This window comes from Engystomops pustulosus, chromosome 4 (assembly GCF_040894005.1).
Source record: "Engystomops pustulosus chromosome 4, aEngPut4.maternal, whole genome shotgun sequence".
Taxonomy (NCBI): domain Eukaryota; kingdom Metazoa; phylum Chordata; class Amphibia; order Anura; family Leptodactylidae; genus Engystomops; species Engystomops pustulosus.
In genome coordinates this window covers 159,418,321-159,542,530 of record NC_092414.1, presented here as the reverse complement: position 1 = coordinate 159,542,530, position 124,210 = coordinate 159,418,321, and the positions used below count along the sequence as shown (strand labels likewise).

At 43.4% G+C, this 124,210-nt stretch overlaps 1 protein-coding gene and 1 long non-coding RNA gene across 5 annotated transcripts; one reads left to right on the top strand and one right to left on the bottom strand.

Annotated features, from left to right (window-relative positions):
- The first annotated feature begins 34,875 nt into the window (after window positions 1-34,875).
- Window positions 34,876-46,923, top strand: LOC140127510 (uncharacterized). The gene is made up of 4 exons (XR_011855003.1): window positions 34,876-34,967; window positions 44,333-44,468; window positions 44,751-44,850; window positions 46,653-46,923. It is a non-coding gene; the product is annotated as an uncharacterized lncRNA (long non-coding RNA).
- TRPM7 (transient receptor potential cation channel subfamily M member 7) lies at window positions 45,365-109,252 on the bottom strand. Of its 4 annotated transcripts, XM_072148303.1 has the most exons (40): window positions 109,014-109,245; window positions 85,922-86,001; window positions 84,509-84,547; window positions 83,810-84,008; window positions 83,481-83,694; window positions 83,241-83,365; window positions 82,988-83,159; window positions 82,679-82,853; window positions 82,473-82,596; window positions 80,487-80,559; window positions 78,735-78,835; window positions 78,449-78,583; window positions 78,330-78,347; window positions 77,895-77,948; window positions 76,207-76,347; window positions 75,826-75,960; window positions 74,902-75,182; window positions 73,899-74,127; window positions 72,727-72,882; window positions 71,993-72,136; window positions 70,050-70,178; window positions 68,584-68,898; window positions 68,318-68,492; window positions 65,106-65,232; window positions 57,882-58,066; window positions 57,136-57,268; window positions 56,330-57,033; window positions 55,127-55,200; window positions 54,603-54,699; window positions 54,323-54,396; window positions 53,854-53,894; window positions 53,414-53,442; window positions 53,281-53,331; window positions 52,174-52,239; window positions 50,369-50,652; window positions 49,614-49,696; window positions 48,563-48,768; window positions 47,521-47,572; window positions 47,299-47,405; window positions 45,365-46,425 (listed from the first exon to the last, which is right to left on the bottom strand). In XM_072148303.1, exons 1-40 carry the CDS (start codon window positions 109,014-109,016, stop codon window positions 46,301-46,303), a joined length of 5,655 nt encoding a protein of 1,884 aa, XP_072004404.1. In that variant the 5' UTR covers window positions 109,017-109,245; the 3' UTR covers window positions 45,365-46,300. The 4 variants fall into 4 exon arrangements, 3 of the variants coding, with proteins under 3 accessions (XP_072004404.1, XP_072004405.1, XP_072004407.1); XM_072148304.1 differs by lacking the exon at window positions 78,330-78,347; XR_011855002.1 differs by lacking the exons at window positions 45,365-46,425; window positions 47,299-47,405; window positions 47,521-47,572; ... (10 more) ...; window positions 56,330-57,033; window positions 57,136-57,268 and adding an exon at window positions 67,081-67,274 and having other exon boundaries at window positions 57,933-58,066; window positions 109,014-109,249.
- Between the last annotated feature and the right edge of the window lie 14,958 nt (window positions 109,253-124,210).

The window sequence follows — 124,210 nt, the reverse complement described above, 5'->3', positions numbered from 1 at the left end:
ATAATGTTGACAATTTTGTCATTATTTCTAGATATTCACATGTATGCAGCGTCGGACTGGCCACCGGATTTCTGGAGAAACCTCCGGTGGGCCCCCGAGTCCCCACACTTATTATATTTAGAGGAGCATAGGCATAAGGCGGCTGCCTATGCCTACTTTCTCAATGATCTGGCGCTGACGGACACTGTTTCCGCCAGCGCCCGATCTGGGCCGGCACACTTCATTGCAGGGCCGGCACAGTCTCACGCCGCTCACTTCCTCTGAAAGTCTGCGCTCTAATGCCGACCGCGGTGACTAGCACAATCACAGAGGAAGTGCGTGGTGCCTGACTGGGAAGAACGTGGCCATCAGCAGCCACTTGAGGAGGTGAGGGGATGGGTGGCCCTGTAAAGGCAGCTCTGTGGGGAGGAGCCCATGTGATTTCATCTTTGGGCGGGAGGGGTCCCTGTGATTTCAACTTGGGGGGGAGAGGAGCCCCTGTGACATCAGCTAGGGGGGGGGGGAGAGGGGTTTCTGTGATTTCAGCTAGGGGTGGAGAGCTCTGGGGGAGGGAGGCTGTTGTGGGGGGGCCCTGTAGTAGCAACTCTGGGAGGAGAGGGAGGGACCTTTAATGGCAGCTGTGGGAGGAAGGGAGCCCTATGACTTTAACCCCTTAACGACAAGGCCCTTTTCCATTTTTCAGTTTTTCCATTTCCGTTTTTCACTCCCCACCCATCAAAAATCTATAACTTTTTTATTTTTCCGTGTAAAGAGCTGTGTGATGGCTTGTTTTCTGTGTAACAAATTGCACTTCATAGTGATGCTATTTAATATTCCATGCCGTGTACTGGGAAGCGGGAAATTGGTGAAATTGGTGAAAAAACGCATTTGCACCATTTTCTTTTGGGCTTGGATTTTACAGCTTTCACTGTGGGTCGGTGTGATCACGGGGATACAAAATTTGTATTGGTTTTATAATGTTTTCATCCATCTATTTTTATGATTGTACAACTTTTTGATCACTTTTTATTGAAATTTTAATATGCCTCCACAGCAGATGTTAAAGGGTTAATGGCATGTTTTAGTTTAGAGGGGAGGGTGTGTTCGGGGTGATGAGCTGTGTTGATGTTACTTATGCACACGGATGCTTTTTTTGCACAAACAAATATAGCAGGTCTTACAATTTATTTACGCATAGTCTTGCATTCTTTATTTATAAAAAATACTCTAGACACCAGATATTGCAGTCTGACCCTGCATGTATGTAATGTGTTCTTTTACTATGGGATGGACCCTTTGGGGCATATTTACCAAGACCGCTGCCCTCTCCGCCACCTTCATGCCAGTGGGGCGTGATGGGGCGTGATGGGGCGTGAGGAAGGGGGTTGCGGTGGCCGAGCAGAGGGCGCAGCTGGGCCAGGAGTGGGCTGTCGCGGGGACAGTACTGCACTTGTTGCTGCCAGCGACTTTTCATATGTGAAAATTTTTGTGCACTTTTTTCTACGCCAGGCCTTGCCTGCTGTGGAATAGACGCTGCGCAGCCGCCTGCCCCGATACATCAAGAGGCGGATAAATATGCCCCTTTAACAATGCAGTGCAAATTTACTACAATTTCACCATTTGTCGGCTGTCAATTGTTTCTTATCTACTGTATTCTACATTGTTTATATAAACAGATTTATTTTTAACCTTCTCAGATCTCTCATGCATTATATCTGACATGTGTCAGTGATCATCACGGATTATACAAACTGTATGCTATACATATGTATACATAAAATTATTATGCAGCAACCATGCAGCTGGACACTCATGAATTTTGCCTGTGCCTGCTTCAAGCGCTGTTTGTTCCTGTTGCAATGTCCCTAACTAGCTAAGGCTTGTTTCACATTACATCTTTAAAAAACATATACCAAGTATTCACCGCACGAAACCTTGCAGAGATCAGGTTACACAGTGTTCTTCTTTATTGAGTATAAAACGATATGCAGCACACAGACATAAAGATCAAACGCCGTTAACATTGGCAGCAGCCAATCACTGAAAGGTACTCCTGCACAGTGTAACAGCCTTTGAGGCTTTAGAAGAAAGGGTCTCTGGTAAGATTCCCAGAGCCCTTCAGACTTAGTAATATTAAAAGTTGATTTTAGAAGGATGGAGGCCGTTGATAACAAATATAAGAAGATTATCACAGTCACTGTGCCTGGATCTTGGAGTAAGTGTCTATTGTTTATTATGCTAGATTTTGATGGTAGATTGGTTTATAGCATTCATCATCAATGCTGCTGGGTAGCTCCCAGCAGTGAATGCAGCCCTATGATTATTAGGGGATTTGGTTCTGTACTTTTAGCAAAAGTTTACTTTGAGGGGAGTGCTGAGCGAGCAGGGAGGTGCTGGAAAAGTGCTCTAACATGTAAGAGCTAGAGCTAGGGGAGCTCTGGTGACGACACCCAGAGCACCTGCTCCAAATCCCTTAAAGGGCACCTACCACCACAAATCTACCTATAAAGGTAGATTGGGTGGTAGGTGGATCATTGGGACGTGAGGATAGCCCTTTTAAGGGCTAATCCTCACGTCCCTGCACTTTTTTGAGAACTTTAATTTGATATTTATTCAAATTTACTTATGTGGCTACCGGGGCGTGGAGTAGCCGCTTATGAGATTACACGAGGCGGCTACTCCACGCCCCGGTAGCCACTTTACCCCTCCTACTCACCCATCTTCGGCGCGCAGCTCCGCGTAGCTGCGCGCCCTCGTCCGGCGAGCCTGCCGTCTGCGCATGCGCAGAAGAGCAGGCCCGCGCCTGCGCGGTCACAACTCCGAAACAGGCGCGGGCCTGCTCTTCTGCGCATGCGCAGACGGCAGGCTCGCCGGACGAGGGCGCGCAGCTACGCGGAGCTGCGCGCCGAAGATGGGTGAGTAGGAGGGGTAAAGTGGCTACCGGGGCGTGGAGTAGCCGCCTCGTGTAATCTCATAAGCGGCTACTCCACGCCCCGGTAGCCACATAAGTAAATTTGAATAAATATCAAATTAAAGTTCTCAAAAAAGTGCAGGGACGTGAGGATTAGCCCTTAAAAGGGCTATCCTCACGTCCCAATGATCCACCTACCACCCAATCTACCTTTATAGGTAGATTTGTGGTGGTAGGTTCCCTTTAATAGACATAAGGCTTTATTCACCATGATGGGAGATACCCAGCAACATTAATGGTGAATACAGTCCCATCACAGTAGTAGATTTCCTTTAAAGATTTGGTGCTAGAGACATACTACTACACAATCCAATGTGATGTTTTGTAAAGTTGTGCAAAATATGTGAATCACTTACCTATGAGGTTCTCTTAAATTTGGTATGATCGAAACACAATCCCGTTTGCTAAATGTCTGTTCTATCCAAGGTAAATTAATCTGGAAAACAAAGCAAAAATGTAATGGATTAAGTTTCATTTATTCAGGGGAACTTTCTCACCAACCCTGCAATAGAAAATAGACTTAGTCACAATGAAATAAGTGACAACTGCTTAAAGGGACCTGTCAACAAGTACAAAATGAAAAATGACATACCTAATGTTATTGTTTCTGTGCCTCGGAATAATCAGGTACAGGCAGTCCCCGACTTAAGGACACCCTTACAAACGGACCTCTCTGCACACTGTGACCTCTGGGGAAGCTCTCTGGATGCTGATCATTTACTGAGCTTTGGTCCTAGGCTGTAATGATGAACTATAAAATATCTACAGTGAAGCTTTATTGTTCATCTTTGTTCCCTCGTCAACCAAAAATTTCTAAAATTCATTTGTCACAAGGAACTAAAACAAATGTGTCTGGAGTTACACTTCCAAAATATACCTGTTCTGACTTACATACCAATTCAACTTAGGAAGCCAGAGTCACACCAATAATAAGAGTACCATAACGACCAGGTAGAGACTGAGTTGTGAAAAACAAAAACAAAATAAGAAAATGCTAACTAAGCAATGTCAGAGATAAACACATTTGCGGGCGACTAGCAAGCTAGGGCTACAAACCATCCTTTGGGGGAAGTTTTTCTTATTATTGGCCGCACACTCGTTACGCCCCCTGGTCCCATCTCTGAAGAATATTTTTGAACCATCATTTCTAACAGTGATATAGACTGTGGTGTGTTACCAATTTCATGTTTCATTTTATAGAAGTATGTCTAACATGTTGTATGTATTTCTATAGTGCCATTTTGTTTAAGAAAATAAATAATTATATTTTTAAATAAACAGAAGATATTTCCTTTACTTAACTTATGCATTCAAGTCAAAAAATCCTTTCAAGCTCTGCATTTCACATCATGAAGAATGTCATCGGTTGTTATGCAGAATAGAAATGAATTGACTTAATAATCATTTGGGAAACATATAGCATTGAATTTTCCCAACTTTTTTGGCATCAAAAAGTCGCAAAAAGAGTGGCATCTCTATTTTCTTAAATTTTGACAGCAAAGGTCACTGGGGCATTTCAAACCAATCAAACATAAAAGCAGTAACTAACAGATTTATCATTGGGTTGCCTAGAGCAAAGCTGGATCCATCCACTGCAACAAAAAAGATGTTGCAAACCCATAAAAATCCTAAGTTGCGCAAAAAGTCGCAAAGCCACTCCAGTCTCCAGTTTAAGGCTTATCTCTGTTTGTTTTGGCTAGTTTTTGCATCTACAATTGCAATCCGCCGAAAAATGTCTCAAAAAAGAAAGAAAAGGAAGAAAAGTAAAGATAAATGACCCCCTAAGAATCCCAATAACACTGCATAAAAGAACACTGGCGTGGCCAGCCGATGGAGGAGTAGGACGCACATCTCCAGAGCTCCCGGCTGACCGCGTTATACCATCACCGGGCATCCACATCCATCCCCTCCTGGCATGGACAGCAAGAGGAGAGCCAGGAAAGCCCCTGCAGTCCCCGAGCAGCCTCCGGGAGGTAGACAGCGCTTCCTCCGCCCTGCCGAGGGCCCAGACACCCCGGACTGCATGGCGTCCAAGATGGCGCCGGCCACCTCATCCCCCGCAGCGGCTGCCGCAGGCGCAGTGCAGGAACGGGCTCCAGCTGTAAGTCCCCCCAAATCATCAGGGGGCCCCCGCTAACTATTACATCGGAGCCATTCCCCCCCTTACCTTCCAGGGGCTCTGATATAGGCCCTGGCTCTTCCTCCACGTGCTCCCCCACCTCGTGGCCTCCCTCCACACACAGAGCTCCATCTAGCTCCCCACAAGCCTCCAGAGACGCCCCTACTCCCATGGGTGCTGCACCAGACGATGACTGGAACTGGAAAGCTCATATCAAAGCTATTCCCACCAAGCTTGAAATGGATGGGCTTTTATTGAGGCTGGAAGAATCACATAAGAGGGATATTGCTGGCTTAAAGCCAGAAATTCTACATATTGGCCACAGGGTGGCAGAATCTGAAACAGTCCAGGAGAAAATTCTGGAACAGCTAGACTCTCACTCACAAGTTCTACAAGAACACGCTGCTCATATTACTGACATTCTATCTCACTTAGAAGATATTGAGAACCGGCACCGCCGAAACAATCTGAGAATAAGAAGAGTAAGCGAATCGGTCGAACCTTCTCAACTGGAAGAGTGGGCTCAAGCGTTCTTCTCAGAACTAACAGGCAATCCGTCCTCATCTCCACTAGAAATTGACCGCATTCACCGTACCCTTGGGCCCAAACCATCCGACCCGAGTCGTTCCCGTGATATCATCTGCCGAATCCACTTCTACAAGGAGAAAGAAACTATCCTTCGCAGAGCGAGGGACCTAAACAAGATTTCTTTCCGGGGCTCCAAGGTGATTGTACTCCCAGATCTGGCCAGAAGAACTCTCCAACTCCGTAAGGCACTACGTCCTCTCTTGGCTGAACTGAAAGCAAAGGACATTCCTTATCGTTGGGGTTACCCCTTCCAGCTCATAGCTAAGAAAAACGGTAAATCTGCCGTATTCAGAACTCTGGGCGACCTGCCCAAATTCCTGGGTACCTTTGAGCTCCCACTAATTTCACTTCCGGACTGGCCAACAGTCAACTCGGCTCCAGTACCCCCTCCAAGAGAGAAATGGGTGACACCCACCAGGAAAAGTCCTAACAAGCCTGCTGACCGTTCCTCCGAAACTTGACTGACGGACCACTAGATGGACTGCCATGTCTACTATAAGTATCTCGTAATATGTTGCACTGTTCTTTGTTTTACAAATGCTAGCTATCTTCTAGCTAAATCTTTCCATGTTGGATGCCCTACAATTGAGACCTATTATAGGTCACCATGTTGTTAGCAAGGCCAGGGGCTCTGTCCTCCCACCTACCGCGTTCCCCCCAGCTAGGGCGGTGGTGCTAGTCGCCACAGAAGGCTCATATAGCCACAACTTAGTCTGACCGGGTACCATATGGCACCCGGGTTGTATATGTATATATGTATGTTTATGTTTTTGCTTATGTTTTATCTTGCACACCTTCCCCCCCCCTTCTCCTCCCCCCCCCCTTCTTTCCTTTCCTACTCATGCCTCCCCTCCCCTCCTGGCTCTCTCAGGTTTATGGGTCCCTATTCAAACCTTGCTTCACACTTGATTCCTCATGACAGTCCTAACGTTTTGTACATACAACACTAGAGGTCTTAACAAACCCGAGAAGAGACCCACTTTAAAGCTGACAAAATTCTGAGATGTGTTAGCAAATTCTATCCATCTTGGTATCATGGCCCCCACCCTTCACAAAAAATATGCGGAGTTTCTATAGCCTTTCACAAGTCCTTCCAGCCCAAGGTGCTAAGTTCAGAGGTTGACCCAGAGGGCAGATTTATTTTCCTCAAAATTGATTTCCTTGGTAATGTTCTCACCTTTGCTAATGTTTATTTTCCAAACCAGGGCCAGGTCCACTTTGGCTTACAAATCCTGAAGAGGTTAACTGACTTTGCTGAAGGATCAGCAATAATCCTGGGTGGTGACTTCAATATCCCGTTTGAACCCTCGCTCGACTCATCCACAGGTAGGTCCTCGGTATCACACACTGCAATTCGTAGATTAAGACACACCATGCTTCAACTAAAACTGATAGATCTGTGGAGGACATTGCATCCTGGTGTTAGGGACTACAGCCACCACTCCTATGCCCACAATAGCTACGGTCAACTGGACTACTTATTTGTCTCCCACTCTCTGTTAGACAGAGGCCCTAAGAGCTCCATCGACAACATCCTATCGTCCGATCACGCCCCTGTATACGGCCGGTTGGGTAACATAGGCAGACGTTCGAAAGAATTCTCGTGGCGACTTTACGACAATCTCCTAAACGATGCTCTCTGTACAACGGAGGTTAGAGATACGGTAGCTAAGTTCCTGTCTGACCACGCCTCCTCTCCGCTGCCTCCTCCAGTCTTATGGGAGACACTGAAAGGAAACATTAGGAGTACCTTCATGTCTCATGGAGCTCGTCTCAAGAGGGATAATTCTGCCAAACTGCTCTCCCTGTTCTCAGTGTTATGTTCGAAAGAATCCTCGAACAAGACCTCCCCTCTGGATGTCACCCGGGCTGAGATTTCCACTATTCGCCACCAGATTCTCCAGATTCTAGATCAAAAAAGTCTCTGTTTCAGGGACAAAATCAAGAAGGATTATTATGAATATGGTGACAAATGCGGAAAGCTTCTTGCCAAGGCGCTCCACCCACGATCCTCCCAACCCCCAATCATCTTTCTCAATTCCCCTCAGGGTGACGCCATTAACTCCCCAGCCGGGATCCTGCAGGAGTTTAGGAACTACTACGCATCTCTCTACAATTTAAACCCAACCTCAGACCCAGAATCTCAGGCCTCGATAAATAGGGAGATTTCGTCCTACCTTGACAACCACCCACATAAGAAGATCCCCTTGAACTCGGCTTCCTCATTGGACAGCGATTTCACTGAGGAGGAGACTATGTCCGCAATTAAAAACCTTAAAATAGGTAAGAGTCCGGGACCAGACGGGTTCACCCCCAGGTTTTATAAAGTTTTCGGTGAGGTCTTGACTCCGACCCTAACCAAGTTCTTCAACTCTGTCTCGTGCGACTGTCCCTTCTCACCCCAAACCCTAAGAGCTCATATCTCGGTAATTCCGAAACCCGATAAGGATCACAAAATATGTAGCAACTACAGGCCTATTTTGTTAATTAATATCGACATCAAAATGTACGCCAAAATTATAGCAACTCGTCTCTCCCCTCTCATTCCCGACCTCATACACCCAGACCAAGTCGGTTTTATCCCGGGACGTGAGGCGAGAGACAACACGATAAAAACTTTAGCCATTTCCTCCTGGGCGAGGCGTTCGGGGATACCCCTATGTTTATTGACAGTAGATGCCGAAAAGGCCTTTGACAGGGTCCATTGGGGGTTTCTCAAGGCCGCGCTCAGAGGAGTGGGCCTGGGCTGTCGCATGAGAGAGAGGATCATGGCTCTATATAGAGGCCCATCTGCTAGGGTTAGAGTCAATGGCTCCCTGTCAGCTCCTTTCCCCATCTGTAATTGCACCCGCCAGGGCTGTCCTCTCTCTCCCTTTCTATATACCCTAGTTATGGAACCTCTGGCGCACGCTCTGAGGAAAAACCCGGCGATTGGGGGGGTCAGGATAGGAGGTAGAAACCACAAGCTATCACTCTTCGCCGATGACCTACTTATGTATGTCACAGACCCTGTCAACAGTTTCCCCAACATTTTGAAAGAATTCGAGCTATATAGTAAGGTCAGTAACTTTAAGGTTAATATACAAAAATCTGACATCCTTAACATCTCCCTACCTGAATCGATGATCCCTTCACCACGCTCTTCTCTTTCCTTCTCCTGGGCTAATGGTCATATAAAATACTTAGGAGTCCGGATCCCATCGGATATTGGACGACTATTTGACCTCAACTACGCTCCTCTTCTTAGATCTCTAGAGACAGACCTCAAATCCTGGAGCTCCCTCTCGCTCTCTTGGTTTGGCAGAATAAACTCTCTTAAAATGGACTCGTTACCTAAAATCCTCTACTTCTTTCAGACGCTCCCACTAGACCTTCCGAGATCCTTTCTTCAAAGCTTGCGTAAAATTGCCACTAAATTCATCTGGAAGGAATCTTCCCCCAGAATAAAATACAGCCTCCTGACTAGACATAAAGAGGACGGGGGGGCAGGATTACCGGACTTTACCCGCTACTACAGAGCATCCATTTGTAAAGTAGTCCTTGACATTGCTTCACAGAATAAAGACAAACTATGGGTTGGTATTGAGAGTGCGTTCCCCAAACCTAGCAACCTACCTGGCTTATTTTGGCTACCCCCCAAAACCAACTGGGAGATCTTGAGAGTTTCTCCCCTAATGTCAGGGGTATTGAAAGCATGGAGCAAATTCGCACCCACTTCTAAAATAACCAGCATCCCTGGCCCACTCTCTCCTGCCAGGGAATTCCCAGGCCTCCCCCAGGTGCTCTTATCCTCCCCACTCCTGGAGCCTATTGACGGGAAACCTCGAAAAATTGTTGACCTTCTATCCGATACAGGAATACGTCCCCTCACTGACATTTTAGGTGAAAAGGGAAGCTACCCAGGGGCTTGGCTCCATTACCTCCAATTGAGGAGTTTTTTAGCTTCCCTGAACCCCACAGAGTGTTTTGTCAAGGACCTAACCACGTTCGAGAACCTATGCTCTAAACAAATCGTACCTCCCCATGGTGTGTCTTTCCTATATAGGCTTTTATCTGATACTGATACCGAGGACCATCTCCTGTCTTACATGTCGGCCTGGGAAAAGGAGCTGGGGGCGAATTTTGCCAAGGAATCATGGGAGAAATCCCTTATTCTCACCCACAAAAGTCTGTTTCTGGTAAAATACAAGAAACGAACTACAAGATCCTTACCCGTTGGTATAGGACCCCAGTTCGCCTCCACAATATGTTCCCATCAGCCTCGCCAACCTGCTGGCGCTGCCTCTCTGCCCTGGGAACTATGCGCCACGTTTGGTGGGATTGTAAGGTTGTGGCCTCCATCTGGTCTGCCGTTTGGGATCTTTATAAGGATATGTGTGGAGCTTCTGGGGATCTCTCACCCGCAATGGCGCTACTCTCAATGCTACCAGGTCGCCTAAGCGACATTAAGAAAGGTATCTTAAGGCATCTCTTGGTGGCCTTCAGGTTAGTGATCCCCAGACTATAGAAATCTACAACCCCCCCTACCCGCTTGATGTGGGTCGAGGAAGTAGACCGTATCTGTCGCATGGAACAACTCCGCGCGTCGGACGGCAATCGGATGGAGACCTATTTCTCCACCTGGTCGAAATGGACACAGTGGAGGAACTCAGACTTATTTGCCACATGGCTTACGGGTAACCCTTGATAACTGAGGTATTTTCCATACCTTCACTCTCCCGATACACTTATATCTTTTTCAAAGACCCCGCAGAGCCAGGGGGGCCTCCTTACCCCCCCCCCCCCCTCCCCCAACTTCCCTTCCTTCCAGTTGTTCTTATTACTTGTTTTTGTAAAAAGGTGCCTTGAGTGCCTACACCTGCGTTATTTGCCATTATTCACAACTGCACTATGGGGCTGCGTCCCGAATATTTAGACCGCTATGTAGGTCTCTGGGTACCTGTACTTTGTTTTTACTGTTCATACTACTGTCATTTTTTCCACAACTGTGTTTTTACTTAATAAACTCTTATTGAACCATAAAAGAACACTGCAGCCATTTATTAGATGGACAAAGTCACAATGATAAATCTGACAGCCAAGAATGGGCCAGATGTGTCACTTGTTTTTTTGTTTTTTTATGTTTTAGCGACTTTTTATTTTGTTGCAGTCATTTTGCATTAGTTTTGCAACTAAACACAAAACTAGCCTTGCATCAAAACTCACCATTTTTTCCTCATTTATCCTATGAAACCTGATGTTTTGCTGCGCCTACTAATGATTTATCACTTTTAAACTTTTTGATTTGGGTGCAATTTTAGTGCAAAAACACTCCAGTTTAAAGGTTCTGTAGACTGAGAAGCAAGACCATGATCTCTTCTGCAGAGCAGTGTAGCACCTGTATATCACAGCAGCGGAGCTAAGCCAGTGTTTACACTACATGCAGCCACTGTTTATAGTCATGAGCTTCTGTTTACAAATATTCTACAAAAGCAGCAGCTCAAAATAAGATAGAAAGGGAGTGTGTGGGGGAACTTGCAGACTGTACAGAGAAGTACCCCCGTGTAGCAGGATGACCACACTGGTGTCTAAGGATCAGCAGAAGATCAGCACCGGGGGATCCCCTCCAGGAGAAGCCACTGCTGAGAGTGGAGCTTGTAGGAGGCTTGTCACGGGTGCTCCCGCGACCCATATCTCGGGTGCTGGTTCCTTCCAGAATCACTTATATGCCAGCCTCTTCCTACACACCCTGCCGGATCTTTGTGCCTAGTGCCATTGAAAAAGTTTGTTCCCTGATGCCCTGCGTTCTTAGTGTGATTTCCAGTTGTGACCCCGATTCTGTATTTGACTTTGATCCTGTTGCCTCACCTTGGCTGCCACCGGGGACAAAGTCACACCTGAGGAACGACCTGGTCGTACCACATAGCAGCAAGTCCAACCCGCTTTGCGGCGTGCTCTGGTCAAAACAGAGTACCACTTAGACTCCGATTCCAGGTGTTGGCTTACGTCATCGTCCACGGTTGTCCAGTGTGTCCACTACCACTGGAGCCTCACAGGGCTTACATGTAAGTGCCCAAATCAAAGATTGCGCCTATATTGTGCCTAAAATAAAGTGAAGTAGCAAATTCAAGATGAGACTCACCAGTGGTTAATAAAAGGCATAAACTCAGCTCATCACAGATGGTTGTAACTTGTGATAATTCAGGCAGAACAATGCACCTCATTTGCACCTAAAAAACAAAACTAGTGCACCAGAACTGTGATACTTCTGGCCCTATGACTTTAAATACTCACAATATGCCTGCCTGATAATAAATGTCTGCCTCATGAATATCTGATCCTATCTTCTAAATAATATGTAAGCAGGATATTATTCAGCACACTTTCCATGTATTTCATAGATCCACAGTTTATTTAGGAGAACACATCACCGCATGTAATTCTCTATTACATAACAGTATTACCTACAATTCATACACTTATATAACAATGTTTAAAAAGTGAAGTTATGCCAACTATATCTGAGTCAGTGGGACAGCCCAAGATCTTCATTACTACATTATTGGCTACAGCAGTCTTGTTTCGTAGTTGGGGTACTTCCTTGTAATTGCACCAATCTTACCGCATAGATCAGGTCTGTGGCTAGCCCCCAGAACAGCTGAGGCCAGGACCTCGGGAATGTCACTGCAGTTTCATAAACAAAAGCCATTGGCAATTATAGTAATGTTAGAATGGCTTTGAATCAAACAGATAAGGAAGGATTCTTTTAGTTTACAATGGTTCCTGCCTTTGGGGTCTCAGAAAAAGTCTTTGAGGAACCCATCAAAATTTGATTTTTTTTGTGTTCGAGAGAAAAACTGAAAAATCTAAACTTTTCTATCTACGAAAATATATTTGTTGTTTACCATCAAGGTAGACTCACTGATCAGTGGTCAGTTTAGACCCTATTTTTTGTGGTCACTGAAAACATAGAATCAGTGGGAAAAAACTCAAATGTGAAAAAGCCCATTGAAAAAGGTTCAGTAAGGCATCAATGAAAAATCATTGAAGCCAGGAAGAGAAAACCAATCTGTATGTGTCAATGGGCCAAAATTGGTTCAGTGCAAAATCACTGATGTGAAAAAAACCGCCAATGTAAAACCACCCTCAATCTAGATAAGGGCTGTTTCAAAATCTATTAAGAGATAATTCCTGTGCATTAATTAATTTATGGATAATTGATGGAAACAGTATAACAAACTTCCTTGTTTCACCCAGTGTAATTAGCTCTGCCTCATGATACAGAGCGCAATATAATTGTGCAATACAATATATTACAATACACAGGTAAAATTATGCTTCTCAATGTCACAAATATGTATGTAAGGGAGGAGCGTGCTGGTTGGACAAGTGCTTGCCGCACTATAAGTGGGAGTTGATAAAACCCCTTGTGGGTGGGAGCAGAGGGTCAGTCTATGGACCCAGAATTGTTCAGAGGACAGAAATCAACCATCGGGACTCTGTTCCCTCTTTACCAGACAAGCCTGAAGCTATTATCCTGGCTGTGAGCACGGACGGACCTGCACTCCGACCCACGGACCTGCACTCCGACCAGCTTCCAGCTGAAGTCTGCTGTTTAAGGCCGTTGCCTGCTGTTTGGCGTTCCAATAAAGAACTGTAAGTTATTCTGCATCAACAAGCCTCTGAGTGATCCCTGGATTAGGCTGTTCACCATTACGGGCTTCCCATCCTCCAACATCAGGGATCCCTATAAACAAATCGGGGTTGCCGAAGGGAGAAACCTATTCTATTGGCTTCTCCCTCCATTTTCTTGCACACATCAACTGCAGGAGACCTGCCAGGCTCTGGAGAAGGCCTCCATTCCCATATACCAAGCACTGTGACCATTGCATTCCTAAGGCTGAATATTCCAGGCCCAAGCTTCATCCAGGCCACAAGAAAAGCCAGGACCCGGAGGGGGATGTTGCACATATAAGGTTAGAAACAAGAAACTGTCCATGTAAATCTTGTACTAAGAACTATGGGGTAATATATGAAGACTGGTGTTTAGCACACAAATGTCCACTCCGCTGGCACAAAGGCTCTGGCCTCTCAGTAGATCCGGTAGTCTTCTCTGCCAGGTCGAACCTGTTCAGACCAGGTCTAACTTGGTGTAGATTTTAGCTATAGTCTCCACCAGCTTTTTGGCTGCTCCACTCTGTCTGCTCTCAAAAAATTCAAAAACTGACATGGATAGGCAATAACTGGCAGAGAAGGCATAGTAACCCTCCCCCCTATAATTCAAATATTTTAAATCCTTATAGGAAAATAGTGTATGTAAGGTGGAATACTTCAAACAACATCTATATCTAAAACAGACAAAGGAGGCTTAAAATAAAAAAAATATATTTTCACATCCATGAATAGTGAAGGAAAAATGCAAGTATTGCAGTATGTATTTTTTGTGTCGATTTGTGTCGTTTTCTCCTCTGGACAGGATCACTGCTAGATCATGCATAAAGGAAATGCTAGAAGAAAGAGAGAGAGAAAAAACATTTTTCTAAGTTTTACCAATTCTTCAAATAATTATTCTGTATGGTTTGAACCGATATAAAATAAATAAATGAAGCTTTTCACACATAAAGGGAGATTTGTGAAGTTGTAGGCTTTTGTAGGATAAAAGGTTGATAAAGTTTAATGAAGATAAATGTAAAGTTTCCAGAAGAAACAAAATGCACAATTATGTATTAAATGCTAAAATACATAAATTGCACTTGATGAACCTGCATCTTTATTTAACCTAATCTACTATTATACTATACCTGTCTGATACCCCAGGATTTCAACCAGGGGCGTAACTGTCAGGGGTAGCAGCCAAAGCTGGGGCTCCTATGGGGCCCAAAGTGTCAGGGGGCTGTATGCGTGTATATGGGATGTGTATACTCTCTATATGTGTGTGTATATGGGACGTGTATATGCTTTGAATGCCTGTGCATATTAGATGTGTGTATTTGATGTGTAAACATTGTGGGTGCATATAAAAAGTATATTTATACTGTGTGTATGAGTGTATATGTGCATAAATGTGTATGTGATGTGAATATGCTCTATGGGGGAAATTTATCAGAAGTTTCTGAGGGCAAATGTTCTAGTTGCCTATGGCAACCAATTAGAGCTCAGCTTTTATTTACCTACATTATAAAATTAAAGCTAAGCTCTCATTAGTTTCCATGGGCAACTAGAACAGTTTTACCTCAGACACTTCCGATAAATCTGATATACGTGTATTCTGATGTGAATTGTATACCACATACACTCGAGTATAAGCCGACCCAAGTATAAGCCAAGACCCCTAATTTTAACACAAAAAAATGGAAAAACCTATTGACTTGAGTATAAGCCGAGGGTGGGAAATGCATTGGTCACAGCCCACCCAGTATATCGCTAGCAGCCCCCAATAGTATACAGCCAGCCCACTGTAGTATACAGCCAGCCAGCCCCCTCTAGTATACAGTCAGCCAGCCCCCTGTAGTATATAGCCAGCCAGTCCCCCTGTAGTATATAGCCTGCCAGCCCCTCTAGTATATAGCCTGCCAGTCTCCTGTAGTATATATCCAGCCAGCCCCCTGTAGTATATAGCCAGACAGCCCCTGTAGTATATAGCCCGCCTGCCACCCCATATATAGCCTGCCAGCCCCTGTAGTATAGAGCCTGCCAGCCTGAAAAGTCTGAATTAAAACTAGTTGTTCATGGAAACACAGTTACATAGTTTATACGGGTGAAAAAAGACACATCAACATCAAGTTCAACCAAGAAGGAATTTAGGGGAAACAATTCTATATTACAAAACCGTCAATATTATTTATGTGTAAAAATGTATCTAGAACCTTCTTGAAGCTCTCTGCTGTCCCTACTGTGACCAGCACCTGAGGCAGGCTACTCCACAGATTTACAGGTCTCACAGTAAAGAAGCCCTGTCGCCTCTGGTGATTAAACCTTGTTTTCTCCAGACGGAGACAGTGCCCCCTCATCTTTTTATTTGATTTAACCAAGAAAACCATATTTCAGACACAACTTTAATTTTATAAACAGCTGTGGGAAAATGAAGGCTGAGCTCTGAAGAAATTGCCATGAGCAACTAAAACATGTGTATTTGATGTGTAAACACTGTGGGTGTGTTTAAGATTTGTATAGAGGTGTTCCCGGACTTAAAGACATCCCACTTACAGACCGACCTCTCTGTCCACTGTGGTGAAGCTCTTTACTTTTAAAAATCCAAATGTCACAGGGACAATAAATGTGTGTACATGAGTGTATAAATGTTTGTAAGATTGTATAACTGGGTATGAATGAATTTATGTGTGATTGCAACTCACGGGCGAGTGTATAAATATGTGTATTTTTTAAATATACATTCAGGTTAATATAGGGTGCTGCCTCTCCAAGTTATGCCCCTGATTTCAACATAAAGCTCTAGTGTAATCCAGCAATGATGTACCCAACCAGTAATGACGACTTAGTAGTTAAGCACCTCATTAATGCAGCAACAAAACCAAACTGAGGTAGACAGTACCAGAGAGAACAAGACACAGTAACCGATCAGGCAAATAAATAAGACTGCATTTGTCATTTTATAACACTCTGTGCCTGAATTTTACAGGTCACAAAAAAAACATTTATTATTGGATAGAAAAAACTTCATGGGGTTGTCTGGTCTTTTTTTGACCAATGGCAGAAGAGACACTACATCCTCAATGCAAGATATAGAATGTGTTTTAGATCAAACAACAGCTAAACAATGCTCACATTGTATATTGTATACTGCACAATACACGGCTTTGTATGTATAGTCAGAGCTCCTGCATACATCCATTGCTTTGTTCTCCATTAACCCCAGAAGGAAAAGTTCTTAATTGACAATGTCTAGGCTTCTCTACGCGATTTGTAGGCATAATGTGCCTTGTGTTTGTGGTGACCTGATTATTAGTTTATTGAAAAGCAGAGAGAAAACCAGCAGAATGTGCTGATGTAGTTGTTCATCTCCTTTAGAACATCTCACATTAAACCATATAGCAATAAAACTGCTTGGCTAAAGTCACACAGGTATAACATAATATTCTTATCTTCTCACTTCGCACTTAGCAAATGTGTCATTGCCCTTATTACATTTTTTGTCAACTTCTGCTTTGCCCCAAAGTTGCAACTTTTTTGTGATTTTTTTCCAACTCTGCCCACTTTTCACTTACTGTTTATGGTCCCTTTCACACAAGCATGTGGCGGACCGATTTCCTATGGTCTCCAGTCTCGTCACGCCAACGACACGAATGTCACCATACCGTCCACAGGAAACAGATACAGCATGTACGTACACCCGGGCACCATGCCTCGTTATGGAGAGGGGATGGGTGAATAGCACTTCCCCCTCCTCTTTCCAGCGAGGGGCTGTATGCTCGGGCCGGGTGAGCATATATATGTTCGTGTGAAAGAGGCCATAGACAGATTAATTAAATGTGTCTACTTAAAAAGTTCCACAATTAGGCAGAAACTACTACGAACAATTAGGTGAATTTTATTCGACTTTTCAACTAAAAAGTTGTATAACCACTGCAGACATTAACAACTCATGTGCCACAGTTATCACAATTATGATAAATGTAAGTAATAAAAGACTAAAGATCCTGCCTAATTATAAATCTGCTTTTAGAATTTATATTTTTATAGAATATATGAATTTTATAGAATTTATAATTTTATAGAATTCATATATTGTAGCGTGGCTTTATTTCACACACATTTTTTATCGGGCTACCATCAGTGAGCATCATGATAAGTCTGAGAACCTATAAAAGACAAGGCATGTCAATGTGACCATACGCACTTCTGTTTTATATGCTGAACAAATTTAGAGTATTTTCCATTATGTTCTTTTATTCTGTGGATTCTCACACCGAACAACAATTTATTATTTTCTTTTCCATACATCATCTGGATGCAATCTGTTTAGGGCTAAATATGAAATCAATTAAATATATTTCCCTAGTTTGTTGTATTCTAATAATATTATAGACTTCATATATATACATATATATATATTTATATATATATCATGTAGTATTTTAAATCATGGTAAAATATAGCAAATACCGTATATACTTGAGTATAAGCCGGCCCGAGTATTAGCCGAGACACCTAATTTCAACACAAAAAACTGGGAAAACCTATTGACTCGAGTATAAGCCGAGGGTGGGAAATGCATTGGTTACAGCCTCCCAGTATATAGTCTGCCAGCCCCTGTAGCATACAGCCTGCCCAGCCCCTGTAGCATACAGCCTGCCCAGCCCCTGTAGTAGGAAAAAAAATAACACTGTACTCATCTTTCCGACATCCCCCATAGGTCCTCTTCTGTCTCAGACAGAAGAGGACCTACGGGTAACATCAGAAAGGTGAGTTTTGTCTTTATTTTTTTAGTTGACTCGAGTATAAGCCGAGTTAGGGTTTTTGAGCACAAATTTTGTGCTGAAAAACTAGGCTTATACTCGAGTATATAAGGTAGTCAAATACAGCTAAAAAATAAATAAACAAATAAATAAATAAATATATACACGGTATAGACATTCTGCATAATTGCCTTATATATGCAAAGGACAAAATACTAAAGTCAGCGCACCAAGTGTTCTGTGCTCTCATCTTGTAGGGTTTTCTTGTACAATATCGCCCCAGCTACATATAAAAGAGAAGTATTGTTCTACCTACCTGGTCCATGGCTCCAAAATTTCTTATTTGTATTCTCCAGATAAATGTTGACTTTTTTGCAGGTGTTCAGGCTTTCTCCTCTCCTTAAAGAGACTGTGACTAGGTGACTCTGGATGAGACCAGTTGTAAATGGTAGTTTTCTGCTCTGCACTTTACCTTAATTCAGATTGAATTTCAGAAATAGCATTTCAGGAATGTCCCGCTCTGCCATGTGGGAACTGCTCTAGGACTTTCTAAGCTTTTATCATATTGTCCAAAACTAGCCAAACAGGTCTAAGAGCGACAGCACCTGAACCATTTGTAACATTTGTTACTGGCTGATCTTTTTAAGAAGTGTCTCATTTACATTATACTGCAGCTCTTTCCATCCTAAAAATAGTTCTGCACAACAAATACATTTTGGCAGGTTCTACAGGTTTAGCAGTGAGGCATTTGACAAAAGGTGTTATGGTGAGTGAATGGAAATAATGATAATAATTCAATTTACATATTTATTAATTGAATTAGTTTGTTACGCCTTTTGTAATTAGAGAACTCAATGTCACCAATGTTTTATTGTCTGTCTTTATATAATGCTCAATAAATATTAAGGTTAAATACATATGACAATTTACTCTGGAGTACTTTCACACTGCAGAAATACATGTGCCTGTTTAGTGAATATATTAAAACCATAATACCCAAAATTAGCCAAGGCTTCACCAAACTGGACTTGGATCATCACCTTATCATCACATAGTCCATAAACTGATCGGTACAAAGAACATAAAACCTTTTGGCTCACAAAAGAGTTTTATTGCCAATAGTAATATATAGTATAACTGGGCATGCTTTGGAGGGATAACGGGATTTTGTGGTTTCGGAGATATAAACAATTTCTTCTGGACGGAAGGAAGGATTATCGTCCTATTGTACAGGGGACAGTCATTCATATATGTCATTTGCTATTCTATTTAAAATAATGTATACTTTACTCAAGTGTGTATCTTTCAGTAGATACATGTCATGTAAAATGTTTAATAAAAAGTTGTATGAAAACATTTTTTTGACTCTAATGTTATGTAAGAAAGACTTTCCTGCTGTGTGACAAGTCAGAAGATTGTTGGCATAAAAATTGCAACTGCACCAATAATCAAGGCAAAACATCCCGAGGTTACCAAACCACATGCCTCTCTGTAAAAACAGCTGAACGTGTGCTTTTCACAGGAATCAACCAATGGCTTGCGGCATGTGTGCCTTTAGCATGTGAGGTCCACTCACACTACCGATGACAGTAAAAAAGGACTGCCCAAGCCGCAGACACGGCCCAGACCTGATCTGAGTTCTGCACATTAGGCAGTCAGCTTGTACAGAGGGCAGCAGAAACCACGGGGCTGGTCAGATTGACGGGGATGGGATTCCTTGCATCATAGTGATATATAATGCAAGGAATCCCTACTTCCCCGCTAAACAGCAGTGACAATACTATAATCCCTTATGATACATGATACAAGTGTGAAGTTGACAGTTGTGAGCAATGGATGATCTCCTTCAGTGGTTACAACAGATGTTAGACCCTTACTGTACAATAGATTGAATTCTAGTCATAATAAGTCTATTTATTTCTAAAGCAACCTTAGATGTTCTTATGCACTTTTGGTCCCATAACCTTTTTAAGAAATGTTAAGAATATTTTTTTCTTCATGGAGTTATACACAAGAATAGCTGCACTGCTCATCCACTGGAATTTCGACATAACTCTTGGAGTTGACATACCATATTTTTCGGACTATAAGGCGCACAAAAAATCCTTTAATTCTCTCAGAAATCAAAGGTGCGCCTTATAGTCCAGTGTGCCTTATATTTGAACCGCACTTACAGACAACAGCTGCCTTGAACTGTGCACAGGTCTGCCACCTGCTGGTCATTCATCCTTATAATCAGGTTCGCCTTATATATGAACCTAGACGTTTTAGCAGGCATTTATTGAAGGTGCACCTTATAGTCCGATAAATATGGTAATAATTTCAGGTAACAGCATGTCGTTTATCAAAGGATTAGTAATATCAAGACACAACTTTGGACAACCCCCTTTCTTCTAGGAGGCGGGCCTGCAGTAACATCGTAAAGCCACTATCTAGTAGACATGAACATCTGATATTGTCAGCCACCCCACAGATTCCCAGACTGAATGCAACCATTTAAAGTTCCTGAAACCACAGATTGAAAGAAGGCAGAAGGGAAGCATCCTCCCTTCCCCAAGAAACTTAATTCTAGTACCTTAAGTTGGAAGTGAATTGCAGATTTGTACGGGTCCATAATGTTCATAAAGCCCAGGGCAGTCTTATTCCACTCCTGATTACAGTATAAGGCTATATTCACATGAACGTATGGGGGACGTATATACGGCCGACGTAAATACGGTGTATATACGTCCCCCATACACTTCAATGGCCTGGCGGCGCCGTACAGAAACAGTTCGGTGCAGCACACAAGCGGCACCGTACCGTTCCGTAGCCCATAGAAAGATAGGACATGTCCTATCTTTCTACGGTATACCGTGCCGTGCGCTGTATATTCCTATGCAGAGGGGCAGGGGTGAGCAGCACTCATCCCCCGCCGATGTATGTGAATGTAGCCTAACACTGCAGTTTTGCTAGGAGGCAATGACAGAAAGGGAAAATAACAACAACAAAAAATGAAAAAATATATACTGTATATACTCGAGTATAAGCAGACCCGAGTATAAACCGAGACCCCTAATTTTACCACCAAAAACTGGGAAAACCTATTGACTCGAGTATAAGTCGAGGGTGTAGTTTACAGCTAGCCAGCCCCAAGTAGTATACAGCCAGCCCCCATGTAGTATACAGCCAGCCCCCATACAGCATACAGCCCGCCCCCATACAGCATACAGCCCGCCCCCATACAGCATACAGCCAGCCCCCATACAGCATACAGCCAGCCCCCATACAGTATACAGCCAGCCCCCATGTAGTATACAGCCAGCCCCCATACAGTATACAGCCAGCCCCCATGTAGTATACAGCCAGACCCCTGCTAAGCGCATTAAAAATAAAATAAACTTAATACTCACATAAGGTGGGTAAAATATAATTTTTATTCAAAAATTCCTTAAAAATTACTTAGTAAACCAAAATATAAACACAATGCTATCATCATATGAGCAACCACATATGAAGTACAGCCAGTATTATGTGATGCTCAAAAATTCAAATCAAATTCATAGAAAGGACAGCAAAACGTTCCATGATTGATTATCCTGAAACAGTTAGAGAACTATCTATGCGTCATAGGGCACCCAGATACAAATGAGGGATAGGCTTGATATACATAAATTGGTGATCAGATTTATTCACTATATACCATGCTTAATGTTAATGTCTGGTATGGACACAGAGTGGACATAATAACAATGTGGGCACATACAATTAGATAGCAGGTGGCATATACTTACCTTCTGCCAATGAAAAAGATGGGAAAAGCATAAGGTGATCTTACCATTCCTGGAGATCTCAGGTCATCGACTCATGCAGTTCATGCCGAGACTCTGTATAACCCTCAGCTTTAAATTGCCCTTTAAGTGCCCAGACTCCCGTCCTAACAAGGACGGTCCACAGCTATCCCTACTGGATATCTTGCCCTAGCTTAGGTAGTCTCCAGCAAACAACAATCCCAACGCGTTTCCTCTGCTATAGTGTAGATTCATCAGGGGATACAGATCAGGTTAGACTAATCCTTTTTGAAAATAATAAAAGATGTATAGCTAGTTAGAATAAAGCAGTGGCTCCATTCCACATGCAACCCGGCATAGTGAATACCGGATGCTCGGCTGGCGTGTGCAGGGATAGTCTGCGCATGTCCGGCTGTTTATACAGCGTTTGGCGCGCTGAAGCCGCTTACTTCCGCCTTGGTCACGTGATCCGGTCACATGATTCAATGAGGCGGCGCCCTAGGATACTGACGCGATGTCGGGAATCGTAAGTACACGCCCCGCTCCAGCTCGCTGTCAGTGAAACCAGGGCTGCACCAAAACATAAGAGTCGGGTATATAAGTATGTATATTTCAAAAAGCGACACTTAGTTTTGATATTGGAATAAAGGTACATGAAATGATATTTCTGGCAGTAGTCTAGCCCCTGTTTGGATATGTCATTACCGGGGGCAGTACATAGATTATACAAGGGAAAAAGAATACAGCGCCTAGAGAAGAGACTATCAGAAGGGCTCATTCAGAGCTAGGTAATACATTAAATACAGCACCGATAAATAATAAAACAGAATATATACATAATAAATGATGTATTGAGAATTTTGTGCATAGATTGACAGTACATATTAGTCAATTGGTCAGAATGAATGATCTATTGAGAATTTTATGCACAGATTGAAAGTCAATCTTAGTCACCATGTAAACCAAGTGGCGCAAGAGAGGGATATATTATGTATCTATAAATGCGGCAAAGCTCAGGGTTTCGTTAAGCCCCGCTGGGGCTACCGTTCCGAGTCTAAAGATCCACCTTGTTTCCATCTGGAGGATCTTTTTGTCCCAATTCCCTCCTCTTGCACTTCGTGGTATAGGCCAATACCATGAAATCTCAGCATATTCACATCACCATGGTGGTGGTCAAGAACATGTTTGGCAACTGAAGTGTCCCTGGAGTGTCTAATGTCGGCAAGATGTTCACCGACTCTCCTCCTAAACTCACGGTAAGTCTTGCCAATATACTCCATCCCACATCTGCACACCACCCTATATATCACACCTTCCGTTTTGCAATTAATAAAGGCTTTAATCACAATCTGCTCACCTGTCACATTTGCCTTAAATTCCTTGATTACTAGGATAAAGGGACATGCCACACATCCACTACATTTGTATGAGCCTTTAGGTCTTGTCGCATCAAGCCAGGTCACATTATTAGTGTTTGAAAAGTGACTGTGGACTAGTCTATCCTTTAGGGAGCGACCTTTTCTATAGGTGATGGCAGGTGATTCACTAATAGCATCAGCGATGTCAGGATCCATTAGGAGAGTACCCCAATGCTTGGAGACAATCTCCCTTATTTTTTCTGAGCCATTACTAAAGGTGGTGATGAATCTAACAATGCGGTCAGAGTTCTCTTTGTTGGTTGGACCAACAAGTCCTCCCGATCTTTGCATAATGCGTTCTGAAAAGCGTCTCTTAGGATCCTATCTGGGTATCCCTTTTGTAAAAACCTTTGTCTAAGATCATCTGCTTGTTTAAGAAACGTGTTCACGTCTGAACAGTTTCTTCGCAGTCTGAGGTATTGTCCTCGTGGTATACCCCTCTTGAGTGGTACAGAATGACTACTTTCCCACCTCAAGAGAGAGTTTGTTGCTGTCGCCTTTCTGAATACCTCAGTATGTACTGTACCATCCTGGTCTTTAGAAAGTAATACGTCCAGAAATGGTAGTTTGTCGTGACTAAAATCATATGTAAATTTCAACCCAAAATCGTTCTGGTTGAGACTTTCCACAAACTCTACAAAGAGAGACTTAGACCCTTTCCAGATCACCAGTACATCTTCAATATAACGTAACCAGATTTCAATATTCTGAAAGAAAAAGAATTTTCTTGTGCAAAAATGACGGCATCCTCCCACCAGCCCAGGAGCAAATTGGCATAGGTTGGCGCGCAGGGCCAACCCATGGCCGTGCCCCTGAGCTGGTGGTAGAATTTGGCGTCAAACAAAAAATAATTGTGAGTGAGACAGAACATGAGGGATCTAAGTACAAAATCATCATGCTGTCTAAATTGCGTCCCTCTTGATTTTAGGAAATAGGCGACTGCAGCAAGTCCTTTTTCATGGGGAATTGATGAATACAGGGCCTCTACGTCAATTGACGCCAGGAGCCAATCCTTCTCTATCAGTACCCCGTCAAGTCTTCTCAGAAGATCTAATGAGTCTCGAGTGTACGATTGAAGAGATTCCACATATGGTCTCAATATTTTGTCCAAATAGACCCCCACATTCTGGGTAATGTTATTGATCCCGGAGACAATTGGCCTCCCCTTTTGAGGATCAAGCCCTTTATGGACTTTTGGTAAACTATAAAACGTGGCTACCATTGGGGTGACAGGTTCCATAAAGTGGAATTCTCTTTGATCAATAAGGTCTTGACTCAATGCATCATTGAGAATTGTCATCAACTCCTCTTTGTATTTAACAGTCGGGTTTGTTTTCAGGACTTCATATGCCGACTTGTCTGATAGTAAGTTAAGACACATCTTTTTGTAATTTTCAGAATCCATTACAACAACGTTTCCACCCTTATCGGATGGTTTAATCGTTATGCTTTTATCTTTTTCTAGTTGTTCCAGGGATTGAATTTCTCCTCTGGTGCAATTAAAGGGTACAAACGGTACTTCCATCTTTTTTATGTCGTTTGTTACATCCCTTAAAAACACATCGATAGGAGAGATATCAGAAAAGGGTGGAAACCTTGCACTTTTTCTATGTAGATCTGTAAATGGACCTTTACCCTAAATCTGCGGGCTAGAGTCCTCCAGGCCATATAATAATCTAACATCTTGCAAGAGATCGCTGGGAATATCTAGTTCCCTGCACATTTTTTTATCTCTCTTTGCAAACTGTTTCCTCCATTTGAGTTTTCTCGTGAATAAGTGTAGGTCTTTAACAGTTTCAAAGGTATCAGCTTTACTGGAGGGGACAAAATTCAAACCCTTTGCTAAAAGTTGTGTTTCTGTTTCAGAGAGTGTCCTCTTGGATAGGTTTATGATTTGGGAGTCCCTGTCTGAGTTGAAGGTGGTCTGCTCCTTGCTCTGGTCTGATAGGGTTGGTCTAAAAAATCAGTCCTAGCTCCTCTCCCTCTACCTCTCCTCGATCTAGAGTGTTTCCCTGAGGATTCTATGTCAGAATTGTCCGTTTCTGAAGAGGAAATGTCTGTCTCAATGTGTTTACGGTTGTAAATTAGTGAGTATGCCTTATTGTCTCTGAAGTCCTGGAGATCGCGTAAAAATTGGTTATGTTTCCGTTCCTTCAAATGGTATTGATATTTTTCAATCACCAGTTGAAGTTGACTTTCCTTCGCTTTGAACTCAGGTTCTGATTCAAACCTATAGAAAAGGTCGCTCCCTAAAGGATAGACTAGTCCACAGTCACTTTTCAAACACTAATAATGTGACCTGGCTTGATGCGGCAAGACCTAAAGGCTCATACAAATGTAGTGGATGTGTGGCATGTCCCTTTATCCTAGTAATCAAGGAATTTAAGGCAAATGTGACAGGTGAGCAGATTGTGATTAAAGCCTTTATTAATTGCAAAACGGAAGGTGTGATATATAGGGTGGTGTGCAGATGTGGGATGGAGTATATTGGCAAGACTTACCGTGAGTTTAGGAGGAGAGTCGGTGAACATCTTGCCAACATTAGACACTCCAGGGACACTTCAGTTGCCAAACATGTTCTTGACCACCACCATGGTGATGTGAGTATGCTGAGATTTCATGGTATTGCCCATATACCACGAAGTGCAGGAGGAGGGAATTGGGACAAAAAGATCCTCCAGATGGAAACAAGGTGGATCTTTAGACTCGGAACGGTAGCCCCAGCGGGGCTTAACGAAACCCTGAGCTTTGCCGCATTTATAGATACATAATATATCCCTCTCTTGCGCCACTTGGTTTACATGGTGACTAAGATTGACTTTCAATCTGTGCATAAAATTCTCAATAGATCATTCATTCTGACCAATTGACTAATATGTACTGTCAATCTATGCACGAAATACTCAATAGATCATTTATTATGTATATATTCTGTTTTATTATTTATCGGTGCTGTATTTAATGTATTACCTAGCTCTGAATGAGCCCTTCTTTTTTTTTTTTTAAGTCATCTTTATTTGATTTTTTACCATTTTTTAGAAAACCTTAAACGCCCCCTTTAGGGGTATCATTTTCGTTCTTAACATATGAGCATATTTTACAAACCTACTTTTATTAACATTGTTCGTTTATCATTGCATCATTACAGCATTCTTCACCCTCTCCCCCCCCCTCCCTGAGATGCAACTGGCTTCCATATAGTTCATTTACTAATTAATTTTCTGAATGAGCCCTTCTGATAGTCTCTTCTCTAGGCGCTGTATTCTTTTTCCCTTGTATAATCTATGTACTGCCCCCGGTAATGACATATCCAAACAGGGGCTAGACTACTGCCAGAAATATCATTTCATGTACCTTTATTCCAATATCAAAACTAAGTGTCGCTTTTTGAAATATACATACTTATATACCCGACTCTTATGTTTTGGTGCAGCCCTGGTTTCACTGACAGCGAGCTGGAGCGGGGCGTGTACTTACGATTCCCGACATTGCGTCAGTATCCTAGGGCGCCGCCTCATTGAATCATGTGACCGGTCATGTGACCGGATCACGTGACCAAGGCGGAAGTAAGCGGCTTCAGCGCGCCGAACGCTGTATAAACAGCCGGACATGCGCAGACTATCCCTGCACACGCCAGCCGAGCATCCGGTATTCACTATGCCGGGTTGCATGTGGAATGGAGCCACTGCTTTATTCTAACTAGCTATACATCTTTTATTATTTTCAAAAAGGATTAGTCTAACCTGATCTGTATCCCCTGATGAATCTGCACTATAGCAGAGGAAACGCGTTGGGATTGTTGTTTGCTGGAGACTACCTAAGCTAGGGCAAGATATCCAGTAGGGATAGCTGTGGACCGTCCTTGTTAGGACGGGAGTCTGGGCACTTAAAGGGCAATTTAAAGCTGAGGGTTATACAGAGTCTCGGCATGAACTGCATGAGTCGATGACCTGAGATCTCCAGGAATGGTAAGATCACCTTATGCTTTTCCCATCTTTTTCATTGGCAGAAGGTAAGAATATGCCACCTGCTATCTAATTGTATGTGCCCACATTGTTATTATGTCCACTCTGTGTCCATACCAGACATTAACATTAAGCATGGTATACAGTGAATAAATCTGATCACCAATTTATGTATAACAAGCCTATCCCTCATTTGTATCTGGGTGCCCTATGACGCATAGATAGTTCTCTAACTGTTTCAGGATAATCAATCATGGAACGTTTTGCTGTCCTTTCTATGAATTTGATTTGAATTTTTGAGCATCACATAATACTGGCTGTACTTCATATGTGGTTGCTCATATGATGATAGCATTGTGTTTATATTTTGGTTAACTAAGGCATTTTTAAGGAATTTTTGAATAAAAGTTATATTTTACCCACCTTGCTTTAATATACTATTTCCATATTGGTGGTTGGTACAGTTGGGGGCCCATATTGATCTAAACGGCGAGTGTGGCGCCTAACTCACTCTATATTAAACTTAATGCTTACCCCTGATCCTCGGCGCGGCTTCTGTCTTCTTTCTTCTCTAGCCGGCAGAGTCTCGTCCATGCGACCTGCTGGCAGGCGTACACTATGCTGCGACGGTGTCGCTGCTGATGACATCATCAACATCTGAAAAACTCGGCTTATACACAAGCATATACGGTACCCCAAAAATTGCAGTATACAACAGGAGAAATTTTTTAAGGTACAGGAGCAAAAATAGGATGAGTTAACACATAAACAACACTCTATTAAAACAGAAGAAAAAAGATAAAATTCTCAAATCACCATTTTCTGCCATTTCCCTAGCCATCGAGATTTGAATAAAGAGTGATCAAATGTTGTAAAGGTCCCAAAATACTGTCAATGGAAAAATCAGCTGGTCCTACAAGAAATGTCACCTTTCATTAAAAGTTGCATTATGAGCGATAGCCAGTACACATCTCCCTGAGGTCTCTGGACTTTGTGCCAAACTGAGCTAAACACGAACCCCACTGAAGTCAATGGGGACCCAGATTTTAAAACCCAAAAATGGCTGGGTATAGTAGGGGCTAGAGGACTGAAAAATGTGGGAATAACAGGGCAGAAGCCCATAGGCATCTGAGAGCTTCAACGTGTAAGGAGTGCCTTCCCCACACCTCGGGCTCCTAGTCACATGGAGTCATCCTGGGCGCCATCTTGGGCAGACACTGTGGCCACTCCAGGCCCCTGCCTCCTCCAACAACTACCAAGGGGAAAGAGTTTTACACCCTACGGCTACCAGGAAGCATGACACCCCCCCCCCCCCCCCGAGGTAGACTTGAGTGCTACTCTGTCCCTGACTGGGCTGGCTCCCAGAAATTACCACTGGGGCTCTCCTAACAATTCTGCCTTATCTGAAGGACCTCCTGCAAAATTCTCACCTACTTTGCAGTTAAATAAACATGCTTCTGAGTTTCTTTTACATTTGCTCAAGGCAGCCAGATCTCAGCCCAATGGAAATAACCTGCCCCTCCATCCTGGGTTTTGCTCTCTACTAAGATTCAAGAAGTCCATACAATGCATCATCTCACAGTTCTCCTCCAACGTACTGTAGATAGATTCAATCTCATATGGGCCCCCTGGGATGACATCTGGATGGGAAGGAGTGTGTGCTGAGTGGAGGACTACGCTATGGGTCCATCAGACTGCCGAAGGTATTATCTCCCCCAACTCCTCTTCCATCCCCTATGTTCCTTCTTCTAAGTATGACCCCATGTCTCTGTATGTCTGTTTTCTTTACAATTGTTGACTCACAATGAGTGTTCTATTGGCTTTCTTTAACGTTTTATTTTCCGTCTAATGCTTAACAGTATTTTGTACATCCTTTACAGCATAACACTACCCATTACGGCTCCCTTTGCCCTTACTATCCACTGTGCCTTGTTGAAGCGCTACACCCGCATCAAAGGAGTGTTTGGGCTCATTCTAACCCTTATTCTAAACACTTTCAATAAAAATACAGTTAAAAAAAGAAAATTAAATACATAAAGAAAAATTTTAAAAATACCATTAAAAAAAATTCTGTCATAGTGGTTAAAAGCTCTCTGGGTGTTCAGTTAGTCATTCTCATAGCGTTCAAAGAAGCAATAGGAAAACCACACACCATTCCTCTCACTGCGGTTAAAGGCGCGCTGGATGTTCAGGTCCAGTTATTCAAATACGGAATTGAAATATTTTTGAATTTCAAGTTCCATTTATATGCAATTAAAAATTCTTTACATTTAAAGTTCTGTTAATTGAATTTGAAGTCTCATTAAATCAGAATTTAAAAATATAAAGTTCCACTAATGCGGAATTGAAACATTTTTGAATTTGAAATTCCAGGAATGCGGAATTGAAAAAATTGAAGTTGACTTTCTGGGAATGCAGAACTTATTCAGACACTGGCAAAACCAAATCCATTTTTTGGTCATCTTAATAAATGGAGAATAATACTCTACTTCTCCCTGCGCAGCACAACCCTGCAAAGTGTAGAGGGCAAGCTCTAGCCACATGTCCAATTTTCACACCCAGAAATTCAACAGGAATGACCCATTCTTCAGAACCAGGAAACCCATGGACACAAAATCCTCCACCATACGAGTCACATTCTGCTTCCAGGAACTACATGTTCCATCTGATGGTGGTGGGAATTGAGGAGGGGTGCAGAGGTTGCACTAACATTTTTCCAGAAGGGTAATAATACTCCTCTCACCATTTTTGAGGAGTATTTTTAGCCGAGGAAGAGTATGGAATTTTCAGTAATACAAATATATAACTCCAAGTTGTATAAATTGTTAATAGCCAGCCCCAAACCCCCTACCTCCCCACGCTGAGCAGGCTGGGGCTGCCGCCTGTAAATTTATTTCATTTATTATTTGGGGTGTTGAGGGCATAACACTTTTTTTTACACTGTTTATTTTTTACTAAAGTAAATAGTCCTTTCCAAAAACATAAGCCTTCTGACCAATGCACTTGCGTTCAATAATTAGCAGGATGTATTTGGCCGCGATAAAGTTGCTACTTACTGAGCACAAGTGTTTTGGTTCAGGGAGGATTTGGTTCAATAGAATGAGTTTCAATACAATGCGAAAACATTGGGGCTATGGGGTATTTATTTAATTATCCCTTCCTTGAAATGCCTTGATCATTGTACAAGCACTGTCACCCTCTGTGTCTCTTCCTCATAGATTGTAAGCTCTTGTGACCATTGTATAAGGACTGTTACCTCCTGTGTCTCTTCATCCTCATAGATTGTAAGCTCTTGTGACCATTGTATGAGGACTGTCACCTCCTGTGTCCCCTTCTTATAGATTGTAAGCTCTTGTGACCATTGTATGAGGACTGTCACCTCCTGTGTCCCCTTCTTATAGATTGTAAGCTCTTGTGACCATTGTATAAGCATTGTCACCTCCAATTTCCCTTTGCCATCTCCTAGATTGTAAGCTCTTGTGACCATTGTATAAGCATTGTCACCTCCTGTGTCGTCGTCCTCATAGATTGTAAGCTCTGGGGACCATTGTACAAGCACCTTCACCTCCTATGTCCCCTCCTTCTTATAGATTGTAAGCTCCTGTGACCATTGTATAAGGACTGTCACCTCCTGTGTCCCCTCCTTCTTATAGATTGTAAGCTCTTGTGACCATTGTATAAGGACTGTCACCTCCTGTGTCCCCTCCTTCTTATAGATTGTAAGCTCCTGTGACCATTGTATAAGGACTGTCACCTCCTGTGTCGTCGTCCTCATACATTGTAAGCTCTGGGGACCATTGTACAAGCACTGTCACCTCCTGTGTCCCCTCCTTCTCATAGATTGTAAGCTCTTGTGACCATTGTACAAGGACTGTCACCTCCTGTGTCCCCTCCTCATAGATTGTAAGCTCTTGTGACCATTGGACAAGCACTGTCACCTCTTGCCCCCCCCCTCCCCCTCATAGATTGTAAGCTCTTGTGAACATTGTAAGATCACGGTCACCTCCTGTGTCCCATGTAGTCCACCTATGCATGGAATATCAATCATAACTATTTTGTACTTTATTGAATACATCTTATGTCAGGCTCAGGTAACCACTATTCATCAATTGAACTCCCTGGGAATAGGTCAGTCACACAAACCTGTGAGAACACCACAGCAGGCACAGGACCCCCACAGCAGACACAGGATCCCCAACACACCAGGCACAGGACCACCACACCAGATGACAACAAACACCTTTGGAATAAAACGCTCCTTCACTCTCCTTCTTTCTCGCTCTGCCTAGTCTGCTAGTGGGCATGTGCAGCTGTATATATTAGAACTAGAGAGACGGGTCAGGAGGGGAGGAGGAGCAGAGACCCCAGTAATGGTCACATGTCCTGTCCTCCTGCCTGTGCCTTGCCCCGCCCCTCAGTGTAATGTGATTCCCCTGCTGCTCCCTATATGCAATATCACACAGACACAGAGCAGCTGGGAGAAGACAGTGACTGCTCTGTGCTGAGGGGGGCGTGGCCTGAGCTCCTCTTCTTCGGGGGAGGAGCAGATACATCTCTGCAGTATTATTGATGGCTGTGTAATTGATGGCTCAGTGGCAGAAGACTATGCTCTCCTCCTGGAGATTACAGATACCACATGAATTATTCAACACAGTTTTCCTGAAAATGTTGGGGTGTTAACTCTTTGCCTGTTTTCTTTGATTGATTATATTCAGTGTATAATTGATAAGATCTCAATGGATATTCAAGGGCCAAACCTGTTTTCCGAATTAAAGAGAAACATGCAAGCTGCATCATTGATTTACTGAAAACTTTTAGTCCTGAAATCATCGTTCTAGCTCAGAAGCTGTTGCAGGCCTGGAAAAACAAAACACCAATCAGTATAATACACTTCTCCATCTTTGTATTGTGGATACAGCTTGATTGTTTGGCTGTGTTTGCCAAAAGCAATCCATATGATAAACGTACTGCAGAACCTAATAAATTTTGTTGGTCACGGATGAATAAAATTCTGTTACAGAAAATCTCATGTAAACATCTAGGTATTACTCCACGCAACTCACTGATAGGAGCACCTTTACGACCAAAGTATTACTAAACGCTATTCACCGACAATACTACTTTTCTGATGCATGTAATCATGTGCAGTATTCTGTGACACTGCTTTTCTGATGTGTGCGCTATTATGTGACAACACTACTTTTCTGACGCATGTGACATGATTTTTCTCAAACTGAATATTCAAGATATTGCTAGTAAATGCCAATAATCCAGACTGGACTTTCGAAGTATATCAGTAAGAATTTCCCTCTCATATCTAACTAGCTATCTATTTATCATCTATCTATCTATCTATCTATCTATAACTCCAGCACAGCACATGAGGACTCAGCTTGCACTGTGTCTCCTGCCACTTCCTTGTGTGAGGTGATGGGGGAGGGGGGCTGCAGTTTCTGTCTGTGTGGATTATTCTTTTATATACAAGTGCAGGGAAAGCTGAGGGAGAGAAGAGTTTAGGTGTTGTTTCTCCATTAGTTAGGGCTTCTCCCTGCACATGACTGAGTGCTGGAGCAGTGACACATGAGGTAATCACCTGAGAGCAGGGAGGGGAATGGGGCGTGTCTCCTGCTCCATAGTCTCTGCTCCTTTACGAAGACGGAATGTCCATAGTAACAGCCATATGAGAAATTACTAACATCAAGGGGAAAGTCTGCAGAACACAAGAGAAAGGAGCAAGATTCAGGTAACTAATCCAATTGCAAAAGGGCTTAAAATTACCTGCCCTACAACATATCAAAAGTTTTTTGAAATGACGGTTACACTTTAAAGGGGTATACCGGGAATATGAACGTCTGACACAAAAACCCATGATGATATAAATAAATGAATACAACAATACTCAATGTCATTAGGCACAAAATGGAGCTTAAATAATTTGATTTTATGATTTACAAAAATTATGGCCTCTCTAAAGTAGGTGGAGTTATCACTAAGATGGCCGCCACTGGAAACTACAAGTTCCATGATCTTTTAGTTCTCAGTAACTCCTCCTCTGTCTTATGCTCTGCTCACGGTGATGATGTAACAGACTGTGCTGCTCTGTTACCATAGTAATCATGTGTAACTGCCATCACAACACTGACCATACTGGATGCACTGCAACCAAATGACAACAGCCAAACGTAGTGGTGATCACATGACCTGCCCAGACAGGTACAGGACATGTGATGTGGACATGTGACCAGCAGCCATCTTCTGTCGTGCAACGGACCGCGCAGAGGAAATTAACGGACTGATTAAAGGGCTAGTAGCATTTTAATTCTTCATTACAGTCTATGTCATCAGCATTTTCTGCTAAGGGGAGAAAAATTTAAAATAACAACTAATTACACATTAGCTTATATTTTGAGTGCCCACTTGTATATGAATTATGCTCATTCCTGGAATACCCCTTTAAGTATTTATGAAAGCACAATATATTTTGGCCACACTGTTCTAAAGTGCGTGACTGACCCTATAGCGAGCAGCAAGCTCTCCCTAGCTCTATCTCCTATGTATAATGGCATCTGGAAGGGTGACACTGCCCCTATTACTGCAGAGACACATGTCCAGCCCAGCCAATCACAGGCATGTCTGCTTTTTTTGCCCAGTGATGTCTTTCACTTATTGTTACAATGAGCAGAACATGTCTCCCCTGCTCTCTCCCTCCACCATCTGCCCGTGTACCGTAATATAGCAGCAGCACAACGTGTAGAAGGGAGGGAGACCTGCTCTGCTCATTGCAACACGTGAACAGACGTCACTGAGGGGCTCTGGGAACACCCACCAGAGGTCCTCAGGCTCATTAGCATAATTATAAGAGTTTATCTTAGAAGGAAGGAGGGAATAGATAACAAATATAATATTACCACATTCAGTTTGATTACCACATTGGTTTGTCATGCTGGATTTTGACGATAGATTTTCTTAAAAAAATATATTAATATGGCATCAGTGATTTACCATCCCAAAGAACAAGGCTTAATATGCAATTTGAACTTTATAGAAAAAGCGATAAAATTAAAGCCTTCAATTAAATGAAGCGACTGCACTATTTAACTGCATTTGGAATGGTTTCTCCAGCTTCCCCATACATTGAAAAGAATATTAATATTATTGCTTCCCCCAATATGGAATGTACAATGAGTGTCACCTTCTTTGTTAGACTGCCCATATTCTTGGAATACATGTTATATATGTATATTGACCTATTTTTCAATTGTTATAATGGACAGTAGTTCAATGTTATTACACTGCTATATCGTTAAAAAAGTAGGGCATGAGGCAGGTCTGGTCAGGATCCCAGACAGCACACTCTATATACTCCAGACACTGACCTGCATATTATAATTCCAATGCATGTGGCAATAGCTATTAAAGGGGTTGTCCACTTTAAGCAAATTATTGATATTGTTTGTGCAATGTAAATTAATACAACTTCCCATTCTATTAATTCCTCACAGTTTTCTATATCTTTGCTTCCTGTCATTCTATAGGAAGCTTCATTATTTACTTCCTGTAGATATAAACCAATCCATAGTCATGTGATGTCACACAGGTGCCCGGCTCATAGTGTAATCGAGTAATCGGAGCTGTGCCATATAACAAGCCATGCACCTGTGTGACATCACATCAACAAGTTAGATAGGATTTCTGCTGCACGCAAAGAAAAAAAAAAAGGGATGGGTGCTCTGAAGAGGGGCGCAAATCCTTTGTACTGTAGGTAAGTTGTAACTCCAGTTACATTGTTATTGTGAAAAATTTGATTTTTTTTTATTGAACGTTCATAGCAAACATCCAAAGTGTGACGTCATGGTCAGTCTCTGAATATATAGTAAAAATGAAAATCAGAAAACAAAAATTCCATTACATCTACATAAATCCATTACACTTGTGATTCAGACTTTTGTATTTACCTGATCAAATGTCTTTGCGGCCGAGGCTACATATGTGAAACAACACTGCATATTCGCAGCAGTGTTTCAAAACAAATCCACAATACGTCTTTCTAACATACTACTCCCCATCACTGCCCATTTTAAAGACACCAGACATTCCATAAACCAATTAAAAATCCAATTCATGGAACAAGTAGAGGCCAGAGAAGAGGTGGAGATAGTTGCACTGATAAAACAACATGAATAGCACTGGATTCCCATTATTCATATTATAATTTTTTGTCTTCATCTTTATTATTATTTCTCCCACTACAAATTTAGCTGCCCACATTATGGCCCTTGATCACAGCTTGGACACTCATCTATTACATTGTATACATCTCTTTTACGAGTCACTTATACTCCAGGGATTAAAAACCAGCCATACTCCGTGTATGATCAGCGCTCTATCTACATGTGGATCCTTCCACCATTCCATTTTGCCAGCGCTACCCTATATGCAACCATTGTGCAGCTTCTAAAACTTAAACTGGTGAGCAACTTTGCCTTTTTTATTTCAGATATTGTGAATACCTCCTATTGCTCATAGGTATCTATGGCTCCGCCTGATACTGCCATCTCATACTTTTGGGCATACCACAATTATAATTTCATGCTCGCGTTTGTGTTTTCGCGAATTGTTAACCTTTTGTCCTTTCTCTAACATGTACCCGTTTGACTTTTGTGAATTTTTGAAGGTTATTCAAGTATCTTGCACCTTGGTGTTAACTATACACTCACCGGCCACTTTATTAGGCACACCATGCTAGTAACGGGTTGACCCCCTTTTGCCTTCAGAACTGCCTCAATTCTTCGTGGCATAGATTCAACAAGGTGCTGGAAGCATTCCTCAGAGATTTTGGTCCATATTGACATGATGGCATCACACAGTTGCCGCAGATTTGTCGGCTGCACATCCATGATGCGAATCTCCCGTTCCACCACATCCCAAAGATGCTCTATTGGATTGAGATCTGGTGACTGTGGAGGCCATTTGAGTACAGTGAACTCATTGTCATGTTCAAGAAACCAGTCTGAGATGATTCCAGCTTTATGACATGGCGCATTATCCTGCTGAAAGTAGCCATCAGATGTTGGGTACATTGTGGTCATAAAGGGATGGACATGGTCAGCAACAATACTCAGGTAGGCTGTGGCGTTGCAACGATGCTCAATTGGTACCAAGGGGCCCAAAGAGTGCCAAGAAAATATTCCCCACACCATGACACCACCACCACCAGCCTGAACCATTGATACAAGGCAGGATGGATCCATGCTTTCATGTTGTTGACGCCAAATTCTGACCCTACCATCCGAATGTCGGAACAGAAATCGAGACTCATCAGACCGGGCAACGTTTTTCCAATCTTCTACTGTCCAATTTCGATGAGCTTGTGCAAATTGTAGCCTCAGTTTCCTGTTCTTAGCTGAAAGGAGTGGCACCCGGTGTGGTCTTCTGCTGCTGTAGCCCATCTGCCTCAAAGTTCGACGTACTGTGCGTTCAGAGATGCTCTTCTGCCTGCCTTGGTTGTAACGGGTGGCAATTTGAGTCACTGTTGCCTTTCTATCAGCTCGAACCAGTCTGCCCATTCTCCTCTGACCTCTGGCATCAACAAGGCATTTCCGCCCACAGAACTGTCGCTCACTGGATGTTATTTCTTTTTGGACCATTTTCTGTAAACCCTAGAGATTGTTGTGCCTGAAAATCCCAGTAGATCAGCAGTTTCTGAAATACTCAGACCAGCCCTTCTGGCACCAACAACCATGCCACGTTCAAAGGCACTCAAATCACCTTTCCGCTTCGTCCCCCATGACGGCCCAACCTGGAGGATGCCCCTTGACCTCTGCAGGGACAGGAAGAAGAGAGGTTAAATGCTCCCCCCACATCCTCCCGCCAGTGTTCTTCCTGTCCCTGCTGAGGCAGGTCAAGAGAGGTGCCCTCTCTCCTCCAGGGGAGGGGGGGGGCGAAGCTTCCATGGAAACTTACGGGTAGTCCTGGCTGGCTAAATCCCAGCGGGCTGGGGCGTTCGGTCGGCTTCGTGCCTTCCCTTCCCTTTCCATTCCCCCTGGCCGCCGCTCCACGATCCTAGTGTGAGCGCGCGGCGTCCAAAAAAACTACATTTCCCGGCGTCCTCGAGGTCTGATGACGACTTCCGGTCGCGACCGGAAGTAACGGTTCACAGGACCGCAATGCATTCCTGGGAACGGGAGCACGGCGTGGTGGCCTCTACAGGGGGATGGGCTCCCCATTAAGGTATTTAAGACACCTGGAGCGGGTTAGTCACGATGATCTCAGGTCTAAGATCTGTGAGTGACGCTGCGGTGCTGTGCTCCTGTGTTTGTGCATTCTGAAAACTTTCCTGTGTGCTTCCCCGGCTTTATGATGGCTGACGAGGCAGACCCAACCTTCCTGCATCCTCCGGTTTCTGTAAGTGGGGTCATTTGTGTAGGTTTGGGCTTTTTACTGTGTGTAAAGGTAGCGGGTCATTTATTATCCTCCACTTGCCTTTTCAGGAGAAAGACCAGGGTTCTAAAGGGAAAGGCAAGGAGGATAAAGGCGATAAGACAAGCAGGTCTGAAAAACCCGAAAAAAGTCGACTTAGGAAGTGTAACATGTGTTCTCACTCTATGTCCGACTCATACAAAAAGCCGATTTGCAAGTCATGCATCGACAATTTTATGAGAGAGGAAAAAACGTCCTTCTTAGATGAATTAAAGGGGTTTATTGAGGAGAAAATAAGTTCTTCAGTTGCCGCTGCCACATCCAGGCCCCCACCAAGTAAGAAACCTAGAGTGGAGCCGGATTCTTCTATATCTGAGGAGGGGGATGACTCTGAAGCTCCCTCATGTTCATATGTGGAAGATGATGATCCGACGGACTCACAAAAAACAGAAGATACACGTCATCTGTTTCAGTTTGAGGAACTTGATGGTCTCCTAAAAGCAATAAGGCAGACCCTGGAAATTGAGGAGATTCTCCCTCCCAGGTCTAAGGAGGAGGAATTATTCGGCGGATTAAAGGCAAAACGTCAGAGGGTATTCCCTTTGAATGACACCTTAAAGGAGCTGGTTTCAGAGGAATGGCGAGAGCCAGAAAAGAGAGTCATTGGGTCCAAAAGCTTTAAGAGGAGACTTGCATTTGAGCCAGAGGAGTCCAAGGTGTGGGACACTTGCCCAAAAATGGACGTGCAAGTCACAAAGATAGTAAAGAAGACTGATCTTCCATTTGAGGACGCGGCACAATTAAAGGACCCGATGGATAGGAAGTCGGACTCTCTATTAAGGAAGGCCTGGGAGACATCCATGCTCAATCTGAAGACAAATCTAGCTTCTACTTCAGTAGCAAGGAACTTGCTGTACTGGTTAAACGAACTGGAATCCCACATCAAGGAGGGAACTCCAAGGTCAACAATCTTGGAGAACTTTCCTTTGCTGAAATCAGCAACAGCTTTCCTTACAGATTCCGCGGCCGAGGGAATCTGTTTTGCTTCCAAGGAGGGAGCACTCACTAATTCTACACGAAGGGCACTGTGGCTGAAACAGTGGAACGGGGATATCCGCTCTAAAGCAAAGTTGTGCAGCCTCCCCTTCTCAGGGGAATTCGTATTTGGGAAAGAACTGGATGCTATAATCGAGAGAGCATCAGATAAGAAGAAGGGCTTTCCTGAGAGATCGATACCCAAGAAACAGCCCTTTCGGGACTTTAAAAAGGATTCATACAAGGATAAAGGGAAAAGGGGACGCTGGAGCTACCCGAAAGGAGGTAAAGGGAGAGGGTTTCTGTTCTCCACCCCAACAGACCCTAATAGAAACAAAAAACAATGATGCCATGGTAGGGGGAAGATTGCTAAGGTTCAGAGGAGAATGGACAAAGATCACTTTAAATCCCTGGGTCTTAGATATATTACTGCACGGTTACAATATCGAATTCTACAAACTTCCCCCTACAAAATACATGCCACCTTCGTCATCTATGTCACTTACATCCCACAACTTAATATGGCAAGAAGTAGCTTCCCTTTTGTCTTCTGGAGTTGTTATACCTGTCCCACAAGATCAGGAAAAATCTGGGTTTTACTCTTCTCTTTTTTTGGTAAAGAAACCGAATGGCACAAACCGGCTAATTATCAACCTGAGAGGTCTCAACAAATTTATAGTCTACCGAAAATTCAGGATGGAGTCGGTAAGATCAGCCACACACATTATTCACAGAGATGCATTAATGTGCATTATAGACTTAAAAGATGCATACTATCACATCCCTATACACCCTTTCTCACAGAGATTTCTAAGGTTTTCTGTCCTGTCTCCAGAGGGTTCTACACTACACTTTCAATTTTGTGCACTTCCCTTTGGAATATCATCTGCACCAAGAACCTTTACAAAGGTGATGGCAGAGGTGGTGGCGTCTCTCAGACTACAGGATGTACTGATCGTCCCGTACCTAGACGACCTGCTTATTATTGGCCAAGACAGAGAGAGTTTACTCTTTTCAAGAGATCTCACCCTAAAAACCTTAGAGAAACTGGGATGGATAGTAAATTATCAGAAATCAGAACTTTCTCCAGCCACTGTGAGAAAATTCCTGGGAGTAAACTTGAACTCAGTTTACCAAATGTCGTTCCTTCCACAGGACAAGGGAGACCACATCAAGGATCAGATAATGAAGTTCAGGAAAAATCGGTGATCTCCATCAGAGAGGCAATGAAGATTCTGGGTTCTCTAACAGCCTGCATCTCCTCGGTAGCCTGGTGCCAGGCTCATTCCAGAACTCTCCAGGGATGGATCTTAAGATCCTAGAACAGAAGACAGGAGGACCTGGACAGGAAAATCCTGATTCCGCCTGCCGTCAAGAAAGACCTGGTATGGTGGTTGGAAGACGGAAATCTGAGGAAGGGAATATTTTGGTCAAACAGCCCTTACATTCCAATCCAAACAGATGCGAGCCAGAGGGGCTTTTTTTTTGTGGGCAGAACAACACACCCTGTCAATATCTGCCACCCATCTAAAGGGCACGGAGAACTCAAGGGCAGACTTTCTAAGCAGAAGGAAAATCCTCCCAAACGAGTGGAGTCTCAAGGAAGAGATCTTCCAGGAGCTAACATCTTTGTGGGGCTATCCTCTAGTGGACTTGTTCGCAACAAGGGAGAATACCAAATGCCCTCGTTATTTTTCTCTAGAAAAAGGGGAGAACAGGGAACAGCTGGACGCCTTCTCTCACTCCTGGGACATTCCACTAGCCTACGCCTTCCCCCCAATTTCCCTGATCGCCAGGGTCCTGAGAAAGATATTCCAGGAAAGCACCAGAACCATTTTCATCTGCCCAAACTGGCCGAAGAAAAGCTGGTATCCACTCTTGAGAAGAATGTCGCCACAGGATCCAGTCGTTCTTCCACTGTCCGGGGACCTACTACATCAGGGTCCAATCCATCATCCGAATCCGGGAGGATTGCAGTTGTCTGCCTGGATCTTGAATCCAGCTACCTAAGTTCTCAGGGACTCTCGTCTGAAGTCATCAAGACCCTGAAGGCAAGTAGGAAACCAGTCACTTTTGCCATCTACCATAAAATATGGAAGAGGTTCTGTTCCTTCTGTAAGGACAGTCCACCTTCCCAGGCTAATCTTAATATTTTGCAGGTGCCACCAGCACCCTGAAGGTCCAGGTGTCGGCGCTTAGTGCTTTCTTCGACCAGCCCCTCATCGAACACAGGTGGGTCAAGAGGTTTATTAAAGCAACTTCTAGGTTAAAGCCCCAGACTATTAAAAAATCGTCAGCATGGGACTTAACTCTAGTCTTGAATGCCTTAATGAAGGAACCATTCGAACCCATTGACTCCTCCAGTATAAAGAACTTAACACTTAAGTCGGTTTTCCTGATAGCCATCACTTCTGCTAGAAGGTTAGGTGAACTTCAGGCTATATCGATTAGGGAACCCTACATGAAAATTCTAGATGATAGAATTGTACTGATGTTGGATCCAAATTTTGTTCCCAAGGTGGTTTCTGACTTCCACAGGAATCAGGAGATTATCCTGCCCTCCTTCTGCGAGAATCCTTCTTCAGCAAGAGAACAAGTATGGAATTTTTTGGATGTAAGACGTTCTGTCCTAAAATACTTACAGATCACTGAGGCCTGGTGTATTAACTCTAACCTTTTCATCCAATTTCAGGGGAAAAACAAGGGGAGGAAGGCGTCGAAGGCGACTATCGCAAGATGGCTGAAACTGGCGATTGCTTTATGCTACGACCTACAGAAAATACCGATACCATCAGGAATCCGAGCTCACTCGACCAGGGCTATGTCCACATCCTGGGCGGAAAGAAGAGGAGCGTCACTGGATCAGATTTGCAGGGCTGCAACCTGGTCTTCATCCACTACGTTCTCTAAGCATTATAGACTGGACTTGCACTTATCAAAAGATTTATCATTTGGGCGCAAGGTGTTACAGGCAGTAATCCCTCCCTAAAAGCTTACTAATTTTGTAAGTCTCCAGGTTGGGCCGTCATGTGGGACAAAGCAGAAATTGTGAATTAGATTACTCACCGGTAATTCTATTTCCGTTAGTCCACCATGACGGCCTATATATTTTCCCTCCCAGTTGGAAATTCTTTATTTCTGTATTTTTGGTTTCAGATGAGTTTATGTATGTGGAGCAAACATACTAATAAATCTGGTTGTATCTTCCTCAGCATGGTTATTTTGTAATCACTGGCGGGAGGATGCGGGGGGAGCATTTAACCTCTCTTCTTCCTGTCCCTGCAGAGGTCAAGGGGCATCCTCCAGGTTGGGCCGTCATGGTGGACTAATGGAAATAGAATTACCGGTGAGTAATCTAATTCACAATTTCTTCCCCATACTGATGCTCGGTTTGAACTGCAGGAGATTGTCTTGACCATGTCTACATGCCTAAATGCACTGAGTTGCCGCCATGTGATTGGCCGATTAGAAATTAAGTGTTAACGAGCAGTTGGACAGGTGTACCTAATAAAGTGGCCGGGGAGTGTATATTCTCATGTATCTCCGGATACCATCATATTACAATACTTGTGTCAAAGATATTTTACAGACGTTTCCAGCTTTCTTTTTTATGTTTATACTTATTTTACATGTTGGTATATGGATTTTGTATATGTCGTTTACATTTGTACTATATATTCACAGAGTGATGAACGTCGATTTTTCGACTGAAACATTAGCCTTATGTTTGCTATGAACTATCAATTAAAAAAAACAACAATCTAAGTTTGTGACCGGTATTACAACTTATCACATGACCAGGGACCGGTGAATTATATAAGCATTCATTAGCTTATGAACCCAGTTAACATTCCAAGAAGTGACTACTGGCTGCCAATGTTTGAAGAGTGAGTGGGTAATAAAAGCCTCAAAGAAATGCCCATCCAACAAAAGTGCCAGCCACTTACCTGGGTGTATAATATACCTCATGCTGACTGACAACTTCTAGCTTTCTTTACCTACTACTCCACCTGCTTAGTGATTTCAAAACCTTTGACACCATACCACTCCTCTTGCACATACTTTGTGACTTCTGTGTAAATCTACCAGGGTTGCAACCAGAAATTTTCAGGGCCCCCAATGGTCCACAACTTTTATATGTTGCATAGAATTTTTTCATAGAAGTGACAACATCACAAAGTATTATATGGCAAAAGAACCAAAACTAAACTTAAGATACAGTACAGGAACCAAGATTATACAAAGATAAAGCAACAGAACAAAATAACACCTTTGAATGAAGGATTCTTTAATTTTCTTCTATTTGCCCACCATGTCAGCTTTTTCCAGCCACAACTAGTCTCTGCAGATTTAGCATAAGAAAACAACATTTCAGTTCCTCACTTCTTAAAGGAAACCTACCATTTAGAATGGTAGGGGTAAGCTGTAAGTACCAAGCACCAGCTCAGGGTGAGCTGGTGCCGGTACTTACTTTCGTTAGCGTTATAAACCGCGGTATCGCGGTTTTAACACTTTTTAAACTTTAGAGCAGAAGGGGCTTCGGCGCTGCGTGCGACCGTGCGCACGCAACATCTCCGCTATTTCCTATGTAGGCGCGTGCACGATTGTGCGCACGCAGCGCCGAAGCCTCTTCTGCTCTAAAGTTTAAAAAGTGTTAAAACCGCGATACCGAGCTGGTGCTCGGTACTTACAGCTTACCCCTACCATTCTAAAATGGTAGATTTCCTTTAATCTCAACCAACTTCTTAACAAAGTTAATACTGTTCTCCTCCTCCCCCTCCTCTAGTGATCACTATTATAACCAAACAGTGCTGCCACAGCAGCCAAGTCACAGACCCCCAGTATCCAATACAAAAATAGTCCCCTCCGCACAGCAACCAACATAGTCACTAGGCTCATACTACAGTAAAAATAGTAATGATACACCACACAGCAAACAATAGTCACAGTGGCCCCCCACAATAGCAAACATAGTAATGGTGCCATCTCAGTAGACAATATAACCACTAGGACCTCACTGTAGCAAATATCTTAACAGTGGTTCCTACAGTAGCCAATATAGTAACGGTGCCTCCACAGTAACCAATTTAGTCACTAGGGCACCACTGTTGTGACTATATTGGCTTCTAAGGCTGAAACACCATTGCCATATTTACAAGAACCCCCACAGTAGCAACTATAGTAACAGTGCCCACATAGTAGAGAATACTCAACAGCCAAACTGACTACCCTGCTCACACCTCAGAACCCCTGTTCACCCCTTATGAGGTGTGGTGATGCCTGATGAGCCCTGTTTGATAATGCAGTACTTTACCTATCCAGCCTCCCTCTAGATGCTGTTAAGGGTTGCTCGCGCCTTCCAGTCCTAGCGGTTTTCCTAGTCACTTGGTGTGCTCCTCCAGTGCTTGTCAGCTGTTCCCCGGGCAGGCCGAGACCTCTACTCTCATTTAACCACTGGTCTGGCAGTTTGAACCTGCGGAAGTGGTGAAGGCTCTCGCTCCTCCTGCAGTGGTGGAGGCTCAAAGGCGCATGTATCTGGAGCCCTTCCTATAATATGGCCCTGACTAAAATTACAATTAAGCTTTGGTTGGAATTCGAATACTACATGAATAAGACCTTAATAAGAACGCTGGATGTGTTTAAAATGTGCTGACGATTCTTCCTTGTGAATAGTATTGTGATTGCAGACATTTTGGATTCTATGGATAAAGAAAGATTGGACAAAGATTTTTATCAACTGATGCCTGAACACCAAGCCGTTTGCAGCCTGGACTTCAGAGAACGGTGTTTGAAAGGAAAATGTAGTGAGGTATAACATTCTTTGTATTTTTATTATCAAAAAAATGGATGAATTTTCCATATATTTAGATTATAAATAATTACGGTATATATATGCATTGTTTTTTTTTTTTAATTCTATGCTTTAACGCTCCAGATGATTTTTGCTTGGACCCTCCAGAGTGAAATTTAGGTCCTTCTTAATAACATGCATTTTTTACAAGTCTATAATTTGTATAGTATCTATTATATATTTTATATTAGAAACCTATCCATACTAGTAGCTTTCAGATTTTCTATTTTTGTTTTTTAGTATTTTCAGTCACTGGGATTTGAGTTTTTCTAACAAAAGCAAATCTAGTCTCAAATGTTGTAAGCCAAGAAAAGCCTTTCCAGCTGACTGATGTGTTGAGGTATGGTATCTTTTAAGTGACCGTCTATAACAAGGCAAGTCATCAGTAACAAACAACAACTTTTCCTTACTGCTCCATTTTCTCAAAGTACAAAAGGTAAAGCAGGCTGAGACACAATTTCAAGTAGCAATAAAAAAAAAAAAATAGTAAAAAGGATTAGTTGGCATTTACTGTAAAGATTATATTCAAACATTACTATCTTTCCCAAATGTTTAGCACATATTAGTTATGATTAAGATTAGGACCATGATTAAGACCAGGTAGAGTAAAAACATGTAAGCAAGATACTGCTTACTCCTACTTGTATTTTTAGCACCCCAGTATCCGCCTATTTGTAACACAGCAGATGCACTTTGATTGGAACTACATTATGACCATATGGCTTTGAGATGATGCCAAGCACCAAGTGGGATACAGTGGTGGATGGAGATGAAGTGGTTGGGGTGAGCTGCATAGTTAACTTGTGTTTTGTGCGTTTCAAAATAGATTGTTACAGCAAATCAAGATACACAAATTTGTGTGAAGAATAAATTTATTTTAGATTTTTTAAAAGATTTAAATGATATATAAAATGTATACAGTATATTTCATTTTCCCCAGCAACATAAAACAATTTTAACCTCTAATTTGTTCGTGCCTTTATAAGTCTTGTATCTATAAGATACGCTACAGAATAAAAATGTAGACAATTTAATTATTGGTTCTTTAGTTAAAAACCTGCATATAGTACCTTAAGACATAAAAAAAAAAAAAAAATCTCTTGACAAACTCTCTGCACATTGGGCATAAGTAGGTACAATTCATTGGCCATGTTGCATTGCATTGTCTTATAATTTACAACCACGTTAGTAGTTCAGTAAAACGGGTACCACATAACAATAAAAGAACTTTGTACAGACATTTAAATACATTGAAAAATTCAGAGATTTTGTACATTCTCATTTGCTATACAGGTTGTACAGTTTGAGGTCTTTGGAAGAAAACTTCTGAAGCAAAACATGATATACAAGAAAAGCACTTATCTTTACAAGGCAACTTGAAGGGACACATTCCCATGTGTTCTACAATTATCTGCTGATCATGGCTTTACTAAACTGATAAAATTGAAATGTATAAAATAGCCACTATGCACAGTTAAAACTCAAGTCCCCATTTCATGTTTGTTACCATCGCACTGCCCTGTGAGGTCACTCACATGTAGAGAAATCACAGAACATCTCCAGCTAATAAACAAGGCATTCTGAAATGGTAAATTACCCAAAATCTGGATATTCAGACTGCTAAAACTAGGGCTTCTGCCCGAGGTGTGACCTTTCGTGTAAGGTCACGCACTTTATAAAATATGTAGGCTTGACAAACAGAAATCAAGACTTCTAGCAGCATGCACACAAGTGCAATACCCAACTCATTCTGAGGGGAAGAGAATCGGCAGCCATATCCACATTCCCAGTTACAGCATTAAACGGATAGAGGATTTTGACTCTTTGGTGGAATCGTCAGGATCAGTTGAGGATTCTGGGTGTTCATCCTGAGGGAAGATCACTTTGTCGGGCGTGTAGTCATTCCTCTTCAAGTCTTTTGAAAAAAAGGGTGACAGACAGCTGTGAGACCCCGAGCCAGACAAACTTACTTTATATTTACTTTTTATTTCCAATATCTTCCATTTGTACCATAATACTTTACCTACATACATAGAATATCGTGCGAGTCAGCATTTCACACTGTATGTGTAATTCTGCTGGTGCCATTTTACTCCTGCTTGTACAACTCTATTCTACTAATATAAATCTTATTCCTTCTAGCAAAATATACTTCTTGTAACAAGGAATGCAGCAGAAACTACAGCGTCACGTGCACCAGCATGACACCATGTCACTTGTTTCCAATACAGGAGGCAAGGACACATGACAACAAGGGTGGCAGTCTTGTGGAATAAAGGCATTGTAAACTGACAATATGGTGAAATTTGGGAAAATAAGTTCCATCTTTCTTTAGCTAAAGGGTTTTGCCCACGAAAGAAAGTTCTCAAACTTTAATGCCCTATCAAGGTTTACATAATAAAGATAATTTTTAACCCCTTACTTTCCAACTTTCCTCAGTTTTATTGCGGTTTTAGCTCCTATTACTTAGTGATGGTCAGTGTAAAACTCCAGGGTGTGGGTAGAGACTCTTTAAGCAGATACATTAGGATTCCTCGGTGCAAGGAGATTGCAATATTGCACTTGTGGTTTATATCAGGGAACTAACTGTACAAATGTGGACAAACGACTTAAAGCATCATAAATACTCCATAATGTTGCATTGGGTCATTTGACCTACAGACAGGATGTGATTTGTAGCCCTAATGAAGGCCCTATTTAAAAGATCTGTTGCAGACATCCCTACTAGTTCTGCAAGTACATTACAGTGCCCCAAAGATGCTAATAAGTAAAGTGACATAAGGCTTACCTGGAAGCTTAAGCTTTCTGCAGATTAAATTGCAGTGGTGCTTTGCACAGAAATTTTTAATGGCATCATCTCCTAAATTCGCAGGTCCAAATATCATATCGGACGACCTACAGAAATATGGTCGCATTAGTACTGCATGTCTTTATTACACCAAGAAGAATTTGATGTTAAGTTTAATAGGAAATGAACAACTAAAAAGACATATAGAGATGGAGAACTTACCTTTTTTCCCCAGATTTTATAACGGATGGATCGGTTAGGTTTTCTCCGACACCTGGAAATAGATAGATGTTGTTATTCCGATACTGTACATCTCTTATTTATCTGTAATGCCGTCTTGCAGGAGGAACTGTCATATAGATTACATATACATATAAACTGCAGCACAACAATAATGCAAGAAGAAAATGTCAGGGTACTATATTCCCCCCCTAGTGAAAAAAGCAAAAACTATTTGATGGTTAAGGAGGCTGAAATTTTAAAGTGGTACCATAGTTCTAATTTTGCTACGATGAAGTTAGAATTATGTACTGATGAGAGCACTTCCTAAAAATTTTAGTCTCTAACCATCATATCGCTTAAAGGAAACCTACCACTTGTAGTGGCAGGTTTCCGATGGCAATACCGAGCACCAGCTCAGGGTGAGCTGGTGCCGGAGCTTATTTTAGTTAGTGTTTTAAACCGCGGCATCGCGGTTTAAAACACTTTTTAAACTTTATAGCCGGCGCAGGCAGGTACGCGCTCGGCGCTTACCGTGCGCGCGGCTACATAGGAAGTGAATGAGAGCCGCGCGCATGGTAAGCGCCGAGCGCGTACCTCCATGCGCCGGCTATAAAGTTTAAAAAGTGTTTTAAACCGCGATACCGCGGTTTAAAACACTAACTAAAATAAGCTCCGGCACCAGCTCACCCTGAGCTGGTGCTCGGTATTGCCATCGGAAACCTGCCACTACAAGTGGTAGGTTTCCTTTAACCCAGTTTCTTGAAAATGAACCAAAATGTTGTTTTTTTTCCCCACTCGGGATGAATTAAGTACCCTTGCATTTTCTTACCGAATTATTGAGAGAGAGAGAGACGGGGAGAATATAATTAAACACTTAACTGTTTAAAGATTGGTATGATTTGGGAGCATGCCACCTAAGACAGTTGTATAGGGCACTTTAAATCTTTCCAGACATCCCATCATGTTTCCCTGCATACTTTTGCAGACAATGCATTGGATAAAGGTCCATGCCAACAGCTTACTTTAAGTGGAGACATCTTACCTTGCAAATCCAGAACTAATAGCTCTCCCCTTGTATATTCAAAGGTCCAATGACTAAAAGCCAACATGGTTTCCTCTAACATGTTGGTTGGGACCCGCTCATCTCCATTGTTGTTATTGTATTTTCGGAACTCTCCGTTCATACACTCCTCGATTGCAAACCACTGCCCGGCTGAATGACAATATAACAAAAACACCTCTAAAAACCTGAAATAAAAATATAAATATCGCATTTAAGGGTTTGTACAACAATCACAGGATAGGATAAATGTATCTTACGGATCACTGAGACACCGATCAATCTAAGGAATATGGTTGTTCCAATGGAGGTGGTTGCATAAAAACTTCTCTTTAGAGGACAAAATCTTAGCACCTACATATAGTAATATTAACCTAATAGTCCAACTAAGCAAATCCATTTAAGGGGTTTGGTGATGTTTTAAAGTTATGTGGAAACAACCTACATGCAGCAAGGTTAGTAATTTAGCACTACTATACTTCCTGCAGCGTCCTACATACATCAGCATCTCCTGCTAATACATCATCTCCTACAGACCTGACTCATTACATTCCTTATATTCAGGGGCCCCTGGTGGAGATACTAGTCATACAGAGACATCAGTGGCAGAAAGTGAAGCCGAACTGGCGGCAGTAGCAGAGCTGTGCACGAGGCCTGTGAATGTTACAATATGCCCCTATGTCAGAAGAGATGTACCCCCCCCCCCCAAAAAAAAAGACCACGTTACAAACCTGTTAGTGCAGTCTTTAAGGACTAAAAAGAGAAAGCAATTGTGTAACCTGGAGCCCTTGGACACCTTACTTATTCCATGTGATGAACATCACAAAATTAAATATGTAATCAACCACAGAGATAGATAGATATCTCTATGTATGTATGTATGTATGTTTATATGTATCTATCCATCCATATCTATATAGCGTGCCAAGACCACATTGCACAGTAAACTTCACATTTTGTGAACCGTTTTACTGCATGTATAAATGTTTGAACAACATGCATATAGGAAACCGCAAACAAATGAGACCTGTACCTTGGAGAATATGGAATGGACTTGGGTTTCATAGCATTAAATGCAAAAGTCATTTTCTGTGCTGCCCTCTGCTGCTGTATTTCCTACAAAACAACAAATGTATAAAGAAGTTGTCTTTCGGCAATTAATAAAAAACTGAATTAAAGCACTCCAAAATATACTATGTAGCAAACACAATGATTCATCTCATTTTACTGAAGGCTTGCAGATGTGTGACTGAAGCGTATTGCTTTCAAAGTCCGAAGATCCCTACATATCATTAGGTTTTGGATGTCTGCAATGCTCATAATTGGTGCAGGGGGGAAACAGGTGAAATGTTGCTCCTCATCCCTATTGCAGCAGCACTCCTAAATAAAGCAAAAACTTTTCCCCATTATTAATAATAAATGTAGATTATAAAATGTACATGTTTAGTGGTTAGCACTTCTGCCTTGCAGCGCTGGGGACCTGGATTCAAATCCCATCCTAGGTCAACATTTGCAAAGAGTTTGTATGTTCTCTCCGTGTTTGCGTGGGTTTCCTCCGGGTTCTCCGGTTTCCTCCCACACTCCAAAACATACTAGTAGGTTAATTACATTGTGAGCCCCATGGAGATAAAGACCGATTTGGCAAGCTCTGTAGTTCAGCATAATCTGTGTTATAATGCTATATAAATAAAGGAATTATTATTATTATTACTAATATTGTACACCAAGTTAAAGACCATACATTGTATGATGAACAAAATTCTGGTACATTCAGATTCCAAGTCTTACTTTAAGGCAGAGATGAAGAACAGTATCCTCCTTGTACACCCCTGACCAGGTATTCACCACCTCAGGAAGGAAAGATTTGATGATATAGAGGTGTCCGGACTTGAGGATGTCATTCTCAGACCATGTGCAAACCACTTTCACAGCCCTTCTTAATCCTCCTCCCATCTCTTCTTTGCTCAAAAACTCGATCTTGGCACACAGCCCCCTCTGTGACCAGGAGGACATGCTGTTATTTAGGATGCTGGGAGAACTCTCCTCGAGACGATACACTGTGACCAGCTCTCCTGTAACATTTACATGCAAGAAAATATATTCAATACATTTTCTAAAGTTAAGCAAGATTACCAGTGACAAGTATTCAAAAAGATTCCCGTCAGGCATAAGTCTATCCTTTTACTTTGAAGGGGTTGTACCAACTCTCAACAAGTGGATCGGTGAGAGTCCAACTGCTGCCCAAAGAACGGAGGTCCTGTTCTCATTAATGGATGGAGCCGCCATTTAATAGTAAATGTCAAGGTGTGTCAAATTGCCAAACACAGCGCTTGAATACCTCCAGCACTATCATTTACTGACTGTGTAAGTAAAGAATATAGCAGAGGGCTGTGCTCAGCAATTTCAAACACTCCCATAGTATTTAATAAAGTAGAGGGTCCCATTCTTAGCCATCCCATCAATTAGTGGGAACGGATTGTTTGGAGCTACCGTTCTCATGATCGGTGGGAGCCCCAGCAGTTGGATCCTCACAGATCATTTTTTTTATTCCCTATCCTGTGGAGGCTAGTACAACCTCCTATAAGCCCTAATAGCTTTACATTTGGATAAACAAAGGTGAAACTTAAATGTAAAAAGCTGAAGCAATAGAAGAAAACAGTGAAGTGTTACTTATCTGTAATATATATATATACATATGCAGATAATCATTGTGGTTCAAGTAATACAGTCCATGTGATTGGCTGCATTCCCTAGATCCACTGGATCATGGAAGGCTGTTGATTTTGTGAGTTTCAGCATAACAAAGGGTCCACTGTTCAATAAGCAAAGGATGCCGTGAATAGAGACAGCAGACCCAAAGTATTTATTATTCAGATCAATATTCTAGCATAATACACGGACTGTATTCCCTGACCGCACATGGACATCTGTATATACCCTTATCCTTTTTATCCATAAATTACAAAAATTTGATTAGAACCTGGAAAATATGCTTTCCAGGATTTTTGTATCAATAAGATTCTGATTAATAGCAGATGGGTGAAGGTGCCAGGTCTAAAAGCTCCACCAATCACCTATTCTCAGCTGCCATCATCTCTAAAGCTGTGTTAGTGTGCAGGGGTTGGGTATATATAATAGAAGCTCATGTATTCTATTCATACACATTTTAAAAGCCGCTATGACTGGATTCTGCCACAAGATGACAATGTGAAAGAAGGCACCAGCATAAACCGGAACAAAATGTGCCCAACACCGTCACATCAACATGAAAGTGGATGTTATGTACCATAACACAGGAAAGGGTTTTTTTATATTAAATCTCTGCCTACAACGTGTACAAAGCTGCCCACGAGTCTTATGGATAAATGGTGCAGTTGAAGGCATCAACTCATGAATACCATCTACTCATAACCATGAGCCCATTGTATACTTTTTGGTGTGATTTAGGACTATGCATACAATGACTAGCATATGTCAGCAATATGCTGCCTTTTAAAAGGGGACAGATTGGCTTTCACCCTTTGAAGAGTATAGTCTGTATTGAGTATGTGAAAGATATATTTATTTTTAGTAGCAAACAGGTGAAATCTTACCTTTAAGAGGAACCGGGGTGAAAGGAATACTCTGGGCCAAACGCATCAGGTTGTTTCGTTCAACGGCTGCACAAGATGATATAAGATGTTAATAAATCAATACAAGCAGTCCTCGGGTTATGTACAAGATACATTCTGTAGGTTTGCTCTTAAGTTGTATTTGTATGCAAGTTGGAACTATATATTTCATCATTGCAGCCCCAGCAAGAACTTTTTTTGGTCTCTGTGACAACTGGATTTTAAAAATGTTGGATTGTCATAAGCAGGATTAACACTAAAGCTTCATTACAGACACCTATTATAACCGTTATAGCTGTTTATTGTAGCCTAAGCATAGTATACAGTAATTTAACAATATCCAATATTTTAACTAGGGGTCGTCTGTAAGTTGGGTGTTCTTAAAGGGAACCTACCACCCCGATTCTACCTATAAAGGTAGAAGGGGTGGTAGGTGGATGAATGGGACGTGAGGATAGCCCTTTTTTGGGCTAATCCTCACGTCCCGGGTGTCTTTTATAAAACTTTATTGCCGGCATATGTAAATTTTATTAGGCGGCTACTGGGGCGTGGAGTAGTCGGACATGAGGCTACTAGTTGCGGATACTCCACGCCCCAGTAGCCACGTTACACCGCCTACCATTTAATCTTCGGCCCTCGTCCTGGTCTCCTGCGCTCTGCACATGCACAGAACGCAGGCCTTCGCAGGCCGCGGCTCCGGAGCTACTGCGCATGCGCAGAAGGCTGCAGATAGCGGGAGACCAGGACGGGAGCGCGCAGCTACGAGGAGCTGCGCGCCGAAGATTAAATGGCGGTGTAACGTGGCTACTGGGGCATGGAGTAGCCGCAACTAGAGCCTCATGTCCGGCTACTCCACGCCCCAGTAGATAAAATTTACCTATGCCTCCAATAAAGTTTTATAAAAGACACCCGGGACGTGAGGATTAGCCCAAAAAAGGGCTATCCTCACGTCCCATTCATCCACCTACCACCCCTTCTACCTTTATAGGTAGAATCTGGGTGGTAGGTGCCCTTTAAGTAGGGGACTGCTTGTATGAAGCATTAACCATTAACGGTCAACATAGTGTGTGCCTGCAACAAGTAACTAACCTGAATAGCAATAATTGATGTCTACTATTGGTTTGAACGGTGAGCCTAAACCTGTAAGGGAAAAGGTGTATATATATTATTCACATAGAATTAGGTTTTCTTAATTTAGGTTTCTTGATTTTATGAGACTCACCATTCAACGCATCCTCCTCTGCTGTAGGCCTGTCGAGACAATGCAACACTTAATGACAGCCATTATTTTAATTTATTACATTTTTTAAAATTATGCGATTTTGTTGTTAAAGAAGTTACCAAATTTTTTTTGCAGGCATTTTTTTTTTAACTGCTTCACTCATTCTGTTTCCGACATTGAAACACATATGAATGATGCTCCCTCTAGTGTCTGACAGTAAAATAATTAGAATTCTTTTATTCCGCTCCAAAAAAAAAAAAAAAATCTGAACCCAGACAATTGCTTTAAATAGAGCAAGAAAATAAAGCAGACAGATCTACTTTAAAAGGCTTTAGAAATCTACCACAATTTTGTAGATACAGGGGGAGACTTGTGTGAACCTTCTCTTCCCACCTCTGTAATGAGGAACAATAAGGCATGGGGAAATTAAGTGAACTTACTTTGGTTTGCTTGCAGAGGATGAATGAGACTGTAACCAATCCTGTAAAAGAAATGCACAAAAAACATTTGCTCCTCCTCTTCCATTTGTGTAACATCAACCTCACATCTGCTACTAGCCCTACTAGTGTCCTGCATAAGTCTACATAATGCACCGATCTGCGAGTGTTACCTATTGTAAATATTACAATGTGGTACCCAATTAAACCAAGAAATGCTGCCAACCTGAGGGTACTAGAACAACAGAGGGTTCAGCAGAACTAGGGCACTCTGTTAGGCAGCGCTCAATCTTGACCTTTTCTCACACTGCTCATGTAACACGTTGTCCTCAATTCTGATAATTTCATCCACGTTGTCAAAGATCCCCCTTCAAATGTTACATAAAACCAACACACAACCCAAGGCTATCGCTGAGATATCTGAATCTACTGCAGGACAGCTGCATTTTATAATAGTAGAGAAAGGACCCACCGCCAGAAATGTCTCTTTGGAGTCATCTTCAGTCGTCTCTTCAGTCAGCGAGGCTCGTCGGCTAGTGGCATGCACTATAAACAAAAAATAAAAGAAAATAGTCTAAAAAATATGGAGTGAGTAGTAAATAAACTATTGGTTCAGTACTTTATTTGCTCCGACTAACAAAAGCAGTAAAAGTGCAAAAATACACATTATACCTCATCTTGCAAAGTTTTCAAAAATCTAGAAGGAGATCTGTATGCAACACACACAATAGCAATACACTGGCAAGACTCACATTGTTCCAGCCGCAAAGACTGGGAAATTTTACTGAGTTCAGTAAAACCAGCGCAGGACTTCACTTGCTTTAAGCTGGAAGGAGGATATAATTCCATCTATAGGAAAAGGAAAACGGATCAAAACTCACAGTTGTGTCCATTGGTAGGTTCTAGACATGGGCCAGTTCACATCTCTGTTATTTTACCAATTTTTTTTAATTAGTTATTGGGAGTCAAAACCAGGAGTGGACACAACAGCAACAAATATTTCCATTCTACCTCATTTCTGTGTAGTCTCTACGCCAGGTATAACTTATACAAAACATGAAATAACAGATGTGAACTGGGCCTAATCTGAGAAAAAAAACCCAATGGGAATATTGTTATATCTTACCACAGTCCACGCTAAATTGCTTTTAGACCAATAGTCACAACAAAATATATCAAGGAGAAAAGTTCAGCATACATTTATGATATAGCAGCATATCCTGCCAAGAGGTTTAGGCCCAATATAGAACACAGTTTAAGAAATGTGTTCACTTACCAAATCTGCAGGTGTTTCTTCTCCTTCATCTTGGTTTTCAGGACGTTTAGGTTGAGTCGTAATTTCTCTGTGACCTTAAAAAAAAAAAAAAAAAAAAAAAAAAAACACACACACATTAACCCCTTCATGATGGAGGAATATTGGTGCCTAAATGTCCAGGTCAATTATTGCAGTTCTGTTCAGCTTTTCTTTTGAGTCACTTTACATAAAAACATTTTTACTTTGTCTTTATTTCATGTCATGTGAGACTATTGTTATTGGTAAAATTAGTCTAACATACTAAAAATGGCAAAATGTAAAATTGTATAAACCTTTACAAAAATATGTGCTGTGTCAATCCATCACCATTTCCTAAATTCAGAGACAGAGGGTGCATGTACTTTTGCAAAGTGTCTTTTGGAGCTCCTTATGCTTTCTGCCTTCAGCTGAAAGGATGGTGACGCACTTCAAGACTGTCACGTCTCCTAAACCAATTCTGGTTTCCTATCAAAGGAGAAAGTCCACTTTCACATAAAAATACAATCCTGATGTTCTGTTAAACAGAACCAGAGATATCCTTTCAAGTTACAGTTGAGAATAGAGACCTGTATTTAAGAATTAACTTTTTTTTTACTGTAACTAAGAGCTCGTTCACATGGCTAATAGGGAGGCAGTGATATGTTGCATGATTTGCAACCATACCATGGCCCCCATAGACCTCTATGGCTCACGGCGGCAGCTCGTCTGTGGAAGGAGGAAGGAAAAGCACTCAACCCTTACACTCCCTCCTCTCGGCCCTGTGCTCACTCTGGATCTAGTATGGCCATATAAATGTACCCCAACTGTGTATATCTCTGGTTCTGCTTCTCCTAGAAACACATTCCTATCTTTAATAGGAAACCAGAATTTTGTGAGCTCTGCTTCCTCCTGCATCCATATGATCCTGCAATGGAAGCAAATCTCCGTCAGCTCCCATCTGTATGAAGGAGAAGGGAGCAGGCAGGAATGGAAGGGAGAGCTGTGATGACAAAGGATTAACCACCACCATGACTCAATCTTCTTTGCTTGCTATAACTTATATACTTTTAAAACTGAATGGAACCAAGAATTAAAGTCAATGGGAACTTATTAGGTCAAAATGCAAAATCGGGATGATAAGTTCCCTTTAAATAAAGCAGCATAAAAATTATATTAAATAGGAAGCGAATAAAATACGATACGCACCAACAAACGCACCAAATTCCACAGTGCTGTCCATTTTTGAGGACCTTGGTTGGAGAGACATTTCCAACTTGGATGCCACTTCCATCTGATTCCTCAAGCTTGGCTGTGTTGGCGTGCTAACAAAAAACGTAGCTGAAGGAGAAGCAATGCTTGGCATGCTACTGGTGGAGATGCCTGGATTTGGGTATTCGGTGCGGGATATGGCTCCCTGTGCAGTGTTTGGCAGTTCTGTGGGACAATCAGCAGTAGACACTAAGGCACTTCCAGATGGACCAGCACCTGGAATATTTAGTTTTTCTCTCTGTGGTGGAAATAAGTCGCCCACCTTTCTACCTACAATATTTCTCTCATCTCTCAAAGAAATGTTAAATAAAAAGTTACTGTTGGCCTCGGGACTTCCTTGTGGAAATGAGGAGCCAAAGAAATTACTAACGCTATGCTTTTTCCTCATGGAGGAGCGCAGAGGGCCATCATCAACCAGATTCTGTCCCAAGTGCTTCGAAATGCTGAGCTCTCGGGTGATCTCTTTGTGAACCTTGCTGGCTTCAGATGCTTTTTGTGCAGTAAGGGTTTTTAAGGTATCCACAGTAAGAGCAGACAGGTCCTGCAAGTGTCCAATCTGTGAATCCAGAGAGTGTAAAGAGCGCTTTATATAGTTAACTCGATCTCCCACTTCTTTGATTTGTATACACATCTGTTCAACCCTAGAGAGTCAAAATTGCAAAGTAAGACATGAGGAGGAGAAAAATAAAAAATAAAAAAAATTCACAAACATAAAAACCAAGATGAAAAGGTATGATTTGTACCTATCAGATGTAACACGAATTCTCTCTTCACTTCCCAAATGAAATTTATCGTCTTTCTCATTGAAATAAATCTCAACGCAAAGCTCCTCAAAATCATGGAGCTTCTTCTGATCTTCCTCAGTTAGAAATAATTCTAATAAAAGAAGCAAGACAGACAATTAAGCTACCAAAAGTTATTATTCTAGTATAAAACAAAAGACGAAAATCCGTGAACTGTGAACATTGCACATTAAATTGTGTGCAGCAAACATTGTTTGTAACCCTTGTCAATTGAAAGCGACCGGCTGCGCAGCATCACAGGAAAGCAGCACGTATCTAAAGCTGTGAGGCACAGTGCATGCGCCACATCGTAAAAGTGCCTAATAGAAGGCTAAGTGGCTGTTTGCATAAAGCCTTAGGGTGCGTTCACACGTGGCATTAAGGCATGCGTTTTGAAACGCATTGCAACAGCTGAGAAGAGGAGATTTGCCGGATTACATTGCCGTCAACATTTAGTTTACAAAAGGCATGCATGACTATTGTATGACTATTGTATGACTATTGTATGACGACAGCAATGTAATCTTGAACATCTACTCTTCTCAGCTGCTCTGATCACTTGAAAACCCATGTGTTTACGCCACATGTGCACAAACCTTTGTGTGTAAATGCACCTTTACATTAGATTGTAATATACTGCATCAGATTTATCAAACGGTATAAATATAGTTAAAGATAGTTGATATAATCTACATACAAAAACTTACTTGGTCCATGTGAATACTTGTCTTTCTTTCTTCGTTTGCAGACAAAGCAAAATAGGGAAGACAAATGGCTGAAAATAATCAAAGGTGGAGGCAAGAAAGGCTTCTCATGATAAGCCATAATAAAATGGTAGCGCTGGTACTTCCATACTATATTGGAAATAGACTTCACTTGAAAATATACATTGCTAAAATTAAACAAAAAATTGCATTAATACCCACAACAGTCAAACAAAAGGTTATGCATAAATAATTTGTATGTTTGTTTAAGGAACTCTACTAGCAAAATCCATCATGATAAACCAGGGACACCTCATAGATTCAGGCAAAGTGACTGTGGTAATCTTATATTTATTATCCATGGCTCCTTCCTTCCAAAGTCAACTTTTTAAATTACCGTATAAACTCGAGTATAAGCCGACACCCTCAATTTTACCACCGAAAACTGGGAAAACCTATTGACTCGAGTATGAGCTAAAAGTGGGAAACGCATTGGTCACAGCCCCCCTGCGGTATACAGCCAGCCCCCCTGCGGTACACAGCCAGCCCAGCCCGCCCCCCCTGCGGTACACAGCCAGCCCAGCCCGCCCCCCCTGCGGTATACAGCCTGCCCCCCCTGCAGTATACAGCCAGCCCAGCCTGCCCCCCTGCAGTATACAGCCAGCCCAGCCTGCCCCCCCTGCAGTATACAGCCAGCCCAGCCTGCCCCCCCTGCAGTATACAGCCAGCCCAGCCTGCCCCCCCTGCAGTATACAGCCAGCCCAGCCTGCCCCCCCTGCAGTATACAGCCAGCCCAGCTTGCCCCCCCTGCAGTATACAGCCAGCCCAGCCTGCCCCCCCCTGCAGTATACAGCCAGCCCAGCCTGCCCCCCCCTGCAGTATACAGCCAGCCCAGCCTGCCCCCCCCTGCAGTATACAGCCAGCCCAGCCTGCCCCCCCCTGCAGTATACAGCCAGCCCAGCCTGCAGTATACAGCCAGCCCAGCCTGCCCCCCCTGCAGTATACAGCCAGCCCAGCCTGCCCCCCCTGCAGTATACAGCCAGCCCAGCTTGCCCCCCCTGCAGTATACAGCCAGCCCAGCCTGCCCCCCCCTGCAGTATACAGCCAGCCCAGCCTGCCCCCCCCTGCAGTATACAGCCAGCCCAGCCTGCCCCCCCCCTGCAGTATACAGCCAGCCCAGCCTGCCCCCCCCTGCAGTATACAGCCAGCCCAGCCTGCCCCCCCCTGCAGTATACAGCCAGCCCAGCCTGCCCCCCCCTGCAGTATACAGCCAGCCCAGCCTGCCCCCCCCTGCAGTATACAGCCAGCCCAGCCTGCCCCCCCCTGCAGTATACAGCCAGCCCAGCCTGCCCCCCCCTGCAGTATACAGCCAGCCCAGCCTGCCCCCCCTGCAGTATACAGCCAGCCCAGCCTGCCCCCCCCCTGCAGTATACAGCCAGCCCAGCCTGCCCCCCCCTGCAGTATACAGCCAGCCCAGCTTGCCCCCCCTGCAGTATACAGCCAGCCCAGCTTGCCCCCCCTGCAGTATACAGCCAGCCCAGCCTGCCCCCCCCTGCAGTATACAGCCAGCCCCCCTGCAGTATACAGCCAGCCCCCCTGCAGTATACAGCCAGCCCAGCCTGCCCTCCGTGCAGTATACAGCCAGCCCAGCCTGCCCTCCGTGCAGTATACAGCCAGCCCAGCCTGCCCTCCGTGCAGTATACAGCCAGCCCAGCCTGCCCTCCGTGCAGCATACAGCCAGCCCAGCCTGCCCTCCGTGCAGTATACAGCCAGCCCAGCCTGCCCCCCCCTGCAGTATACAGCCAGCCCAGCCTGCCCCCCCCTGCAGTATACAGCCAGCCCAGCCTGCCCCCCCCTGCAGTATACAGCCAGCCCAGCCTGCCCCCCCCCTGCAGTATACAGCCAGCCCCCCTGCAGTATACAGCCAGCCCAGCCTGCCCCCCCCCTGCAGTATACAGCCAGCCCCCCTGCAGTATACAGCCAGCCCCCCTGCAGTATACAGCCAGCCCCCCTGCAGTATACAGCCAGCCCAGGCTGCCCCCCTGCAGTATACAGCCAGCCCAGCCTGCCCTCCGTGCAGTATACAGCCAGCCCAGCCTGCCCTCCGTGCAGTATACAGCCAGCCCAGCCTGCCCCCCCCTGCAGTATACAGCCAGCCCAGCCTGCCCCCCCCTGCAGTATACAGCCAGCCCAGCCTGCCCCCCCCTGCAGTATACAGCCAGCCCAGCCTGCCCCCCCCTGCAGTATACAGCCAGCCCAGCCTGCCCCCCCCTGCAGTATACAGCCAGCCCAGCCTGCCCCCCCCTGCAGTATACAGCCAGCCCAGCCTGCCCCCCCCTGCAGTATACAGCCAGCCCAGCCTGCCCCCCCCTGCAGTATACAGCCAGCCCAGCCTGCCCCCCCCTGCAGTATACAGCCAGCCCAGCCTGCCCCCCCCTGCAGTATACAGCCAGCCCAGCCTGCCCCCCCCTGCAGTATACAGCCAGCCCAGCCTGCCCCCCTGCAGTATACAGCCAGCCCCCATGCAGTATACAGCCAGCCCAGCCTGCCCCCCTGCAGTATACAGCCAGCCCAGCCTGCCCCCCTGCAGTATACAGCCAGCCCAGCCTGCCCCCCTGCAGTATACAGCCAGCCCAGCCTGCCCCCCTGCAGTATACAGCCAGCCCAGCCTGCCCCCCTGCAGTATACAGCCAGCCCAGCCTGCCCCCCTGCAGTATACAGCCAGCCCAGCCAGCCCCCCTGCAGTATACAGCCAGCCCAGCCAGCCCCCCTGCAGTATACAGCCAGCACAGCCAGCCCCCCTGCAGTATACAGCCAGCACAGCCAGCCCCCCTGCAGTATACAGCCAGCCCAGCCTGCCCCCCTGCAGTATACAGCCAGCCTAGCCTGCCCCCCTGCAGTATACAGCCAGCCCCCCTGCAGTATACAGCCAGCCCAGCCAGCCCCCCTGCCGTATACAGCCAGCCCAGCCAGCCCCCCTGCAGTATACAGCCAGCACAGGCTGCCCCCCCTGCAGTATACAGCCAGCCCAGCCTGCCCCCCCCCTGCAGTATACAGCCAGCCCAGCCTGCCCCCCCTGCAGCATACAGCCAGCCCAGCCTGCCCCCCCTGCAGCATACAGCCAGCCCAGCCCGCCCTCCTGCAGCATACAGCCAGCCCAGCCCGCCCCCCTGCAGTATACAGCCAGCCCCCCTGCAGTATACAGCCAGCCCCCCTGCAGTATACAGCCAGCCCCCCTGCAGTATACAGCCAGCCCAGCCTGCCTCCCTGCAGTATACAGCCAGCCCAGCCTGCCTCCCTGCAGTATACAGCCAGCCCAGCCTGCCCCCCTGCAGTATAAAGCCAGCCCAGCCTGCCCCCCTGCAGTATACAGCCAGCCCAGCCTGCCCCCCTGCAGTATACAGCCAGCCCAGCCTGCCCCCCTGCAGTATACAGCCAGCCCAGCCTGCCCCCCTGCAGTATACAGCCAGCCCAGCCTGCCCCCCTGCAGTATACAGCCAGCCCAGCCTGCCCCCCTGCAGTATACAGCCAGCCCAGCCTGCCCCCCTGCAGTATACAGCCAGCCCAGCCTGCCCCCCTGCAGTATACAGCCAGCCCAGCCAGCCCCCCTGCAGTATACAGCCAGCCCAGCCAGCCCCCCTGCAGTATACAGCCAGCCCAGCCTGCCCCCCTGCAGTATACAGCCAGCCCAGCCTGCAGTATACAGCCAGCCCCCCTGCAGTATACAGCCAGCCCAGCCTGCCCCCCTGCAGTATACAGCCAGCCCAGCCTGCAGTATACAGCCAGCCCCCCTGCAGTATACAGCCAGCCCAGCCAGCCCCCCTGCCGTATACAGCCAGCACAGCCAGCCCCCCTGCCGTATACAGCCAGCACAGCCTGCCCCCCCTGCAGTATACAGCCAGCCCAGCCCGCCCCCCCCCTGCAGCATACAGCCAGCCCAGCCCGCCCCCCCCCCTGCAGCATACAGCCAGCCCAGCCCGCCCCCCCCCCCCCTGCAGCATACAGCCAGCCCAGCCAGCCCCCCTGCAGCATACAGCCAGCCCAGCCTGCCCCCCTGCAGTATACAGCCAGCCCAGCCTGCCCCCCTGCAGTATACAGCCAGCCCAGCCTGCCCCCCTGCAGTATACAGCCAGCCCAGCCTGCCCCCCTGCAGTATACAGCCAGCCCAGCCTGCCCCCCTGCAGTATACAGCCAGCCCAGCCTGCCCCCCTGCAGTATACAGCCAGCCCAGCCTGCCCCCCTGCAGTATACAGCCAGCCCAGCCTGCCCCCCTGCAGTATACAGCCAGCCCAGCCTGCCCCCTGCAGTATACAGCCAGCCCAGCCTGCCCCCCTGCAGTATACAGCCTGCCCAGCCTGCCCCCCTGCAGTATACAGCCTGCCCCCCTGCAGTATACAGCCAGCCCAGCCTGCCCCCCCCTGCAGTATACAGCCAGCCCAGCCTGCCCCCCCTGCAGTATACAGCCAGCCCAGCCTGCCCCCCCCTGCAGTATACAGCCAGCCCAGCCTGCCCCCCCCTGCAGTATACAGCCAGCCCAGCCTGCCCCCCCCTGCAGTATACAGCCAGCCCCCCTGCAGTATACAGCCAGCCCAGCCTGCCCCCCCCTGCAGTATACAGCCAGCCCCCCTGCAGTATACAGCCAGCCCCCCTGCAGTATACAGCCAGCCCCCCTGCAGTATACAGCCAGCCCCCCTGCAGTATACAGCCAGCCCGGCCTGCCCCCCTGCAGTATACAGCCAGCCCAGCCTGCCCTCCGTGCAGTATACAGCCAGCCCAGCCTGCCCCCCTGCAGTATACAGCCAGCCCAGCCTGCCCCCCTGCAGTATACAGCCAGCCCAGCCTGCCCCCTGCAGTATACAGCCAGCCCAGCCTGCCCCCCTGCAGTATACAGCCAGCCCAGCCTGCCCCCCTGCAGTATACAGCCTGCCCCCCCTGCAGTATACAGCCAGCCCAGCCTGCCCCCCCCTGCAGTATACAGCCAGCCCAGCCTGCCCCCCCCCTGCAGTATACAGCCAGCCCCCCTGCAGTATACAGCCAGCCCAGCCTGCCCCCCCCTGCAGTATACAGCCAGCCCCCCTGCAGTATACAGCCAGCCCCCCTGCAGTATACAGCCAGCCCCCCTGCAGTATACAGCCAGCCCCCCTGCAGTATACAGCCAGCCCCCCTGCAGTATACAGCCAGCCCAGCCTGCCCCCCTGCAGTATACAGCCAGCCCAGCCTGCCCTCCGTGCAGTATACAGCCAGCCCAGCCTGCCCTCCGTGCAGTATACAGCCAGCCCAGCCTGCCCTCCGTGCAGTATACAGCCAGCCCAGCCTGCCCTCCGTGCAGTATACAGCCAGCCCAGCCTGCCCTCCGTGCAGTATACAGCCAGCCCAGCCTGCCCTCCGTGCAGTATACAGCCAGCCCAGCCTGCCCTCCGTGCAGTATACAGCCAGCCCAGCCTGCCCTCCGTGCAGTATACAGCCAGCCCAGCCTGCCCCCTGCAGTATACAGCCAGCCCAGCCTGCAGTATACAGCCAGCCCCCCTGCAGTATACAGCCAGCACAGCCAGCCCCCCTGCCGTATACAGCCAGCCCAGCCTGCCCCCCCCCTGCAGTATACAGCCAGCCCAGCCTGCCCCCCCCCTGCAGTATACAGCCAGCCCAGCCTGCCCCCCTGCAGTATACAGCCAGCCCAGCCTGCCCCCCTGCAGTATACAGCCAGCCCAGCCTGCCCCCCTGCAGTATACAGCCAGCCCAGCCTGCCCCCCTGCAGTATACAGCCAGCCCAGCCTGCCCCCCTGCAGTATACAGCCAGCCCAGCCTGCCCCCCCCTGCAGTATACAGCCAGCCCAGCCTGCCCCCCCCTGCAGTATACAGCCAGCCCAGCCTGCCCCCCCCTGCAGTATACAGCCAGCCCAGCCTGCCCCCCCCTGCAGTATACAGCCAGCCCAGCCTGCCCCCCCCTGCAGTATACAGCCAGCCCAGCCCGCCCCCCGTGCAGTATACAGCCAGCCCAGCCCGCCCTCCGTGCAGTATACAGCCAGCCCAGCCCGCCCCCCTGCAGTATACAGCCAGCCCCCCTGCAGTATACAGCCAGCCCCCCTGCAGTATACAGCCTGCCTCCCTGCAGTATACAGCCAGCCCAGCCTGCCTCCCTGCAGTATACAGCCAGCCCAGCCTGCCCCCCTGCAGTATACAGCCAGCCCAGCCTGCCCCCCTGCAGTATACAGCCAGCCCAGCCTGCCCCCCTGCAGTATACAGCCAGCCCAGCCTGCCCCCCTGCAGTATACAGCCAGCCCAGCCTGCCCCCCCCCTGCAGTATACAGCCAGCCCAGCCCGCCCCCCCTGCAGTATACAGCCAGCCCAGCCCGCCCCCCGTGCAGTATACAGCCAGCCCAGCCCGCCCTCCGTGCAGTATACAGCCAGCCCAGCCCGCCCCCCTGCAGTATACAGCCCGCCCCCCTGCAGTATACAGCCCGCCCCCCTGCAGTATACAGCCCGCCCCCCTGCAGTATACAGCCAGCCCCCCTGCAGTATACAGCCAGCCCCCCTGCAGTATACAGCCAGCCCCCCTGCAGTATACAGCCTGCCTCCCTGCAGTATACAGCCAGCCCAGCCTGCCTCCCTGCAGTATACAGCCAGCCCAGCCTGCCCCCCTGCAGTATACAGCCAGCCCAGCCTGCCCCCCTGCAGTATACAGCCAGCCCAGCCTGCCCCCCTGCAGTATACAGCCAGCCCAGCCTGCCCCCCTGCAGTATACAGCCAGCCCAGCCTGCCCCCCTGCAGTATACAGCCAGCCCAGCCTGCCCCCCTGCAGTATACAGCCAGCCCAGCCAGCCCCCCTGCAGTATACAGCCAGCACAGCCAGCCCCCCTGCAGTATACAGCCAGCCCAGAACTTAAAAACATCGGCGGCGGGCCCCGATACGCAGCGCTGCTCCCCCGATGTCATCGCGACTCCTCTTCTTTCTTCTGTAACAGGAAGCAGGACGCGGTCATGTTCTCAGCCGGCAGGCGACGTCATACTATGCGCCTGCCGGCAGTCAGATAACATGGCCACATCCTGCCGCCTGTTACAGAAGCCAGAAGAGGAGCAGTTTTTTTTGTCAGTTTCTCTGCAAGACTGTTTGTTCTGAATACCACTCTATTTCAATGATTAAAAGACAAATTGAAATATCTTACTGCAAGTACTTTATCTGTATAATAAGTATTTTAACAACTTCTAATATAAGCACAAATGACTTACTTAAAAAATGCTATGAGTAGATTCACCATGATGATATATTGCACAAAGAGGTAGACGGCTTGAAGGAAAGGAGTCAGCCATGTTCCAGGGGCACACAAGTCTGTCACCTCAGAATTATTGGCACATACTACAAAAACAAGAATATACAATGATGCATTCTGACAGCAGTTAGCAAATCAATGTCAAAATGTACTCCAACATAAGGAAAGGCAGGAAAAAACGCCACATGAAAATCTTATACAATTGCAGATGATGGTAGATGCATCAAAAATCAAGCATGGATAAACCAGGGGCACTCATATAGATCTAGGCATTGTGACGGTGCCCCTCAGTTCTGCAAATTCACAGGCTGTTACACTGTGCAGGAGCACTTCCTCCTCACAGTGTGTGCTGAAACTTCCTGTGCTGCAGCGAGGTTACATCAGACAGCGGAAGGATGAGACAATATAGCAGCCTGTGAAACTGCAGCACAAAGGAGCTCTAGCCTCCCAGCCGCCATCATTAGCATAATTTTAAATGTTGCTTTTACAAGGAAGGAGGCAATGGATAAAATATACAAGATTACCACCACAGCCACAGTGTCTGGATCTATGAGTAAGTATCCCTGGTTTATCATGATGTATTTAAATAGTAGATTTCCGTTAAAGGGGTATTCCTACAAAGACAATTTTCTTAAATATACTGCGGATAATAAAATAACCAAATTCACTGTTATTAACAAGAATACAGCATTTCACAGATATACTTTCAACCTATCAGTCCTGGTTACACAATTTCAGTTCCCCTTCCTTTCCAACCCTGTATCTTCTGACTTGGGGTCGGGGAAGCCATCTTTCTCTTTTACCTGATGCAGCATGAGCTTCTACCTGCTTCCAGGCCCCACCTTTGCACCCCAGAATGAGATCACAGACACTCACTCCCTGCCAGCAAATAAATCACATTGTGAGGTGAGAAAAGCTGCAAGGTACAGGCAGATTAGGGAGGGGGGAGGGAGGTACAGCAGATCTGATGGTGTGAGAGCAGATATCTAGCAGTGCTGACTGTCATTGTATTTAATATGCATCTTATGGATCTCATCTCTCCCTTTCTATGTGTCAGATAATAGTACAATGTTTAGGTAATGTGGTTAGATTATCAGGGCACAGGTTTATAAACACTTTCATTTTAGAGTCCCCGTCCACACCTGGGATTTTACACTGACCATCACCGAGTATAAGAAGCCAAAACAGAAATAGAACTGCGTAAAATAATCTTTATTGTGCTCACATCACTAGGGGTTGAGATTTGATCATTTTCTTTCATGGGAAAACCCCTTGAAAAGTGCATTTTCTACTAATATAAAAACATTTTAGACATTTGCTTTGTGTCAATTTGAGACTTGTTAAAGTGTAACTGTAAAGCTATAGCGATTTTAACAAATTATTATATGCGATTCCCTCTTTGAAAACAAACAGAACGATGGCTACTACGTGCTGCTCATCCTTTTCTTTCCAAAGTTCTGGCATTTTCTGTTACGAAAGAGTTTGACAAAAATCTTTCTCAACAGAGGTGAAATGGGCAGAGACTAATGTCTGTCAGTCTATGTCCCCAAACTGAGCCCAGTTAGTTTGCCCACAGATCCCATGATCTGTGGATCCCATGATCAAAGTAATTTAGCAGTATATACATTGAGTTTCCCAACAAGTAAATCCACTTAACACGGCACAGTGCACATACAGGATGTATATCATGACTAGCCATCACATGAAGGAGCAGGGAACATGTAATAAATGGTAGAAATCATACGTTACCCAGTCACATGAAGTCTATAGCCTGTGCTGTGTGAGTACTAAGGGTTAATACCTTATCTGCACAGTGCACTAAGTGCTGATGACAAGGTGGGGAGGGAGCAGCATTAGGTGAAGAGACAGATAAAGCTCTGTAGAATCACAGACTGGGATGGAGGGACTGATAGGGAACAGGGGAGATCTTGTACCTCACTATTCTGTGCAAGAGACCTTTGCATTCTCGCATCCATCTCTGCTTCATGCACTGTCACATGAGCTCCTCCTCTGTGAGAAGGGAGCAGCAGCTCCTCCCCTCCCATAAAACCGTCAGATAAAGAAACTATAGACTCAGGGGGCTCATCAGCACAGGTAGAGGAAGCAGCCACTGGAGCAATGTGGTAATCTAAGGGGGATAGCAAAGAAACCACTGAATCTAGGCAACTAAGATAATAGGAAAAGTAGTTTTACATCCCAAGAGCTATTGATTTGTGAAAAACAACCCTTTACAGTTACTCTTTAAAGCTGTTTAAAACAAACTTAAGAGCCCAAACAGACAGCTATATTATTTTCTTAAATAACATGACTGTATAAGCCTTATTTTATATGTTTTACTGTTACGTTTTTATGTGGTTCTTCTTGTGGTATGAATGCAGGGTTTCACACTAAAGTGCAGTGCAGAGCTCGGCTGTCTCCGTCTGCTTCATAGACATGAATGGAGCAGCTGGCACAAGCTGAACAGGCTCCAGTCATTTCAGGTGCAATGGAAACTATACTTTGTTAGAAATTAATTAGAGATTCTCAATAAAAACACATGCTGTATAAACTAAAAACAATACGGTAAGTGCAGACACTGTATAAGGCTACATTCACACGAACGTATGGAGGACGTATATACGGCCGATATACGTCCTCCATACACTCCTATGGGCGCACGGCACCCTACGGGAGCGGTACGGTGCAGCACACGTGCGGCACCGTACCGTTCCGTACCGGGGAAAAAGATAGGACCTGTCCTATCTTGTTCCCGTAATACGGCGCCGTGCGCCATAGGTTGCTACGGAGAGGGGCGGGGGTGAGCTGCGCTCACCTCCTCCTCCTCTCCCCGTACACTGCCGTTGCCCGCTACGGTACAGTACGGGCGGGCAACGGCAGTGTGAATATAGCCTAAGACATTCACTGTACAACACTGCAGATTACTTTAACTATTGAAAAATAAAGAGGGGTTTTAGTTATGAATACAAGTAGAAGAAAACAAGCTGCCCATCACAACCAATTAACGTTTTTGTGATCCGTGGAGGTCCCATCATTGAGAACCCCACTATTTATCCCCCATGGGACAGCGGCTAACTTATACATCTGTGGAGAACCCCTTCAACAACTCTATATAACCTTTAGTAATAGACGTAGTACTTCTTTTTTACTGAATAAAGAAAAGGCTTATTTTACCATCTATTTCATAAGCATACACTTCACCAAACATCATCCAATAAGGCTGGAAAACGATATTCCTTGCAAGGGTCCAACTTGGTACTTCATATGGATAAAGAATTGCTTGTCTCGGAACACCAAAACTCAAGAGCACAACAGTCATAATGACGACAATGTAGAACATATTAGCAACCTATGGATAAAATGTGAAAAGTGTTAGGGCACAATAAACCTGAACATATTTCCACATCTCATATTGAAGCTTGCACCATTCAATGTCTTACCATTTTGCCAATCATCATTATATACGGTCCAGCTTGTTGATTGACAGCCAAAAAATCCAGTAATCTGACATACCAGAAAATGATATTCAGACAGTAGGTCAGTCTTCCAGCCAGAAAAACAGGATTTAGGGGATCTTTATCACCACCATCATCATTGTTGTTGAATGGGTTTTTCAAGTTATAATTATAAGCTCCAAGTCTCAGTCCACATCCAATAAAAAATGTAATGATAGCGATGGTATCTGTGATATTAAAATAATCCCCAAACCAGACCTTTATCTTCTGATTAATTTTGCCGGCTTCAGACATAAATATCTGCAATACAAAAACACTCATTAGACACCGAATAAAAAATGCACATCTCTGTTTTTAGAAAACTTTGGAGTCAATCTCTATTGTTGTCATTACAGTTATGAAATTGTCCCCTTGCTAGTTTAAAAAAAAAAAAAAAAAAAAAAAACGTGAATGAACAAAGAAAATCATTTCAACCCTATAAAATGACACAACAGACGGTGCCTTTAAAGGGAACGGATAATGAATGTTCGTGAGATGGCCGTATCCGAGGAAGAAATCTCGTTTCTAAGGGACAACATGGCTATATTTATCTTCACACAGGAACATTTTTTTAATAACATCTAATTGAAGAAATATTTATATATGTCAGATTAATGAAACTGAATGTGAGTGCCCAGATGAGAATACCCCTTTAAGAGTGCGGCCGTATATACTTCCCCATAACGGCAGTGTGAATGGGGACTTAGTCTGTCAGTACAACTCCTGCCAAGTGCCAAAAAGGAGGGGAAAAAAACAAAACAAAAAAAAAAAAACATTTCCTAGTCAACACCACTATGCTAAATAGTAAAGATACTGAACACATCCATCTGCCCAATACACAAAACACTTACATAATAATTACAACTTTGTTGTAAAATATTTAACCATATATACTTGAGTATAAGCAGAGGCACCTAATTTTACCACCAAAAACTGAGAAAACCCATTGACTCGAGTATAAGACTAGGGTGGGAAATGCATTGGTCACAGCTCCCCAGTATATAGCCAGCCTCCTGACAACATATTTTGTGCGCAGGCCAGGCCGTGTTCACTGACCCGGAGCTGGTGCACAAGAAGAAAGAAGGCGAGGATTTAATGCTAAATTACTTTGAGAGAGAGCACAAAGCATCATGGGATCTGTGGGCAAGCTAACTGGCTTCAGCCTGAGGGCATAGACTGACAGACTGTCTCCACCAACTTCATCTCTGGTGAGAAAGATTTTTGTCAAACAATTTTAGAATAGAAAATGCCAGAACTTTGGAAAGAAGAGGGTAAGCAGCACAATACTGGCATCATTCTGTTTATAAAGGGGGAACCACATATAATAATTTGATAATATCACTATAGCTTTATAGTTATGCGTTAAATTGAATCATTATAGTAAAAAAGCAAAACCAAATAAAAAGACAAACCTCTCGAATTTTCTCAATTGCAGATGTAAAAATGTAGGCAATGACAATCCACTCCTGTGCAGAAGGCAATGGCTCCATCTTCACCAGAACCACAAACGTGAAAAGCATAAGAAACGCCAAATAAAAAAGCTGAAAAAGAAATAAGTGAATCAATCTAAAAACTAGAATATAATAAGGTTGTTATATCCAAAATAGACACAATCAACTTCACTAAAAAGCTCTACATAAAATACATGAGGCGTGTGTCCTCCCTACAAGGCCAATATTTATACTCGTGTATAATACTCGTTATACTAGTGTATAAGCCAAGTTTTTCAACACCAAAAAATGTGCTGAAAAACCTGACCTCGGCTTATACACGAGTTAATAAAAATAATAAACTTATATACTCACAGTTGCTCAGCGCAGCTCCCCAACATCGGCGCGGCTCCTCTTCTTTCTTTGGTCTTCGGTAACAGCCGGCATATACGCGCCCATGTTATCTGTCGGTCGGCGCATACTATGACGACACCAGCAGCCGCATTATAGTATGCACCAGCCGGCAGAGCTCATAGCCACGTCTCTAACAGAGGACCGAAGAAAGAGGAGAGGCTGCCGGAGGGCGAGTATACAAGTTTTTTTTTAAGTGCTGGGGACAGGCTGGCTGTATGTATACTACACGGGAGCAGGCTGGCTGTATACTACTGGGAGCTGGCTGGCTATATACGGGGGGGAGGGGGTTGGAGGCTGTGACCAATTTATTTCCCACCCTTGGCTTATACCAGAGTTAATATGTTTTCCCAGTTTTTGGCGGTAAAATTAGGGGCCTCGGCTTACACTCTGTCGGCTTATACTAGAGTATATACAATAACCCCTTAAATGTAGTCTAGACAGGGAAGGGTGGCACAGTGGTTCCATTGGTAAAATAATACTCATTCCTTATATCACGTCTGTCACGTATCCTGCAAACCTTCTTTAGTCAAAGGCCTTAGAGCAGACACATATGTTGGAGTTCGGTTCACCTATTAATGAGCACAATAAGTTGCTCTGTATTTTGTAGAACAACCTGATCCAGTATTTTGTTACTAGTATAATAAGGCACATAAAAGACTACGGAGCCGCTTTACACAATAAAGTTGAGTAAATGAAATCTCATACTCCCAAGGATACGGCTGTTCTCCCTGGCAACTAGAAAACAACAAGCAGAACAGACTAAAAAGTTGCAGAATTATAAACCTTGTAATTTCTGGTTGTTTAATTTTCTTCATAGTATTCAGAGATTTTTGCAAGCGTTAGCTATTAACCTAGAACTGATGCCTTTACTGCACGCAGATGACCATTAGATCAGTCACTTGCTGACAACAGCATCTATTGTGTTAAACTTCGATCTGAGGAGGGCCTGATGTGATGAAATTAGTTTTGATCCAGCTCTTTGATCAAATAAACTTAGCCTTTATTAGCAGTTAGTGTAGCATCCAAAGCAATTTGCAGAAAACCCGATACCTGGGAGCATTAAAAAACGGGATCCAGAAGTCATCCCTAAAAATCGTCAGTCCGTACTAACCGGAATAAGCCCAGAACATTGATCTTAAAGGCCAAATAGGTTTATTACCTGATATCCTTTTCAGAGACTGTTGTACTAAAGAATTTCATTCACAGATGAATGAAGCTATATAAAAGCTTATTTTTTTGTGGGATCAGTTATATAATACACAGCAATGCTTTGTAAATAGGGGAAATACTTTTAAAAAGTACAATAATAATGACTAGTGGCATGAACGGACCCAATGTTCCCATTTGGGTGTCCCCTAAGCCAACCATAGCAAAGGCTAGTAGCGCCAATTTACCAGATTGGCAGGAATATGTCCGTGTCAAGCGGTCAAAACCCCAAAGGGAAATATCGGGTACGATCAGTTAACATGGAGAAGACAAACCATCTTTTTTCTAATAATATTCATACTCACTGTGTTAAACCAAAATTTGACAATTGGTGCATGATAAAACGCATAGAACTTCTGTGTGATGGGAAGCCGCCGAGTTTTTGTTTGAGTCTCAATTTCAGTCTTTACATCTATGTTGTCAACAGCCTGAACTTCCTTAAACACATGCTGCAGAAAAAAAAAAATCGTTATGTGTAACTAGAGTAACCAAGGTACATTTCTACAACATGAAAAAAACCAAGACAGTGGAGCAGAGACTTCGGCCATAAGCTTGCGGTCGAACTTAAGGGGCTCCATGTGGGGCTCTTTATGGTATGCAAACTTTCCCACATGGTCATGTGCACGAGGCCTTATTGATTCGGTAACATATAATGTCCACTTAGACCTAGATCAATGCCCCCTGCAGGACTTGTTCAAAATTTAAATCAGTTTAAAAAAAACAAAAAAACCACACCTACAGAAATTAGTAGTACAACGTATTTAATGGTATATAGTCTGCATATGTGGTCCTCTCTCTGCTGCTGCTAGGAGGTGACTTTGCCATTATGAAGCTACTCTTTTAGTTTAAGGTTATACGCAAGACATTCTTGTCTAACTTTCTGTGTTAAGTATGGGTTAACTTGCTTTATGGGAAAATTCTAGCACCACTGTATATCACTGGAGTCAGCAAGTTTTACTATTGAACTGGGTTTTTAATTTATGTTAAGAAAACTATGAAATAGAGGGTTTTTTAGCCCCCTTTTTTACTTTTTACATACCATAGCAATGTTTTCTGGAGGGTTCTGAAAGTTAATTTCACTGTCATCCATTGACATCTGATGAGCGTCCTGAGATTGAGGTATGTGAGACATTTCCGCCTTTGTTTTATATTCAAGCATGAGAATTGTGGGAGGGACCAAAATACTCAGAATCACCTAAAAGATAATAAATACATAAAGGTCTAAACGAATACACCTTCAATGTGCTGAAATACAGTTTACATGGTTACAAATCTCAATCCTGCATTTTAACGACAAAAGGCATTTAAGCTGTTCATTAGGTTATAAAGTTTTGTCTGATCCCATATCACAGTGAATAAACCTGTGTGTGACTCCATACAGTGGTAGTTGTCAATCATGGACAGGACTAGCCCCGCAGCTAGATGACTGTAATAAGGGAGGAAAAAAAAAAAAAAAAAAAAAACACACGGCAAGAGGAATATTTTTCCACATTCATTACATTATACATGATGCAAGGACTCCATGTATGCTGGCCGAACTGCATCACTGCCACAAACAGTTAAAATATCAGAGCTGCAATTCAGCTGGCAAACAGGAATGCTAGCATCGCATTTTTGCATGATGCAAGGACTCCCATCCTGTGCAAAACGTACAGTGCATTACATTAGACAAACATATGGTTAGTTAACACAATCTGCATAATTAGTGCTACAGTTCCTCATTGTTTTCAAGAAAGCAAATATATTAAAAGTTGAGCAACATGAAAAAAGTAGGCCAGGGGAAAAAGAAAGATAAAATAACATTCAAACAAGAGAACAAAGTGGGCTCCCTAATCATCTTGCATATCACTGGCACTTTACCTTATTTTTCGGACTATAAAGGCACACAAAAAAATCCTTTGATTTTCTCAGAAATCAAAAGGTGCGCCTTATATATGAACCATACTTACAGACAACAGCTGCCTTGAACTGTGCACAGGTCTGCCACCTGCTGGTCATTCATCCTTATAATCAGGTGCGCCTTATACACGAACCTAGACTTTAGAAGGCATTTATTGATGGTGCGCCTTATAGTCCGAAAAATACGGTAATCTGCTAAAGGATCATCGGGCACAAAGCAATCAGATTTCTGCTTGGGAATCCTTTAGTAAATAAGTTTTAAATTAAACCATTGTGAAAATTTAAATATGAGATAAGGGAAGAGATTACTACCTTATACCAGGAATTCTTTCGCATGTTCAATCTCCCCATCCACATGTCACTCAGCAGCATTTGAGTACAAGTGTGTGCAACAAAATTGCGCAGCCGTGAGGATACAGCAAGCTTCAGGCAGGTAGAATTACTCCAATTTTTCAGCTCGTATGTGAGGAGCTTCATTGCCATGGTTTCATCTTGTTTGAATGATTGATCGAGCAAGTCAACTGCCAGTTGTCCAAATTCACTGCAAAATAAAGTTTTAATACGTTTTTAAAATACAGGCAGTCCCTGGGTTACGTACAAGATAGGTTCTGTAGGTTTGTTCTTAAGTTGAATTTGTATGTAAGTCGGAACTGTATACTTTATAATTGTAACCCCAGACAAAATTTTTTTTGGTCTCAGTGTCAATTGGATTTTAAAAATGTTGGATTGTCATAAGAACCAGGATTAACAAATCTTAATTACAGGCACCATTGATAACTGTTGCAGCTGTTTATTGTAGCCTAGGACTAAAGTACAGTAAATTACCAAAACCCAGAGTTCCGTTTGTAACTAGGGGTCGTTTGTAAGTCAGGTGTTCTTAAGTAGGGGACCGCCTGTAGTCAGAAGTAGTAAGATTTTGACAGCATTTGTCATCAACATAAGTATATTACCAAGGCTTTTATTTCCTATTGTTCTGCTCCATTATAACAGCAGAAAAAAATTAAGCATTTCACATTAGATCACAAAATTACACGATTTGGCTAGTTGTAGAGGCTGTACTGACACCTCTACTAAGTACACCAACCACAAGCAACGTCTGTTTCCATACAGGTGCTGTCAGGAGTCTATTTGGTAATGCATCATCCCTCTGTCACAAGTAAGATCAGGAGATTGTCGGAAGAGCCAGTCTTGCTAAATGTAATCCACCATGTTCTGTAATAAGTGCTTTAGCACCTTTTTCTCTTAGAGCATCAAAGACCAGACTGAAAGCATTAAAAACATGAAAGGTCTCTAAAAATAAAAAAAATCTAAATACCTTGAATGTTCCTTTAGTTCTTCTGATGTGTCGTCCACAACATCGCTCTGCTTTGCCTCATAAGCCATGGAGCGACACAATTTGCAGGCAACTAAAGCTTTAGCCATGGACTCCTCTCCGTGCTGCCAGAAGAAGAGGGCCATCTTCTGTCGCTTCATCAACACAGCCCAAACAAGCAGCTCATTAAATGGGTAAGGAAAGCGCTTCATTTCAGGATCATCAATGTCCACAACCTCGTCTTTGACCCTTTTCTTTTTCCCATCATCGGCTGAGGAATCTTGCTACAAAAAAAGAACGTGTTCCAAATCAGAACCAATATGTAGATTACACACAGGCTACAGACAACAAGAAGATAGTAAATATAATAGTAATAAGTCTAGTAAGACTCGTAGCTAAAATATTGAATGAAAAAATGTAAAAGCTTTCTCCTCACAAACCTGGCCATAATTATAATGAAAGTAAGACAGTTATTAACGGATGATTTGCTGCAGTTTGGCATTCGTTTTTTCAATGATCCATGAAAAAATGGTTGTGACTAGGACATGCTCTATTTCTTAGCGGATCAATTGCATGGTCCGCTGAAATAATGACTATTGGCACTGACCCATTACAAAGTATTGCATCTAGTGCAGATGTAGCCGGATGGGCAAGTGGACGATTTTCACTGTTCTTCTGTCCTTAATGAAATAGTAGCAACACTAGGATAGTAAAGGGTAAAAGTACTAAGTTTGGCAACATTAACTACATGGGTAATCCAGTATGGTGGCCAAATAGGGTCCCCCCACCACGGTTTACATTGCAGTAATAAAAAGATGAAGCAGAAAGTAGAATCTTTTTTTAATAGAGCAAAATATTGACAAAGAAAGTGTCAAATGCTTGAGAAGTCGCAGTCAAGCTAAATAGACAAATCAATCAATCCTGTACCTTTGGTTTATAAGGTTGTGCAGTTTTTATGAAGTGATTGTGTCTCATTTTCTCCTTCTTGTCTGCTCGGCTTCCAAATGATTCATGGTTTTTACGCATTTGAGGTGTATTGCTGGAAGTGTTTCTCCCAGAACGCTGGAAAACAAATATCCTTTAATGTAACAAAAAAAAAAAAAAAAATCCTTAAATCAAACAGTGTCTAAGGCAAAAAAAAAAAAAAACTACTGCCATGCCCTGAGCAACAATAGGCATCTAAAGAGGTTGGCTCTGTTACCAAGGATGTTAATCACTTACTACTTTAAGCCAATGGTGTAATGTGAGAGTCAGGATTAGAAAGTACAATATTATTAGAGGGTAATACTTATACTATGTTATACATACCCGATTGCCAGCATGAAGATTATTGTAAATGATTCGAAAGCGCTTCCTGGTGTATGTGCATCTATAGGTACCACCCATCAGATACTCAATAACAAGACCAACATCAATGAGAGTGATTTTATAGCCTGGAGGAAGATGACCCTAGAAAAAAAAAATCATTAAAGTATTTCATGAAAACTGATTACAAGAAAGCCTGCAGGAATTTTAACTAAATTCATCTATGGAAACGTCTGAAGAATTTCTTAGCTGCACATTATTCTAGGGAATGGGAACATGTACCGTATTTTCGCTTTTTTATAAACGAAATAATAACTTTGTAAAAGTGCTGGAGGCGCTCAGGCAGACGGAGCACGAGCGGCTCTCTGTTTCCCTGGATTTCCATTAATGCACTGCCCCCACTGCAAACCTCCTCCTGCCACCGGCCGGCCAACTAGGAGAGAGCACACACCCCGGCTCGGACGTCACCAGCCAGAGCCCAATTGCCCCCAGCCGGCGGCAGGAGGAGCTTGCAGCGGCAGGAGTGCATAAATTAAAGTCTGGGGAAGCCAAGAGTTAAGCCAAGTTATTATTTCAGTAATACAAATGCAGACATGCATGTAAAACCCTGCCCCTTCATAACCTAGACATAACGAGCAGTAATGTGGTGGTATATGTCCTTTAAGGCCGCCTTGCAGGTGTGTGGAGACTTACAGCCGCTAAAGCTCCACTGGGGGATTCCGGGAAATAAGCCAATACGTTTCCCAGGATGGGATAAGGAAAACATTGCTTCTTTAGGCTACCTTGTAAGGCAGCCCCCTCAAAGGGCTATTCCCATCTGAGCATTCACATTTAATTCATTTGGCATATTTAAACATTTCTTCAATTTAAAGGTTACTGAAATATCTTCCTATGTGAAGATTTTCTCATAAATGTAGCCATGTTTTCCCTTCGAAAAAAGACAGCTTCCTCGCATACAACCATTCAACTTAAGAACAAACCTATGGGAACCTTGTACATAACCCGAGGACTGCCTGTATATGACATTTCATATACAAAAACCTTTTCTGTGTGCAGTCACTCCAGCAGAGGTGGTCGTATCCAAGAACACAGTCTTGTTTGTAAGGGATCAAATGACTACATTTATGAGAAATAATCTTCACACAGATTAAAAAAAAAAAAGTAACAACATCTATATTGGAGAATAATGAAATGGGATGTAAATGCCCTGACGCGAATACAGCTTTAAACATCAAGCATCCCTTTCAAGACGCCCAATTACTACCAAACCAGTATATCTATCCCAAAAGGAACAGATTCCCAACTCTAGACTGCACCGTTTCAATGTATTTGCATCTCAAAATTACAATGTAGTGAACTAATTTAGTTGAATAAGAGGCTTTTGACTAGGGTTGGGAAATAAGAGTTCTCCTTACAGAGACTTTTCCAATTAAAGCCGCCTTGCAAGGCAATATCTACACGGCAGGACTGCATCACCACTTCAGTATCGGGCGTAAATACATATTTTAAGTGATCCCATTTACTGGGATTTACTGCTCAGATATACAGTAAAATCCCTTTATATTGGACAAGAATGGTGTGATATTTAATACTCTGTGTTCTGTGAAGGTAACATGCATTAAACTAGTACATAACACAAAACGTGCAATTGGATTGGACAGTATAAAATAGGAGACAGGGTTTGAATTTACCTGCTTAACATCTCGGACAAGATGAAACAGAGTTGGGTTAGTAGGACCTTGTTTCTTTAAACGGAGAAAAGAAATACATGTGAGAAATATTATGACTTCAGTTAATATATGGCAAGGTTTCATATATTTACTGACATCATAAACTGAAATTAAGATGGAAAATACATAACAAAATTAGGTATTAAAGTGGCAACTAAAAACAATTTTTTACGGATAATAAAGGGAACTGATCAATAATAAAGGCGAAATAAAGTTTAAATACATACATTAAAATCCAAATTTTTTTTTCATTTTTATAAGGTTATAGTTTCCATAAAGGGGGAAAAGAGAAAAAAAAAACGTATTTCAGTCCAATGGCTGGGTGGGGGGTTGGGAGGGGACAAAACAAGGTAATGTAATATGCTTATTTATAAAGAGACAACGTGAAATAGATACCTTTGTATGATCATTTCCCTTTAAATGTATGGATGGCATGATAAAGCACAATGGATGGCAATTAGATCAAGAGTTGCACAGCCAGTCGGATCATCAGTAAAGCCTGAAACATAACTTACCGTGTTATATAGCTCTTCCAGTCGGGGAATTGTCAGAAATTTATGCATGCTGACTCCATTCTCTATGAGAAGCTTTACAAACGCAACCCTGTCCATTACAAGTGCATCGAGCATGGCTTGTTCCAGGGCACCAACCTGAAGAAAAGTTCTCATTAAGACTGGTAGATAGAGATTAATGCATGTTAAATGCATCAAAACTGGTTTATTAGGGTCATGTAACAGCTGCACCAAGGCAGTATAAAAAGCGGTCTTGTGTCATAGGTGTAACCGTGTGTTTTATGCTTACCAACCATTGCTGCCCATAGACAAATACATGGTTTTTCGCTATGTCTACTCTGTCCCAGGCAAGTGTTAAAACTAGCTGGTCCAATGCAGATGCATTTGTGCCTGTGTAGAAAAGTGACATACGAGTAAGCACCGCTGTATGACAACGTATAATTATATCCAACAGGTAAAGAAGAAAAGGAAAATAGGATCACACATGAAACACTCAATTTATTAACTGGCTCCCAAAAACTGAAATTTATGCACAATTGTCTGAATCTTAGGGCAGTTTCACACTGTTGTGGTCGGTTCATGAATCCTGGACCATGCAGTGTCCTTTTTCACTGATGGACCACAGTGCAGAGGACAGGACTTCATGCATTAAAGTAATACATGATACAAGAAGTCCTTTATTCCCAGCTCTAATCATTGGCGCTACTGTTCACTGGGGAAGAAGGGACTCATATCACTAGTCCTGTCCTCTGCATTGTGATGGGTCTGTGAAACGGTATACAGCACAGTCTGTAGGAGCCCTTAAATGCATGTTTATTGTTACATTAACAAGGCAGTTAGTGATCAATCTATAAAAGGCCAAGGAATATGATGGTTGCATATAAAGATTGTTATTATCAAGCAAAAGGTTCCATCTTGTGAATATTGGAAGCAGAAAAAAAAAAAAAGTCTTCTTCTACCAAATAGATTCTTAAAGAGAACCCGTCAGGCAAAATAACCCCCTAAACTAAATATATTTTCATAAACAGCATTGCCTCTGTCCCTTCATTGTCCCTCTACATGCCTGTAAACCCAAGCAATGAGGTCGTAAAACTGTATGCAAATGACCTGTGAGATGTCCAATGAGTCATTAGTATATTCAAGCTGTCCAGCTTATTCATGAGTGGGAGGCACAGCCACACCCCCAGTGCTTGACTGACAGCCTGTATAATGATGCGAGGCTGTATAATGATGTGCTTCCTGGTGCTGGCGCCCCCTGCAGCCTGTGTGTGTATAGGAGAGATACAACAGCTCCAGGCAGCCAAGTTATAGCAGAACATGTCAGGTACTTGTGTAGCTGATGTCTGTGTCTCACACATGTGTATAAGGAGGATGCAGCATGTCGGCAGATACAGCACACACACTAGCAATGCTTTACTATACATTACACACAGACATGAGCAGGGGGAGGAGAGGGGAGGGGAGGGGTAACATCACTGCCTCTGACCATGTGACCAGCCTCATTTACATAATAAAGAATAGATGATTTTGCAATGATTAATGTATGAATTGACTAGATTAAGGCTGGGATGGATCCTTGTGAGCTGCTCCAACAGGTAGTAGTGAGAGGACAAGTGACACAGACCTGATGACAGGTGTCCTTTAAGGCAAAGGTATTATTTGTTTTAACATTAGAGTCATGTTTTGGACTGTCTGGACTGCCCTGTAGGGGTGCCGCATATCAAACCACATATGAGCAATTCTATGGATGGGTCATTGCTAGTATAGGTGGCCAGAAAAAACGTTTAACAGCAGATAAAAAGGACTGATGATACAATAGAATGGCCTACGTGAGGGTACTTCAACTTCTAGTTCTGCATATAATAAATATATAAGCAACTGATGGGAAGATTAGAAGACTTTGGGGAAGATTAATTAAACTGGTGGCCATTGGTAAGGAAAAAAGTTCTGCTCTCAGACACTTCTGATAAATCTCCACCTTTAACTTTACCAACAACCCAACACAGTGGACCACAATCTAGTAGTGAAACATCAATCTTACCTTTTAATAGAGCTGTAAGTATTGCAACATCAATGTCCTGATGCTCATCAGAGCCCATGTGAAACACAGTTATCTAGTTAAAGACAAAATATTTTCGGAAGGGATTACAACCACAGATTAAAAGTAACATTAAGAAGCCCCCCAAAACTGGACCATTAAAGGGGTTTCCCACAAAGACAAGTTGCTGAACAGTGGGGGTCTCAGGGATCATCCCTCAGCAAAATAGAGATTAATGGTGCAGAACAGTCATGCAGGGCCGTGTGCTCCATTAGTCTGAGGAGCAGCAAGGGGTCGGCTAGACCCCGCATTTCCGCGATCTGCGGGGGTCTCAACACTGAGACCCCCACTGATCAGCAAGTTAGGCCCTATCCTGTGGATAGGGCCTAACATTTCTTTGTGGGAAAACCGCTTTAAATATTAGAAAATTTGTGGATATGAATCTTATACACAGGATAAAGCCTAATTTGCTGATCGTGGGGGTCTTACTGATGGGACCCCCACAGATCACAAGAACAGGGAGTTCGATGTACCCCCATCAGATCCCTCTTTGCATCCGGAGATGGAAGGAACAAGTGGTCACGCATGGTCGGGCAACCCCGTTCGTCTCTATGGAGCTGACCGAGAGCCGTACTCTGCAATCTTCGTCAGCTCCATAGAAATGAACGGGGAAGCTCAGCCATGCACAACCAGCTGAACCTCTTATCTCAGGGAGCATCAGACCCCATGTTCTCATGATCTGTGGGGTCTCACCAATCAGATCCTGTGGATAGGGCCTTACTTGTTTTATGGCAAAACACCTTTAAGAGAAAGAAAAAAAAAAACTTATCCCTGATGCCCACAAATATGTATGTGCATTCAAGTTTATAGACTTGCACGAAATTGTACAATTCTGAGAGCTTATAGGAAGCATTATCTATACAGCTTAATTCTAAACTCATGATGGTAACGTCTCTACTGATCTCATTCTGCAACAAGCTAGCTACAAGCAGGGCAGCAGGGTCACACCATGGTCCCCATAGGGCAGTGGTGGCGAACCTATGGCACGGGTGCCAGGGGTGGCACTCAGAGCCCTTTCTGTGGGCACTCAGACCATCTACCCAGGACAGAGTTCACCTAATACAACTAAATCCACCAAATCTTCCAGCAGTGCAAGGAAACTTAAGAGATGCTGCTCTCAGCACTATTTTAAAGTGGTTTGGAACAGTGGGATAAGTGAGAAGGTGTTGACAGAACTGCAATATCTTTGGAGGTTCTCCTGCTGGACCCACCAATCTTCCTCTACACAGAGACCCTGGAGAGAAGCTAAACCGTCTGAGTCTGAATTTGCCCTCCTTCTTTCAACTGTATTGGTGGCCTCAGGGGGCCCATACAATTGAAAGATGTGGAAGAACAGGAAGCAATAAGTTACTGTTTAAAATGCCATGTTGGCACTTCACAATAAATGAGTGGATTTTGGTTGTAGTTTGGCCACGCTGTCTCCAAAAGGTTCACCATCACTTCCATAGGGGAAGGAGGTAATGTCGGGGAGTTCCACTGCTTTTATAAAATTAGAATTTTGACACAACCGTTCAAAAAAAAAAAAAAAAGGTTTTCAAGGATAAAATTATACTGCTAAAACTAGCATTTTTAAGCTCCTGTTAATTTAGGAAAATGTCAGCTCTCAGCTGTTAAGTGAAGCATATAATCAGTAAAATCGTTTCACAGTCTCTGGAGTGTAAGAGAAAAAAACTAAGGTCTGGTTGTATCTTGTACACAACGAGAGATGACTTTTCTGCTCCCAATACCGGTTGTTGTATAAAGCTTCGCCCTTATTAAAGGGGTTATCAGGCATTATCCAAATAATTACAACAAGAAACACTGCTGGACAACAAAATAGAAACTGCAAAGAACACGAAAGGAATCATGGATTGCTACACTTCATATGGTTCTTCTGTAATCATTTATTCATTTTTGTTGTAAAAGAGGCCCTATAGTAGTGCAACTTACTAGTTCCTTGCTTTTCATACACTCCATGACAATCTGGAAAAGGTGGACGGCTTCAGACTGGCTAAAGTTAAAAGTTTTTTTAATTGTTGAAATGATTTCAGACTCTGCACCTTCAGGAAGATTACTAAAAAAAAAATAAAAAATGAATTCCTTTGTAATGTGTATAATATATAGCTAATCTTACTAATATATCATCAATATCATACCCAGCTTCCTCCGTTTGCTTGTGCACATATGCCAATATATCAGCAGCTCTGCCTGTTCCTTCACATACCACGACGGGGACAGGAGGGTTTTCCTGCAGATAGTCCAATACTGTAAGGATCACATTAGGGCCTCCTTCAAATATCAGGGCAACTACAGGAACACCTTGGCCAATGCCTAGCATGGTGAAAAGATAAAGATTAGTTACTCTTCCAAATAAAAATATATTCTTCTGCAACATGCATATATGCTAATAACTGCAAAAACAAGAATCATAAAATGTACATAAAAATCATAAATATAAGACATACGTGCATGAATCCGTTGTAAGTTTATGGTTTTTTCCAACTCCCGCCGCAAGTTGACTTCTGCGCCGTGCTTCCCGACAGTACCATCATCCACCAAGATGAAATGGGAGTGCAGATTATTAAGGACATTAAGCTTACTCAAAGGGTTTAGCAAAGTTTGATATGGGGCAACAACCTAGGTAGAGTAAAAGAACAACTTAACATTTCGGCCATTAAAAAGGTGCACAAATATTCAGTGAAAAAAAAGTCCACTCACGTCTCTTCCAACCAGATCATTACGGTTTTCAATGACTCCCCAAGGTGCTATTCCAATTGTGCAAATCTTTCGGGATGATCTTGATGCGTGTTCTTTTAGGGCATCCCCAACATGCTTTGCTACACCTAGGTGCAGGAGGGAAAGATGGAACTAAGCTCAATTATTCCAAACTTAATCTTAAGAAATTGAACGCCTATGGATTGAAATTTTCAATACATAATCTAATAGTTTGTGACTTACCAGCATTAACCCCTCCAGTGACAATCCAGGCCCCGGTGGTTACAGCAGCTTTAATGAGACCTTTACAAATTAACTGTTTGATCCGTGGATGAAGGTCAAACTTCTGCACTCCTCCATGTACAGAGATGACAAGTTTTGGCAATTCCATCTGCCATTCCTTTAGCATCAGCTGCAGAATGGTTTCTGGCTTTGTGTCGTAGGACAACCTGACATACTAATAAATGATTACAGTTAAATTTGCCATAATTTATTTGCATATACCAAAGTAATTACATTGTTCTAAATCGAGCGACATTGTGCCGTGAATAACGGAATTTGGTTCTCAGTACCTTTGCTCTGTAGGAATGTGAGCCGCCTTGGAAATTGATAACTCCGTATGCATCTGTTGGGCTCTCTTCTGTATGTTTTTCCACAGACCATTGTTCTAGATCTTCTGTAAAATTTTCACCTAGTTTCAAATCTGAGTACTTCATAGCAACGCTGGCAGTGAAGCAGGCATGTTGTCTGACCAGGCGGCCACAGCAGCATCTACAAAAGGAGTAAAGTTATTGTTTTTATTATGATCACCTATTAATTCATTGGACTGCATGATAATTCCATCTATTGCAGATGTCCTACAGGGATGTGCCCTCCTCAAAGTGTCCCACTGCATGATGGAAATATGAGAATAGTTGTACTACCGATTCATACAAAGGTTTTGAAAAGTTTGTGGCCATTTAAGCTAAAAATACATGCATGTAATCCAAAGACATACACTCCGCAACCTACAAAGTTATCCATTTTCTGTTGGAAACTGCAGTACAGTAGTGACAAAAGGTATAAAAGCAGTAACAGTACTTCAGCTTGACAGCGGGGTAAACAATAAAAAAAAAACAAATATTGTATAGTGTATTCAGAATGAAGGGTATAACATCAGACAATAATTTGATACAGGGGATACCCAAACCAAGTGAAAATTATGTGTATTTTAATAAAATATAATCCAGAAAAGAAACTTCATGGATCTTTGGTCAAACCATAGTACAAACCTCACAAGCTGCTGGCAAATCTGGCATCCTGGAAGGCATCTGTAATATAGAAAACCATGTTAATAAAGCTATCAGCAGCTTGCACTACAACTGTCCTGAACACAGAAATAAAACAATCAATGTAAAAAAATTTTGAGCCATTAACGTACCAGGATTTTCATCCTGACATCAAAATCATACACGTCCCACATTACTCATGTCAAAGTTTCCAATAAGTCCCCATTTGTTCCATGTAAAAAGACTAATAATCCACATCAACATCCTGGATTATCAGTCTTGACTGTATCTCAGGCTTTTCTGTAATCATTTATTCATTTTTGTTTTAAGACAGAACCTATAGTAGTGCAGTCTGGGTCAGTTACACATAAAGCACATAAAGCATAAGTGGCAATGTCACCTTTTACTGTAATATTAGCAGTCTGTGTGATTTCTAATTCTATAAAATGTATTTATCATAATAAAAAAGGAGCGGTCTTGCTAAACTAAGCCACCCTCCAGTCACGATACAGTCTTAGGGCAAATTCAGACGACCGCACGTCAGCGCACGGGAGTGGAGGAGGGGGTGAGCGCTCCGCCGACACTATTACAGAGATATATGGCTCACGGCGCTATAATACGGGAAAAGATAGGACATGCTGCATCGTACCGCTCCGTGCGCCCATTGACAACCTATGGGGAACGTATATACAGCAGCCTTATAGTGGAATTTCCCCAACACAAGGCTAGCACACAGGGGGCAGGCCTGACCACATGTGCATTTCCAGTGAAAGGATCTGTAACCAGCACCCGGTGTTTTGCATTTCAACAATACAAGACACTGGGTGCTGGTTACCGGTCGGGCCTAGTACCACAACACTAGCAGAACGTGTGACTGCGCCTTACTTTGGGACTAGCCAATTAAGAGAAAATGTCATAATTGAGAGCATAAGTATTATAGCAAACATTAGCTAAACCTGCTAGATTTGGCCATTACATCATTTCATGTGTACGAAGTTGTGCAAGTTGGAAAACAAGATGTGCGGCAGAACAAGATTGTACCAAGGTACTGGGAAGAATAGCTCTTCATGTGCGCAGCCGATAATGTATTGGGAACATACGTTTATCTAATATAAAACTTTATTCGGGGTGCATTCCAACGTTCAATTTTTCAGATGCAGTTTGATGTCCAAACCCGGAGTGGAGTGAGAAAAAAAAAAAAGGGAGGGGTAGCATCACTCAATCAATTGTCCTCACCTATTATCAACCACTCCTGCTTTAGGCTTCAAAATCTACTTCTGAAAAACTGAACGTTTGAACTGTTTGTATACAAAACTTTGGCCCTTTTATACAACATGCTGACTGCTTTCTATAAATCAACATTATTTCTTTTTTTGCCATTAAGTACAAGAAAAGCAAACAAAACATGTCCAATACCTGTGAGGGTCCTTCGAGCTTGGAATGATATAGATACATTCCCTCTTGGCGAAAGTGTTTTCGATCCAAGATTTCTGGGACTGAAATGGAAAATAAAATAAAGGTTACATTTTGCTTAAAATCAAACACCATATACATATTCCCAACCCCCCACTATACAGGACAATACAGCAGACAGCACTTTACATTAACTTAACCACATGCATGGACCTTGCTTGGAATGAGGTATTAGTTATATTATAATAAGTGCTAAACAGAAACTACAGGTTCTTCAAAGTTGAAATGGGCTCAGAGACTTCATTGATGTTATCTTCCAACCCATCTATGACCTGACAGAAAGGACATTTTGAATGGGTTTCTGCTTTCAGAAATAAATCGACTGCTAGAGTCAAGGAAGACACTTGTGGACACAGACTATTTTGGCCTACAAAACACAGTCATTATGGCTTATGGCGTGTGGCAAAAAGACTCTGAAGTCAACTTTCAACTCGCATACATAAACAGTGCAGGGAGGAAAGGAGTCAAAGGGATGGTCCATTTATATACCATAAAGGAATTGTAGATTTATAGGGGTGGTTTCCAGGGTGAAGTGGGAGTAAATTACACCGACTCCACAATCCTATAATAAATTATAAAAAATGATGACATTTTCTTTAAAATGTCTGTTCTATTCCTGATCTAAGGATTTGGGCCAGGTTAGAACAACATTTATTGGTCTAAGAGCCACACTGTTCAACTTTAAAGGGCCACATCAGTAATCTGCACCCTAGATGTACCAACAACCACAGAACAGCAATAAATATCAATCCAGCAAACAAATATTAGAGCCCCCGCAGGGCATTAAAACTACCAATACTAGAGCCCCCCCCTTCCCCCAGATCATAATACGACCAATACTAGAGCTCGCTCTTCCCCCAGATCATAAAATTACCAAATACTCAAGACCCCCTGAGCAGACAATAATACTGGAAACCCCCAGAGAAGACAATAATACTGTAGACTTCCAGAGAAGACAAAAAATAAAATAATGGTACAGTACAGCTGACAAGTACTTACCACTCCTGGGGCCCTTCTCTGACCGGGCAGGAGAAGACTCAGAAGCAGTGAGAACTTCTCAGCTGCACTCACCATTACCCAGCCTCCTGCACCAGTGATCAGTTATGGAAGGGCTCATTGGGCTGTCGGTAGAGTCCAAGACAAGGCATGGCTTCATAGGCAGCATGTGGCTTGTCAGTGTGCGTTGTACACCACCTTCAAGCTTTTAGTTGAGATGGATGTGCTGCAATTTATTTACATGCTCAGTATTAAGATCTTCTACTACAGACCAGAGGAATAAGGCACCTGGAAGTAATGGCCACATGCATCTCAGAGTGACCAGGAAACCACGGCTGTGGAGTTAGGAGTTGTAGTCTGCGACCATTTTGGTGGAGCTCAGAGGTCACATTCCCATTTTTTCCAGAAGAGTAAAAGCACTTCTTTTAGCAATTTTTAGGAGTATTTTTCTTTATGCAACTCCTACATATAGGATGAAGACTTTCAGAGCAAAACAGTTTAACTTGCTCATTTCGACCAATCAGGGCTCAGCTTTCATTTTATACACAGCTGTGAAAAAATATAAATGAGTTCTGATTGGATGCTATGAGAAACTAGAAGAGTTTTCCTCTCAAACGCCCCATTGTGTTACTAGATGTCTACATAGAAAATGATTACCGTCTCTGCTCTCCATAAATAACCAATGAATACATCAAGCAACAAACAAGTGTTGCCCAACCTTTTTAAAAGCCCCTCAAAAACCATAAAATCTACACAACGGAATAATTGCTGACCCCCCCCCCCCCTCGCCCCGACCAGACTATGCATGACGACACCCCTCCCCCCCACAATGCACACAATAATTGATATAATTAAATAAGCCGCTTCATTTACACATTGGCAGAATTACCCAGTTGCTACAACAGAAGATTTATTGGGTAATAGAAAGTAGTTTCTGGTCTAGAAGCACAAGACTTTGTTTGGCCTGTAAATCCCAAAGCGTGTGCTGACCAGATTTCCAGGACTGACCACAGGGCACAGGACTCTGAGGATCTTAGGGGCACAAGGAGACCCTTCTTCCCCAACGTGTTTGATAACTCCTGGTTTTGTATCAATATAAATGATGCTTAAAACTGATTACCATATTTTTCAGACTATAAGGCGCACCTGATTCTAAGGATAAATGACCAGCAGGTGGAAGACCTGTGCACAGCTCAAGGCAGCTGTTGTCTGTAAGTACGGTTCATATATAAGGCGCACTGGACTATAAGGCGCACCTTTGATTTATGAGCGAATCAAAGGATTTTTTGTGTGCCCTATAGTCCGAAAAATACGGTACATAACCAAGAAATGAATCAGCTCTTATTCAGGTAATAGGAGCTCAGCCATCACTATTTTCTATGATGGCTTATTGCAAGCAACAGAATATGTCCAAAAACAGATATAATGCCGGCAGAGGTCGCACTAACATTTTTCCAGAAGGGTAAAAATACTCCTCTCACCATTTTTGAGGAGTATTTTTACCCGAGGAGGAGTATGAAAATTTTGGTAGCACACTGCGCACACAGCACACACTACACTGCGCACACACTATACTCACACACCGCGCACACAGCACACACTATACTCACACACCGCGCACACAGCACACACTATACTCACACACCGCGCACACAGCACACACTATACTCACACACCGCGCACACAGCACACACTATACTCACACACCGCGCACACAGCACACACTATACTCACACACCGCGCACACAGCACACACTATACTCACACACTATACTCACACACCGCACACACTATACTCACACACTATACTCACACACCGCACACACTATACTCACACACCGCGCACACAGCACACACACTATACTCACACACCGCGCACACAGCACACACACTATACTCACACACCGCGCACACAGCACACACACTATACTCACACACTGCGCACACAGCACACACACTATACTCACACACTGCGCACACAGCACACACACTATACTCACACACTGCGCACACAGCACACACACTATACTCACACACTGCGCACACAGCACACACACTATACTCACACACTGCGCACACAGCACACACACTATACTCACACACTGCGCACACAGCACACACACTATACTCACACACTGCGCACACAGCACACACACTATACTCACACACTGCGCACACAGCACACACACTATACTCACACACTGCGCACACAGCACACACACTATACTCACACACTGCGCACACAGCACACACACTATACTCACACACTGCGCACACAGCACACACACTATACTCACACACTGCGCACACAGCACACACACTATACTCACACACTGCGCACACAGCACACACACTATACTCACACACTGCGCACACAGCACACACACTATACTCACACACTGCGCACACAGCACACACACTATACTCACACACTGCGCACACAGCACACACACTATACTCACACACTGCGCACACAGCACACACACTATACTCACACACTGCGCACACAGCACACACACTATACTCACACACTGCGCACACAGCACACACACTATACTCACACACTGCGCACACAGCACACACACTATACTCACACACTGCGCACACAGCACACACACTATACTCACACACTGCGCACACAGCACACACACTATACTCACACACTGCGCACACAGCACACACACTATACTCACACACTGCGCACACAGCACACACACTATACTCACACACTGCGCACACAGCACACACACTATACTCACACACTGCGCACACAGCACACACACTATACTCACACACTGCGCACACAGCACACACACTATACTCACACACTGCGCACACAGCACACACACTATACTCACACACTGCGCACACAGCACACACACTATACTCACACACTGCGCACACAGCACACACACTATACTCACACACTGCGCACACAGCACACACACTATACTCACACACTGCGCACACAGCACACACACTATACTCACACACTGCGCACACAGCACACACACTATACTCACACACTGCGCACACAGCACACACACTATACTCACACACTGCGCACACAGCACACACACTATACTCACACACTGCGCACACAGCACACACACTATACTCACACACTGCGCACACAGCACACACACTATACTCACACACTGCGCACACAGCACACACACTATACTCACACACTGCGCACACAGCACACACACTATACTCACACACTGCGCACACAGCACACACACTATACTCACACACTGCGCACACAGCACACACACTATACTCACACACTGCGCACACAGCACACACACTATACTCACACACTGCGCACACAGCACACACACTATACTCACACACTGCGCACACAGCACACACACTATACTCACACACTGCGCACACAGCACACACACTATACTCACACACTGCGCACACAGCACACACACTATACTCACACACTGCGCACACAGCACACACACTATACTCACACACTGCGCACACAGCACACACACTATACTCACACACTGCGCACACAGCACACACACTATACTCACACACTGCGCACACAGCACACACACTATACTCACACACTGCGCACACAGCACACACACTATACTCACACACTGCGCACACAGCACACACACTATACTCACACACTGCGCACACAGCACACACACTATACTCACACACTGCGCACACAGCACACACACTATACTCACACACTGCGCACACAGCACACACACTATACTCACACACTGCGCACACAGCACACACACTATACTCACACACTGCGCACACAGCACACACACTATACTCACACACTGCGCACACAGCACACACACTATACTCACACACTGCGCACACAGCACACACACTATACTCACACACTGCGCACACAGCACACACACTATACTCACACACTGCGCACACAGCACACACACTATACTCACACACTGCGCACACAGCACACACACTATACTCACACACTGCGCACACAGCACACACACTATACTCACACACTGCGCACACAGCACACACACTATACTCACACACTGCGCACACAGCACACACACTATACTCACACACTGCGCACACAGCACACACACTATACTCACACACTGCGCACACAGCACACACACTATACTCACACACTGCGCACACAGCACACACACTATACTCACACACTGCGCACACAGCACACACACTATACTCACACACTGCGCACACAGCACACACACTATACTCACACACTGCGCACACAGCACACACACTATACTCACACACTGCGCACACAGCACACACACTATACTCACACACTGCGCACACAGCACACACACTATACTCACACACTGCGCACACAGCACACACACTATACTCACACACTGCGCACACAGCACACACACTATACTCACACACTGCGCACACAGCACACACACTATACTCACACACTGCGCACACAGCACACACACTATACTCACACACTGCGCACACAGCACACACACTATACTCACACACTGCGCACACAGCACACACACTATACTCACACACTGCGCACACAGCACACACACTATACTCACACACTGCGCACACAGCACACACACTATACTCACACACTGCGCACACAGCACACACACTATACTCACACACTGCGCACACAGCACACACACTATACTCACACACTGCGCACACAGCACACACACTATACTCACACACTGCGCACACAGCACACACACTACGCACACAGCACACACACTATACTCACACACTGCGCACACAGCACACACACTACGCACACAGCACACACACTATACTCACACACTGCGCACACAGCACACACACTATACTCACACACTGCGCACACAGCACACACACTATACTCACACACTGCGCACACAGCACACACACTATACTCACACACTGCGCACACAGCACACACACTACACACTATACTCACACACTGCGCACACAGCACACACTATACTCACACACTGCGCACACAGCACACACACTATACTCACACACTGCGCACACAGCACACACACTATACTCACACACTGCGCACACAGCACACACACTACACACTACACACTATACTCACACACAGCACTCACACACTGCGCACACAGCACACACTATACTCACACACTGCGCACACAGCACACACTATACTCACACACTGCGCACACAGCACACACTATACTCACACACTGCGCACACAGCACACACACTACACACTACACACTATACTCACACACTGCGCACACAGCACTCACACACTGCGCACACAGCACACACTATACTCACACACTGCGCACACAGCACACACTATACTCACACACTGCGCACACAGCACACACTATACTCACACACTGCGCACACAGCACACACTATACTCACACACTGCGCACACAGCACTCACACACTGCGCACACAGCACACACTATACTCACACACTGCGCACACAGCACACACTATACTCACACACTGCGCACACAGCACACACTATACTCACACACTGCGCACACAGCACACACTATACTCACACACTGCGCACACAGCACACACTATACTCACACACTGCGCACACTACACTCACTACGCGCACACAGCACTCACTACACTCACTACACTGCGCACACAGCACACACTATACTCACACACTGCGCACACAGCACACACTATACTCACACACTGCGCACACAGCACACACTATACTCACACACTGCGCACACAGCACACACTATACTCACACACTGCGCACACAGCACACACTATACTCACACACTGCGCACACAGCACACACTATACTCACACACTGCGCACACAGCACACACTATACTCACACACTGCGCACACAGCACACACACTACACACTACACACTATACTCACACACTGCGCACACAGCACTCACACACTGCGCACACAGCACACACTATACTCACACACTGCGCACACAGCACACACTATACTCACACACTGCGCACACAGCACACACTATACTCACACACAGCACACACTATACTCACACACAGCACACACTATACTCACACACTGCGCACACAGCACACACTATACTCACACACTACACTCACACACTACACAGCACACACTACACTCACACACTACACAGCACACACTACACAGCACACACTACACAGCACACACTACACAGCACACACTACACAGCACACACTACACAGCACACACTACACTCACACACTACACTCACACACTACACTCACACACAGTACACACTACACTCACACACTACACTCACACACTACACTCACACACTACACTCACACACTACACTCACACACTACACTCACACACTACACTCACACACTGCGCACACTACACTCACACACTGAACACTACACTCACACTGCACACACAGAACACTACACTGCACACACAGAACACTACATTCACACTGCACACACAGAACACTACATTCACACTGCACACACAGAACACTACACTGCACACACAGAACACTACACTGCACACACAGAACACTACACTGCACACACAGAACACTACACTGCACACACAGAACACTACACTACACACACAGAACACTACACTACACTACACTGCACACACAGAACACTACACTACACTACACTGCACACACAGAACACTACACTACACTGCACACACAGAACACTACACTGCACACAGAACACTACACTACACTGCACACACAGAACACTACACCTACAATCACACACTCACCCGTCCGGATCTGCGGGCAGGTAGAGATGGAGCAGGACAGGGAGCAGCAGCCCCGCTGTCCACAGGTATCGCGGGGCCTGCGCTCTCGCTCCGGAGCGCTGCTGACACAGATCACTGTGTCAAGTGTCGCGCTGAGCGGTCCGGCGCGCGCTGTGATCGCGCGACATTTACCTCTTTTGCAGCGCGCTGCAAGGAATAATTGCCAAGCGTAACTTTACGCATGGCAATTATTTTGGGGGGTAATGGCGCCTCATCACGCGTCTATGACGCGTGGTGAGGCGTTAATGCGACCTCTGAATGCCGGCATCGTGTACAGCATAATAAATACATAGTTTATACTTCGGATGAAGTCCTCAGTCATATACCGCGAAAAGGCAAAGACCGCAGAAGAAAAGAAATCCCCGTACAAACAGAAATCATTAGCCGAGTAATAAGCGGCTACACGCAATAAGGTGTAATTTTAGTAAATCTGTATCATTACAAAATTGATGGGATTTTATAGAAAATTACAATGATTAAAGCATTCATGCCAAGCTAGATGACTTAATGTTACACCACAGGGGTGCACTTTACCAGAAATTAAGTGTTAGTATGGTAAGTCGTTACTGAAAAAAGAAATGGTCTCAAAATTCGCTGAACGTGACTCCTAAAGATACAATTAAAAATCATGTTAGTGTGTTATATAAACAGGGGTACACTTAAAAAAAGTATATTTTCTTACACTACAAGCATACAACTCACCATTCATTATAAAAGAAAAATCCTCAAAACAGGGCATCAAATGGCCTTGTCAGTCCAATCAAAGGCAAAAAGACACTATGAGAAGACCATAGAGATAAAGCTGTTTTAGTTGCCCATGGAAACCAGAGGTCAGCTATAATTTTATAAACAGCTGTGGCAAAATGAAAGCAGAGCACTGATTGGTTGCCATGGGAAACTAGAACATTTCTGCTCTAAGAGACTTAAGATAAATCTCCCCCTATATCTGCAATTTTACCGTGTCTACTGAAAGCAACCAAACTGGGTGATAACTGTCCAAAATCTACATCATGGCCACATTTGTGAACAAGGGGTCCCAGGTACCTCTCCTCCCCCTGCTCGTGTTTGTGTGTAATGTATAGTAAAGCATTGCTGGTGTCTGTGCTTTATCTGCTGACAAGCTGCATCCTCCTAATACACATGTGTATGAGACACAGACAACAGACACACGAGTACCTGACATATTCTGCTATAACATGGCTGCTCGGAGTTGTTGTACATCTCCTATACACACACAGGCTGCACGGTGCGCCAGCACCAGGAAGCACATGGAGGAGCCATTACACCATTATACAAGCTGTCAGTCAAGCACTGGGGGGTGTGGCTGTGACATCTCACAGGTCATTTGCATAGAGCTTTAGGACCTCATTGCTTAAGTTTACAGGCATGTAGAGGGACAATGAAGGGATAGAGGCAATGCTTTCTAATGGCAGTTTATGAAAATATGTTAAGTTTAGGGGTTAATTTCCCTGACAGGTTCTCTTTAATATACTTACAAGCAGGATGGATAAAAAGTAGCAGGGTTTGTTTTTTCATCCTACTTCTTTCTGCAGTGTGACAGGTGCATATGTACGGCATCCATCCTCCACTGTGCATACTCTCCTAGATGTCCCCGATGATGTCACTAGATGATGTTTATAGAAGGACAGTGACATCACTGGGAAAACACCTAGAAAATTGGCAGCAGCAAACCATAGCCTACTACCAATTTCATGTAGGAGGTATGGAACAAGACAACGTATACTATTGTATGTGCATTCAGTGCGATCGGTCTTTGCCCTTCATTACAGGAAAACATCGGGAATCCAGCCAACTTATCCTTACAATGAAAAACTACAAACAAGATGTGAAGCCAGCCTCAGGACATGTGCAAACTCCTGTCTGGTGCAGTGGAGAGTGTAATGTAAAGCCCAATTATACAAGAACCTGCTGAACGCTGGTGTGAACTTGTGACCAGCGACAACATCCTATAAGCTCCTCCAGCTATGACCATGTAGGGACTGTAGTTGTGTTAAGCAGTGATGTATGTTGCAGTAAACAAGGAAGACTAAAGTGAGACCAATGCGAGCGTGTCCACTTCAAGACGAGCGTCATCTACATGGTCAAGCAGAAAGAGCTGGGGAGAATAAAAGTTCATAAAAACTGTGCTGATCTTTTTACGTGTTGTGTAGAGTGCATTGTAAAACTTTTCATGAAGCTCATTTGTGCAAGAATAGCAAAGATGTGACCTCCAACCTAGAGCAGAAAACCGGACATCAGCATAATACACTATATAAGGAAAGTAAGATTTACTCTTCTGCCAATAGAGCTGTACTCCATGCCTGTATATAAACCATCTCATACAGGACACACAATTCCCATGCTGTTTATGGCTCCTATCACATGAGGCCGATTCCACCTGCTGTGACAATGTCCCGGGATTTTTTCCACTTGAAGTACACGTGACTAGTCACAGGTCTGCTGCGGCACTACTATAGCTCAGAGGCAGAAATTCCACATCAAGTGTCTTTATCTCACAATCTTCACTGTGGAAATTGTAATAGTTTATCAATCAGCAACCAACCAGGAACAAAAACCTCACATTCCAGGCGCCCATTCACTGCCGCTAATAGTCCAGGCCATGAAAATTCACACATAACAAGCAGCACACTGACAGATCCCATACCAGATTTCTTATATTTAGCCTTACACTACAAGAACAAGTGGCCATCTTTACCCTGGGAACGTGCATGTTACACATAGTCACCAAGGTACCTGATGTACAGTGATTGCAGAATTCAGGTTTCTGGAGGGGTATTGAGCCATATAGTTACTGCATCGGGGGAAGGGGGGACCCAGAATCCATGGCAATATAAATTCCAACCTTTTTTCAGCATGTGGAATTTTCAGTCCGTTTTCTAGATTTTTCAGTTACTTGCAGCTTAAAGCCTGTGGCAACCAAGTTGACTGTAGTCCCCAGATTATGTACAAGATAGGTGGTTTAGGTTTGCACTTAAAGGAAACCTACCACCACAAATCTACCTATAAAGGTAGATTGGGTGGTAGGTGGATCAATGGGACGTGAGGATAGCCCTTTTAAGGGCTAATCCTCACGTCCCCACACTGTTTTGATAACTTTTATTACACATATATTCAAATTTACTTATGCGGCTACCGGGGAGTGGAGTAGCCGCCTCGTGTAACCTCAGATGCGGCTACTGGGGTGTGGAGTAGCCGCATCTGAGGTTACACGAGGCGGCTACTCCACTCCCCGGTAGCCGCATAAGTAAATTTGAATATATGTGTAATAAAAGTTATCAAAACAGTGTGGGGACGTGAGGATTAGCCCTTAAAAGGGCTATCCTCACGTCCCATTGATCCACCTACCACCCAATCTACCTTTATAGGTAGATTTGTGGTGGTAGGTGCCCTTTAAGGTTGAAATTGTATTAAAGTCGGAACTGGTATATTTTATCATTTTAACTCCCGACCAAAATAATATTTCATCCCGGTGACAGTTGGATTTTCACTACCCTGTGCAGTCATGGGAACAGGGTTTATCAATAAAACGTAATTACAGACACCTTACATCTGATCATTGAAGCCTGGGACTATGTTGGACCCCTATATTGAGTGTCCTTAAGTCGGGATCGCCTGTACAGTGCAAATATGTGGTGATGTAACTGTCGACCTTACAAATCATGAACGTGAAGGAGACAGTCAATAATTCAGGGGCAGGAAGAGCATACAGGCAGTCCCCCAACTAAAGGAGATCCAACTTACAGACAGACCTCTCTACCCCACTGTAACCTCTGGGGAAGATCTCTGGATGTTACTTTGGTCCCAGACTGCAATGATCGGCTGTAAGGCTTTATAAGAAAATTTTATTGCTAATCCTTGTTCCCATGAAACAACAAACCAAAAAAAAAATAATTTGGTCTGGAGCTACAATTATAAAATATACCAGTTCTGACTTGTGTACAAATTCAACTTAAGAACCTATATGCCTAAACTTTTAGAAACTTCAAGAATTGCATCATCACCAAAGTGAACAAAAAAAAACAACACATGAAAAAAAGAACTTTTTTTTACCATAAAAACAATTTATGTTCTCCATATTTTATATTACAGATCGAAATTGTTCCTATAATTTTTCATCCACTTTATACCTCACAAACTGCTGAATATTCAACATAAATGATATTAGAACATTAATAATCTCAACCCAAAATGAATTGCCCATCACCAAGGCAACGCTGAAAGAAGAATGTAAAAATTCGGCTGCCGACTTCTGCAGACAAATCAAACGCAGCCCAGGACTCCAAGAGAGATGAAGTAAAATAATATGCAGATAATCTTTATCCCCAGGAATTTACAGAATTAACATTCTGAATTCTGCGTTGTAGCCACAGTGGCCGCTGCCAAGTTTTCTAGTAGCAGAGAAAGGCCGGCACATGGACTGCTTATCTAGAGGAGGTCAAGTTATGATTTAGCAGTAGCAATGCATGGAAAGCAATAACTCTCAAAGTGTATAATTTTCATAATTTGGGCTACATTCAAACGATGTATGCCTGCCATACTGTAGTACGGAGGGCATATATCGGCTCCGGTGAGAGGAGCAGGGAATGAGCACGGCGCCGTATCCAGTCGAAAGATACAGGCTACGGTACGGTACCGCACTTCACTGTTCCCGTACGGCGCCGTGAGGCCATAGAGGTGTATGGGGGATGCATATACGCCGTATATACATCCACCCATACGTTCGTGTGAATATAGTTTTAGTAAAACTATCTTACAGCAGTAAATCCTACACATCCCAAACAAAGCTTTATGCTGCAAAGCCCTATGAGAATGTTCTAAAACAAGAATCACGTTGTTGCCATCTTAGACCCGGTTTACTTCAAGTTAGATGTGTACCCTCATTCTACAAATAAAGCATATCTATGGGGCTCCATTATAGAGTGCCCTGTATTCCCTGAAGCCAGTTACCATGAAGTTTAAAAGTTTAAAATTACCCCACTTTACCTAGAAAACAAAAATAAACAGTAAAAATCATAAACATGTTAGGTAGTGCCACATAAAAAGCCTGTTCTATCAAAATATAAAAACTGTTGTTCCCAGCCATGAACACCATAACGGAAAACAGCGTCCACTTGTCTGAATGGCCATTTTTTCACCATTTTTACAACCGTGATATCAGTCCCCAAATGATATAAAATTAAAATGCCGACATGTACAGCAAAAAATGACACCTTACATAAAAAAGATTTTTAAAAATTTACATCTACTAAAACCTAAAAAACAAAAACCTTTTAAAATTTTGCATCCCTGTGATCGTAAAGGCCCAAAGAATAAATGGGAGGAGGCATTTGCAGTACACAAAGAAAGTAGTAAAAACAGTCCACAAGAATACTCCACAAATGTGGTCATTTTCATCGCACTTTGCATTTTTTTTTTTACAGCTTTCTAGTATATTGCATGGAATCAATTATGCCACTAAATAGTTTATGCCAAATTATGCCACTAAAAATTTGTCCTGCAGATAGCAAGAACTCACATCTCTGTAAATGGGAAAAAAAATGTGTTATAGCTTTTGGAAAGCTATAAGAGAAAGTATATTGGAAAGCTGTATAACTTTTTGCTACAAACAATTTTTTTTGAACAATTATTTGCCGAGTGGACTATTCAATCCCTTTGATCTATTATAGTAGAAGGTTACATAGTGTGGTACGCTTTAATTTCTTTTTTTCTGTAATGGATCCCAAACATATTTAGTATTAATGATGCACATGATGCACAAATTTTGTTGCAACTTAAAGGGGAAGATTCCAAAATCTTGAAGAGATTGCAGTGTTCAGATGAATGCTTAAAGAGCACCTGTTACCCTGAAAAATGGCACTAGGAGCTGCTTGCTAAAGTAAGCAACTCCTAGTGCTAAAACAGACGCTAACAAACACTGCCAGACCGTTCTCAACATGCTCCATAGGCCAGCAGTGACTGCTACGCCCCTTATCCTGCCCCCTCTCAAAGCGGTCCGGCGTTTCTAGTGTACAGCACTCTTTACTACACTTCGTATTTCAGTACACCCCAATTTACTTGAATTAGGCCTGGTCAAAAACAGACAACGTGACAAATGGACACATGTAAACAACCTGAACATATAAGTAAAACATGAATCCCATCGGTTTCACAATAACACAAAAACGGACCAAGGATCTGTTTCCTGCCCCATAAAAGCACACGTTCATGTGCATGTAGCCTTATGCATCATCTTCTAAGACGACTCTTTGTCCTGATGAGTCACAGATTTTTAGGTGACTAATATCACCACCCACTTACTGTGAAGGAATGACATACAAAGAATATTTATACTGACTAGTAGTGGTAGTGTCTGCTGCAAGGATCAGCTGACTATGCAAATGGTATTTATCCCATCAAGGAAAATTCTGCAAAATCAACATGTAAAGAGCAGAAACTCAATACAGAACCAATCCTGAATGAAACCCTGGGACAACAATATCAGGCCCTGCCACCACAAAAAACAAAAAAAAGCATAAACAGCAGAAGAGGTTCAATGGAAGACAGTGTGCATAAGTATATGAAAGTCTAAACCAAAGAAGGATCCCCAACACGGACGTGCTGAAAAGCTTTCCATTTTAATTTTTCTGTCTTTGAGTCCCTCTTAATTTTGGCTTAAAAATGCTGATGCAAAATACGTCACGTCTGCGGGGCGTAGTCACAGAAAATAGCCTGTACCACAGAGAATTCAGTCACGGAGCCTGGATCTATGAGTAAGTGTCCCTGATTGATGGATTTTGATGGTAGATTTCTATTAAGTGTCAACAAAAAGATTCAACATTTAAAGCGATACACAAGGAAACGATATGAAAGAACCACGTAAACATCACACAAAACGAAGCACAAAATCAATAACTGAGCTTTGACCAGCTTAGACCATAAAGTATTATCTAACAATGTGTATTTAATATGGCTATACAAAGGCAATGAGGTAGAGCTGCAGATTTCCTTTGATGTTTCCAGACATATAAAGCCAAAGTTATTGTGCGTCTTACAGCCAGCAAAATCCATCCTCTCCGGTACAGCTTGTGGGTACAGGTTACGTCCCACAATGTGAATTTAAGACTCCAATATAGTTATTCTTCCCTAATGGTATTGGGAGAGATCAATCTACTTGTCTTTCACACATAAAACATACTTTGTGTCTTTGCTTTACAGTAAATCTATCATTTCATTTGATGCATTATGAAGCAAACATACCTTGAGAATGCTGTAGCTACACTGATGCAGGATCATATCTTGATTAATACCCAATTTGAGTAGTTTTGCTGAAACAAACTATTACAACATTCAGGACCCTGGAAAGCTGAGTGCTGCTGGCTGTGTACATAGACATTACACACAGAGCTTCCTGGACTGTCCAGACAGGACTAATCAACATAGCTGGGGAATGGTGCAGTGATTGATTACTTCTGTCTGGCAGAGACAACACCGATTACATCATTCTCTTATGCAGTGCATAGTTAGGGTACATTAACAGCCATCTGTGGTGATGTATATGCAGCTGCAATGGCGGCGGTACAGTGCCACACACGTGCGTCGTACACGGGGAAAAGATCTTTAGCCATGTGTGCGGAGCAGTGCGGCGCTCTTCTCTATGGAGAGGGGAGGGGTCACCCCACCTCTCCAGCAGACAGCAGTATTCCCGCACGGGATACGGCTATGCGAATGTACCCTTAATGTGCAGGGAGCAGCACCGAGCCCAAGCACAGAAGCGACAGAGCTCCATTATAATTTTAGAATTGTTTTTTATTTTTGCTGAAAAAAAAAAAAAACAAAGGAGAATGTAGTAGTATAAAGAGAGATCTCTGAGAAGAAGCATCTCTATATACCAGTGCTTGGAGCTTGTGTCACAGTGTAACTCTTGTGGAGAAATATCCTTCATTGAGAGCCAGTAAGTCCATAGTCGGGTGAATAGAAGCTCTGTATCTCTAAGGCAGATAGCGAGTGGAGGTTGAGTGTTCAAATCCAGGCTGGGCAAAAAAATTATTTAATTCAACATGAAAAAAATGTAATTGTCTGGGGAAGCCAAATGAGGTTCTGCCGCTCCCCGAAATATGTATTCAAAGGATTCCCTGCCTGATGTCTCCTCTGCCGACAGATACGATGAATCTGTACAACAGCAGAATCATTCAGTACCAAAAGTGACAGAATCCCAGTATTAAAGTATAAAAGTATCGCACAAGTATCGAGATTTCGATATTGCGCAAGCCTACTGAGTAATCGAAAGTAAAAATTACGACTAGACGGTCTTATGCTATAGAATTTAAACCTGGCACAACATAAAACTTGTCTTGTCGCACTCAGCACAGGTCTAATGAGAGATACGTTGATAAATCTCCCCCAATGTACATACCTATTCCACAGGGGTCACGGATACACAACTGACCTTTGTAGCCCCATCTGATAACAATAAAAGAGTCTAAAGTTAGGTTAAGAATAAACACTACAGACAAGTTGTGAGTTTCCGTATTTACACCTCGGGATCTATTTTAAGCAGGCTGATTATTATGTGCGCCTTCCAGGTGTAGTCATAGCCTGTGTGAAGTCTCTAGTGAAAAGTCCCTAGCCAGACAACCTAACTCTCTCATAGGAGATAAGAAATAGGAATGTGCTGCAACAAAACAAGAGCACAGGACAGAGCATGCCCCATACAAGGCCTAACACCGCTTATCTCTCATCCACATATAACAGATAGCACAGCACAGCGAGTCCCCGGCACAGATAAAACATGGCTGCTACATACTGTATACATATAGAAAACCTGACAGGAATTCCTGCTCACTTGCACATTGTAGTAGAATTATGTATCCTTCAAGATGCACGAAATTCAAGAACGAATACAATCTGAGGTACATCAGAATTATGAAACGCAGATAAAAAGCCAATGCCCCAGAAATGCCAGGCCTTACTGACATAAAAAGTATAAGATGCTATAATTTACAATTCGCGGCTTCATATACATCCCTATAGACGGCAATGGCAGGCCGGCGTGCCACACATGTGTGGCTCTGTTCCCGTACACGGGGAAAAGACAGAGCATGCTCCATCTTTCTCCATGTGTGCTGCCCTGCAGCGGTATTTGTTATGGAGAGGGGAGGGGTGAGCAGCGCTGACCCATCCTCCTCTCCAGTGCGCCGTGGCATGCCCGCTCTTGTGTGTGAATGTACCCCAAGAGTCACCTCTTCCCAGATGAGTCAAAGCACTGAACTGTAATCATGTCTACATGACAACTATCTAGAGCAGTGATGGCGAACCTTTTAGAGACAGAGCCCAAACCTACAACCAAAACCTACTTTTATGTTGCAAAGTGCCAACATAACAATTTAAGCAGTCACCTATTGATCCCAGCTGTATCACAAGTTTCAATTGTATTAGGGACCTGAGGACATCAATACAATATAAAGATGGAGAAATTTGCATTATAGCTTCCTTCCAGGGTCCCCGGAAGAGCAAGAATCAGGGGACCCAGAGCAGGAGCTCCAACGATAATCTCTGTCCACACCTTCTCGCTTCTTGTGTAGTCCTGGCAGCCAAGGAGGTGCTGCTTTAAAATGGCACTGAGCATAGCATGTCCATGGCTGTCTTGGATCGCAGGAGGAAGCCTTGGGCTAGTCTAGCAAATCCTGTGCTGGGGTGAAGGCCTTGGTGCCCACAGGAAGGGCTGATAGGTTCGCCACCACTGGTCTAGAGGTTATACGCAAACTCTTGCATCATATATAACTATATTGTTTTAACGGCTAGTACACATGGCCCACACATCAGCCAAAACCTTTGTTTTTATGGTCTGGCTGCACCCAGGAATGACATAGCTGAAGGGGGAAGGATGAAAGAAGGTGCTGGGTGGTGGCAGTGTAGTTAGGGGCGTTGTTATTGCTGTGGAGGCTGAGCCCTGAGGTGCTCTACTTACTCCAAACAAAAAACATGTGGCTGCAGCGCTTCTGCTGTATTAAAAAAAAACCTATCCTGAAAATAGAGGACACTTAAAAATGAAGTGGGTATAGAATCAGTCCTAATACAGAGGTAAAAAAATAGAAGAAACTCTTGGTTCCCTGCCAGCTTCCAAATTTCACCTCAGATCTTCAGTTCTGAGGGGAGGATTGACTGAAATGGTGATCATTCTGAACCTACAAGTAAGAGGACATTCAGGGGCAAAGCACACGACCATCTTACAGCCAGTAAGTCCATAGTCGGGTGAATAGAAGCTCTGTATCTCTATGGCAGATAGTGAGTGGAGGTTGAGAGTTCAAATCCAGGCTGGTCAAAAAAATTCAACATGAAAAAATTTTATTGTCTGGGAAAGCCAAATAAGGACAGTTCATGGCATATCCCTGATGTCAGTGGTTCATGCTCTGCCGCTCCCCGAAATATGTATTCAAAGGATTCCCTGCCCAAAGTCTACTCTGCAGTCTCCCAAGCCAACATATACGAGGAATCTATACAACAGCGGAATCATTCAATACCGAAAAAGACAGAATCCTAGTATTGAAACCTTCTGAGTATAAAGTATCGCACAAGTATCAAGATTTTGATACATTGTGCGATGTTACGGCTTTATTAATTGCAACACATAGGATAATGTTATGGCGGAACTTTAAAACAACACAGAGTGACAAAGACATGAGGACCAAATTTTAATATCTATAGATAGGACTGTGCCAAAACCCAAAGTAGGGACTAGAAGAGAAAAAAATAAATAAAGGTTTTAAAAAGAAAACCTCTCATCACAGGCGCAGAAAACAACAGAGCAGACAGATCAGTGCAGAAATCACCACAAAACAGATGAACATTATCATATGAAATATCTGTGCTTATTCCTGCCAAAAAACTGAGACAACTCCACAAGGAGACTTTTATAAGACGGGGGAAATGTGTTATTCATCTAGTGGCTTGGTTGCTTATTATCACCGTTTCTTTGTTACGTGCTGTAAGGTTTACACTTATCTGCAGTACAACATCTACTGGATAAAAAGTCGTCAATTAAACCTCACTATTATATCGTTTTCCTACATCAATCTGCATGTGATGAGGAGTCGACATCTCACCTGTAAGGGTAACGGCATAAGGTGATGGAAATAATTTGCAGTAATATGCTGCACAACAGTGAAATGTCTTCCTTTCGGATTATGCACATGTATGTATTGATGTACACAGAGAACCAAGGGAAACGAGCAGTAGAATTGTAAAAAAATAATGGGATGAAAATGTTATTTTTTTTCCCCAGAAAAACTCAATTCTGGAGCACCACGTTAATCCTGTATGTTGGATGCCTGCAGAGAAACTCCCAATTGGATGTAGGATATTTACATGACGCACATATAGCAGACACAGGTCGTGCCGTAATCTTCTGCTTTGCACTCAAGTCCTTCTTTACCTGTGGTTTTTGTAGAGTAAAAGCAAAGAACAATTCAGAGAACAGTTTACGAGCACAGAGAAGCTGTAGTGGCCGGGCGCATCACGTGGTAGAAACTTCTCTATGTAGTGACCGTTCTATGTAGGTAGATTTTCTCATACATGTCGAAGTCGAGTTGATGTAGACAGCAGACGTATGATTGCTGTCCGAGTCTACATCTAACAGTGCTTGGACGTAACTCATTAATGGCCGCTTGTGCTTTGTGCGCATTACAGGTTTTCCACAGCCTGTAGTTCCAAGCCTGAGAGAACCTAAGCATGCACTATATTGGTTTCAGGGGCCCAATCAGATTTTTTCAAGGTCATCCATAGTATACAAAATTAAAAAGTCAGGAACAATGGTTACCTGGCTGCTGGAATGTACGATGCAGTGTCTTTAGGGAATAGACAAATGCCAAAGGTTGTCCATCCCCTGCCTTAGGCTAGTGTTACAACGCTGTACTGAAACCAGATCCATAGCTTAACTACAACGCATAGTTTTTCCATGGAAACTAGACACAATGGCAGTACTCTTATAGTGTTGTCTGCAAAGTCACAATGTCACCACTGTGATTTTATTACACACAGCAAGTTCATGAAGAGGTAAAGGCTGAACTTATGGGGGATTTTCTATCTAAATCAGTCCAATTAAACAAATATGATCACCAAGAAAAGAATCTCTTGCCAATATACCCAAACAATAAATATACAAGTACATTTTCTAAAAAAAGCACCTGACTAGGTTGTATAGCATAGACAACTCATGACACACTAAGGGAATAAAAACACAACAGAAGAATAACCTGACATAGACCAGGGGACAAACTGGACCATTTGTATTACAGTACCTGCCGAAAGCAAGTGTGAACTTAGCCTTACTGCTCCGATCACCAACAATAAACAGAGCATGAAGCTCTCCCTTCACTTCTATTAAGAGGCCAAAAAATATGATAACCCCATAGAAACTAATGGAGTGGACACCCATATGCACCACAAAGAGATTCCAGACCTCCCTTCTGGTCATCACTGATATGATACTTGTATCCTGCCCACAAGGTAGAGGATTAGTGGAATTTGTGTGACAAACCGCATAAAGTAGAAAAAGCTGCATCCAAATATCATTGTCATGGCAAACAAGTGCAAGACACACGTCTGGATAAGTCCACGACAACCTGAAATCCACCCGAAACCTCCCAAATGACAAGCAGAGGGCATTTCATCTAAATGCAAATAAGTGACATAAGTCGTGGTATTAATGTTACGCTGTGTCCCCGGCCTCTGCAGAAAGAAGAGCCCTTGCATCGCGCAGCAAAGACTTACAGGACAATAAAGCACTTGTCAGGTCTAATCCGCAAAGTCTGCTCTAAGCACAGGTACTTTATAGTTGCCAAGGAAAACATCAACCCCAAAAGGTGAAGTGGCATGTCTTAACCCTTTGCGGCTCTCAGGCAGATAGAACTGGCCGCAGCAGATAAGACCTCTGTGTGAGGTTACAACACAACTTACAGGAAGCCATCCGGGAGCACATGTGCCTCGTGGACTTTAGGATGCAGCGTAGTACTTTATGTTCTTTGTGAGCTCAGGTTAACCAGTGTAAGCATATAAATCATATCTTGCAGGAAGGGAAGTCCCAGGCAGAGATTACAGCTACTGCCATTCACAAGGGGATCTCAGGAATGACCTGCTACATTCAAACATGCCCCTTCTTGTACACAGCTCACCCCCTACCCTGTATGGACCAACATGCCTTCTATATATAACATCAGCTTCAAAGCAGCCAGGCCTCTGCACTAGTGACAGGCTGTGGCGTGATACCGAGTATTCAACTACTATACATGACAGTCACTAAAGGGCCAAAGCAACACCTCTAGCATGTTTCCAAATATGACAGAAATGGGGTGGCTTTTACTGTGACTCAGTAGAATTTGTCTACTTTGCTATATAGACAGTGGGGTATCACTGGCCAACGAGTCAGAGAAACTCGCTCTCTGCCCTTACTGGATTTCCCAGACAGAACTGAATAGACACGCTTAGTTGGGCTCAGAGATTATAAATTCTGTCCATAAAATCCTGCAAAAGCAAGTTCCTTTGACATAACTTACTTGTGAGCAACAGGCCTAAGCCTGCCATGCCTGTACACCATATTCTATGGTTACTCTGCCCTGTAAGCACTACCTTCTTTGCTTATCACTATACCAAATCAACAAGCCCTTAGGACATGCATTCACAAACTGATTCAGGATACAAATGGGTATCACTTTCAAGACTCCAGTCTACACCTGTAACACAAGTAGGAAGAGCTGCTGTTCCAGAGAAGCAAAATCTAAACAACCTTTATGATGTCTGTAGTAAGTCATTCACTTAGATATCACTGTTCAATGAGGCATTCTCCAACAGGTTCTGTCTCTAGACTTCTATAACCCCGAACAACCATCATTTAAGGTCTTATAGAACGCCTAAAAACGTTACCGATGGCTGTATAATGAGCGCTAAACAACTAACCTGTGATAATTTAGGCAGCTCATAGAATCTTGTCTCCAAAACTGAACTTTAAATGGGTATTCCAATTTGATAAATTATCTCTGCATAGGATAATATTAATAATCTTTATATATGATAAGACTGAGAATGGTGGAGTGACCAGAAGGAATGGTGGCCTTCTGAAGACGGGCTGCAAGTCAGGAGAGGACAACATTGAAAGTTTCATGAAATCCAAGGTGCCAGGGAATGGATCTGAAGTCACTGTCTTGTAAGGAACAACTAACAATATAATCCTCTGGAGCGGTATCACATACATGTTATATCACCATACATGAACCTGATCATGTAAGCCTATGACTGAAGGACACTTACACCCAAATATAGTAACTACATAACAGAGCAGAACAAGTCTTGTATGGACAACCATATCCAGCCTTATTCTATTCCCAGTACACCAACCACAGCAGTAATATATAGAGCAGAGTGCACAGTACCATCTGTGCCACCATGCCAAATGTATTGATCTCATCAAGGATTACCAGTGGGCACAGCAAGGAGCGAATTACTTAGGTTTCATAGTAAATGAATAAACACAATTGGAGCCACCACTTTATGGAAGGTGCCTATTAAAGGGATCCTCTACAAGGACATCAGACATTCTCCACCTTTGTTGTTGGGGTTCCCGAGATGTCAGAGCGCCTCCTCTACAATGTACAGATACAATGACTGACAGAGGAGTGGTCACCTCTCCTGACATATCCAAGTACAAACACTTTCATCTCTGCTCTGGCTCATCCCTCCGTTATTCCTCCTGGGTACTTGTGGACACACAGCATGGGTGTCAGTATTGGACACTCCATATGGTAACAATCAGCTGTCTATTTTATCATACAAAAAAATAACAGAAGCAGCACAACACAGAATATAGAAGATGCTCTGCAGATGAATGTAACTATTAGGTATAGATCAGGGAGGTGACAGGCCCTGCCAGACATTATGGCAGGGCATAAGGTAGGTGCTGGTAGAGCTCCCCTTTAAGTAAAGTCTGGTCATGTACGAGCACTGCCCTTCATGATCAGCTACAGGGACACAGCAATAGCAGGAGATCAGGGAGAAGCTGGGGAACAATATAGTGTCCGGTGATCACTATGCAGCCGCGCAGTGTGCACGTGTCCCGAGCACTCCCCGGCTATATACCGCAGCGCAGTGTGCACGGAGGCAGAGGACAGTTCCCCTGCGGTTTCCACTGTGCGGTCACACGGCCCTCCTCCTCCTCCCTTGCCCCGCACTGTAGCCCGGTGTCACGCCGGCCGGGGCCTGCACACAGCCGCCTACCATTCTCCTCACTGTGCAGTGTCAGGCAGGGCTCCTCCGGGACGTTCAGCCATCTATCGGAGATGTCTCGTGTGGGGAAGGATCCCGTCGCCGATCGAAGAGTGCGCCCAGCAGCCGTCTCCGCTCCGGACCCAGCGAAGGATGAGTCTTTCATAATGGAGCCACCACTCCGGACTGACGGCGTAGGAGGAGGACTGCGAGCTCTCGGCTGTCAGTCACGTGTCCGCGTGACGTCAGGCGTGGCAGGAGCGCGCAGCGTGCTGAGGGGAGGTCACAAGGTAAGGCAAAAGCGAGCGGTGTGGAATGTCGCCCCGCCTCCTGGGGAGGAGCTGATGTGCTGGTGGGCGTGGCGAAGAGTGCGCGGGGGATTCATATGCAACAGTCAGAATAGAAAAGAAGGAAGGAAGGATAGAAGTGATGAGGATGGCGTAATATACCCACTCTGCCCCCTGAGGGGAGACATCTGTCTAATCAGGGGTGTCATGTAAAGTACTTCGTGATGTCACCGGCAGGGGTGTATCTGTTTTGATGCAAGTTGAGCTTCTTTGCTCAGGAGGACACCAACTTCATTCAGAAAGGTTGGGACAGCATCAGTACCGCAGGCACTCAGAGACAGGGGGGGCACCCATGCTATGCTATACAGGGCGTTATAAACTCTTTGTACTATAATTATCCCTGTTTCAACCCTATTTGAAAACTGGGTGGAGCTTTGTTGGTGAGTAGGTGGAGCCTCAGGGGTCATTCTTGGCTCCACCATCGTCTGTTCCAAATTCTGGAAATAATATTGAAAATAGAAGCAGTCAGTGACCTCAGGTGAGAGCAGCTGAGAGAAGGGATAAAGCTACCGGGAAGTAATATTACATCATAAAAATAATGAAAAACCCTCATCTTTACCTCTTCCATCATACTCTCTGTCCTGCGCCACCGCCTGTCAGTGCTGTTCCCCTGTGTGTTTCTGTCCGCTACCGCACGTCTTAGAAGATTGATAGCCGTGCCAACCAGAAGCGTGGCACTGACGGCCAGCAACACGAGGCAAAGGAAGCGCCAGAGCTGGCAAGGATGATCCCTCTAGTGATATGAGATGCTGTGTGCTGACAATGTGCTTAGATTATCAGGGAACAGGCTTATCTACACTTTTATTTAGCTTCTGAACATGAGATGGATATAAGACAAGTGAGCTCACATTTACTAAGGGCCCCACACCAGTTTTCTGACTGACTTTGCATGTACTTTTCAGTGCAAACTGCTTGCACATGTATTTAAGAAGTGTTCGAGACACATTTGTGTCTTAGCCGCACTGAAATGGGCGCTCTGTTGCTCAGTCGGACCGTGTGTTGCACGCCCCATGTTAGAGATGCACCAAAAAATAGTGGTGCATTCTGTCGGAGTAGTGCAGGGGGCGCCGGATTCATGAAGAATGTGCACCAGAAATCATGAATTTGATGCACTTTGCACTATATTTAGTAAATGTAGTCCAATGGGTCATGAGATGGATATATGACAGAATGGGGCTTATTAATTAAGGGTCGCAGATCGCACTTTCGTCGAACTGTTTTCCAGTTTCGGGATTTATGCAGCTCTGCCAGGTATTTAACAGAGGTTGCGCTGGGATTGTGTCGCACACGATCGGACTGTGGCGCAGATGCGCTGGCTTTCATGCAACAAATTGGGGGGTGGGCGCGGACTGAGCGCGGGATTTAATATTCAAATTGCGTCGCAAGACAATGCACTTACATACACGAGGAAGAAGAAGGTGAATGCCGTATCGGGTGCACGATTTTAGTGAATTGGCTCTGCTATTACTCCCTCCCCTGGATAAAGATCTTATCTTGTCTGTAGTTTCTAGAGTAAACTCTGTATAATTCAGCTTGCTGGCAGGAAGTGCCTGTGTCTGAGCTGGTCTTGTAATGCAGAGGGAGGGGCAAGAGGAAGAGAGCACTGCAGTGTGCAGTGTGTCTTTGTGGGAATACCCCTTAAAGGGTTTTAGAAAATTTTCAGGCACTCCTATGACAAGCTTGACAGAGGGGACATGCCATCACACAAAAAAATGTCCGTGGGGCCAAAATTAAAGCTAACCCGAAATAATTTTGTGATAGTTTTCTGGTGTAAAATAAACCACCTAACAGAGGTGCGGAGTAAATGCCAGATTTAGCATCCATAATCACACTACTGTATAGGAAACTTTCGCAGCATAAGACTATCTAGTCCAGGGGTGGGCATTTAATTTTTCCATGGGGGGTCACATGAGAAATTGGAATGGTTTTAGAAGGCCATAATATTATACTTAACTTAATTATTCCCCATACCTATATATTGTATTCAGTATATAACCTACAACATTACAATGGTTCAATGAAAAATCATTCACACCTTTCAGACCAAAATCATCAATCATCATGCAGACCATGACACTTTATATGCCACATTTATTAAACATGTCTAAGCCACTATGGTAAATGTAAGGTGCAAAAGAGCTCCCAAGATCCTCTGCAAATTGGTGCACAAACCCTGCCTAATGATAAATCTAGCCAGGATGATGGTGATCTCTGCCAGGATTTGTTCTTCTTTTAGCTTCTTCTCTCTTTCCTAGTGTCTGAAGCAGATGTCTCCTTATCAGAGTCTTCTTTTTATTATAGGAGGTGTAACCCTTACTCTGCTTCCCTGTTATAACTCTTTCTACAAGAAGGCAGAGTGTTTATTAGATGTAAGTCAGGCAGACCCAATGGCTTTGGTACAACCACATAGTTACTTAGTGTGCATGGCGGCATCCCAAATTTCCACTGATGACAGATATAAACAGAGAGAGGAGGTTTACCATGTTGATTTGAAATTCCCTATCATTTTTTTAGAGGAGATAAGCCACCACCAAAGGTCACTTGTGGGTCCTGGCCTTGTGCGTCTGTGTATGGTGTTTGCCCAGTCTAAGTCCCTTTTATTACGGGTAGCACAAGGCTACATTTACCATCATTTGAATGGCCATATTGCCGACTGTACTGGGACAGAGCTATGTGGTTGAACCGGAAAACATAGGACATGCGCTTTTGCTGGATTTACATGGTATGCTATGCATAGGTACATCCCGGTTGAGCACTCAAAGTGCAAAGGGCCGAAGCGTTAAAGCATGAGATAAGGAGAATAAAAAGAAGTTTACCACCTACCCAGGAACAGTAAAGGGCCATAAGGAGGACTGACTAGAACAAAAAGTGATAGGAAACAAGATAATGTACACATTCACAATGATATGGCAGTACAAGAATAATACATAGGTATATCACAGTTCATTGAGATCTAAATTCAAAAGAATAGAAAGTGACTTCCAGCCTAAACACCATATGCTCTGCTCTGAGATTACAGTACAGAAATAATTAACATGCTTATAGTATACTTAACTAGCTAAAGGCAATATATGGTCTTTGTCCAGAAAAGAGGCATATAGCAGAGCTGACTGTGTGTTTTATTGATTAGGTGAGGGAGCAGAGCTGAGAATGTCACTGTGTTTTATATCCATCCCATGGATCTCATCATCTCTCATCTGTCTTATCTCTCTTTTTCTATGCGTCAGATACTAGTATAATGTTCAGAAGCTAATGTTCAGATAAGCCTCTTCTGGTATAACTGTTATATATATATATTTTTATTTTTTTATTTATTTTCTTTCTTCAATGGTATGAAATTCCTTCTTAAGCTTATATATACGAGGAATAGACATATTTATGTCTTTGTGGATAAACATTTGGTATATTGTGTTTTGTATACAATGTAAACATTGTTATAATGTGATTTAATATGTTATTTGTGTAAACATTAAAAAAATATATTGTTTGTAAAATCAGTGCAGAATTTCAGTAAAATAAATGTTTTTCAGTAAAATAAATTGTTTTTCAGTAAAAAACAAAAAAAATGTAGATAAACCTGTACCCTCATAATCTAAGCACATTAGGGCACATTTACTAAAAGTAGAGTAGTGCAAACTGCACTAAATGCGGTTTGCCTGTGTATAATGCAGGATGCACCAGATTCATATGGTGCCCCCTGGACTGGCCCTCAACTTTTTTGTGGTGCACCTTTAACATAGGGCTTGCAACACACTTATGTCTGACTTTGCACGGTCGGAATGAGCTCCAGAATGCCCCCTAATTTGTGTTGCATGATGTCTAGTGCAGATGCACCACAAAATGGTCACAAAAAGTGTCTCAGACACTTCTTAAATCCCCGTGCAAGCAGTTTGCACTAGAAAAAAACGTGAAAAGTCAGACAGAAAACTGGCACAAGGTGGAGGATGCGGGCATTCAGTGGTTGCAAGGGGGAGCAACACGACAACTGCTTATTAAGAGATTGTGAATGTCCACCTCACTGTGTTCGAAAGGGAGGTGGAACGAGAACTGCTGAACTGGGCACATGTCATCGCACTTTATCTGACAGGTGAACCCTAGAAAGCATAGTATGACCTCTACCAGCAATATGTTAGAGAGTATGTCAAGATGAAAGCGGAAATCCTTGGTCAGCTGGGGGTAACCATTGCTGTCCATGTGTGGAGAGTCCGATCTTGGAGTTTCTCTATGGGCTAGCCTGCCGAGTCGAAGATTTACGACCTTACACACCTGATAAAGAAATGGCTTAAACCAGACTCCTGTACCCCTGCACAGATTGTGGAGAAGGTGGTCCTAGACCGGTTCTTCAGAGCTCTTCCTCCTGTTCCAGACTGTTCCATTTATTGAAGGCAGGGAAAATCGAACAGATGAAGGGAGAAGAGGTTAAGCGGTGTCTACCAAGCAGTCCACTAGCCCAAAAAGGGACTCTCTGCTGGAGATGCCATGAGCCTGTATGTGCTGCAGCACCGGAACTAAATACTGAGCCTCAGGTCTGTAATATTAGGGTGACTATCCGTTACCAGGCTTTGCTTGATTCCAGTAGTCGGGTGACTTTGGTTCATGCCAGCTTGATAGCTGAGTGTATATAAGTGAGTGTATACAAGAACTACCTCATGGCCAATGTTAAAGACTCCTGTGGGAATGGTCTCTAATGATGTGAGTGTTGTGAAAAACCTCATGCATAACATCATTTCTGGGAATTCTGGGGAAATGATAAGACCGCTAAACAAAGTGTGAGCACCCCTCCCACCACAGAAATGCTTGATAAACGTGACACTTTCCCTTTACAGGTCCTAGCTAGAGAGGAATACGATAGCCTTTCCCCACTTCCTGTTCACCAATTTCTACATTTTGCCATAAATAATGACCTCTTCTATTGTGTTACAAAAAGTCATGGTGAAATTGCGGCGCAGCTTCTTGTATGTAAGCCATACTTCCATATGGTACTTGTGAACTGAGAAAACACAGGGGAGGCTCTCCAAAGGTTTTAGTGGTCAGGCATGTAAAGGGAAATGAAGGACTGCTGTGCCTCCTGTCCTACAAGTCAGGTACATGTCCTGTTGAATTATGGACTATGGATTTGGTGAGTCCAATAGTGAAGTCAGCTAGAGGTTACCAATATATCCTGGTGATCTTAGATTATACTACTTGCTATCCGGAGGTGGTTCTATTGCATAAAACTGTATCAAAGAGTATTGCCCTTGAATTGTTTTATATGTTTTCTGGAACAGGCATTCCGAAAGAAATACTGACTGACAAGGGCACACCTTTTATATAAAAGGAGATGAAGAGTGGTGCAAGCGGTTTAAAATTGCCCACATACAGACCTTTGTGCATCATACTCAGACAGATGGCTTAGTGGAGCACTTTAATAAAACTCTCAAAACACATTGTCAGAACTTGCAAATTGTTCTGATGGGATCTGGTTTCAGGTTTCTTGCTGGAAAACCACAACAAGAGCTGCCTGTGATTGACAGCTCCATTTCTGATCTTGGGAAAGCTGGGTGTGTCTTTGAACTCGTTTTGTATGAAGCTGCAGGTTGAGTGATGGATAGGTGAGCCCAGTGGCGTAACTAGAAGCTCATGGGCCCCATTGCAAAGTCTGTGCCAGGGCCCAGACTATAATATATGGTTTATAGTAATAGTCTTCTCATATGGGAAAGTGACACCATAAGGGCCCCCTAAACCTCTTGGGCCCGGGTGCGATCGCAACCTCTGCAGCCCCTCAAGGTACGTCCCTGGCTGAGCCAGTCAGTGCTGGAGGTAGTGTCCATTACTGCCTTATATTCTGCCCTTATATTATGGGTCCTGGTTATTGCAGTGTGTGTATCTAGTGCTCTTGCCATTGCGTTTCTTGCTATTCTGTGTATTGACTTCTGCTTTGCCTACTGACCATTCTGTTTGCTATATGATTAGCCATCTTGGTTTTGACCTGGTTTGTTTGACTCTGCTTGTCTGTCTGTATCTGTTGTTTGTCCCTCAGTATCGTTTATCTCCTTGTGTGACCCCACTTTCCTGTCTCAGTCTTGTGTCGGTTTCTGTGTAACAGTGTGAACCTATACTGACCTATACCTGTATTCTGGTTACCTGTCAGCTTCACCATCCAGCAGCTGCCAGTCGAAGTAAGTTTCCCTATCATCTTATAAGGGTAACTCAGTTAGGTTCCTGATAGTGGGTCCGCCCTTGCCAGGGCGGCTTATCTGCTTTAGACAGGGCCTTAGCCCGCAGGGACGTCATATGGCGAGTTTGCCACCACTTACCTAGTCTGAGTATTTTGAATCCATGGAACCAGAGGGAAGCCTCACTAGATCACCTACCTTTCCTCCCGGCCCTGCAGAACGTGAGCGAAATTGATTATCATTGATTATCAATAGTGTTACATGTATGGGACATCATTCTGATATTCTTCCGTTATTTATAGCCATAAAGAAGAACATGGACTGAAGCTATTAATAAGAGGACACATTCAGATTCGGGTTCACTGAGTCCGGCTGAACCTTGAACAAAAGTCCGACTTGGGTACCTGAACACCCACTGGTAAAATACCCACAATTAGTGCTGGTAAACGCCGCAGGTGTTTACCCTTAAAATGCTGCCGACAAAGCCGCTGCCAACAAGATCATACATGATCTGGGACTTACAATTATATATACCATTATACACTCACCGGCCACTTTATTAGGTACACCATGCTAGTAACGGGTTGGACCCCCTTTTGCCTTCAGAACTGCCTCAATTCTTCGTGGCATAGATTCAACAAGGTGATGGAAGCATTCCTCAGAGATTTTGGTCCATATTGACATGATGGCATCACACAGTAGCCGCAGATTTGTCGGCTGCACATCCATGATGCGAATCTCCCGTTCCACCACATCCCAAAGATGCTCTATTGGATTGAGATCTGGTGACTGTGGAGGCCATTTGAGTACAGTTAACTCATTGTCATGTTCAAGAAACCAGTCTGAGATGATTCCAGCTTTATGACATGGCGCATTATCCTGCTGAAAGTAGCCATCAGATGTTGGGTACATTGTGGTCATAAAGGGATGGACATGGTCAGCAACAATACTCAGGTAGGCTGTGGCATTGCAACGATGCTCAATTGGTACCAAGGGGCCCAAAGAGTGCCAAGAAAATATTCCCCACACCATGACACCACCACCAGCCTGAACCGTTGATACAAGGCAGAATGAATCCATGCTTTCATGTTGTTGACCCCAAATTCTGACCCTACCATCCGAATGTTACAGAAGAAATCGAGACTCATCAGACCAGGCACCGTTTTTCCAATCTTCTACTGTCCAATTTCGATGAGCTTGTGCAAATTGTAGCCTCAGTTTCCTGTTCTTAGCTGAAAGGAGTGGCACCCGGTGTGGTCTTCTGCTGCTGTAGCCCATCTGCCTCAAAGTTCGACGTACTTTGCATTCAGAGATGCTCTTCTGCCTACCTTGGTTGTAACGGGTGGCGATTTGAGTCACTGTTGCCTTTCTATCAGCTCGAACCTGTCCATTCTCCTCTGACCTCTGGCATCAACAAGGCATTTTCGCCCACAGAACTGCCGCTCACTGGATGTTTTTTCTTTTTCGGACCATTCTCTGTAAACCCTAGAGATGGTTGTGCGTGAAAATCCCAGTAGATCAGCAGTTTCTGAAATACTCAGACCAGCCCTTCTGGCACCAACAACCATGCCACATTCAAAGGCACTCAAATCACCTTTCTTCCCCATACTGATGCTCGGTTTGAACTGCAGGAGATTGTCTTGACCATGTCTACGTGCCTAAATGCACTGAGTTGCCGCCATGTGATTGGCTGATTAGAAATTAAGTGTTAACGAGCAGTTGGACAGGTGTACCTAATAAAGTGGCCGGTGAGTGTATACATCTTTAATAAATAATGTACCTATATAACCTTACAAATAAATGACCTACTCAATGCAACTACATGATCATACTTGTTAGTAAAGATCCAAACCAATATCAGCTGTGCTGTGCCATGCTTTCTACTGTAAGGTCTTGGACTGATACAATCCAAAAAGAAGCGATCCAGCGCATATGATTGGAAATCCTCCAAATTTTTATTGACTCCAAAGTGTAGCATACAAAATCACATAGTCCAAAGCACTGCGTCCATACTGCAGACTACAAGTTCCAACCTACGCGTTTCGAGCGTGTTCAGATGCTCTTAATCATGGTCTTGAACTGAACCACCATCCTGGCACCACTCATGTGAGACTAGAGGAATAATTCTAGCTGTGCCAGAATCAGTAAAACACTGCATAGTAAACATTTTAAAGACTTGAGGTTGGTGAAGATGTTGAAAGATCTTCTTTAAAGGGGTTGTTCAGGGATAAAAACAAATTGTTATATGTTGCTACTTTCGCTGCCTGTCATTGCTGCCCCCTTAGACATAGATTGTGCCATTTTCATGTGGGCTCTGTATTTACAACTTACAACTCCAAATGAAAATTCCCCTTTATTCTTTTGTCATTAAAATCACAGAGGTTTACCAGTAATTATGCTTTGATACATTTTAAACAAGTACAATATTTCACACTTTGGTGTAGGAATCTCTATAGCACATATTGCATGACGAGCTGACGTAGTCATTGCTACCATTTTTATGCAAATTTTTATGTGTTGCAAAATGGCAAATGAGCCCTCTTCATACATCCTTATTGGATATGTGACGAACTATAATTGTCCTATTGTGCTACTATGGTGCAACTAGGAAATACAATTAGCCCTGCAGATAAAAAGCCCTCGTACAGTCTTGTAAATCGAAAAATAAAAAAAGTTATATTGCGGAATGTTGAAAAGCAGTAAGTAAAATCAGACTGCAAAAATTTAAAATGGCATGGTCCTGAAGGGGTTAAAGTGGTTGCATCATGAAGTCAGGTTGTCATTAATGACTCTTGTTAATAAAATCATTTTAAAGGAAACCTGCCATCAAAATCAAGCATGATAAACCAGGGCTCTTTCACATTTTGGACACTAAGGACCCTTTCACACTTGCGTTGCAGATCACGTCAGAGTCTGATCAGGGTTTTGGTCAGTGAAAAACTGAGTTCAATCAGTTTTCAGTTAGAGTTTGTTCAGTGTCTGTTTTTCACACACATTTTTTTGGTAATTTCAATGCAATTCCGATGTGCTTTTCACGCACAGAAAAAGCAAGTCTGAAATACCCATTGATTACAATGGGCCAGAGTGCAATGCAAGTTCTGCGCATCAAAAGCATGTGCAGAACACGCTCATGAAAGATGCAAGTGTGAAAGGGGCCTTACAGATTTTCTTTTCCTGACGTCAGTGATGTTTCACTGATGCCTTAATGAAAAATTCTTTCCTATGTGCTTTTTTCACAATATTCAATGTTTTTTTTCCTCACTGATCCAATGTTGTCAATGAACAAAATAGAAAAAGCTTTACTGAACCATAGAAAAAAAGCGTGAAAAAAGCTCATTGAAAAATAAAGTTAAGTTTAGTAAGAAATCACTGAAGCCAAAAAGAGAAAACAAATCTGTAAAGGTCCATAAGCCTAAATGAGGGCTTCAGTTATAAAAAAAAAAAAAAAAAAAAAAAAACACTGAAAAAAGCACCATTATGATTCTGCGCATTTGAACACTTTTTTTTTTATACAGGACATAAAGTGTCAGTATTTGCGTTCCATATGTAATCAATATCTTACTCGTATGGCCAGAAACACCTTCCATGTGTCATCCATATGCCATCTGTTGTTTGCAAAAATGAAAGAAGGCTAATCAATGATGTAATTGGCTAAAATAAAGGCCTCTGGTCCAAGATATTTCCTAGCAACAGATGCAAAAACAACTTTAACTGAGTGCAGTCCGTTTTCTATGTAATTTAATTCACTAGGACTGGACCTGACGAGAAAATGTTCACGAATAGGACAGTCACGCTGCAGGAATTTGGATGCAGGTATACCTTAGCTGGGCGTGCCCGAAAATTAACACTCTTTGGAAAGAGGTGCATAAGAAAATTGAGACTCATTTGGGATTAAGAATAGCTTTCTCTATGGAAAACCTTATATTAAATGACTTACCGGTTGGTTATAAGAAGGGGCTCTCGAAAACCCAAAGGGCTATCATCTCTAGAATGTCACTTATAGTTAAAGTGTTTATTGCAAGGAATTGGATGAAACCTCATCCCCCGACCCTGGCACATTGGGAGGCACTACCAATGAAAATTGAGAGCTTTGAAAAACTCTACTATGGCAAGCAGAATAAAATAGATTTTTGGGAGAAGATATGGGGAAGAAAGAATATGTAAATGAAGTCAGCAGGTTTTCCTTTTCCCTTTCCTTTCTCCTTAAAAAATGTACCGTATTATTTTTTTTTCTGTTCTACTCCCGGCAGAGGGGTGGTGAGGGTGGGATAAGCTTTTGAAGTTGTAATATATGACAAAAACGCATGGATAACTGGGTAAACATATAGCTTTGTGTAGACTTACGCCAAACATAAAATGCATTAATTGTGTTTTTTTCGCTACAGTTCTGTAAAGCCACTCGGAGTGTACAGTTCTCTGTTTTTTATACTTTCACTTTTGATGGTTAAAAAATAAATAAATATTTACCGTAATAAAAAAAAAGGAATAGGACACAGTCAGAAAAACACACAGTGGGTATTTTTTTTGTTTTTGATTTCCTTTAAAGCTCTAACAGTACAAATACTGTTTATTGCTAAAAATCCTAACGATAAGTACAGCACAATATGTCTGCGAACTTTGTTTGTTAAACATGATCAGCACATTCAGGTATGTTAAGCACATAGATATAATAATAATCTTTACTTATATAGCGCCATCATATTCCGTAGCCCTTTACACATTATAGGGATCATATAAAAATATAATATTACATTACAGAATACAAACAGTCATATGGAACAACAGGTTGCAAGAGCTTACAGCCTATAAGGATGACGGGGTGACACAAGAGCTTACAGTCTATAAGGATGACGGGGTGACACAAGAGCTTACAGTCTATAAGGATGACGGGGTGACACAAGAGCTTACAGTCTATGAGGAATGTTGTCATATGTAATATGTTGTTTTGTGTAATCTTCTTGCAGCTTTCATAGGGATTCAAAGAAAAAATGAAAGCGCACAAACCCAAGGCCGGTACCGGTCCTATTAATAGGTAATGGATGCAGAAGGCATGTCTATAACACATGACTAAGCACATGAATACGATAATCAAGTGACTCAGATCTGAGCTGACATCATCTGCCATCTTTATTTTCTGATATCAGAATAACAAATATAAATTCATAAATGTGATGCTACCATTTTTGTAATATTAAAATACATATTTCAGCATTATTATACCTAAAAATGGAACTACTTATCCTTTTCATTCATCAGCACTGAGCTGTGACACATAACAGCCACTTATACCGTTCCAGGTGTGAAAGGATGTCATTTTCCAGAAAAATCATTTCACTTTTCCGGTAAAAGATAAATAGTTGTTTTGAGCCAATAGGAAGTTCACTACATTATATTGCCACTTGTTTATTTAGGATGTACTCCAGTGCAGGGTTTTGGCATGCTGTACTCTGACCCTTTTTTCAAGGACAGTGAAATCCTGCAGGATGTAACAGATATTAAAGCTGAAAGTGCGGAAATTACACTTAAGAGGAAAAATATCAGCATAGAAGGGAACTTTTCACCACAAAAACAGATAGTGACAGGTTCCCATAGAGCCCAATTAAATGCCACCCTTCTTTTAGATAATGTTGTACCTGACAATACAATCAAATGCCAGCAGTGGGGGATAGGGGATGTGCCCTGCTCAGCCAATTCCAGAAGACCCTTCCAAACTCACCTTTACTCCTTCTCACCATTCAGCACTTCATGTCATGTGACCAGGGTGTCTTCTAAGGTACTTTACCCACTAATGTTTGCAAAATCTACACCATATATGTATCTGATCACATAAAAATCACAGCAGCCTCAGTGGACTTCTACTCCTCCATGTGATACTGTAATTTTTTTATGTGATCAGATACATACATGGGGTACATTTTGCTAAATTTACTGGGTAAAGGACCTTAGATAACATCACCCTGGTCACATGGCAAAAAGTGCCAAATGGTGAGAAGGATGGCATGGGGAGGAGTAGAAGAGAGTGAGGAAGGAAGGGAATATGAGGGAAGCAATTTTTAGATAAAAGAAGGGTGGTATATAGTTATTAGGGCTCTGTGGGAACCTGTCACTAGCTGTATTTGTGAAAAATGTGGTGACAACAGGGTAAAAAGAAAATTTTGCTACTTTTTACTTTATTAGTAATTAACAATTTTTACTCATGTACTCCTTATTTCTAGCAGATAACAACCCACAAACAGTGACATTTAAAAGAAGATTTAAGATTACAAAAGCCATAGAAGTAAAAGTAAAGAACACACTGGTCCGGTTGTATATGTAGTAAAAAATATAGGATACAGGGCTATAAATTGTGGAGATGCCAGGTGGTCCATAAAGCATCTTTTCAGCAGAAGGAGGTTGCTACTACTACAATCAATACGTTGTAGTGTGGTGATCTGGTACAGATTTTACATTGGGACCATGTAGGTTTAGAGTGACATACTCGTGTTTAACATATATGACATATCCATAGAATATGCAATAAAGGCATGGAAGATGCAGGTTCCATATCTGAGATCCACCACATGGTAAGAATGGGGTTCCATTGATCCCCTTACAGACTTGGTTCCTATAGACCTGAATGGCAAGTGGCCATGTATGCACTCCAAGCTCTATGTTTAGCACAGCCATGGGAAGAGGCCCCATTTGCAAAATAGGTGTGGGGCCAGCATCTTTCATGTATTAATAACATATGATGTGGATTTGTTATACATTTTTGCTATATATTTTAATCACGAGAACACCCCTTTAAGTTAAGTTTCTCATAGGATATCACATAGTCTTTATGTTTTTCCATTTCTTGCTGGGTTCTGTCTCATCACTACTCTTTACCATTACAACGGGAGCCAGACCAGAGAATTCCAACCCGTTTCTATCAGTCCCCTGGACCTGACCCGGGATCTTCTGAGTTTAGGGTCGGCAGACATCTTGTTCTTATGTCTGATGCTGTGCTGAGCTCTTCTCTGCCTCTAGCCCCCACCCTTGCATTACAGGAGGAGCTCACACACACAGACACTGACTTCCTGCCTGCAGTTCATGAGGAGAACAAAGCTACTGACAGATAAGATCTTTATCCGAGGGAGGCACAGCAGATCTGACAGTATGTGTTATAGGTGAGATATAGCAGAGCTGTGATAGTAGTCATGTATAATATGCATTGCATGGATCTCTGATATGTCTGATCTCTTTTTCGATGTGTCAAATACTAATAAAATGTTCAGAAGATAAATAAAAGTGTAAATAAACCTGTACCCTGATAATCTAACCACATTATCAGCACACAGAACAGAGGACTCCTGAAGTTTCTACTTAGAGACTCCTCGCCCAAACACTTTGGAATCTTATCACTGAGTGATAGGAGCTAAAACAGCAATAAAACTGAGTAAAATTGTAAAGTAAGGGAGTAAAAAAATGTTCTTTATTGTGTAAACATCACAAGGAGATTGCAAGAGCAGCACTATATTCACACATTGTGGTCTTGCAACTACATTGCTGTATAAACTATATATGAAAGCATACACATCTTTGATTTGAGGGATGTTTTATGAACCAAGAGAAAACCTGCAGACAACATTGGATCTTGTTTAAGACATTTTGCCGAGTTTTGTAATAACCACATAGTAAAGAACATCTTTCATACCCAAAGTACACAATTTCCAGTCTAACCCGCTTGGTACTAGACAGTAAGTTATCGTACAGAGAACAGTGTTATTTCAGCCACCGGAATAAATTAAACAATCACTAGGATTGTGCTTCAGTGAATGAAAGCGTTTCCTTATTCCCTGTGGAAAATGTTGAAACATTTAAATTAAAACAAACACTGGAATACGTAATAATACTAGTTTTGTCAGCAGGTTTCTGTGCAAACCATCTTTTATGTTTTAAAGGAAATCTACCATCAAAATCGAGCATGATAAACCAGGGACAATTACTCTTAGATCCAGGTACTGTGACTGTGGCAATACAGGCGGTACTCTACTTAAGGACACCCGACTTACAGACGACCCATCATTACAAACCGACCCATCAGCCCACTGTGACCTCTGGTGAAGCTCTCCGGATGCTTTACTTTAGTCCCAGGCTGTAATGATCAGCTGTAAGGTGTCTGTAATGAAGCTTTATTGATAATCTATGGTCCCATTTCAGCAAAAATGTAGAAAATCCAATTGTCACTGGGGCAAAAAAAAATTTTGTTTGGAACTACAATTATAAAATACACAGTTTCGACTTGCATACATATTCAACTTAAGAACAAGCCAACGGACCCTATATTGTAAGTAACCCGGGGACCACCTGTATTATTATATTTGTTATCCATGGTTTCCTTCCTTCTAAAATAAACTTTTAGAATTAAGCTTATGAATCAGAAGAGCTCTGGGGGTGTTACCCGCTCAGGGCCGGTTCTAGACAAAGTGGGGCCCTGGGCAAAACTAAAAGTGGGGCCCCAAAACTATTTTATGACCAGTCACAGTCAGTAAGAGGCTCCCTTTAGTATGGTAAAACAAACTATAATATGGGAGAATTTTATAGGAGATAGATAGATGATAGAAAGATTTATGGGCAGCATGGTGGCTCCGTGATTAGCACTACAGCCTTGCAGCGCTGGTCAACATCTGCAAAGATTTTGTATGTTCTCTCTGTGTCTGCATGGGTTTCCTCCGGGTCCTCCGGT

Bases quoted from the DNA above. Each gene is read 5' to 3' on its own strand.
- TRPM7 (XM_072148303.1), bottom strand. The intron at 72,137-72,726 runs GTATGTAAAAAG...TTTTTTCTGCAG, and splicing joins CTCCAGAAAACATTGCTATG to CATGTGTTTAAGGAAGTTCA. The intron at 52,240-53,280 runs GTTAGTTACTTG...CATCTTGTGCAG, and splicing joins CATCAATTATTGCTATTCAG to CCGTTGAACGAAACAACCTG.